The sequence below is a fragment of the Suncus etruscus genome, chromosome 9 (genome assembly GCF_024139225.1).
Source record: "Suncus etruscus isolate mSunEtr1 chromosome 9, mSunEtr1.pri.cur, whole genome shotgun sequence".
Taxonomy (NCBI): Eukaryota; Metazoa; Chordata; class Mammalia; order Eulipotyphla; family Soricidae; genus Suncus; species Suncus etruscus.
The window spans coordinates 106,776,739-106,879,023 of NC_064856.1; the positions used below are offsets into that span (position 1 = coordinate 106,776,739).

The following is a 102,285-nucleotide window of genomic DNA, read 5'->3' on the forward strand; positions in this document are numbered from 1 at the left end:
CCGAGTGGTGCGCTCTGGGCTACTCGAGCGTTGATTGGTCCAAAAAAATTGAGTGACGTTTTATAACAGCTACCGCATTGGTCGGCGTGGTACGGCTTCCCGCCCACTCCGTTTCGCCGCGGTTTCCGGGCTGGGAATGAATTAGTGCGAGTGCGCACGTGCGCTTTCTAGTTAAGACTTTTGGGGGCGCGTTGATGTTTTTCCGTTAGTTCCCTAGCTCCATGCAAGGAGGGAGTTTTGTTTTGGGGTTACACTTCGATTGCAGCGGCCATAGAGTCACAAACTAGGCAGCTCGAAGAATTTTCCTCCCAATTTTCATTTGGGGGGAGACGAAGATATAGTAGAAAACAGAAATGGGGAGAAGAGACTGCATAGAAGGCACTTGCCTTGGACCTTGCAAGTTTGATCCCAGTTTGACCCTCCTAGTACCATGATGATCCTCCGAGCACCACCAGAAGTGATCCAAAACCAAAACATTTTGGTTTGGGGCCTCCACCTGGTTTACTTTTCCCCTCCTCCCAAAGTTGTATACCCTGGCAGTGCCTGGAGCCCAGGCCACCCTTGCAATCAAGGGCCAGAGCAACAGAACAGCAGATAAGATTATCTGCCTTGCACAAACACATCTGGCCCTGGTTTCATCAAGAATTTCTGAATTCCATCAAGTGTGATCCCTGAACACAAAGACCAGAGAAAGCCCTGAGCACAGGCGGGTGTGACATAATTTATGTGCTCAGCCCTTTGAGCCTTCCTCTGATCGTGTCACCCATATCTAAAGCTAAGGGACACATAGTTGTAAGCTTACGGTTCTTTTTTTTTTTGGGAGGGGGGGGTCATACCTGGCAGCACTCGGGTTACTCCTGGCTCCACGCTCAGAAATCGCTCCTGGCAGGCTCGGGGGACCACATGGGATGCCGGGATTTGAACCAACGACCTTCTGCATAAAAGGCAAACGCCTTACTTCCATGCTATCTCTCTGCCTCCCCCCTTTATTTTTATTTTTTTTGGGGGGGGTCACACCCGGCGGTGCTCAGGGGTTACTCCTGGCTGTCTGCTCAGAAATAGCTCCTGGGGCCGGGCGGTGGCGCTAGGGGTAAGGTGCCTGCCTTGCCTGCGCTAGCCTAGGACGGACCGCGGTTCGATCCCCCGGCTCCCCCGGCGTCCCATATGGTCCCCCAAGAAGCCAGGAGCAACTTCTGAGCTCATAGCCAGGAGTAACCCCTGAGCTTCACAGGGTGTGGCCCAAAACCCAAAAAAAAAAAAAAAAAAGAAATAGCTCCTGGCACGCACGAAAACCATATGGGACACCAGGATTCGAACCAACCACCTTTGGTCCTGGATCAGCTGCTTGTAAGGCAAACACTGCTGTGCTATCTCTCCGGGCCCTCCCCCTTTATTTTTTGAGAGGTTCACATTACTCCTGGCTTTGCCCTCAGGGATCACTTCTGTTGGGTTTTGGGGAACCTATGGGTGGGGTGCCAGAGATTGAACCTGGGCACTGCGTACAAGACAAACTCCCTACCCACTGTACTATATCTCTCTATACCAGTAGGCTTAACATTTTTGTTCTGTCCTAAAAGTGTTGTACCCAGGTAGTGTTTAATGTTTTCTTTTTTCCCTTGACCATCTTTCCTTGACCTCCAGCACCTCCCAAACCTTAAGAAGCTGTTAACAGGGGGGCCAGAGAGTACTGTGGGTAGGCTGCTTGCCTGAGTTTTATTCCCAGCATCTCATATAGTTCCACCAGAAGTGACTTCTGAGCACCTCCAGTGTGCCCTCCCAGGACTTTCCCCTCATAGGGATCCTTGAAGCAGCAGTCTGCAAATCCACCAGAGCTAAGCGGTAAGACCTCCCCCTAACCCTAACACTAACCCTAATCCTAACCCTAACCCAGAGGCCTGAGCAAAAGTAGAGCAGGTACAAATATCTTGAACACTGATAACCAAGTTTGATTCCCACTATCCTATATGGTTCCCCATGCATATGGTCAACTCCTGGTGGGATTTGAGACCATATGGGTGTATGTGCCACTAGGGATGACCTGAAGATTCTCCACCCCACAATGAGATCCATCTTTCCTTGACCTCCAGCACCTCCCAAACTGCAGATAAAAAGAGCAAAACGGGGGGCAGGAGTGGGGCAGAGATAGCACAGAAATAGCAATCACCTTAGATGCAGGACAGTGAATCCTGGCATCCCATATGGTCCCCCGAGCCTGCCAGGAGCGATTTCTGAGCGTGGAGCCAGGAGTAACCAGAGCGCTGCTGGGTGTGACCCCAAAACAAAACAAAAAATTGGAAAACAGCAAAAAGCACCTCACAGCTCCCTCTAAAGACCACCAACCGCTCAGAACTGAGCTGCTTTGTTTTGATGTAATACCCAGTTGTACTCAGGACTTAATCCTGACTCTGCACTCAGGGATCACTCCTTGTTGGGCTTGGATCACCATATGGGGTGCAAGGGATCAGACACAGAATGGCTATGTCCAAGACAAGTGCCCTCCTCTCTGATCATACCAGCCTCTAGAACAGGGCTTTTAACTTTTCACTCACAACCCTTTCTGGCCCCAGGAAATTGTATGACCATGAGCATAAATGTACATAAACTTACAGATATATTATTGTACAGATACTATAACTTGTTAAAAAAAAATTACGCACATTTTGGGCCCGGAGAGATAGCACAGTGGCGTTTGCCTTGCAAACAGCCGATCCAGGACCAAAGGTGGTTGGTTCGAATCCCAGTGTCCCATATGGTCCCCCATGCCTGCCAGGAGCTATTTCTGAGCAGACAGCCAGGAGTAATCCCTGAGCAACGCCAGGTGTGGCCCAAAAACCAAAAAAAAAAAAAAAAAATTACGCACATTTTAAAGATTTATTCTTCCACAACCTCACTTTAAGACACCTACTCCAATGTGTACTGACAACCCAGTATGAGAAGTTACACTTCAAGATCAGAGTTAGCACAGGGGCAGGGTATTTGCATTGCCTGGGCAACTCAACTGTCATCACTGGCACCCTAATATGGTCCCAAGACCCACCAGGTGTAAAACCTGAGCACCCTGCACAATAATTAGGAATAAGCCCTGAGTGTGACATAAGATTCAGCTAGTTTATCCTGATCGCTTGTCTGGGGGTTGGGCCATATCTGGTGAGGTTGAAGTGACCATATTGGGTGCCAGGGATTGAACCCTGGGCCATTGCATGTAAGACAAGTGCCTTATCTGCTGTACTATCTCCCCAGCCCCCTTGCCCCAATTGCTATGAATGAAGCCTGCATAGGTCACTGGGAGATGTCTGCTTCCCACAAGAAATCTGGAGCTTTCTGAAGAAGAGCCCGTCCAGGCTGCGTATCTCATCAAGCTCTTCCTAGGGCAAACCCCACTCTGTCCTTCTGGATTCTCCTTTGTTCTCCGGATCTAAGATAAGTATTTGTACACCCCACCCACTCATCCATGGCAGAGAACAGCTGAGGCAGGAGCTGAAGAAAACAGCTTTTTTATTTGTTACTATAAGAACCAATTACAGAATCCGAGGTTAAAAAAACGGACAAAAGATCTTTATTTCTGAGAATTGGCATACAAAAGGCGGCAGGATAAGGGAGGTAAGGTAAGCGAGCAAGGGCTGGTGTTGATGCCAGCTTAGGGGCCTCAGAGTCCAATTCGGAAAAGTCCGGACACCGGACAGGAAGAAACCCCAGTTAGCAAAAAACAAAACCGAAAAAGATAGACATGGCAGTCATGGCAGTGCATGCCCCTCCCCGACCAGGTACCACCACCTGATGTGTGCTCTCCCCGACCCCATCCCTTTCACAAAGGGAGGCGAAATCTTTAAAAAAATTAAAAAACCCTCCCCCCCCCAAACTGTCCAAGACCACTGTGGATCTTCCCACCTGTAACAGGCCAGGTTCCCAGGGAAGATGAGTCCCTGCAGTCCGCCCTCCATCACCAGGCAGGGAGCAGCTCAGTGGGGACACAGAACCCCGCCGTGGACACACGCTGGCTTCCCCCCCCCAGCTCTGACAGCAGAGGGACGGGAGATTGGGTGCTCTGGCACCAATCCTCTCATATCTTGCCCACCTCCCTTCCCGGACACTCAATCCTCCAGGACAATGGGCTCATTGGTGCTGGCAGGATGTGAGGGTGCAGGGAGAGGGACGGGGGCCCGCACTGCAATCAGTGGCGGCTTCACTTTCAGGGGCAAGTTGGGCCGGCGGGCAGCTCGCCGCATTTCCAGGTGAGTCAGAGCTTTTCGCAGTGCCCTGGCCAGGAAGAGAAGAGGGAGAATGGGGGGGGGGGGGATTAGAATCCTGTGGTCCCAGGGTTCCAGCCATTATTTTCTACCACCCCCCACCTGCACCTACCATCTCCCAGTAGCTCAGTCTATTTCCCACTCCCACCAGTCTAGGCTGTCATAGCTGTCACAGCCGCTAGCCCTCCCTGGTGTGTGCCCACCTGGTATCCTTTGTGGCCACAAACACCACAGGATTGGGGGCATCAGCTGGGTTGAGTTTCTGGCGCTTGGCTACTGGCTGAGAACTTGAACGAATCCCTGAGGCCAGAGGCCTTCCATTGGCAGAGAAGGGAAGCCCTGCTCCAGTCATCTAGAAAAAAATTTGGGACACTCAAAAGAGAAGTCTCTGGCTCCAGTAAGAAACCCACATCCACTCGACTCAGCCTAGCCCATTCCCGTCTTCAACTCACGGTTTCATAGGTTCGTTTCACCATAATGCTCCCCAGACCCCGATTCTGGGTTAGCTGGTTTCTGTTGATTGGTGTCTTGGTACCCCGAGGTGTTTTTGGTTTCAGAGGTGCCTGGGCCACTACCAGGAAAAGAACAACTTAGAGACCGTTCAGCCATACTCTTCTCTAGAGGTATTCCCAAAAGTAAGTAAATCACATGCAACACTGTAATACTAGGTAGCTTATGAGAAGACGTTATCAACCCCCAAAAAACAGTATTCATTGCCTCAGAACTCCAAGGGAGAGAAAAAAAACTGGGTCTACTAAAAGCAGAGCCGGATGCTTCTAATTGATTCCCGGCCACTCACCCCATGAGCTGAGTCCCTATCTATACCAGACCCAGCTCTTTTGTTTGTTTGTTTTTGGGAGGCCACACAGCAAAAAGCTCACTGCTTACTCCTGGTTCTGCATTCAGGAATTAGTCATGGCAGTGCTCAGGGGACTATATGGGATACTGAGGATCAAACCCAGGTCAGCATGTGCAAATAATGCCCTCCCTGCTGTATTATCACTCTAGCCCCATCATGCCGTACCCAGATCTTTGACAATAGTTGCCAAAGGCAGCCGCACCAGAGGATGAATCTTCAATGGCGTCTTGGCGGCCTTAGGAAGTCGAATGGAGCCTGGAAAAGATGAAATCTTTTTAAGGGGCTTCTCTAATCAAGAGATTTTTCGGGGGCCAGATCTAATGTCCTTATCACTATTTTACTCCTTCCCTCCTCCCTATCCCCTTTCACAAAAGAGTTTTTTTCCTTGTTTGTTGTTGTTTGGGGGGTGGTAGGGAATCACACTCAGCTGCATACTCAGGGATTACTCCTAGAGGTGCCTGGAGGAATTATATGGGATGCCAGAGATCAAAAATGGGTCAGCTGCATAAAAAGCAAATACCCTAGCCTGGGTATTACCTCTCTGGCTCAAGGAGCTTCAAACCCAGGGTTCAATCCCTGGCATCCTATATGGTCCCCTAAGCACCATCGCCAAGAGTAATTCCTGAATGCAGAGCCAGGATTATTAATCCTTGAACAATACTGGGTGTGACCCCGATTTTGCAGTCATCCAAAATAACTGCTCTCTGGCCACAGAGTCCCAACCCTGCCCGTGTCCCAGCATTGCCGCCTTACACTCTGCCTTGATGGCATTAGCATTGATGGGGGCATAGGGTCTCCTGGCAGCTCTCCTCGGCTGTAACAGATCCCTGCACATGCGTCTGGCCAGGCGGGTCAGCTTTGTGGTCTGGAGCAGGAACGTCTGCCTGTTCTTGGCCAACAACTTGGCCCGGTTGGCGCTGGTCGTGTAAGGGGAGAGACTTTGGGCTTCGGGTCTGGACAAATGACCCCGCGAGTGTGGCTCCTAAAGAGACAGGGAGAGGGTAGGATACAAATGGACACCAAGGCGCTCGTCCGCCCTTCCTTTCTTCATCTTCTACAGAGGAATCAGTCCTGTAAACTGCTAACCCTTTCTTCCTACCACCTCTCCCTGCCTGGTTCCCAACCACTACCAAGCACCACCCTGAATGTGCCACACCCCAAACCACAGGAGGAACTCAGAACTCCAGCTTGTCCCATGGTCAATCCTTACTGTGGTGCCCCGTGCAGCCCCCTCAAGTTGGGTTGGGGTCTTCAGCCCTCCGTACTTCTTCCAGTAGATCCAGCAGGAAGCACAGAGGCGGCACTGCATGTTGGGTGGGCCCCAGGCATACCACTGGGCGGACTGAGTGGCTGCAGGAGTGCGGACAAGAGGGTGTCACAGAAGTATGAGGCTCTCAAACCAGAGTTCTCTGGGTTCTCACACCAGAGCAGAGCCCACCCCTACCCGCACCCCAGTCCGTCCCCAGAACTCACTGTGGCAGCTCTCGCAAGTCAGGCCCTTCTGGAATCCAGCCCCATTCATGCCAGGTTTGGAACCCACAGAGATGATCTGGTTAGGATTTGGCTTAGTGCTATGTGGGGGAAAGAGAGAAAATCAACAATCAGTGATAGAAAAATAATCCATTTCTACCATGGAGGTCAGGGGTCGGCAACCTGCAGCTCTTTTGTTTTTTTGGGATTTTTTTTGGTTTTTGGGTCACACCGGCAGTGCTCAGAAACCACTCCTGGCAGACACGGGGACCATATGGGATGCCGGAATTAGAACCACTGTCCTTCTGCATGGAAGGCAAAGGCCTTACCTCCATGCTATCTCACTCGCCCGACCTGCAGTTCTTCTGAAGCTTTGCTGCAGCAGGGCCAATAGCAGGGGACAGGAGTGGTATCACTTAAATATTTTAATTGGCTACTAATTTGCATAAATGTATTTTACATTATTAAGTAAAAAAAGTTTTTTCTTGAGAAAGCATTAAGATAAGAAACAATGTATGCAATGCTGTATTTGTTTTAAATCTTGCAATGGTGGTTTTGTGGCTCCCAGGTTTTTTTTATCCTTTAGAAACCGAGTTCAGGGGCCGGAGAGATAGTATGGAGGTAAGGCGTTTGCCTTTCATGCAGGAGGTCATCGGTTCGAATCCCGGCGTCCCATATGGTCCCCCTTGCCTGCCAGGAGCAATTTCTGAGCATGGAGCCAGGAATAACCCCTGAGCACCACCGGGTGTGACCCAAAAACCACCAAAAAAAAAAAAAAAAAAAAAAAAAGAAACCGAGTTCGAGTTCAAGTGTTTTAAAGATTGCAGACCCCTGGGGGGTGTAAGGATTTGTCCCTGCCTCCCCCAAGCCTGAGGAAAGCACTTGAAAGGAAGAGGCACTGCCCATCCTCCCCACTGCTTCCCGCTGCTCCCCTGGACACACTCACTAGGTGGGGATGTAGACCTGTTTCAGTTTGCTATCTGCTTCAGCAGCTTTCAATCTTTTCTGCACAGGAGGAAAAAGGAGATGGATCAGAACATCTCGGAGAAGAGGACCTGGGTGCCCTCAAGGCTGAGGGGACTAGGAAGCCCGTTCTCCAACCTGAGACCCACCTGCTGAATATAGCGGTCAGTGGTCTTCCACATGTAGTAAAACTGGACTATGCTGGCAAGTGACTTCCAGGGTAACTGAAAACAGGAGAGAGAGAAAGAGAGAATGATCATTCTGGCAGTTGGCCCCGTCTCTACCGTCACCTCTGACCTCTTCTCCCCTTCTCCTAGGATACTTACAAAATCCTGGCGAATGTCATTGAAGTCTTTTCCGTACTTCTCCAGGGCCTCTTCAAACAGCATGGCCTCCGAGGCCGACCACTCCTCCATCTCATCTCGGCACAGCACAGGGCCTCCCTGGGGCACCAGGGTCGACATGGCCTTGGCCAGGTCATAGCCATTCCTCTGCAGCGTATCCATGGCATGGAACTACGGGGGCGGAGAAATATACGAGGGATTGGGGACTCTCGGGACCTGCCCACTCCTCCTCGGAGCCCCGAGCCCAGCCTGCCCACGCGACCCACCCATCTGCTCACCAGAGTGATGTCTCGGGAGGCAGCAGCTGCGCTCATGTGTAGGCTGGGCTGCCGGATGGAGCTACTGCAATCCAGGGCTCTGGCGAAGGTCCCCACGGCTCTGAGGGAAGAGACTGAGATGTCAAGGAGGAAAGCAGCAATGCAGCTAGATTGGGGGCGAAATTAGGTGAGAAAACAAGGGAACCACCGTGTGGAGAAAATCTCCAAGATGGTCTTGAAGAAAGGGACTCGGGCCTCTGTCCACACCTCCCGCAACCCACCTTCCCGTCCCACCCACCCTCACCGGGCCACCACGAGAAACTGGTCAATCTGTCGGTCTGTCAGAGGATTGTCTGGGTCCCAGACTTTCATCTCCATCTTCTGTTGATTCCGATTATCCGATTCTCCTGGGGAAGCAGGACAATTGCCACATCAGAGAGAGAAGGGAGCAGCCGGGGGTGATGTCACAAGCGTCTCCAATTGATTCCGTCCACTTCCTCCACTTCCGCTTCTCACTTCCTGCCTGGGTACTTTTCCGCTCTAGCAGCCTCACAGCAGAGCCGCACACTATGAGCCAAGCCAGTGGCCAGAGAGCCTGTCCCGCCACTCACCCTCAACCAGGCGCTCTGGGATCTCAGCTTGGTACTTGCAGCCAACTCTGATCTCCCCTTGATCAGCTAAAAGTGTCTTCTGCACAGGGTCAAACACCAGCGAGTAAAAAAAGCAGTCCTGCGGGAGACAGGAGGAGGTAAGAAGCAGGGTCCTGGATAGGCACGGGCCACTCCCTCTTCCAAGGCCTCTTGAGCCACTGTCTCACGTCCCACCACCCTCTCCTCCCAACACCCTGCTCACCTCCTTTTCCAAGTACTGGCTCAAGATATCCGTCTCATTCAAGAGGGTGACGCTACATTTCCCCCTATAGGAGAGAGGCCAGCAAGGCCCAAGTGAGCTCACCATTCCCTCTCCTTGGCACCTCCAGTCCCTCCCCTGCCCCTTCCACCATGGCAAGTGTGAGCCCAGCCTATGACCTTCCCGCCCAGCCCTTTACCTTATGTGGGTGGCTGGTAAGGATTCAAACTGCCGAGAAAGGAAAAGCTCCCGGTGTTTCAACTGATGTCGCTGCTGCTCCGACACCCCTGGCTGCTTCGATTCTTCCTCAAACTCCCCTAGGAAGTGACAAAGGAAGAAACCAAGTCAGAAACTACTCCACGGGCCCGGAGAGATAGCACAGCGGCGTTTGCCTTGCAAGCAGCCGATCCAGGACCAAAGGTGGTTGGTTCGAATCCCGGTGTCCCATATGGTCCCTCGTGCCTGCCAGGAGCTATTTCTGAGCAGACAGCCAGGAGTAACCCCTGAGCACCACCAGGTGTGGCCCAAAAACCAAAAAAAAAAAAAAAAAAAAAAACAAACTACTCCACAAAAATGTCACCTTGGTGATTCAAACCCAGGGAAGACATTTGATTTTCTCTTTCTGTCTTACTTGTTTTTTGTCTTATTTTTTTTATTTTGGGGCCACACCTGGCAGTGCTTAGGAGACCATGTGTGGTGCCAGAGATCGAACTGGGATAGCCCAAAAGCCTTAATTCCTCTACTATTTTTCCAGCACTTTGTTTTATTTAGTTTTGGTTTTGGGTCACATCCAACAGCACTCGGTTTTACTCCTGGCTCTGTGCTCAGAAATCACTCCTGGCAGGCATGGGGAACCAAATGGGATGCCAGGAATCGAACCCAGATCTGTCCTGGGTTGGCCACGTGCAAGGCCCTGCTGCTGTGTTATCTCTCCGGCCCCATCTTTTATTTTTTAAATTGAGTCACCATAAAATGTCTTTATAAAGCTGTTGATGGAAGCTAGACCAATAGCCGTAAGGCATTTGCCTTGTATGTGGTCAACCCGAAGAACTTGGGTTTGATACCCAGCACCCCATATGGTCCCCCGAGCCTGTCAGGAGCAATTTCTGTTTTGTTTTTTTTTTTTTTGGCTTTTGTTTTTTTTTTTTGGTTTTTGGGCCACACCCGTTTGACGCTCAGGGGTTACTCCTGGCTATGAGCTCAGAAATCGCCCCTGGCTTGGGGAGACCATATGGGACGCAGGGGGACCGAACCTATGCTAACGCTTGTAAGGTAGACACCTTACCTCTAGCGCCACCTTCCCGGCCCCCAGGAGCAATTTCTGAGCACAAAGCCAGGAGTAACCCTTGAGTGTTGCTGGGTGTGGCCCCAAAAAAATAAATAAATAAAATAAAAATAAAGCTGTTGATGATCGAGTTGCACTCATAGTGTTCCAACACCCATCCCTTCACCAGTGTTCGTTTCCCACCAATGCCCCCAATTTCCTTCCTGTGTTCCCCACCCCCAAAGCCTGCTTCTATGGCAGATGCTTTTCTTCTCTTGGAAAACACTTTCTAGCCCTGCAGTTTTCCCCACATTCCTTCAGACTCTACCTTCCCTCCCCTTAGTCCTAGACCACCGGACAGATGCTTCCTACTCTCCACCACTAATACCACTAGAGCAGAGCGGCTCAAAGTCAAGAATGCCACAGAAATCTATCCCAACCCCAACGCCAAAGCCCAGACACCGCTCAGGAAGCACAAACACTGGCCATGCCAGGGCCTGCCAACGGGATCACACCTCTTTCTGTTGAGACTAGTTTGAGGTCCAGAAACCCCCCAAGCTGGCGGCTTCCCTTTACCAGTTCCCCTTTTCTGATTTCAGGAGCCTCAGGAGCACATAATATCCTGACTATTCCTCACCTTCTATTTGGCTAATAATAGTTCACGTGTGGGGCTTTTAAGGACAGTCCCTCTCAGGCCAGTGCCAATATCTTCCTCCCCAAGGAGCCACAACTTGCCCTGAAGCCTGGGTGAGAAGGGTTAACTTGGCTGGGTGCCAACCCCAGAGGGAGGGAGCAGAAGGGGAGCAGAAGGGCCCGGGGCTCATTGGTGCATTGTTCGGGCCTCGAGAAGCAAGGGGGCGGGGCGTGCTGCAAACTCCACCCCGAGAGCCCTTGAGCTCAGAAACCTGGAGCAGAGGCGACAGCAGACCAAGCTTCCCATAACCCTTTCTGATTGGACATGGCCAAGGTCAGCCCTTGCCAGATGGGGCTGAACACTAGAGAGGGTGAGAGAACTTTGGATAGGCCCAGCTCCTCCTTAACCCCTTCCTGTTCCAAGCAGTCTGAAAAGAAATAAATAATTTCAGGAGAAACAAAGAGGGGAAGAAAGCCAAAACAGGGCTGGGAACCAGAACTCAATGGCACAAAGCATCCTTCACAAATGTGAGGCCGAGTTCAGTCCCACCAACACCCCCTAAAAAACAGGGGGGAAAGGCCAGAGCAGAAAAGAAGGTGAGGGGGACCAGGCAGTAAGTGGGTAGGATAGTTGCCTTGCATGCTGCAGCCGACCTGGTTTCAACCCCCAACCCCCAATTATGATCTCCCAAATACCACCAGGTGTAGTTCCTGAGCTTAGAAGCAGGAGTAATCCCTGAGCATCACAGGGTGTGGTCCCAAAACAAAACAAAATTTTTTTTATTTTAAAGCAGTTTATTGATTGGTTTTTGGGCCACACCCGGTGATGCTCAGGGATTACTCCTGGCAAGCTCAGGAATGAAATCGGGTCCGTCCCAGGGTCTGCCCGAGGTAGACCACATGCAAGGCAAATGATTGACCGCTGTGCTATCTCTCCGGCCCCACAAAACAAAATTTTTAAAAGAAGAAAGAAAGGGGGCTGCATCAACAGTTCAGTGGGTAGGGTGTTTGCTTGCATCTGGCTGACTGGGATTCCACTTCAGTGATCCCATATGGTCCCCCAAGCCTTCCAGAAGTGATTCCTTAGCACAGAGCCAGGAGTAACCTCTGAACACCAATGGATATGGCCACCTCAAAAAAAAAAAAAAAAAAAAAGAAGGGCCGAAGCCATAGCACAGCAGGTAATGTGTTTGCCTAAATGCTGCTGACCCAGGTTTGATCCCCAGCATCCCATATGGTCCACCAAGCCTAAAGGAGTAATTAATTTCTGAGCTCAGAGCCAGGAATAACCCCTGAACGCATCTGGGTATGGCCTAAAAAGGAAAGAAGAAAGGCAGGAAGAAAGGAGGGAAGGAGGGAGGGAGGAAGGGAGGGAGGAAGGAAGGAAGGAAGGAAGGAAGGAAGGAAGGAAGGAAGGAAGGAAGGAAGGAAGGAAGGAAGGAAGGAAGGAAGGAAGGAAGGAAGGAAGGAGGATAACAAACAAGGGGGAGAAAACTGAACAAGGGATGGTACAGCTGATAAAAATCTAAGAAAAATTGGGGCCAGAGTGGTGGCACCAGAGGTAAGGTGTCTGCCTTGCAAGAACTAGCCTAGGACAGACCGTGGTTACATCCTCCGGCATCCCATTGGGTCCCCCCAAGCCAGGAGCCATTTCTGAGCCTATAAACCAGGAGTAACCCCTGAGCATCAATGGGTGTGGCCCAAAAAACAAACAAACAAATCTAAGGAAAATGAAAGGAGAGGCTTTCCCACCCACACACATACATCCAGAAAAGAGGGGAAAAGGGAAAACATAAAATAGAGTAGGGAAAAAAAAGTAAGCCCTGAGAATGGAAAAAGTGACTTTAAAAAAATGTTTTTTATCTGGGTCAAAGGGGGAAAAAATACTATTGGGCTGAGAGAGTGCTTCGCATGTATGAGGCTGGTTCCATCTCCCAGACCACTGGCTCTCCCTGAACACTGCATTGGGGGCCCCTGAGCACACAGCCTGCAGTAGCCCAAGAACCACTGGGTGTGGCCTTAAAACTAAACAAAACACGCTCTGAATCAACTTCCTGGGCCTGAGAGATAGGACAGCGGGTCAGGCACCAAGGTTGACCTGATTGTACCCCCAGGCACTACACACAATCCCTGAGCCCACCAGGAGTGATCCCTGAGCACAGAGCCAGGAGTAAGCCCCAATTATCACCAGGTGTGGCCCCCCCAACCAAATACTTCCTAGACTACCTCCTGGTCCTAAAACATGGCTGCTCCTGGTGCCTCTTTTCTCTTCCTCTGGATCTTTCCACTCACCCTTCTCTGCCCAACACTTCCAAAACTCGCCCAAAGGGCCCTGCTGCTCTCAAACTCTGAACCTCAACAGTCTCACCTCCTCCACCAGGCACCGCACCGTTCACACATCCACCCACAGAAAAACCACATTCTGGCTCTCCTCATGGGCTCTCCACTCCTGCCTCCAACCCCAACAAGTAAAAACATGCCTCCCCTCCGAAGACCAGGGATTTCCCACCCCCATACTCACATCACAGCCCAGCCTGGGGCACCCTAACCAGGGGTGAAAAAGGGATGAAGTGCCCAGGCCTCAGACAAAAGAGGAGAAAAGAAAGGGGTGAGGCCAAGACACTCACTGGCATTGCTATCGGCCAGGTTGTTGAGGCTCCCAGAAATGTCCCTTCGCCGGAAGAGGCAGACCACCTTGGCCTCCACGTTGCCATTTGCAGTCTAGAGAGGAGGGAAGAAGAAGAAAAAATAATAACAATAATAAAAGCAGCGGTGGAAAAAGAGGAAGGGCACCACTGGAGAAACTATGAAGTTTTTCTAAGCCCATGGCAGCAGCAGAGGGGAAGTTTCCACCAAGCACTTTTCTTGCATGCACATGAGTAGGAAGGGTTTGGAGGAGACACTTAGGACAGGCTTCTCCCCACTTTGCCCCCCACTGGAGTTAGAGACCTCAAAGGGGGAGCAAAAGCAAAGTTGGGGGGGGGGAGGGCCCTGCTTCTGCTTCACTCACCTTGTTAAGCTCCTCAATCCGCCGAACCAGGTAGGGATTGCTGGAGGAGTTCTCAAAATAGACGTAATCTGGAGGAGAAAAAAAAAGGGGGTGCAAAAGGAGCGGGGTCAGGAGAGAGGGAAGAACCCCAGATCCCGGGTAAGGGGGGCAAAGGCCTGTGTGGGCCGCTCAAAAAAGAAAAAAAAAACCGCTAAAACATGGACGTGGCTAGAGGCCACAGAGGGAGCCTCGGGAGAGTCGGGGAGACTTGGGGGTTCGGTCCCCAACACCTCCCCAGATGGTCCTTTTTGCATCGCCAAGGAGTTGAGTCGTGGGGTGCAGCAGGCAGAGGAGCCAGGAGGAGCAAAAAAAAAACTCTGGATCTTGGGCACCCGCCGGGTGTGGCCCCCCAAAAAATGAATTCTATTTTATAGACACCCCAAAATAAATTCTAATTTTTCTTTAAAAAGGCAAGAACAAATAAAATTGCCAAAGAGAGGAAAGTAAGAGAGGAAAGACATGGAGTGAAATCCTCACCCAGGGGGGAAGGAAGGGGATCTAAAATAAAAGGGGGGATCGGGGATGCTTCTTTGGAAAGTGAAGTGTCCAAGAAAGAAGGGGTTCTCCTGGCAGTTGCTCCCCCAAATACACACACACACACACACACACACAACACACCCAGGGTGCTCCCCAGGCCCAAAGGGACCCAGTGGGGGAAGGAATTCTCCCGGGGCTTCCTTCCAGCGGCCCTGGGAACCGGGTGTCCCGAACCGAACCGAACCGAACCCCAACTCCCGTGCCCCGGGGTGCCCGGTTCCGGCGCCAGGCCGCCCGCCCGGTGCTCACTCACCCCCCACCCGGTACATGTTGGCCGCCATGGCCGTTCCCGCCGCACAAAGGGCCCGGCGAGCGTCCGGGGGGCTCGCAGGCGGGGGCCGGGGGCCGGGGGTCGAACTCGGGGCCCGGGGCCTCGGGGTGCCGCCGCCGCTTTCAGCCGTCGCGGTTCATCCCGGCCCGCGCTGCTGCCGCCGCTTCCGAGTAGACTCGACTCGACTCGACTTCTTCCGGCCCGGAGGGGGCCTCGGGGTGCAGCGGAACCGCACCCCCGACCCGAACCCCCTGAAACGTCGGGCTCCTTTGCCTGCCTGCCTGCCTTCCTTCTTCCCCCAGCCCCGAACCCCTTCGGCCGCTCCGAGAGAACAAGGCCCTCGGCGTTCGGCTCGGCCCGGAGAGGCTGGCGCCGCGGGCTTCGGCTCTTTCCGGAAGGCGCTCGGCTCTTTCCGGACGGCGTTCGGCTCTTTTCCGGAAGGCGCTCGGCTCGCTCCGGACGGGGCTCGGCTCCTTCCGCAAGGCGCTCGGCTCTTTCCGGAAGCTGCTCGGCTCCTTTCGGAACCCCGCGCTCGGCTCTTTCCGTCGCGGCGGCCCGGCCACGCCCCCCTCCAGGAGGCAGGAGGAGGAGCCCGGGGCTTTTTAACCCTCGCGTGGCTGGAGCCGGGTTTGGACGGAGAAAGGCGCGCGCGCGCTTCTCGGGCCCGGGCGGATGGGCGTCTGGCTCATTTGCATGCGCGGGGTTGCTTGGCGCGCTCTGCCTCCCGCCTTACTCTTTTTTTTTTTTTAACTTTATTTATTTAGATAGTTTTTTTGGGGGGGCCACACCTGGCAACGCTTAGGGGGGGAGGGACTCTTGGCTCTGCACTCAGAAATCTTGCTCCTCCTGGCACGATTTGAACTGGGTTCCTCAAAGGTGGGCTGCATGCAAGGCAAATGCCCTACCTCTGTACTATCTCTCTGGCCCCCAACCTTACTCTTTAGGGTTTTGGTTTTATTGTTTTTGTTTGGTTGGTTGGTTTTGGGTTTGTTTTTGTTTTGGGGGAGGTTTTTTTGTTTGTTTTGTTTTTTGGGTCACACCCTATGGTGCTCAGGGGTTCCTCTTGGCTCTGCACTCAGAAATCTTGCCCCTTGTAGGCTTCGGGGTGGAGGGGTGGGACCCATATGGGATGCCAGGAATCAAACTGGGTCCCTCCTGGATGGGCTGCATGCAAGACAGATGCCCTACCGCTGTACTATCTCTCTGGCCCCCAACCTTACTCTTTAGGGTTTTGGTTTTATTGTTTTTTTGGTTTGGTTTGGTTTGTTGTTGTTTTTGTTTGTTTGTTTGTTTTAGGTCACACCCTATGGTGCTCAGGGATTCCTCTTGGTTCTGCACTCAGAAATCATTTCTGGCAGGTACACGGGGACCATATGGAATGCCAGGATTCAAACCACCACCATCCTGGGTCAGTAACTGTGCTCTCTCTCAGGCCACCTCTTTAGGGGTTTTTTTTTGGGGGGGTCTATACCCTGTCACGCTCAGGTGCTACTCCTGGCTCTGCGCTCAGGAACCCCTCAGTCCTGGCAGGGGCTTGGGGCGGGGGGGGGGGGGAGGCCTATGGGATGCCCAAGCTCGAAGCCAGGCCAGCAGCATGCAAGCCAAGCTTCCTCCATGATGGCCCCTTACTCACTTCTTTTTCCCACACTCTCTTTTGCCCGTCTCCTGATCCCAGGGGGCAGGGGGGGTTCACCCCTACAAAAGGACTCAGAGGGAGGCATTTCTGCTTCGGCTTTATTGCCCCACCTCGGGGGCTGGCAGCAGGAGTGAAAAAGAAAAGCCCTGGATGGGATTTGCCCGGCTCAGCCCGCGGGTCTCTACCAGTGTATACCGGGGTGCCCACCCCTTCCAGGGGGGTGTGCGGTCAGGAATGTCTCGAAGTCGAGGAAAGAAAGGCTCGGTCCAAAAGGGAATTCGACTTGGCTACAGCCGGGTCAGACGTCCAGCGAGGAGGCAGGGGACAAGGAAGGGGTCCGAGAGGGCGTGGTGGTGGGCTGCGGTCCAGCCCCACCGGCGCCCAGCACCCGCCACTGGAAGATGCTGGCATCCTTGCCACCCAGCGAGACAAGGTGCGAGTCGTCGTGGGTGAAGCGGACACTGGTTACATGGCTACCGTGGCCCCCGTACACGAGGCTCGGTGCCTGGGTGGGAGAGAGGGGTGCAGTGGTGCAAGGAGGAAGGAACTGAATGCCCAAGGAACCCCCCCCACCCAATCCTGCACTGCAAGGCCTGCAACGCCCCGGGTGCCCCCTTCTCACCTTGGCACGTGCACACGGGTACTGGAAAAGATGCACCTTGCAGAAGTCGTCGGCCACGGCCACCACGCGCTCGTTGTGTGAGCGGCACAGGGAGTTGATGTCGGTGCCATCCGAGCCATCGGGCCACACGCCTAGCCACAGGGGCCTGGCTTCAGCCCCACCACCACCTAGCCGACTGACCACCTTCCAGGCCATCCTGCCTGGTTCCCAAGGGCTGCAGCTGCTGCTGCTGCCTCCACACCCATCCTCTGCACATGGGGACAGCAGGGAGAGCCTCCGCCCCACTCCAGTGGGCATCATCGCCCCCCCCCACACACACACACCACCAGCTCACCATAAACATGGAAGCCCAGCACACAGGTGTAGGTAGCCCACTCCCGATCTCTGCTCTCATAGCGATTCCGTAGCAGTTTGCAGCCGTTGGTGACATCCCCTAGGGAGAAAGACCCCACCACCATCCCAGGCGGGGATTCAGTAGGGAGATGCCCCATGACCAGGGCAAAGACGGGGCAAACCCAAGCTCGCCCTCCTGAGTTATTTTTAACTTTATTTATTTAATTTATTTATAAATTTATTTTATTTTTTTTTTTTTTTTGGTTTTTGGGTCACACCCGGCAGTGCTCAGGGGTTTTTCCTGGCTCCGTGCTCAGAAATCGCTCCTGGCAGGCACGGGGGACCATATGGGACACCGGGATTCGAACCAATGACCTTCTGCATGAAAGGTAAACGCCTTACCTCCATGCTATCTCTCCGGCCCCATTTATAAATTTATTGATTGGTTTCTGGCCCACACCCAGAGGCACTCAGGGGTTACTCCTGGCCCTGCACTCAGAAATCACCCCTGGCAGGCTGGGGAACCAAATGGGATGCCAGGGAATTGAACCAGATCCCTCCCTGGTCGACCGAATTCAAGGCAAATGCCCCACTGCTGTGCTATCTCACTGGGCCTCCTCCTGAGTTTTCTGAAGTCCTAACTTCTCCCTAAATTAATCCACCCAGGCTGCCCAAAGGAATGTACCCAATGCTTTTAGTGACCTCATATATTACAGATTGTAAAATTCCATTTAAAAAAAAAAAAAAGGTGGATTGGTGGGAGCAGAGCCCATAGTATAGCGGGTAGGGCGCTTGCCTACCATGTAGCTCATCCAGGTTTGATCTCCAGCATCCCAGAGGGTCCTCTGAGCCTGCCAGGAGTGATCCCTGAGCACAGAGCCAGAAGTAAGCCCTAAATAGAGCCAGGTGTAGCCCAAAAACAAAGTGGATTTGGGGGCCAGAGTCATAGTACAGTGAAGTAGGGTGCTTGCCTTGCACATGGCTGACTCAGGTTCCATCCCTCAGTATCCAGTATCATAATCCTCTGAGTTCAAAGCCAGTGTAATCCCTGAGCACCACTAGGTGTGGCCACCAAAAAAAAAAAAAAAAAAAAAGTGGATTTTTGCCCCAATCACAATGTTCTTCTATATGTATAATTTTTTGTTTGTTTCATTATTTTATTTTTGGGTCACAACCAGTGGTGTTCAGGGGTTCCTCCTGGCTCTGCACTCAGAAATAGGTCTTGGAAGACTTAGGGACCATATGGGATGTCAGGAATCAAACCAGGGTCTGTCCTGGGTTGGCTACATGCAAGGCAAATGCCCTACCACTGTGCTAACACTCCAGTCCCAATTTTCTTGTTTGTTTTGTTTTTGGGCCACACCCGGACACACTCAAGGGTTACTCCTGGTTCTGCACTCAGAAATCACTCCTAGCAGGCTTGTGGGACCATATAAAATGCCAGAGATCGAACCCGGGTCATGCAAAGCAAACACCCTATCCACCCTGCCATAGCTCCGGCCTTTCTGTATATAATTCTAATTGCACTTCAGCCCTCTTCTGGAGATCTCTATCCTCTCCTTCGGCCCTTCCCCCAGGAACCAGACACCCCACATAAAGCCCATCCCAGTGGCCTTTTCTCCTCTGCCCTTCCTGGGGTCACTCACAGTAAAGGATTTCATAGTCCCCAGAATTGGACATGATAAAATTCCCGTCCTTGGACCAGTCAAGGTGAGTGATGAAGCTGGAGTGACCCTGGGAGAAGGAGATCCAAGAGACTTAAGAACCCAGCCACCACTCCATGCCCCCTTCCCCCGCAGAAAGCACCAGGCTCCTTGGGGTTCCTGATCAGCTCTGCCAAGCACCCCCCCACCTGCCCTGTTCCCTCACCACACAGCGGCCAAAGCGGCTGGATTTGGCCCCGTCGCTGGAGACACTATAGATGTAGATCATGTTGTCATGGGAACCGATGGCCAGGTACAAGCCATCTGCAAGGACAGCCATTGAATGGAGAGAAGCAGGGGTGGAATGGGGCACAGGGACAGGAAAGGGGGTGCCCACCTGGGCTGTACCGGACCACCGAGAGCTGTTCATTGCCATCTGTGATGTCTGACACGATCTCTCTGGTCTCCGTGTCTAAAACTAGCCACCTGCAGGTGTTAGAATTGGGACCAGGTAGGTGAGGATCAAAACCCCTTCCCAGGAACTGCATTCCCTCAGACTGCATTTAAAAAACCTCTGTGTGCAAACAGTAGGAAACAAGACAGAAAAGTTGGGGCTCTAGCTGCTGCCTGAAAAAAAAGGGCCAACCACCAGGTCCTGATGGAATCGGCAAGTCAGCCACTTCCTGAGGTGTCTCCCCGCTGTCCCTCCCAACCGCAGCAGGGAGGGACAGTGAGGGGGTGGGAAGACCGTTAGCTCAGAGAGAGAGAAAAACTCCGACTGCAAAGGGGACTTGAGGCTCCTTCAGCCCACCCCATCCCCATGACCAGAAATGCTTCCTTTCTCCCTTGTGCAGAACCCTGGGCCCCTCCTTTCCCCCAACTCCCACTCACCTCCCCGTGCTCAATCCTACGGCCACAACAGCCCCACTGGGGTGGAAGTCAGCACAGAGGCCAGTCTCCTGGGGGGGTGGGGGGGAATGAATTCAGGAAGCTGCCTACCCAGGGAGAGACCCAAATACATATCGTGTCCTCTCCCCTCCTTCCTTTTGCAAAGGAGATGGGGAGGCCTGGCAAGGAGAAAGGGTGGTCAGAGATACCCAAGAGGGAGGAATTATCCTCAAAATATTTAGCAGCTGAAGGCCAGAAGAATAAGTACGAAGGGGTAAGGAATTTGGCTTTGCATGCAGCCGAACCTGGGTTCGATCCCCAGTGTCCCATATGGTTCCCCCAAGCACAGCCAGGAATGACCCCTGAGTGCAGAGCCAGGAGTAACCCCTGAGCATGGCCGGGTATGGTCCAAAGACAAAAAAATTATTTAGCTGGTCCCCAGCCTGGAGGGTGGGACTTCTGGATGGGTGGGGGGGTGGAGATGTGGGAGGGATGGGGCGGTGCTTAGAGGTACCAGAGAATGAAGAGTCTGTCCCAGCCAGAACAGAGAAGCACAGACTGGTTGCTCCTGGGGCGCAGAGGAATGGGACTGTGGGGGTGGGGAATATCTATGCTTGCCACAGGGTTCCGGCCGCCTTGGGCACACAGACACACAGACTGTACCTTGAGGTCAATGCTCCAAGCCAGCGCATGGCTCTCTCCATCCCACAGGCAGAGCTGGCGGTCATGGCCGCAGGTGAGGAAACAGTTGCGGAAGGGGTGCGTGCAGAGCCCCCAAAGTTCATCCGTGTGGCCCTGTGACACAGTGGGGGGGGTCACCTCTGCCCTTCCCAGCAGCTTTTTCCCCGCCCCTGCCACCACAGTCTTCCACCAACCTGGATGACAGGAGAGAAGCCCTGGGCCAGATCCCCCCTCAGCAATGCATTCTTCGTGGTCCCCACCAGCAGTTCTGAGCCCAGCCCCTCGGCAATGGCCCGCACAGCCCCAAAGTGTTCTGGAATCTGTAGAGCAGGAGGCAGAGGTCAGGGCCATGGGGCCTCTTCTTCTTCCCACTCCCGCAGCTCCTCCGAACCTCACTAGCCACTTCTCACCTCGGCCTCTTGGAGAGCCACCAATCCTGGCCCTGGCTGGGCTGGTCCCCACTGTACCAGCCGGCGGTCTCGTCCACCACCACTTAACACTGTTCCGTCCCGCCGGAGACACAGGGCAAAGATGGAGCCTTCGTGGGCATGGGCCTGGGCCACAATGCTGTAGGTCTCTGTTGGCAAAGTCCTGAGTAAGTCACACTCTTGGGGTGCAGGGAAGTGAGAAATAGGAGTAGCCCCAGGCCTCATGATTATCATTTCCTCGAATGCCTCCTGAAACTGGGCGCTGATTCTTTGGTTATTCTCCCCATTTCACAGATGGGGTAACTGCAGCTCAAAGAACCTAGGAAACTTCCATCAAGCCACCAACTGAAATTTGAAACTAGGATCTGGCAAATGCCAAACCTCAGCCCTTTCTTACTGCCTTGGTATCCCCCTTTCCTTCTAGGTCCCAGTAGAACCTACAAATAGCCGAGGTAGACAAGGGCCAAAACAAAAACACAGTGGGTAGGGCATTTGCCTTGCATGTGGTCGATCTGGGTTTGATCTCCAGCTTCCCTTACAATTTCCCCAAATATCTCCAGGAATGACCCCCGAGCGTAGAATCAGGAGAAATCTCTGAGCAATGCAGGGTGTGGCCCACAACACAAAATTATAAAAGAATGCCTAGTCCTCTTCTCTGGTCCCAAAGCCCTCCCGGGACTTTACCTAACCCCCCCCCAATCACATACCTTTGGCACCACCTCGGCCCGGAGTCCTGGAATCTGAAGGGCTCCGGCCCCATGTGAGAATGTTCCCCTCTGAGTCCCCAGTGAGAATGTTTCCATCCGGGAGGAACACAAAGCAAGGAATAAATTTGGGCTTCTTGTATTTCTAGGGGAGAGGAGGGCAGAGGTCAAAGGGAAGGGCAACAGTCTACCATGTAGTATGCCTGTCTTGCAAACAGATGACCTGGATTTGATCTTAGGTACCCCGTACGGTCCCCTGAGCACCACCAGGAGTAATTCCTGAGTATAGAGCAAAGAACAAGCCCCTCAGGGCTGGAGAGATAGCAAGGAGGTAAGGTGTTTGCCTTTCATGCAAGAGGTCATCGGTTCGAATCCCAGCGTCCCATATGGTCCCCCGTGCCTGCCAGGAGCAATTTCTGAGCATGGAGCCAGGAGTAACCCCTGAGCACTGCCAGGTGTGACCCAAAAACCACAAAAAAAAAAAAAAAGAACAAGCCCTGAGCATTACAGAGTATGATTGTCCCCATTTCTGCGTCTCCACACGCACAAAAGGCATGGGCAATGATTAAAATTCAGGATTAAAATAGGGGCCAGACCAATAGCAAAGGGGGAGGGTCTTTGCAAGCGTCTGACTCAGGTTTGATCTCAGGCTTCCCATATGGTCCTCAAGCACTACCAAGAGTAATTCTTGAGCATAAAGCCAGGGGTAATCCCTGAGTGCCACCAAGAGTGACCCAAACCACCCCACCCCCCAAAAATAAAAATAAAACAGGACAAATGTCAGGGAGATGGTTCAAAAGGCTGGCGAGAGTCCCTGGATTAGTCCTGACACCCTGGAACATTACCAGAACTAACCCCTGAGTACCAAGCTGGGAGTAGCCCCAGAGAACCCCTGGATGTGGTTCTAAACACCAGCTTTGCACGCAGATTCAATCTGCACTAGTACTATATGGTCTCTTGAACTCTGCTAGGAATGACCTCCAACTACTGAGCTGGGGCTGCCCCAGAGCACCCCTATACTGGGTGTGTCCCCAAATCAAAATTAAAAGCCAAGGACAGTATTGGGCAGCAGTAGGTGCTTTAAGCCACTGACCAGTGTGTAAATATCAGCCTGCCCTCCCCATCACCCTGCACCCAGCCACACCTCACCCCAAAGACACCCTGTTTCCGACAGAGAGTTCCATTCCCGGGCACCCCCGTGTTGCCACTCCAGTTCCAGAAGTGCACATGGGATTTCCCACTGGTGACGATGCAGCTGCTGTCCCGAGGGTTGAAGCCAACAGCCAAGACCGAGTCATTTGTGCTCTGAAGGGGAGAGAAAAGGTTCAGCTCAGCCTGAGCCTCAGTGCATCCTATTTCCACCCAACTCTCTCAGCCGCAGCTGGGTCGCAAAAGGCTGGAACTCCCCGAGGCTTCCAGGCTCTGGTCCTGAAGAGAAGGACTCTCATATCTCCCCTCACAGCTTTCCATAGCCCCCCTAACTCACATTGGCCCCTGGGACATGCAGCCAAGAAAAGAGCTGATTGATACAAGTACAGGGTCTCTCTGGACCACTCTTTATGTCACCTCCCCAGCTTCAGGACTCATTACCTTGATCTCAGCCAGCTTCGTGCCCCGGTTACAGTCCCACAGGGACAACATGTGCTCATTGGAATCATCTACCACGCAGAGAAAAGCACCATGATCCTGGGGGCCAGAGAAATAGTACAGTGGGTAGGGTCCTTGCCTTGCATGCAACCAACCCAGGTTTGATCCCCAGCATCCCCCATTGTTTCCCAAGTACTACCAAGAGTAATTATTCCTGAGTGTAGAGCCGGGAGTAAACCTTGAGCAACACCAGGAGTGGCCCCAAAACAAAATAAACCAACCAAGCACCCCGATCCTGAGGGCAGGAGAAACAGCAATGGACCCAGGACATCTGAGGGGTTCATGGTCACTAGCCCAAAGCAGCTGTCACAGGTTGAGAGGACAGGCCAAGTCGCCTTGTGTCGCTTTCTCAGAAGCCCCATCAGGAAGGGGTTCTGGATGGGCACCCCTGATGGCAACATGAGAAGTGGGCTCCAAACAAATTTGGGCTGGGGTGCCTCCCAGTTCTCACCGCCACGGAGAAGGCCAGGGCCCCCACGCCCCGCTCAAAGGCGCCCAGTCCGATCTCCTGCAGCTTCAAGAGCGTCTCTGAGTCCCACACGTGGACCACAGGCTGCAGCGGCTGCAGGAGGAGAAGGGCAAAGTTGGGTGAAGGAAGGCAGGGCCGGAAGTTCACCCCCCATTTGCCCAGAGTGTTGCCAGGCCTTACCTTCCCATCTTTATCCACTCCAGCCGTCTGTCCTGAAGCCACTCGGACACCATCAGGGTGTACAGCGAGGCTAAAGGGGGAAGGATCCAATCTTGGTTTGTTTGTTTGTTTGTTTGTTTGTTTGTTTGTTTTGGGTCATACCCAGCGATGTTCAGGGCTGACTTCTGACCCTGCATTCAGGAATCACTCCTGACAATGAACTGGGAACATGGGCCAGAGCAATAGCACAGTGATAAGGCATTTGCCTGGCACACGGCCAACACAGGACAGACTCGCATTTGAATCCTGGCATCCCATATGGTTCCCCAAGCCTGCCAGGAGCGATTTCTGAGTGCAGAGCCAGGAGTAACCCCTGAGCACTGCTGAGTGTGACTCAAGAACCAAAAACAAACGAACAAAAAAACAGGAACAATATGGGATGCCAAGGATCGAACCGGGTCACTCACATGCAAGGCAAACGCCCTCCCTACTGCTCTATCACTCAGGCCCCAGGATCATTGACTTGGCCTAGGTCACTCCTCAAGGCCCATAAAGCACGGGGGAGCCAGTCCCACCTGCCCCCTCCCTACCCAGGGCTGCCCACTCACCAGCGAACGCAGTCTGTGTGGCCCCGATAGTGTCTCTGGCCCCCGCCTCCAGGCCCCCCGGGGCCTCCTCCAGGCCGGTACAGGACCACTACACAAGCAATAAAGTAGACCACCTCCCCGGAACGGAGCACGAAGAGATTGGAGCGGGAATCCCGTCCCCGGTACCCATAACTGGCAGGGGGTCATAGTCAAGGAAAGGGCAAGCTGGAAGGTTAGATGAGAGAAAGGGGAGGATGGGGATGGGGGACAGGTCCCCCTGAAAGAGGATTGTAGGGGAGAATTCCAGGCTCCCTGCCCCTGCAGACCCAAAATGGGCAGGGGTGTGGCCCAAGTTGGGGGATGGGGATTACAGAGGTGGATACACCCAGTCGAGGCTGAGGGTCTCTGGTGGGGGGCCGCTAGGAAGTTCCTCAATGCTACGGATTCCAGATGGGATATACATGGTAATGGGGCGACCACGAAGAAACATCTTCACGGAGATTCCTTCTGCAGAAAAAGGGAAACATCAACCACCAGGTCTGTGTCTCCCCCCAAAGAAGCCCAAGCAGCAATTCTGTCCATCAGTCTTCTCAGGTCTCCCCAGACAGCTTCAGGGGCTTGAACTCTGACCCTGCCACCATTCTCATTCTTCTAGATTCCACTTGACATACCCAAGTTGTAATTGCTCCTCCGGGATCCAGGAGCCCCAGGGCTGGAGATGGGGTCTTTCCCCCCACGGCTGTCAGAAAGAGAGAAAATTAACAGAGAAAGAGTCAAGTAGGGAGGAACACAAAAGAAATAACTCCAGAGACCCAGGCCAACCCTGAGGCTTCTAGTTGGCACAATGAAGTCCAGGGGGAAGGCATTGCCTGTCCATTTAAAAGATGAGGAGACTGAGGCTGAAGGGGCCAAACGCATAGCACAAGGTCAGAAAGCTTTTAAGAGGCAGCAAAAGTAAGGGTAAGGCCTTTTGTCGTCCATCAGGCCAGAGACTTTTCTTCTCCCTACTACTATGAACACAGAGGCACTAGCCCTGCCACATGGAAGTCTTGGAGGCAAGCAGAAGGGTGCAGAGAAATAATACAGTGGGGTAAAGCGCTTGCCTTGCAGCAGTTGACCTGGGTTTTATTCCTGGCATCCCAGAGGGTCCTCTAAGCACAGCCAGGAGTGATGTTTTTGGGCCACACCCGGTGGTGCTCATGGGTTACTTCTGGCTGTCTGCTCAGAAATAGCTCCTGGCAGGTACGGGGGACCACATGGGACACTGGGATTGGAACCAACCACCTTTGGTCCCAGATCAGCTGCTTGCAAGGCAAACACCGCTGTGCTATCTCTCTGGGCCCCAGGAGTGATTTCTGAGCACAGAGTCAGGATAAACCCTGATAACTGCCAAGTGTGAATGAAATTAAACACACACACACACACACAGCCTCTCGAGGAAAGGGATTGGTGGATTCCAGGCCATGAGCACTGTTAACAGGGGGCAGGATCTTAAGCCACGGAAAGGGGCTGGAAAGGGCCGGAAGGAAATGCCAGTCCCAGTTACTGAGAGTCCCACACTCTCTCTTGGAAGACCAGGACCATAGCATGGCGTGGTAGAGAATAGGAACTCTAAAGCCAGTCATTTGCTCTTTCCTAAGAGGAATTTCTCATTTCCAGAAGGAACAGGAAAGCTTCCAGGCTCTGGGAAAGATGCATAGCGTGATGCGACTCTGTGATGTGACAGAAGGGACAAGGCACCCAGGACAAGCTGAGCTGGAGTCTTGGCTCTCCGGTATGCTCAGTTCTGCTTCTTTTTTTTTTTTTTGTGGGGGTTTTGGTTTTTGGGTCACATCTGGCAGCACTCAGGGGTTCCTTCTGGCTCTAGGCTCAGAAATCGCCCCTGGCAGGCACAGGGGACCATATGGGATGCCGGGATTTGAACCACCAACCTTCTACATGAGAGGCAAAGGTCTTACCTCCATGCTATCTCTCCAGCCCCTGGTTCTGCGTCTTTACCTGCACCGGGAACCGCAGGAGACCACAGAACCACCCCCAGGAATGTAGGGAGCACTGAGTGAGATGGAAGAGCTCAGCCAGCGCTCCAAGAATACTTGTTGCTCCCTGTTGGGTAATGAGGTCCCCTCCTATCCTACACTGGGAAGTGAGGAGAGGCTGACGTGGGGCAGATGGGGGGCCCCCTCACACACCTCTCCGTGCTCCCAGACCGCATCAACAGGTTGGCCGAGGAAGCCGCCTTCCTCGAGAGTTTCTGTCGGGGCCTCTCAGAGGGAGATGAGATGGAGGAGCAGGAGTTTCTCCAAGGCCTGCGGAGAGCATCGCAGGTGGATGAGGGTTCGAGCACTCTGAGTCCCCTATACCCAACCCTTCTGCCTCTGTCCCAGGACCACACTCACATGTCACCACGCTGGGGGGGCTGTGCAAGCCGCAGGACCCCTGGGGGTCCTGGGGAGCTGCTGCTGCTACTGCCTCCTCCTTCAGACTGGGCCTCGCTGGGTTCTTCCCCGGCCCCTTGAGGGCCAGGGGGGCCATTGCTCAAGCCAGGGGTCCCAGATGCTGGCTCGGGCTCCGTCTGGGTGCCTCGGCTCACCAGGGACAGGGGGCATGGTGGGGGCAGCCCTGGGGGTGCTGCAGGGCTGATGGAGAGATGGAGTGTCATCAGTGGCTGGTCCTAGACACCACCCCTCAGAAGGAAGTGCAAAGAGGGGTGTGTGTGATTGCAACTGTGCAGAACCTACCTGTCCACGCCCTGTAGGGAGAAGGGGGACCCCTGGACCTGAAGCTGGCGCAGCACCTCTGCCAGGGCGGCCTTCACCAGCCGCATCTCCTCCTCCTGCACCCTCAGTCTCTGGCTCAGGGACTGCAGCTCGTTCTGAGCCGGGCCCTCACCTGGACGGGGGCAGGAAACGGGCTAAAGGTCCACACCCACCCAGGCCTGCCTGCCAACCCGACACTCCAGGAAAAGCTGCACCAGTGTCCCGAGAAAGAACTGAGCCCTGCAAGGTGTCCCTAGCTAAACCGAGCACCACCCAGGCGGTGTTGGCTGTTTTTTGGGGGGAGACTCCAATGCCCTGCCAGACCCAGCCTGGGACAGCCAGAGGGAGCAGCACAGTGTGGCCAAGGGGTACAGAGTGGTGCCTGGAACGTGGGAACCCCAGAAGGAGGCGCAGTGGAGGCTCATCTGGGGTGGAGGGGGGTGGTGGTGAAGGCAAAGCAGAGAGGGAAGGGGGTGTGAGTGACAGAGAGGGTCTGCCTGCTGGGGGATCCATGTTGAGGGTCTACCCAAGGTCCCAGGGAGCCTGGGAAGATGGGAAAGGAAAAGGTACCCCAGTGCCAGGCAGGCTTAGGGGCCCAGAAAAAAATAAAAAATAAAAAAGCACACTGGTGGCGTGGCGTGGCGTGGGGGGGGGGGAGCCCGGAATGACAGCCAGCAGGGGCACCTCAAAAAATGAGGAGGGCGACGTGTGGTGGCCTCGACGGGGGATGCTCGGGGCTGGGGGCACCCCAAGGCCCCGTGGGGCAGACAGAGCACGCGGGGCCGCCGTCGGTCGGGCGCCCCAGTCCTCGCCTGGTACTCACCGGGCCCCCCGGCCCCGTCCATCAGGCCCGGCTTGCTCGGCGTCTAAGGCGCGGGGGCCATGGCCTGGCAGAGAGGGGCTCAGGCAGAGGAGCACCCCGGGGGTGGGGAGACAGACGGGGTGGTCTGCAGGGAGGGGTGGGGGCCCCTCGTCTCCAGGGCCCGCTGGGGGGGCCTCCTGAGACTGTCCCGGGGCCGCCTTCCTGGGCTCCCAGGACCCGGGGTGTCGGGGCGTCCGGGGCCCCCAAGCGCCGCTGCACAAACAGGCGCCGGACGCGGAGCCGCCAGGAAGCGCGGGAGGGGGGGCGGTCCGCTAGGGTGTTGGGGGGCCGGGCCGCCTGGTAACCCCTCCCTGTCCGGGCCCCAAAGCTTGCCCGGGCCCGCTTAGGGCTGCCCCAGATGACCCGCACCCCCTCGGCGCACTCCCGACCCTTCGCAAGCAATCCAGCTCCGGGCCCCCGCAGGGACCGAGGGACCCGGGCTCCCCAACCCCGGACACCCCACCCCACCCCCGGGAGCAGCGCCCAGTGCCCGCCCAGCTTAGGCGAAAGGAACCGAGGCGGGGTCACCCCCCTGGGCCCGCCCTGGGCGGTGCTTCCCCCCCCAAGGGGCAAGGCCAAGGCCTTGCCCTGCACTGGAGCTGGCAGCCCGCCCCGGGGTGAATTCATTGAAGCCTGGGGGTGGCTGGGAGGATGCACCCCCTTCCCTAGGGGTATTGGGGTCACCGTGGCATTAGCCCAGAGCAAGCCCGGCTAGGCTGACTCAGCGCCCCAGGTCGGGCCCTTGCTGCCCTGCTGCCCGTTGGGGGCAGAGATGGGCGATGGCGCCGGTGCTAGCCCTGGTGCTGCCCGTGCAGCGCCGCATCCATCTGGCACAAGGGCTCTGGCTCCTGTCCTGGTTGCTGGCGCTGGCCGCAGGCCTCACCGTCCTCTGTAGCGGGCACCTCCTGGGCCAGGTCTGGCAGCTTGGCCCCTTCCTGGCTCCCACCTGCCCCTTCCCGGCTCTGCCCCAGGTGGCCCTGGCAGCAGGCGCAGTGGCTCTGGGCACGGGGCTGGTGGGAGCAGGAGCCAGTCGGGCTAGTCTGGACCCTGCTCGATACCCTCCCTGGAGAGGGCTCCTGGGCCCGCTGCTGGCAATTGGCACCGTCCTCGGTGGGGGTCTCCTGTTGGTGGGCTTGGTGCTCGTCCTGGCTTTGCCTGGGAGTCTGGACCAGGGGCTAGAGCAGGGTCTGGGCGCCGCTTTGGAACACTACAAGGACACGGAGGTGCCTGGGCACTGCCAGGCCAAGCGGCTGGTGGATGAGTTACAGCTGCGGCATCACTGCTGCGGGCGCCATGGGTACAAGGACTGGTTTGGGGTGCAGTGGGTCAGCAGCCGCTATCTGGACCCCAATGACCAGGATGTGGTCGAGTGAGTGACCTATTTCTTTTCCCCTCTGCTTTCCTCCCAAACCCCCATTACTCCCACGACAGGCATCCTAGAGGCGTGGAGATTTTTTCTTTTATTATTATTATTATTAATTTATTTGTCTTTAGGGATACACCTGGTGATGTTCAGGGCTTACTCCTGGATCTGCGCTCAGAGATCACACCTGGCAGGGCTCGGGAGGGACCTTATGGGATGCTAGGGATCAAACTCGGGTCATCTGCATGTAAGGCAATTGTGGGACCCATTATTCTATCACCCTAGACCAGCTCTGTCCTTTATTGGTGATCACTCAGGTGGTCACCAGTCTCTGGACAGGCTCTTGTTCCCTCTCTTGGAAAGTGGAAGTAACAGGAGTCACAGCACAGTGGTAACAGTGAATGAACCGTGCGCCTGTCAGCTAAGGTCTTGTGTGGCCTCCCCTGACTGTCTCTGTCCCCCTCACCGAGGCCCGGGATTCCAGACCTCCTAACGTCCTGCTCCTCCCTTTGCAGCCGGATCCAGAGTAACGTGGATGGTCTGTACCTCACTGACGGGGTCCCTTTCTCCTGCTGCAACCCCTACTCCCCACGACCTTGCCTGCAGAGCCGGCTCTCAGACCCCCAGGCCTACCTGCTCTTCAATCCTCGACAGCCCAACCTGAACCTCTGGGCCCAAGGGTGCCATGGGGTGCTTCTGGGGCACCTGCAGTGGTTCGTGAGCACACTGGGCAGCGTGCTGGCAGCCACCTGCTTGCTGCAGGTGAGTCAACCAAACAACTAAGGTCTCCCTCTATCAGGATCCCCGCCCCCCAAAGGCCTCTGAACCCAGGGCAGGCCTCTCAGACTACCTTCCACTCGCTTTCCCTGCAGGCTTTGGTGCTCATGGGCCTGAGATACCTGCAGACAGCACTGGAGGCGCTTGGAGGCGTCATCGAAGAAGGGGAGACCCAGGGCTACCTCTTTTCGGGAGCACTGAGGGACACACTAAAGGCCTTGTGGGCGAGGGCAGGGGGAGCCAACAGGCCCGCCCCTGAGGAGATCCCAGCTGAGGAGGAAGCTCCTGAGGAAGGTTTGCCTGAATAGTGAGGCAGGAGTTGTAGTTCAAAGAGTGAGACACTTAGCTCATTGAGGCTGACGTGAGTTTGATCCCCAGCACCCCATATAGCTCCCCAAAACCTGCCAGGAGTCAGCCCTGAGCACTACAGGGTGTGGTCCTAGACCAAACTGAGGGGAAGGTTCTGGGAAATGAAGGAGGAAAAACAGGGTCAACTAGTGTACTGAACCTTCACAACTTTGCTTTCAGTTTTGGGGCCCAACCCGGCAGCAGAGGGGGTCCTGTGGTACCAGGGACCCAGCCCAGGCCTCTCACATGAAAGTACTTGTCCAGAGATAACTCAGGTTTTGCCTCTCAACTTCTTACCCAGACTCAGATGGGGAGGAGAGTGTTGTCCCTGAGAGTCAGGGTTTAATGAGAGTTAAGTGAGCTAGACAGGGCATGATAGACATGTGGGGGCACAATCTGGTTGGAAAGGCCTAGAAGCTGCTGCCGGGCATGGACTTAATAAAGCTGCATACTGAGGACACTCATTTCTCCCTCTGCGGCGTGGGGTCGCCCCTGTCCATCGGCTGGAGGAGCCAGGCAGGACCCCCCAAGGCTCTGGTTCCCAGGAGAAGCAGGTACAGCAGAACCAAGAGAGCTCTGGGGTGGAGACTTATTTATTCGGAGTGGGGGGCAGCATGCTCAGGTGGGGAGGGTCCAGCCCAATTCCTCCAGCCCCCCAGTGCATGCCCAGCCCCAATAAGTTACCCAGTGACCCAGCTGCCCGCCCTGAGTCTGTCCATCCATCCTTCCTTCTGCCCGCCCCAAGTGGGCAGACAGGACTCAATACTCAATGGGGCCTCTTGTCCCCGGCCTGTGGCACGACCACATGGCCCTGGAGGGTACAGAGGGAGGGGCGAGCGAGGCGGGGAGCTCCCTGGCACTAAGGGGTCAGTTGGGCACAGTATTCCAGAGCAGCCAGCCAGGGGCTGGGGCCCACATGGCCTGTGCCAGAGGAGGTGGTGGTGGCAGTCAGTGGGTGGCGCCATGGTCACACCTCGACAGCCGGATCTGAGCCTCGGCCCTGCCTCTGCAGCTGCTCTTCTTGCTTCATCTTGGGCTTCTCCGTGCGCGTATGCCACACCAGAACCTGTCCAGGGGGGTGGAGGTGGGGTTCAGGGAGAGCCTGACCCGCCCCAACCAGGCCCCGAACCCTAACACTACTCCCAAATACGAAGCTCTGGCATCAAAGCCAGAAAGGAGAGGATTCTGTGTCTCATGGCGGGGTGGGACCTGACCCTCTCCCCGCTGTCCCCCACCCCAGCACCACTTTCCTTCTGGGCCTCCCTCAGAGTCGAGTCAGCAAGGCTGGACCCAAACCACCTGGTCCAAAATCCCACCCCTGCAGGGTTTCCCTCCACTTTGGCCTCAAGCTTTCTATGCCCTTGGCCCCCATGCCCTTACCCGAGTGCAGTTGGCAGCTCGAGGCTCCAGGTCTTTGGGGTCCACCAGGTGGCTCAGGAGGCTGCTCTCCAAGTGGCCCCGGGGAGCGGTGGCATCGAACTGGGCATTGGGCTTGGCCAAAAGCAATGGCAGAGCGACAGCAAAGCCTGCCATGTCCACGGGGAAGGGCCGGGTGGGCTCCCAGGCCGTGTGGAAACCCACCACCCGGCCGTCCTGGACCCGGGGGCCCTCAAACCGCAGGCCACCTACCAGCCCCACGGGCCACGCCGACACACCACGGGTCCAGCGCATCTGGCAGATGGGGAGAAGAGGAAAGAGAATCGGTCCAGGGGTTCTGAGAGAGCTGCGTTGTGTCCCACCCCGTGTCCCCTAGACTCAGCAAGGGGGTAACTGCATCCGTCCCATGGTCCCAACTCAGACCTCACCTCCTCGAAGAGTTCCCGGCTGTAGGTGTTGTCATCATCTGCAAAGTACACCACACCTCGGGTCCCGGGGGCAGGAGGAACCTTCTCTCCACCTACAGCACCCCCTCCTCTCCGGAGCCAGTCCAGGGCCCTGTTCCGCTGTTCCACCCCTCGGGGCCGCAGCCAGCCTGGCTCGCCCTCCCGGAGTCGCTGGGTTTTGGGGGTGAGGACTACCAGGTGTGTGAAGAGGAGACCAGAGGCAGCCAGCAGGCCTGAGACCAGGGCCGAGGGGCCCTCAGCGTCTTCCACCAACAGCCAATGTAGTCGGGGCACCAGGCTCAGGGTTTGGGACAGGCGTACCAGCTCAGCCTTCTGTACCAGCCTGGGGAGGGGAGGTGGGGAGGAGAGGCAGCTGGAGGGGCAAGGTGACTGCTAGGTTTCTAGCACCTTCCATGACCTTTTCCGGCCAACACCCAAACTCCCTCTGCTTGCCCTGGCTGACTCACCTGCCCAGCCCTGTCAGTCTATGGGGCTCCCCACCTCAGTAACAAGGCTCTAGGATCAGCCAGAATTGAGTCAGAATAGCAGTTCTGTCACTCATTCCAGGAGACAGGGGGATGTGATGGTGGGAAAGGGTTTAAGCTTACCAAGATTCAGTTTCCTTGGCTGTACAATGGGAAAATGGTCCTATTAGAGACCAAGATTGTTTCAGGATTCAAGAAGCTCATAACTGAGTAAAAATTCCAGTAGGTCCAGCTTCCTTGTGCAGGGTCCGGGGACCACATGTGATGTCAGGGACTGAGCCCAGGTCAGCTGAGAGCAAGGCAAGAGCCTTAACCTCTGTGCTATCCCTCTGGGCTCCAGAGGATTTTTTTTGGTGAGGATGGGGGTGCCACATCTGATGGTGCTCAAGGGTTATTCTGGCTCTGTACTCAGGGATTACTCCTGGCAGATTTGGGAGGCCATATGGGAGTGCCAGGGATCAAACCGTGCTCAGGACATACAAAGTAAACACTCTCCTCACTGTAGAATAGTTCCGGCCCTACCTCAGAGAGGGATTTAAAGGAGCCCTTTGGTTCATTCTTACAGGAGAGGAAGGCTTTGGCTTTTTTTGTTTTGTTTTGCTTATGGACCACAGCACCAGTGCTCGGGGGTATTCCTGGCTCTCTGCTGTGGGGGCTACAACCAGAGGTGCCTATGTAGGGATGGATCCCAGACCTTTTGTATGCAAAGCATGTATTCTCTCCACCCAGGAAGACTCTGAGATTTTTGACCAGGAAGTAAACTAGGAAAATGTGGTTCGAACTCTTCCTTCTTTTTCAGCCAGCTAGGCCTCCCATATCTTTTTATTTGGGGGTGGTGGTGGTGGTGATGGTGGTGTTTGGGTCAGGTTGCTCCTGGCTCTGAGCTCAGGAATCACTCCTGGTAGGCTCAGGGGACCATATGGGATGCCTGGGGGATCAAGCTTGAGTCAGCCATGTGCAAGGCAAGCGCCCTACCCACTGTGCCACTTCTTGGCTTGCTGGGGCAACCACCAGGTCCTTTTGCCTGCAGACCCAAAATCAATCTCCTCAATTAGTTGGTTATCAGTAAGAAGTGTGACTTAAAAGTAAAACATATACAGGCGAGAGAGAGAGAGAGAGAGAGAGAGAGAGAGAGAGAGAGAGAGAGAGAGAGAGAGAGAGGAGAGAGAGAGAGAGAGAGAGAGAGAGAGAGAGAGAGAGAGAGAGAGAGAGAGATTGAAGGGTTGAATCATACAGGAGCCTGGACTGTATCCCTGCTACAGCCTGAACCCAAGAGAGCCCTGGAGAGAGAAACACACAGAGCACTCCAAACTGTCTCAAATACAAGAACATAAAAAGGAAGTATAGACTGTAGAAATAGTACAAGGATAAGGTGCCTTGCATCTACCAAGCCCAATTTGAATCCCCTGTACACATATGGTTCCCCAAGCACCGCCAGGGGTCCCTCCTGAACAGAGACCAGTGGCTAGTAGCAAATTACCATATTTTCCAGCATATAAGACGACTTTTGAAACAAAAAAAAGTCAACGGAAAATCGGGGGTGGTTTTATACGCAGAGTATATCCCGAAAAATGTTTCAATATGCCACTAAACGAAAATTGTCTGAATATTGCCACGAAACGAATTTTCCAACTCGATCCTGCACCAATCACTGCAAGGCTGCTCGGACCGCCTCTCTAACTCAGCCAATCCAAGCAGGCTTTTGATGCATGCCAATTAGACAATGTTCTGGACCCGAATCTACACTGTAAAAAGCCTGCTCAGATTGGCTAAAGTCAGAGAGGAAGTCTATGACAGTAGAACCTTTGAACCTGTGCTTGTTGTGATTGGCTGACTGTGGTACATACAGTTGCAGCACAGGAACGTTCTGTCTGATACAGCGAATGTAGGCTTAAACCTATGTTTTAACTGCAAAATTAGGGAGTCGTCTTATACACCCAGTCATCTTATATGCCGGAAAATACGATAACTGTACAATTTCTAGACCCTGCCATGAGGGGCCCAAGCCCTTCATCCAGGATTCACAAACATTCTGAGCAACGGCTTTTTTTTTGGTTTTTGGGCCACACTCGGCGTTGCTCAGGGGTTACCCCTGGCTGTCTGCTCAGAAATAGCTCCTGGCAGGCACGGGGGACCATATGGGACACCAGGATTCGAACCAACCACCTTTGGTCCTGGATCGGCTGCTTGCAAGGCAAACGCCGCTGTGCTATCTCTCCGGGCCCACTGAGCAATGGCTTTTTAAGGACAGAGTGAACACGAAGAAAAAGTTGAAATTTTATTTTATTTATTTATTTGGTTTTTGGGCCATCCCCTGTGATGCTCAGAGGCTCCTGGCTCTGCATCCAGAAATCACTCCTGGCAATTCTCTCTCAAGGAACCATATGGGATGCCAAGGATGGAATCGGGGTCAGCTGTGTGCAAAGCAAGTGCACTACCCGCTGTACTATCACTCAGGTCCCTGAATTTGTATTAATACCTTAACTTTTTTTTTTTTTTTTAACAATTTTATAGTACACCCCGAACTATTTTCATAGAAAACAATTTCCCACTGGAGCTCTGAGCAAAGATGTGACTGGTTTATCCTGCGCTTTTGGCATGCTCTGGGGGCAAAACCTTCCCCAAATCCCTCCTCCTCCCCCAAGGATGCTGGGGCGCCCTTACCTGGAGTAGGTGGGAGTAATGACATAAATAGTAGGCAGGGCCTCAGGCTCAGGGGGCTGGGCCGGGACTGGAGCGGGGCGTCGGAGGTCGGTTTCCAGCTGGGAGATCTTCACATCCTTTTGCCGAAGCTGCTCAGCAGCAGCCCGCAGAGGAGTGAGGCAGTCACATGGCTGGCCTGGTCCCAGGAAGAAAGCAGTGATGAGGACAGAGAACCAAAGCCTGCTCGGCATCCCAAAGGGTAAATCACCTTCCCCATCACCCCCAGCCCATGCAGTAACCTTACAAGCTCTTAAGGGCCTTTACTTGGCAACTTCCTTTCCTCGCCAGCTCCCCTGCCATCCTGAATACATCCATCCCAATGGAATGCAATTCTCATTGAGGAACTGAGCTGACGATCAGCCTCCATCCTTCCTGCCCCCCCCCCCCCCGTCCTAATCTTACCATCTGGAGCAAGAAAGAACAAGTCCATCTCCTAAAGCAGGGCAGTTTCTCAAACATCTAGGTGACCCAGCTCGGTGCATGCAAACGGAGCAAGGTTTTTCCACTGTTAAGGTCACCCCAAGACCCCACTCCCAACACTCTTCCAACAAGAGCAGATCAATGTTTATTGAATGTTCCTCCTGGAGCCTGGGGTTATTGCTTGAGATTCTAAGGGTGGACAGTGGGGTGGTGTGTGGAATAAAAACCTTGGGTCTGCTATGTATCAGGCCCTGAAGTCTGGTGAGTTTTCGTATAATCCTTTTAGAATATCTATTATCCCCACTTTTTAATATGTATTTTGTATATGTTTATATATATATATAAATACTTATATTATTATATATAAAATATATTGTGTGTATATACACCTATGTGATTCCTGCCTGGAGGGGTCCCATTCCATTCCCAGGGGGGACCCGGGCCAAGAAGTAAGGGAAGAATAAAGAACAGCATCACATACTATAGAAATGATCCCTGAAAGTATAGTCTTTAAAGAACATGATGACAAATGGTGCTCAGGGGTCATGAAGGAAAGAAAACCAATAGGCCAGAGGTAAAATCAATAAAATAATAAAATGCAATGCAATGCAACCCTAGAGAAGAAAGAGCAGTGGCCAGCTAAGGGGGGTCCTGGAAGGCGGCTGGAGGCGGTGACATCTGGGCTGAGCCAACGGGGCACGACCCCGGCGGGGCTGCAGCCATGCACCCTGCCCGCCCCGGGCGCTCACCGAGCTGCACCAGCGCGTAGAGGAGGCCGGCGATGGACACCAGGAAGTAGACGAGAAACACGTTCTTCAGCTTGAGCTTCATGGCCGCGCCGCGCGGGCCCCGCCCCGCCCGCCCGGGCAGGCATGCGTGCGGGGTCCGCCGGGGACTCGGGGGTCTCGGCCCGCTCCGCCCCGCCTCGCCCCGCCCCGCGACGGCCCCGCCCCTGCTCTCCCCTCCCCTCCCCTCCCGGGAGCCCCGCGCGCCAACTAGCGCGGGAGGCCGCGGCCGCCTAAGGCCCACTTCCGGCTCCGCGGCCGGACGCGCGTGCGTGTTGACGTCACATCCGGCGCGCGGCTCGCAGGCTGGAGCCCCGGAAGGAGCACGTGGAGAGGGCTGCGGCCTTGGTGGATTTTAAGCGCCTAAGACCTGCCTGCCTGCAAGCCTATTGTGTTTTGTTTTTGTTTTTTCTTTGTTTTGGGGAGCCATAGCCTGTGAGGCTCAGGGGTTCTTTATTAGTCCCGGCTCTGAGCTCAGGAATGACTCCTGGCTGGCTTGGGGGGAACCCTATGGGATATGGGGAATTGAACCCCCATAGACACATGCAAAGACAGGTGTTCAATAGAACACATGCATAGCAAACGCCCTACTCGGTCTATTGCTTTAGACCTGCCTATTAATTTTTTTACATTAATTCGATCCAGACACATACTTTTTGATGAATCAAACCTTGGGTCTACTATGTATCAGGCTTGAAGTCTGTTTAGTCTTCATATAATCCGTTTTTTGTTGTTTTCTGGATCATACCCAGCTGCACTCAGGGGTTCCTCCTGGCTCTACACTCAGAAATCACTCCTGGCAGGCTCGGAGGATCATATGGGATGCCGGGACTTGAACCACCGTCCTTCTGCATGCAAGGCAAACACCTACCTCCATGCTATATCTCTCCAGCCCCTCATAGAATCCTTTTATGATACATATTATTTCCACTTTATAGCTAGGAAACTAGTTGAGAAAAATTATCAAATTGAAATCGTGTGATTGCTCACTCCAGGATGTACTGACTGGCCCATATATGACAGTGGGGGCAAGGGCGCTAAGAGGATTATCGCCCAAGTAATACTTCCCAGTCCATTGGGAATAGTTTTCTGAGCTCACCTTCTTGTTGCTGGGATGAAAGGGGAGTTTGAGGGGTGGTGGGGGTGGGAGCACAGCAGGTGATCTAAACCTAAACTACTAATTCCCTGGCAGTCCTGGGGTTTTTCTTCTACCTTCTGACAGGATCAAGCCATTTCCAACAATTGTTACCTGGAGGAGGCAGGTACCAGGCAAGGAAGTCAAGATCAATAATCTGTTAAACAAATAGTCATATGTCTATTTCAGACTCTGAGAACTTTTTGTTTGGGTTTTTGGGCCACACCTGGCAGTATTCAGGGTTTATTCCTGGGGCTCTAAGACCATATATATGGAGTGTCTCAGATTAAACTCTGGTTGGCAGTGTGCAAGGCAATCACTCTACCAGTAGTCATCTCACTCCAGCCCCACTACTGTTAACTAAACCTACTAAAATCTGATGAGCTTGTAGGGCCCTATAAAAAAAAAAGGGGGGGGGAGCATCTAGCAAGCTGCATTGAGACTGTGCGCTTCTTGTGGTGTTAGGTCCTAAATCTGGGGTTTCACACTTCCAAAACCACTGTTCTGTGGAGAGCAGTATAGCGTCACCACCCTTGAACTAATTCATTTTGCTGAACCAGATAAAAAATGTCAGGCTCAGTTCAGAACTTGAATCCAAACATCCAAGAGGTTTATGGTTTATCTCTTTATTTTTTCTGCTTTTATCAAAACCTGTCACAGCTGAGGGCTAAAGGGAAGTAAAAAAAAATTACCACAAATATTCTCCCTCCTCCCAAATTAATCCCTCCCTCACTCCCACCCAGGACTTCAGGTCAACCCTGGGGAAACATGATCAGCTCCCACCCACCCTTAGCCTTCGCCCAGCAATAAATACAGGTGGCCATGATTGGATGAAACAAGTGATTTCTCCATCTGGGTGCCCCTCTAGGGGACAGGACTCTAAAGTAGTTCAATGTCTAGGCCCTCTCAAGAGGAATCGGAACTCTCCCCCTATGGGACAGGGAAGTTAGTACTGTCCCTGTCAGAACTGTAGCAGCCCTAGAAGGAATGAATGGGGGATGGTCAGAAAGAGGGGGCTGGGGGCTGGCTTAGCATGTGGCTGACCTGAAATTGATTCCCAGGCTCCACGTATGGTCCCCCAAGTACCGCCAGGAGTAACCCCTGAGCACAAAGCCGGAAATGGCCCAAAAGATTCCCCCATACCATCTTTCCCTCCCCCACAATAAAGGTAGGAAGGGATCAAGTGAAGACTTTCTTCAACAACCCCACTCTGCAGATTCACGCATCTCGCACAGGGTAGGAGCAGTCCTAGTGTATGGGGAGCATTCTAAAGGGGTGGGAGAAATGAAGGAGGGGGAGCAACTGGGTGGGAGGGCAACGGATAGAGGATGGAGGAAGGAGCACCCACCAAGCTCACAGCCTTCATCTCCTTCCAAGAAATGGCTTCAACACACAGAGGCAAGAATGGATAGGGTCTGGGGAAGACTCAGGGGCCCCTTGGACAGAGGAAAAAGGGGAAAGGGACCCTGTGGTCCCCCAGTCTTCACAGGTGAATATGCTCCGGGTCGGCAACAGTGTCAAGAAGAAGGGAAAGACGGTGTCCGCAAGGTGGCAGAATCAAAGATGACAAGAAGTCAGAGGCCGCAGACAATCCTCTCATCCAACCCAGACAGTGACAAAATCTGGGTCTTGGGATCAAAGAAGGTGACTTCGAGGGAGGGTGAAACTCCAAGGCAGGAGGAAGAAGATCAGAAGATCTCGCACCAGCCCTGACCTCCCACCCAGTACTCTATGTTATCGCAAGTGAATGCTCCAGTCAGAGGCCACGTTCACACCAGGCTTGCGCAGGACCAACACAGAGGTCTCCGGGTCGTGCTGGAAGGTCAGGCGGCTTTCAGGGGAGCCTTTAGAGGGTGGGAATGACAGAAGAACAAAGTGTTCCAGTCAGGCCAGGCTCCTTGAGAGCCTAACCCTGCTTTGCCCAAGAGCCAGCTCACTCACCTTCTGTCTGCAGAACCACTGCGGCGGGCTTGCCCGCTCCTAAGATCACCACCCGCTCAATCCAGATTGGGGTCTCAAAGTGGCCCTTCGGGTCGGCGGAGCTGGAGGGAGAAAAAAAAGGATGTCTGTTTGTTTGCCAGTGGGTAAGAGGGGAGGGGAAGGGGACAGAGCAAGCAACAAGCACTCCTGAGGCTGCCAGAGAACAGGTGACAGTCACCTGGAGATGAGGGTGTTGCCAGAGAAAGAGAAGCGCCGCAGCAGGTACTCGTGGTGAGTCTGGTAGTTGAAGGTGTGTCCGTCGTCGAGGAAGAGCTCTCCCTGGGCTGTCCCCTGCTCAAGAAAGATGACCACAGAATGTGAGCCCAGGAGAAGAGGGCCACCACCCCAGGGGAGCAACCCAGAGGGAAGAGGGGTCCCTGGCCCTGCGCCCACCTGGGGACTGAGGGCCACAAAGAGCGTGAGGGGGTCGTCCTTCATAGAGTCTGAGGAGCGGCGCGGGCGCATCCACCGGGGCACAATGGTTCCTCCACGCTGAAACACCGGGACCTAGGGATGGCAGAACGATCTGACCTGGCCTGGCTCGGCAGAACCCACGTCAGTCCCAGAGGCCAGGCCAGGTGTGTATTGCATGTACAGTATGTATGTACTCACAGTGCTCAACGTGACCGGCAGATAGAGCGTCTGCGGCCCATGGTACTTCTGGTAGGTCTGGGCGTCATACCACACCTGTGGGCAGCAGGAAACTCAGTCAAAGGTGCACAGAGCACCCCCCCACCCCATCTATTTTACACCCCCTCAGCCTTCGTCTCTCACCTCTGTGTCCAACCCCCCCAACTAACGTACCTCTCCTTGGCCGGGCAGGTAGACCTGCACACCGTGAGCGCCAGAATCTGCCACAGGGTGAACCAGCAGCGCGTCCCCTGGAATAACACATCCACGCTCAAGCAGGGCCAGATCAATCTCCCCCCACCTGCCCCTGCCCCCACAGCCTCCAGCACTGCGCCCTCACCCCGGGCCTCCACAGACCACCCCGACCACCAGTGATGACTGCGCCCCACTCCTTTCCCCATTGCCCCAAACCCTACTGTCTCCCAACTCTCACCAAGCAGGAACTGATCATCGATGCTGAAGGTGTTCACATCCTGAGGGTAATGTACCCACAAGGGCCTAGGGAGGAAGCCAGATTAAACTCTGTGTTGAATGTGGGGGGGGGGAAGGTATGTAGGATTTCATACATGCAAGGAACAGACCCCACCTCTGAGCTTGGCTCCCAACCCTACACGCAAGGGGCGGTTTTCCGTTCCTCCCTGATTTGCAGTTTTTATTGTGGTCAGGTGGAAGGGTGTGTGTCCCCAACCTACAAAGGCTTCCTTTGATTTCTTCCTGATTTGGGTTTTTATGGTAGCTGCCATACTTGTGTCTCTGTGCCCTACACTTGAGGCATTATTTTTTTCTTCCTTCCTTACAAAGTTTTTATTTTGTGTGCATCTGTGTGTGTCCAAGTTCCACGACTATATTTGAATGTTTTTTACCTTCTTCCTTATTTGACGTGTGTGTGTGGTCTATCTGTGGTGTATCTAGGGGCCATAACCACTGCGGCTCAGGAACTACTCTGGAAATCTGATAGGAAGGTTACACAGTAATATCCCAAGTTCAGTGAGTCAGAACAATAACCCAGGGGGCTCATCTAGCACCAGCCACAGCCCAGTAAATTCTTAAAGACAGTGACTTCAGCAACACCATGGAGAAACAGAACAATCATTTTAAATCTACTAATTTTAAATCTACTAATAACTACTGTTGATCTAAGTTTTGCTAATTCTGTTCGTCTTTGAGTTGTAACAGCAATATGAAGTACATCTGTGCCTGCAAGGAAGTGGAAGGGCGGAGATTAGGGACAGTGATGAAGGGAAGGTCACACTGGTGGTGGGGTAAGTGTTGGAACATTTAATGCCTGAAACGATTGTATTATGGAAAACTTGGTAAATCACAGTGTTACAATAAAAATTGGAAAAATAAAAAACATGCAACTCCTGGCTTCATGTTCCCTGACAGTACTCCAGAGACCATCTGGGGCATGGAGGATTTAATGGGTCAGCTGCAGGAATGGGACATGCCTTACTATCTGTACTATGTCTTCAGGCAGAATCAAAGCTGTGCTGGAGACACTGGTAACATGATCGATCTGCCCAGGGCTAAGAACCAGGAGAAGCTTTTAAGCTCAGCCATCTCCCCTCGGTTCAGGGGTTCAGGTGTGGGTCCCTAACTCTCTCCACCTCTTCCTCTAAACCTCCTGATAACAGTCCTGAGCCTTTAGCATCCAGGATCAGGCCTCTCCTACCTCATTCATCTATTACTCCTGTCCCTGGTTCCTTATCACAGAACCCCCTAACCTGCTGCTTGACTATAGAAACCACATGCTCCATGAGGATTTGGGGCCACACCTGTTGACTTTCAGAGGTTACTCCTGGCTATGTGCTCAGAAATCGCTCCTGGCTTGGGGGACCATATGGGACACCGGGGGATCCAATCACAGTCGTCCTAGGCTAGCGTGGGCAAGGCAGACGCCTTATTGCTTGTGTCACTGCTCCGGTCCCTCCATGAGGATTTTTGCCCTTGTTATCACCCCTAAGTGGAACCTTCCCCATATCTCAGAATTCTCTTTTTTTTTTCAGATCAAAGCATTTTTATTAGGGGGTATGGGATGATCTTCAGGGGAGATAGGCCGATGTCCTCGGCGAGCCGGGATCTCCGGCCCAACAGCCACAGAAAGCAAAATTCTCTTACTCCTCACGAGCCCTCTTTTCTTTCACGTCCTTCTCTTAACCTAATACCAGCATCCATTCCTTTTCCTTTGTGCTCAGGAAATTACCCCCAACCCGTTTGAAAATTTTTTAACTTTTTTTGAGGAATTACTCCCAACTTGCTCAAGGGGATCATATAGGATACAGGAAACTGAACCCAGATTAGCTGCATGCAAGGCAAATGCCCTACCTGCTGTACTATCGCTCAGGCCCCAATTGGTCATTTTCTTATCTGTATATTTGTTCACATTGTCTGTCTTCCTCTCCAAAAAGTTCTGTTACCCAAGGCAAGACAAACTGACTTTATTTCAGGCCCTGAGCACAGTGATGACTAATGCCTGGCATTAGTGAAAAGCCCTCAGAACCATCTACTGCTATTCATCCGTTAGGGTTCTTCTTGCTCTTGGCCTAGGAATCAGCTTTTCCTCTTTTCCAGGAGCCAGGTGAGCGAAGAGGCTTGGGATGGGGCTTCATTCCCAATGTCCCTGCAGGTCCCTCAGACACTACCACACAACACAGCCCCACAGACTGTCTCACCTCATCACAGGAATCCCTTCACGACTGGCCTGGTAGAAGAGGGTGTACCAGAAGGGCAACAAGGAGTACCGCTGATTCAAGGCATCTCGGATTATGTCCCTGTACTGGGATGCCAGGAGCCATGGCTCTCGCCGCCCTGTGTCCAGGTGGGCGTGTGCCCTGAAGAATGGCTGGTAGGCTCCCATCTGGTACCAGCGCACCAGCAGCTCTGGCTCTGGATTTTTGAAGAAGCCACCAACATCCGCTGGAGGAGGGCAGGAAAGGAAGCAAGTTAGGTAAGCAGGTCAAAAAGAGGTGCAGTCTAAAACGGTTGCTAAGGCCCTACCCTGGACTCTCAGGTCTCTAGAGCTTCAGGCCTCGATACTCTGCCTTTACCTGACCTTTTCCCATGACACAAAGACCCCAACTTCTTTCTCTTACCCCCACAGAAGGACAGTCCCACCAGCGCCAGGCTGAGACACATGGGGATAGAGATCTTCAGATGCTCCCACTCAGCAGTGTTGTCCCCCGTCCACACAGCTCCTGAGGACAAAAGGGAAAAAAATTGCAAACAGTGAAGCACTTCGGCTCTGTAGATCACTAGCCCTTCAGCCCAGCCACATCTGCTGGGTGCCCTGGAAACCTGAAGAGGGAGAGGGAGAGGAGGAGATAGAGACAGGGGAGGGGTGAAGAGAGAGACAGAGAGAGAGGGGCCCAGAATCCCAGACCACCTACTCCCTGCGGGACAGCCTGGTGCAGCTCTAAGGACACCTGTGCGCCCCCAGACCCATTGTTCCGCTCTCCAAATCTCACCGAAGCGCTGGGAGCCAGCGAAGAAAGCCCTGCTCAGGACAAATGGGCGTTCTTTGCCCTGGGAGCGCTGCACCAGCCCCTCAGCAGTTGCCATGTGCTGAGAGAAGAGAAGAGGAAAGAATGAGGGGCAAAGCCCACATATCCGGCAGCTCCCAGCACTCCGCATGCCCCCAACCCCAGGCTTTCCCCCAGCCCCTGACCACGTAGAGGCCGTAGATGTTATGCAGGTCTCGGTGCTCCCAACCACCATAATGACGGGCATCTTTGAGCATGGTGACCTCAGGACCATTAAACACAGATGGTTCGTTCATGTCATTCCAGATGTACAGGTTAGAACTGGAGCCCTGACAAGGCATGGCAGAGAAGGGGGGTAGAGGGGAGATACACGAATGTCAGAGCTCCCAGGAACCCAGAGAAGAGACCTTCTTCCTCTGCGCCTCCCAGAGCCTGAGCCAATGCTACAGCCAGGAAACCAACTGTGGCGAGTGGTAAGGCAGAGCCTTCTGTACCTCATAATTGTCAAAGCTGAACATGTTGGCCCACCAGGCCCGCATCTGGGGATTGGTGAAGTCTGGATAACTGGCTGCTCCTACGGGAGAGCAGTAGAGAGCAGATATCAAGCCCCGAGCAGCTGCTGCTGCTCCATCCCTCTCTGTCTCTCGCTCACCTCCAGGCCCACCTACCTGGCCAGCACCAGCCCTCATAGTCAGAACCATCCCGGGTCTTCACGTATAAGCCCAGTTTCTGCAGCTCTTCATGGATGCGGTAGCCCGAATCCACCTTGATGTGGGGGTCTACAATGGTCACCAGCTGAGGAGAGTAACACGAGTGCTCAGAGCTGCCTGGGGTGCTCAGGTCCAAGCAGGCGGGTCACAGCCACCGTTCTTACCTTGCGCCTCTTGGCGGCCAGCTGGGCGAGCATGTCAAGGGGGTGCGGAAAACGACTGGGGTCCCAGGTGAAGTAGCGCTTGCCATCAGCGTGCTCGATGTCCAGCCAGATTACGTCACAGGGCAGGTTGTGGTCGTCGAAGCCCTGGTTGACCTCTAGAACGTCTGCCTCATCCCGGTAGTTCCAGCGGCTCTGGTGGTAGCCGAGGGAGAAGAGCGGGGGAAATGCCTGGGTTCCTGCAGGTTCAGCAAGGGATGGGGTCAAGCTGGGCTCAGACCCAACCAGGGGCCAACGGGTGACACCCAGAAACAGAAGGAGCCACGGCGACTGAGAAAACGCCAAAGGCAATTAGAGGGCTCACAAAGGGGCAAGTCACCAGACTTCTGAGAACCAGTCATCCCTCAAGAGGCCACAGGGCCCACATGGATGGTGGCATCTGAGGGGGCATCCCGGACCTGTGAGGCTGGCATATTGCCGGAAGACATCGGAGACAGAGGGCCCGAGCATCAGGAAGACATCGATGATGCCGCTCTCGGACATCCAGCGGACGTCAGTCTGTGGGGTCTCCCCGGAGCCCTGCAAGTAGTCCATCATCTTCCCAAACAGGGTCTGTGGAGGGAGCCAGATATCAGCTCAACCCCGGGGCCGTAGGCCCCAATCCAAGACACAGCCACTCTGTAGAGGGGCTCAGAGTCACGATGCTTAGAGCAGCAACGTCCCCACCCACCTCACCACCTGACCTCTTCACTTCCTCCTGACTGACCACTACCAAGGTCACCTTGTCTTCTAGGTTACCCATTTCATGTTGAATTTCCTCCTCTCTACTCAATGAGGGATGGTCCAGCACCTCTGAGAAATGGTCTAGCATGGGACCCAGCAGTCAACACAAAAGAGGCTGATGTGGATCAGAGATTGAACTGGCTGACACTTGCTTGATCCCTGGCACCAGATCAAATGGTTCCAGAGCTATGCCAGGGCATCACCCAGAAGGCCTTCGAGCTCACCAGGATGGCCCAGGTAATCCCTGGCCCTCACTGTCTGCTTTGACAAACCACTGCTGCAAGAGACACCCAGGACTCTGGGTCGCTGCTTGGTGGGAGGCCCTCCAAATGAAAAAGAATCAAAAAAGAGGGCCCAGAGAGATAGCACAGCGGCGTTTGCCTTGCAAGCAGCCGATCCAGGACCAAAGGTGGTTGGTTCGAATCCCGGTGTCCCATATGGTCCCCCGTGCCTGCCAGGAGCTATTTCTGAGCAGACAGCCAGGAGTAATGCCTGAGCAACTCCGGGTGTGGCCCAAAAACCAAAAAAAAAAAAAAAAAGAATCAAAAAAGAAAACTAAGGGCTCAAGGAGGAGCTCCACATTGCTAAGCACAGCCAAGCATGCAACAGAGACACCTTGGCAGTGAGAAGCCAGAACTGCATGGTGCTAGGGGAGCTCTGTCAGGAGCAACCCCTGAGCACCACCAGGTGTGGCACAAATGCCCCACAAGAAGAAAAAAGGCCAGAAGGACTGGGTAAACAGTTGTGGTGCAAAAGCACATGCACACATGGGTGAGACTATGAGCTCCAGCCTCAAAAATGCTGCATGGCCTGCCCAGCATAGCCCTGTGGAGCTCCTGAGCACTAGAGGATGCGATCCCTTTGGGAAAAAAGAGAAAAGGAAGAACAGCTCTGGGACCTAGGATATCTGAGAAGCAGCAACAGCTACTCACAAGGTAGGGAACTTCTCTCACTGGCCTTCTAAGCAAACCCACAGAGGCCAAAGAGAAAGTACAATGGGTTTGATTCTTCGGCACCCCATATGGTCCCGTGAGCCCATCAGGAGTGATTCCTGAGTGCAGGGCCAAGAGTAATCTCTGAACACCACTGTGTATGGTCCAAACTCCAGCCCCCAAAAAGAGGCTGCCCAGCAGCACCCCCAGTTAAGGCCTAAGCATGCAGCACTCACCTTCCCAGCAGTGTTGGAGGAAATGTCCACCCAGGTCTCGGCAGCATTGAGCCAGAAGATGCCCAAGTCCCGCTGGGCACTGTGCGCCAGGAGCACGGGCACAGACCCGTACAGGGCCATGAAGTTGTACAGCTCGTACTGGAACACATCCAGATTGTAGAGGCGGTAGGGATCTGCACCCCTGCAGGAAGACAGGCAGACACCATCACCTGGGCTCTTACTCCATGCCCCTCCTTACCCAGACAGAGGGGAGACGGAGAACCCTCCCTTCCTGCCCTTCTCAAGGATGCCAAGCAGGTGAGCCAGGCTGATCCCAAGCACCCCCTGTACCAGCACATCGCCCACCACCCTAACCTGCTACTTCACCCTGTGCTCCCCATCCCAAAATCACTACAGAACTCACTCGGTGACCTTTAGCCTCATGTTGTCTGCATGCTCTGGGATCCCGTATACATGCTCCATGCCCGGCAGGGAGAAGTCCAAACCCACAGACATAGGACCTGCAAGGAAAGCTGTGATGAGCTCGGGAACTGGGGTAAGGCAAGGCTTAAAATCCCTGGGCTCCCTGGCCCTCACCATACCATAGGGCTTGCTGTCAGAGTGAGTTTTGAAAGTCTCTTCCCAGACTCCTGGCTCCTCCTTCTCTGGCTTCTCATGGGGTTCTGGCTGTGAGGAGGACAGCATATCACTTCCCAAATCACACAACAGACCCCCAACCCCTACCTCGGCCATAGGCTTCTTCCCTCTGACCGCCCAGCCTGCTCCCCGTCCGTGACTTGCCTTGTCACCATCCTCAGCTGTCGTCTCCGGCTGGGCTTCATTGCCCTCAACTGGGTCTCTTGCTGCTTTCCTGGAAGGTAGGAGAGCTGTCTGCTCCAATCCAGAGGGGGCAGGGACGAGGGGCTAGTGGAAGGAGGGGTGAGGGAATAGAGAGCCAAGGGTCCAAAGGAACGAAAGCAATGGAGGAAGGGAGTGACTGTTGTTAAAGCTTGGAGAGGGCCCCGCTGGAAAGCATGGACGTATGTGAAGGATGGGAGCAAAATGAGAAGGGAAAATGAGAAAGAACAGCCACCAGTAGGTGCCTTCCACACACAGGCCCCAGTTGTCTACCCTCTGCCAGCATTCCCCAAGAGACAGTCAAGTTTAGGAGCCTGCTGTCGGAAGGATTGTCCTGCTGCTAAGCTCTCCCCTGAGCCCCAGGCCCCAAGTGCCCTTCTTGGGCCTCAATTTATTGGCCGACACAAAGGTAGTTATTGCAAGGGGGGAAACGGGCCACACTGGGCCTGAGCCTGGGCAAAGAAGGATGCAGGGGCTCCTGTAAGAGGTTACCACGAAAGTCAACTTTCTCTCCCCCCCCCCCCCCGCAGCTTCACCCTCCCAAAAGTCAACTTTCAAGGGCAGCTGCCAGGCTGCTCTGCCCACAGCCCTTAGTGCTCCCCCAACCCAGGGCCAGGAAGCCAGCATAAGGCTACATCTCCCCAAGCCCTGACAAGGCAAAAAGCAGCCAATATCCCTTAAGAACTACAAGGTCAGGGAGACAGAAAGATGGCACAGTGGTAAGGCGTTTGCCTTAGATGCAGAAGGAAGGTGGTTTGAATCCCGGCATCCCATATGTCCCTTGAGCCTGCCAGGAGCAACTTCTGAGCATAGAGCCAGGAGTGACCCCTGAGCGCTGCCGAGTATGACCCAAAAACCAAAGAAAAAAAAAATATCCCCAAGGATCTTATCTTCCTTTTCTCAAGGGAATCCCAGGCAGGGGGACAGGAATAAGACATCACCATAGCTGGGGGTAGGGTGGGGTGTGTGACAGTGTAGGGGTCGGGAAGGGGGAAGTAAGTAAAGATAGAACGTGGAAGGTCTGGGCACCATTTCCTAGGGGCTGGGGCCAGAGTGAAGGGCGGGTGAGGGCAGAGGAACAGATACAATACCAGTGGTCATAGATTTACCTAGAGAAAATGTTCTTGATCTTATCCCACATGCTACCGAGCGTGACACTAAGTTTATCCGAGAAACTGGGGCAGGAGATGGATAGGGAAAGGGGAAAAGGAGGCACAAAACCAACACAAAAACAGAAACAAAAAAGTGAGTTTCAGTTGACAAACTTCCAGAGATGGGGGAGGGGAGGGGAAAAGAATAAAAACAAAAAAACAAACAAAACAAAACAAAAAAAAAAACAGGATGAAAATATATCTGGGGAATATGACGACAATGTGAGAGGGAAGAGGGACAGGCAGACCCAGGCAAGCCTAGCGGGGAGGTACTGCAGGGACAGTTCAGGGACAAAAGCAACTGTCACCTGGTCTGTCCAGGAAATGCAGGAACCTGGGCCTTGGGTCTGCTTCCTACCTTCCCTGACAGGTCACTTCTCTGGGCTTCCCATCCCTGACCAGGCAGGCTGTCCTGGCATCTTGCCCCTACCCCGGGACCTGGTGCCAGACCCCACGATGCCCCAGAGTTCTTTTCAACGAGCCCCGGGCATTCCAAGGCCTGTACTCACGAGACCCTGGGGGCTCGCTGGTGCTCAAAGTGCAGGAGACCTCGGGCATTGACGCTGAGCAGGAGGCTGCGCTCCTCCAGCAGGTCCAGGCGGAACGGCCGTGCTGTCAGGATGATCTTATAAGGCCCCTCGGCCACAGTGAGCTCCACGCTGTTGTCATCGCGGCCCGAGATGGAGAGTCTGAGAAGGAAATCAGGAAGGAGATCAGAGCGGGCCAAGCAGCAGTGCAGTGAGGAAGGGACGCTGGCCTCACATGCGGCTGCATCAGGGCTCGATCCCCAGGTATCCTATGTGTGTGTGTGTCCCCCACCCCCCACCCCAGCACCACCAGGGGTGATTCCTGAGCGCAGAGCCAGGAGTAGCCATTGAGAATCACCAGGTGTGGCTGGCCCCCCAAATGGTTATCAGATGAGAAGTACAAAGGGGTCAAGAGTCAACAGGGGGGGCCCGGAGAGATAGCACAGCGGCTTTTGCCTTCTGATCCAGGACCAACGGTGGTTGGTTCGAATCCCGGTGTCCCATATGGTCCCCCGTGCCTGCCAGGACCTATTTCTGAGCAGACAGCCAGGAGTAACCCCTGAGCATCGCCAGGTGTGGCCCAAAAACCAAAAAAAAAAAAAAAAAAAAAAAAAAGAGTCAACAGGGTCCCCAAGAAGAAGAGGGACCCACTAAAAGTGATATGGCCAACTGTGAGGAATAGAAAAACAGCCCTGGGGGCCGGAGAGATGGCATGGAGGTAAGGTGTTTGCCTTTCATGCAGAAGGTCATCGGTTCGAATCCCGGTGTCCCATATGGTCCCCCTGTGCCTGCCAGGAGCAATTTCTGAGCATGGAGCCAGGAATTTCCCCTGAGCACTGCCGGGTGTGACCCAAAAACCACAAAAAAAAAAAAAAAAAAAAAAGAAAGAAAGAAAGAAAAAAGAAAAACAGCCCTATGGCAGCAGAGAGACAGAAGGTACATTCAAGTCTCTGGGATGCCAACAGCTGGCTGAGCAGTTTACTGACAAAAAGAACAGAGAAGGGCAAAGACTGCTTGTTTAGTGGGAGAAATCAACTTCTGAGTCTAAAACTTAAAAAGTCCAGGTTGGGATCAGAATGATAATACAGCAAGGTGGGCATTTATCTTGCAAGTGGCCAACCTAGGTTTGATCCCTGGCATCCCCATGGTTCCTGAAACCTGCCAGAAGCAATTCCCAAGTGCAGAGCCAGGAGTAACTCCTGAGTACTGCCGGGTGTGGCCCCCCAAACCCAAAATAAATGTAAAAAAAAAAAAAAAAACCGGAAATCAGCACACTGTTTGCATGTGCTGAATTAGGTGCTGGATTAGATCCCCAGCATCACACACACCCAAACCCACACCTCTCACACACACAACATAATCTCAAATTAGGATCAATACAAATGAGTTTCTACAAATCATTAAGAACAAAAACAACATGTGAGGCTACTCTTCACGTGAGCCCATGCTCTCCCTGGAACATGTATGTATGTTGCTTATCTCTATGTCTCCTTGCTTGTCTGCCTTTTCTACTCTGGAGAAGCCTGTATTCTCTCGTGCAAGGCAAACTGCCCCTATAAATCCCACTATACTATAGCTCCAACCCTTCTCCTCTTTTTTTTTGTTTTGTTTTTGCGCCACTTCTGTTAGTGCTCAGGGTTTACTCCTGGCTCTGTGCTTAGGGATCACCCCTGGTAGGACTCAGGGGACCATACGGGCTGCCAGGCATTGAATCTGGATTGGTCACACAAGGCAAGAACCCTGCTGACTGTACTATCTCTTCAGTCATTTAATTTTTTTTTCCCAGTCATTTAAATTTTTTTGTTGGTGGGGAGTAGTGCTAGGCATTGAATGCAAAGCCTTGGCCATGAAGGATAGGTGCTCTACCATTGAGCCACGGGCCCCCACTCCACCCGTATTCAGGAGCACTTCATTTGTACATAGGAGCCTCAGTCAATCTCTAGCACTCCCTGTAAGGTCCCCTAATGATCCTGGGAAATAGCCCTTCAAAATATAGCAAAGAAAAGGGACCAGAGGGCCGGAGCGGTGGTACAAGTGGTAAGGCATCTGCCTTGCCCCTGCTCACCTAGGATGAACCACAGTTCGATATCTGGCATCCCATATGGTTCCCCAAGCCAGGAGCGATTTCTGAGTGCACTGACAGGAGTAACCCCCCCCCCCAAATAAAAAAACATAAACAAAAAAACAACAGAAAAAGGGGCCAGGGGGGGCCGGTGAGGTGGCGCTAGAAGTGAGGTATCTGCCTTGCAAGCGCTAGTCCAGGAAGGACTGCGGTTCGATCCCCCGGCATCCCATATGGTCCCCCCAAGCCAGGGGCGATTTCTGAGCACTTAGCCAGGAGTAACCCCTGAGCATCAAATGGGTGTGCCCCCCCCAAAAAAAAAGAAAAAAAGAAAAAGGGGCCAGAGAAGAGAATATAATAAAATCATAAAGAATGCTCATGCCGGGACCCAGAGAGATAGCTTGGAAGTAGGGAGTTTGCCTTGCATGCAGACAGATGGTGGTTCAAATCCCGGCATCCCATATGGTCCCCCCAACCCTGCCAGGAATGAGTTCTGAGCATAGAGCCAGGAGTAACCCCTGAGTGCTGCCAGGTATAACCGAAAAACCCAAAACCCTCCCAAAACAAAACAAAAATTTAAGAATGCTCATGCCAGTACTTCAAAAACAGCAGGTGGTAACTCAAATGTCCCCCAGTATAGACAAAGGATAATAAGTTATGAAATAGCCCTGAAACATAGCATTTCCAACTGTCAACCCAAGTTACTAGGGTTATCTTATGTGCAATCAAGGTAAAGTTATGGGAGTCAGGGAAACCTCAGAAGACATTCCTTAAAATACACAAGCATGTTAAGTATTGCTGAAACATACACAGGTATACTAATATATTTCTATAAAAACACACATGATACAACTTTAAAATAAAATGGGGGCAAGGAACTTCACAATACCGATCATCTTGGGTCAAGTTGGGTACAGTATGAGAAGAATTTTGAGCTGGGAGAAGAGTTTACAGGGTAGAAGACTCATTAAATTATTTTCTAAATTAAGTTCTTCATAGAGAGCCATGTACAGAACAAAGATGACAAGTATGTCGTGACCCAAGAAGCTGAGTACCTTGACCTGAAGAGTTGCAGAAAAAGTACTGCCAGCACTTAGGCCAGGTCTGACACAGAGGAGGAAGCATTATCTGTTGCCTGAATGAATGAATGAATGAATGAATGAATGAATGAAGATGAAGGGTGAAACAGAGTAAAATGCAGGAAGAGATGCCAAAAGGATGAGAAAAGGAAAGTGGTTAGTCAACTATAATTACTCAAGGACAGGAAAGTCAGCCAGATAAAGGCTTAGCAGGAAGGTGAGCAGGAGCAGGAAGCTGGAGGCTTCCCAGGAAGAAAACCTTACCTAGCTGTGGGCGGGTCAGCCACCAACACATCCGGCACACGGTAGCGGGGTCGCAGGGGCTCCAGCTCATCAATCCTGATCCGTGTCATGTTCTTCTGAAGGCCCTGGAGCTCCAGGATCAGCAGCACCTGTGGAGCAGAGCTTGAGTCTGGGGGGAGTCTCTCACCCCATTCCCTTTTTATTGGGGGTGGGGGGTTGTTCCTCATCTTCTCTTTCCAGCCCTGAGCTTGAGGGACCAGGGTTTGGAATGTCTCATAAAGCTCAAGTCCCAAAAGGACTTGGTTGGTTGATTGGTTTTTCCTTTTCTCACCCCTGACCTTGTTGATATCGTTGATGATGTGGACTGTGAGGCCATCAGGGCCAAGCTGCAGGGAATCCAGCAAGGCTCGGTAAGGAGACAGGCCTGGAGGGACGCTTCGCTGGCGCCTGGCAAGGGAAACATTCAGGGAAGTGTGAGGGTGTCCCAATGTCCTTTGGGCCATCTCTCTCGTACAGTGAAACCCGGCTACGCCCCTCCCACAGGCACCTCCCCACCTATCCGGCCTCCCCCAAAACATCTTACTTGCAAAATGAGCTTTCTTCACAGGTCTTGAAGTTGCTTCTATCCACGGCTAATGTGACTCCCAGGCAGACCCCTAAACATGCCAGCACCAAACACGCCCAAGACCTAAGGAGCCAAGAGGGCCAAGAGGGAGCGGTCAGCACCAAGGTGGGAAAGGGGCGCCCCCTCACAAGTCCAGGTGTCTGCCAGAACTCTAAGGAGCAAAAAAGAAAAAAAGAGGGACTCCACAAAGAAGGAAGCAGGGGAGCTCTGGCTAAGTGTCAGGCTGAGGAGGCAGCTCACCCACCCCTACTGCTAATGAAAGAGGAAGTGGCCCAAGAACTTGGCCTTCAGAAGCAGAAACCCTGGCACTGACTGTAGTCACATCAGCCTCTCACAGGTAAGGACCAGTCACAGCTGATCTCCAGGGAAGTAGTGGAACAGAAAAGAGGTGAGGATGGAAGAAAATCCAGTCATACTCTCCTTGAGAAAGGCACTGGGTGAACTACAGTGAAAAATATAAGAATATTGGTGTACCCCGAGATAGCTTACTGATTAGTTCCTGGAACCCTGAAATCTCAAGTACCTAGGCACCCTGCTCACTGAGCTTGGTCCCGTATATTCACTACCAAGGCTTAGGAAAGAACAGCAGCTGACACACACCTGAAGTATGTTCCCTAGGACCTAGCTAACTGCTTTTTGTCCCAACAGTACTCACAGGTTACTTCTGGCTCTGCACTCAAAAAAAATCACTCCTGGCAGTGCTTGGGAATGTCTGGGAAAGGCTGGGGAATGAAGCCAGGTCAGCCACGTACAAGGCTGTATTATCTCTCCAGCCCCTATCTGCAGGTTTTAAGAGTAGCAATGGTCTGGGCATTCCCAGAGGCTCCAATGGAAGTAACCTGAAGCAAAACTTTGCAAATGGTAGAATCAATTCTCTAAAAGGCACTGCTCTTTACCCTTACTTTTGTTATTTTCCTGGCAAATGTGTGGTTGGGTTTTCCTGGATGGGAAAATTAGGTATAAAAGTTTCAACTGGGGCTAAAGCAATAGCAAAGCTGGTAGGGTATTTGTTTGCCTTGCATATGGGGGACCTGGCTTTGATCCCCAGCATCCCATATAGTATCCTGAAATTGCCAGGAGTATTTTCTGAGCACAGAGCCAGGAGTAACCCCTGAGTACTGCTGGGAACAAAAATTTTTCAATTATTTGGGGGTCTGGGAGATAGGATGACACATAGGGTGCTTATTCTTGAGTTCAGCCCAAGCAGAGTCCAGAGAAACCCCTGAGCACTGCTAGATATTGCCCAAACAAAAACAAACAAATAAAAAAAATGGGCCAAAGTTTAAAGTACAACAGACAGGGCACTAGCCTTGCATGTGGTCGATTGAGGTATGATCTCTGGCATCCTATATGGTTCCCCGAATCTTCCAGGAGTGATTCCTGAGTGCAGAGCCAGGAGTAAGTAACTCCTGAGCATTGCCAGCTATGTCATAAAAACAAAACAGACAAACAAACAAGAAAAAAACTTAAAAAAAAATACACAGGGGCCGGAGAGATAGCATGGAGGTAAGGCATTTGCCTTTCATGCAGGAGGTCATCAGTTCGAATCCCGGCACCCCATATGGTCCCCCGAGCCTGCCAGGAGCAATTTCTGAGCCTGGAGCCAGGAATAACCCCTGAGCACTGCCGGGTGTGACCCAAAAACCACAAAAAAAAAAAAAAAAGAATACACAAACCCAAAACAAGAAGCTTCCATAAGTAAGTTCCAAGACTGAACTACTAATAAAGAGCAAAAGTGAGGATGGTCTCAGTTCTATCACTGCAGGCCAATGTTCTTCACAACCCACTGACAAAGCACTAATCACTGGCATTGTGATTGAATGGTGATTGAAGACCATTGCCTCAATGACACCACAAACTGTTTGTTCCCTAATGTGCTGCTAAATGACAGACCTGGGACAGACATGCTTCTTGGGGGGGGGGGGGGGGGGGAGGGGAGATTCATTCACTTGGGTAAAATCCTAACCAGGGATTCCTTGCATCTGCCAAGCTTCACCTGTAGTGCTTGTTACATAAAAATGACCAAGCTTGGGGCCGAAGAGATAGCACAGTGGCAGGGCATTTGCCTTGTACGCAGCCAATCCAGGACAGTGGTTCCAATCCTGGCATCCCATATGGTCTCCCGTGCCTGCCAGGAGCGATTTTTGAGCCCAGAGCCAGGAGAAATCCCTGGGTGCTGGCGGGTGTGGCCCAAAACAACCAAACAAAAAAAAAGACCAAGCTCCAGGACAAAAGAGTACAGTGGGGAAGGCAGGTGCCTTGCACACTGCCCAACCCACATTGGACCCACTCCCAGATGGTCCCTCAAGGCTGGCCAAGAGTGATCCCTGAGTCCACTGTCAGGAGTAAGCCCTAAGCACACCCAGGTGTGACCCCCAAACAAACAAAAAGTCCGAGCTCCTTGAAAATGCATTTAATATTTGGAGGATGAGGATCAAGCTCAGGGTTTCAGACATGTGAAATACCCTATCACTGACCTACATTCCCCTACCAGAAATCATTTTAGTTATTACAAAAAAAAAAAAAAATCAGGGGCCGGGTGGTGGCGCTGGAGGTAAGGTGCCTGCCTTGCCTGTGCTAGCCTAGGACGGACCGCGGTTCGATCCCCCGGCGTCCCATATGGTCCCCCAAGAAGCCAGGAGCAACTTCTGAGCACATAGCCAGGAGTAACCCCTGAGCATCACAGGGTGTGGCCCAAAAAAAAAAAAAAATCAAAGGGGCCAGAGCAATAGCACAGGTTGGACGGACCCTTGACCCTGCCAGGAGTAAATTCTAAGCACAGAGCCAAGAGCTGAGCATTGCCAAGTGTGGCCGAAAAACCAAACCAAACCAAACAGACCAAAACCACAATTTCTTTTTGGTTTCTGGGCTGTACCCAGTGATACTGAGGGAACCAGGTGGTACTAGGGCTGGAACCCAGGCCTCCTGAAGTTTGTGCTCCAACAGAGAGCCTCTTTCTGACCCAACTACATTATAGGGCAGATGCAGAAACACACACGCGTGCACGTGTCCACACACACAGACACCAGTGCTTCTAAGCAATTAAACTCCAACTGTGCTAAGAAAGTAATTTCCGCCTACATTGGTATCCAATATTAGCTCAGCATAAACTTAAAAGTAAAAGGTAAAGGTTTCATAAAGGATGAAGAGGGCCAGAGAGATAGCATGGAGGTAAGGCATTTGCCTTTCATGCAGGAGGTCATCGGTTCGAATCCCGGTGTCCCATATGGTCCCCCGTGCCTGCCAGGAGCAATTTCTGAGCCTGGAGCCAAGTATAACCCCTGAGCACTGCCGGGTGTGACCCAAAAACCATACACACACACACACACACACACACACACACACACACACACACACACAAAAAGGATGAAGAGAGCAGGCCCTTCAGTTCCAGAAGAATATGGGGGGAAAGAAGGGTGGGAAGGGCAACCGGCCCTGAGCTTTAAGAAGCCGAGTAAGACTGAGTAGGGGCATGACATGCAGAAGAAATGCTACCAGAAAACAGCAGGGTTCATGGGGATTTGGGGGACTCTGAGGATAGGCAACAGCAGGTACCAAGTACAACAGGTACCAAGAAGCATCGATAATCTGGTCTGGCCGCCCAAAGCAGCAGTTAACAGGAAATACAATGAGTTAAATCCCTTAAGTCCTATTTGCATCCTATAAAGTCCAATTTACATCTATAAAAACGGGTCTCCAGAGATGCCAGAGTGAGGAAATAACTTATAACTACTCCTCCAGTTTCTACCTATGGGAGAGGTGCAGGAAAAGGCGGGAGGGAAGAAAAAAATCTTGAACACCCCTGGGCAAGAAAAAGCAGTCACAAGGCGCCAAAGTCAAGAACCGAGAGAGGGATGAAAGTAGGCCTCCAGTTTATTGTCCCAAACCACAGGCTATTTGCAAGCAGTTTATGATGGATCCTTTGAAGGTTTGTCCTTATATATATATATATATATATATTTTTTTTTTCATTGCTGCTAACAGTACACGCCTCTCCCATCCCAAATCCGTTAGGTGCTGGAAAAAAAGCTTTGTGGCAAGCTGGTGATTTGTTTGGAACCTTTTTCTTTCTTTTTCTTTTTTCAAACCAGTTATAGAGACTCCAAGGCAGAGTCAAAACCTTTCCATCATGACATGTTGAGTGCTTGAGGAACATCACCCAGAGGAAGAAGACTTGAGCTTCCAGGCTCGGACCCGGGCCTTTTGCCCAGAGACTGTAGACACAAAACAAATCAAAGGTGAGATCCGTGTGAAGAGGGGCAGGGCAAAGGATCCCGGGCCTCTGGTGAGGGCACAGGTGAGGGGATGAGAAGTGGGGTGCAGGCAGGTGCTTCCAGCTCTACCCAAGGATCAAGGGGGAGCAGCAGGCAGATCCCCAGGGGGGTTCAGGCAGCGGCTCGCCCCTCGCCCTATGGACCCCACGCCCCCTAGAAAGGAGGCGCCGGGATTAACGGCCGCGATTGGCCGGGGGGAACCGTCACGGCCCCCCCAAAGCCTTGGAGCCATGGCCTGGGCGGAGAGGGTTAATTGGACAGCGGGTGCTCACGAGGCCGGGAAGAAGAGGGGGCGCTTGCAAAGGACACTGAGGAAGGATATATCACCAACGGGGCCTGGGGGGCACGTCCTGGGGGCGCCCTCCCCGGGCTCTGGGCTCCTCACCGCGTCCTACGCGCCGCCAATCCCGCCACCACCGCCAGCGCCGCCATCTTGTGCCGGGTTTGCTCCTTGACCCGGCGCCTCGCCTCCCCCTCGGCTCGCCTTGAGCCGACACGTCGCCCAGGGCCCGCCCCTTCCGGCCTCTCTGATTGGCCCGGCCGGCGCGGCGTTCCTATTGGCTGAGCGCGCGCGCCCCTGATATTAGCAAGGGCGTGGCTACGGCGGGGCGTGGTTTGTCTGTCATGGGCGGGGCTGATGGGCGGGGCGGGGCCGGCACTGTCCGGAGTCGGTCGCTCGCTGCTGTCCAACTTCACGGGCTGAAAAGGAGCAGACACACACACACACATAGGACAAGGAACTGGAAGTGTTTGTTTTTGGTTTTGTTTTTTTCTCAACACAGCAATTTTTATTTCTTTACAAAAAAATAAAAGTGGTATAAGAAAAAGAAAGTAAAGGATAAAAGATAACAACAAAAAAAAAAAGTGGGGAAGGGGGGAAAAAAGTGACAGCGCTCTTTAGGCCTTGCAAGGCCTTGATGAGACAAAAGTTCCATTTCTATTTTTATTTTTTTCTGCAGCCCCTTGTCCCTCCAGATGATCTCTGCTTTAAATAAACTCCCTGTGCTTTTCTGCAGCCTAGACGCAAAGAAAAGCTATGTGCCCTGCCGAAGGAAAGTGGACGATGGGGCCTGGAACCGACCGGAGAAAGGGCCCAGGCGATCGATGTTACGGTGGAGGACGCTGTGCAGGACGGCCAGGTGGGCTCCTCCCTCGCCGCCACCTTCCCTGGAGAAGTCCCTGATGAAGCGGCCTCGCTCCGACTGAAAGATGAACTTCTGGGGCAAGGGTCCGTGCTCCCGGAGAAACCCCCAGACGCTGAGCAGCAGCAGGCGCACCTCAAAAGGGGCCAACTGGCTGAATATCTCGTGCATGTTACCCAGAGCTGGTGGCAGGAGGCTGCCCTCTGCCATGACGGCCACCAGGGTGCAGGAGGCCTCCAGGTGCCAGGGGGAGTGGGTTGTATCGGGATGGCGGGAGGCTTCCCAATGGCCCAACAGGGCGGCCAGCAGGCCCCGGAGCAGCACCGAGCAGTAGCACAGGGCTGGTGGGGCAGCGGCGACCAGCTTCAGCAGCTCGAAGAGCAGGGGCTGTTCCCTGAAGCGTCGGCCGATGCGGAGATCCCGCTCCACGGTGGCCCGGGCGTGCTCCTCGGGAGGCCAGGCCAGTTCAGCACCTGCTGCATCTGGACACACACTCTCCACCAAGGTCACTGCCACGGCTTTGGCGGCCTCCGGGCTCAGGGTGGGTGCTCCCCAGCAGCCCCCACATTCGGTGCTCCCCGGGGCACTACAACAGCGCACCAGGAGATTGAAGAGGCTCTGGGTGTTATAGATGACTTCGTGTGGCTTGCGGGGCTGCACGCACTTGGGTGGCTTGAGGCCCCGGCCGATGACTCCGGCGTGGAAAACTGACCAGATGCCTCCGGGACCGGGCACTGCTGCAGTGTGACGTCGGTTCGTGTCCAACAGGGAAGCAGAGGTCAAAGGAGCTGAGACCACTGACAGCGTCTCATCCTCCCCATCCACCTCTCCTCCAAACAGTTCTGTGTTGCCCCGATGCAAAGCTCCCTCGACCAGCAGCTGCAGGACTGCCTTGAGGCCGGCTGGGGAGGTCTGAGAGAGGCGGGCGAGAAGCTGCGAGGCCGAAGCCACCCCGGGGGGCCCGTGCAGTCTGAGAGAGGCAAAGAAGCGATGCACCCCAGCTCGCACCAGCCCCAGGAGTTGGGAGGGGGACAGGGATTCCGGGGGAAAGGGACAGATGGCCAGAAGGGAGGCAGCGGCGTCGGCTACTTCTTCTTCGGGATGCAAGAGGAGAGGCGCCAGGTCAGACAGATGGGCAGAGGCCGACTCCCCGAATCGGGCCCCGAGTGCTGCTGGGCCCTCCCCACCCTGCTGCTCCCACCCTACTAGCAGTGCTAAGTTGCGCAGGAACCGGGCGGTGAAGGGAGGCTGTAAAGTCCCAGCATGTATCCGAGCCAGGCAGCTTCGGAAGGCCAGGGGCAGGAGGCCAGAGAGACTGACCACCAGCCCTGCGTATAGCTGGGTTGCTAAGCTCAACTCTTCGGGGCTCCGGGCCCGGCTCAGCAGATGGCCCAAGGCCTCAGGTCCGCAGCTTGGCCGGGTATAGACAGAGAGCAGCCCCAAAAGCTGGTGTTGCCAGAGGAATCGCTTCCGTTCCAACCGCAGAGTCTCTCCGCACAGTTCTCCAACATGGTTCCTTAGGGCATCAAGGAAGGGCACAGGCCGGGGCAGCGGGGGTGGGCCTAGCACCCCTTCCCCGGGAGACCCGCCCCGGTGATGAACCAGTTTTTGCAGGTGGAGCAGCAGCAGCTGGATCAGGCGGTCACAAGCCTCGCGGACCGTGTCCGGCACGGCCAGGCCCTGCGTCGTGATGACCGAAGCCGGCATGGCGGTGTCCACCAGGAAGTGCAGCAGGCGGTAGGCGCCGGCCCCGGAGGCCTGGCTCACCAGATGCACGGCCAGGTTCAGCATGTTGTCCAGCTCCTCGCGGGGGAACCCTTGCAGATGTTGCTGCAGCTGGCTGAGCACGGCGGGGGGCTTCAGGCAGTCCACCAGCTCCCCTGACACAGTGCCCAGCAGAGCTGGTGACATGACTGCAAGCTGCAGCAGGAAAGGAACTGTGGCCTGCAGGGATGGGTCCCCGCTGCGACCCCCGGAGCCACCAGCCAGGCTCTCATGGAACATACGAAGGAGCTCCCGCCGGATGCTATCTCCGTGGCGGGAAGCCAAGTGCCCAAGAATGCCCACCACTGAGGCAATCTTAGGCACCCGCTTCTCCGCAGGGAGAGCAGGAGATCCAGGAAAGGAGTCTGCAGAGGGATTTTGGGAAGCGCTTCCGCCACTACCACCAGCACTAGCCCCACCGTGAACACAGAAATCCTTGAGGCCGCAGGAGAGGACTCGGGAGATGATGGTGCCAGGGAAAGAGGAGCCGATGTGTGCCACCACCCAATCGAAGTGAGGCGAATGCTGGACAGACGTATCCAGCAAGGCATCGACGCAAGCATCTGGGCAACTACCAATGAGAGCAGAGAGACACTGCACATAGATGTCCATGAGCGTGCGGGTGGCCCGGCAGCCCATCCACAGCTGCAGCAACTCATTCAGGGAGCCAGTGGCGTGGGGCACACGCTGGTGCTGGCCCGAGTATGAGCTACTCAGCTGCCCCATGAGGTCAATGGACCACGCGCTTATCACTGGTGCCCAGGCTTTTGGGTTGGCCCGGATGAACTCAGACAGCACCTGCTGGACTTCCTGGACCACATCCTCAAGACCGGGCCCCCCCGCAGGGACATGGGAGGGTGGTGGTGGGCGGAGGTGAGGGGGGCCGGGTACTGGGCTTTCTTCCAGAGCAGCCAAGTGGGCACGGACACTTTCATCAAAGACCCCTCGCAAGTGGTCGAGCACCGCAGCCCGAGCGGGTGGCAGAGAGCGGAGGAGGAGGAGGCCACAGCGGGCATGTTCCCGGGCAGAGAGCTGGTGGCCCAGAATGGGGTCCACGCCAGTCAGAAACGCCTTGATTTCCTGGGACAGCTCCTGGGCACTGTAAGGAGGCAAAAGCAGCAAACTTAGATTAAAACCATTAATTATTTATTAAAAACATTCACACACTCATCACTCGCTAAATGCTATTCTATCATTTATTCTAAACCATTTTAAACAACTCAGGAGTCTGCCAGGTACTACTTGAATCACTTCACATGAGTTACTGCAACACAGATTATAACTTGGAACCCTACGGTGAGACCATTTTACAAAGAAATTGCAGTCACATCATCATCAGTCTTAATGAGCTCCAAAAATGTATTAACCACTTGTGAGCTTTTCAACCTGGAACCCCGTATCTGCTGTCTGGTACTCAATAAACATTAGTGGGTAAAGCAACAGCACAGTAAAGCACAACACAGCAGGTAGAGTATTTGCCTTGCAAGCATCTAACCCAGGACAGACCCAGGTTGGAACCCCAGCACCCCATATGGTCCCTGAGCCTGCCAGGAGCGATTTCTGAGTGAAGAGCCAGGAATAACCCGAGTGCCGCTGAGTGCGGCCCCCCCAAAATCCAAAAACCAATAAAAATATCAAAATAAATAAACATGAGTGGCTTACATTCCCTATATATTTTAAAAACACGTTCAAAATACTGGGGGAGAGGAGGACCTGAGCACTCCCGCACACCCGGCAACACAAGTGCTCTCCTACTGAAGGCTGCAATTTAGTGCGAAGAATCAGGGGAGCACAAAACTGTGAGCCCCATGAGAGGGCTCCCCTCTGGCAGGAGGTTTCTCCCCACATTCTGCCAGCATCTTATCTCTGCCTGCTGCCACTTGAACTTTCACTTCCCAACGTCCTCTAAGTCCTGTCCTGGTGCAGAGAAATCGGGGGGGGGGGGGGTGTTCCCAGTGCACACAAGAGGATGCTTTCCAGCATCCCTGTCCCCGCTGAAGCTGAAGCTGAAGCTCCATGCCTGCGTTATGCAAAGAGGCAGAAATCCTTTCCCCGGAGTCTCTTGGCTGCAAGGCTGCAGGGAGTAGCATCCCGTGCAACTAACTGACCAGGCTCCCTGATGCCCCCAAGAGCAACAAGACCCTTAAGGGGTGTCTGTGCAGGAGCAAAAAGAAAAAAGAAAAAGGAAAAGAAAAGAAAGGGACCAGCCTGGGGGTTTCTGGTCTGGGCCTGGTCCCCCAAGAAGTCAGGGGGTGCCTGGGTTCTCTTCTCAGCTCTGCAAGGCAGCCCTCCCTCCAAGAGCTCTTGGAAAAGCCAAGCGGGGCTGCGGGCTGTCGAGGCTCCGGGAGCTGCGGGGAGGAGGCACCCCGAGATCCAGAGAGGGAGCCCCAAATGGTGAGCCGCCTTCACCCAGGATCTCGGGGGACCCAGACGCGAGTCCTCGCGGCACGATCGGGGTCGGTGCCAAGAACTGGGGTAAGGTGAGAAGGGGAAATGTCAGAAGCTCGGACTACCTGAGCGGCGCGGGACCGTGGGCGGCCGGGGCAGGCCCGGGGGGCCCCGGGGCCCCGGGAGGGTCGCACAGCGCGGACATCCCGGAGCCCGAGCCCAAGCCCGAGGCGGGAGCAGCGAAGCGCAGGCAGCGCATGCGCACTGGCCGCCCGCCCGGGAGGAACCTGCCTCTTGCGCCTCCCCGGAAAAGCGCTCCGGCGACGCCCGCCCGCCACTCGCGCACTTTGGTTCCGGACCCGGGAGGGGGAACCGCAACAGACGGACTTCCGGGGGCCGGAGAGCTAGCACGGAGGGAGGGCGTTTGCCTTCCATGCAGAAGGTCGGTGGTTCGAATCCCGACATGCCATGTGGTCCCCCGAGCCTGTCAGGAGTGATTTCTAAGTGTAGAACCAGGAGGAACCCCTAAGAATCCGGGACCTACCCGATTTCATTCATTCACTCATTCATTCATTCTTTGTTTTGTTTTGTTTTGTTTTGTTTTGTTTTGTTTTTTGTTGGGTACACTCAGAAATTGCTCCTGGCAGGCTTGGGAGGTCATCTGGGATGCAGGGATTCAAACATCGTCCTTCTGCGTGCAAGGCAAATGCCTTACCTCCATGCTATCTCTGCCCCCTCTGATTTATTAATTTTTTTAATAGGGGAAGGGCTTGGGGGCATAGGAAGGGTTACTCCTGGCTCTGTATTTAAGAATCACTCTTGGAAAACCCTATGGGATGGGGAGGGAGGATCAAACTAGTGTCAGCATGCAGGACAAAGGCCCTCTAATCGCTGTATTATCTTTCCAGCCTTGTAATTTTATTCTTTATCTAAGTTGTTCCTTTGCAAAAATAGGTTGTTAAAAGGATGCGCTGGATTCATTAAAACTGGGCACTGATGGGGCTAAAGAGATAACACATAGGTAGGGTGTTTGCCTTGCACGCAGTCAACCCAGGACCATCAGTGGTTTGAATCCAGGCGTCCCATTTGGTGTTCTCCGCCCCCCACCCCAGCCTGCCAGAAGCGATTTCTGAACGCAGATCCAGAAGTAACCCCTGAGTGCTGCCAGGTGTGACCCAAAAACAAACAAACCAAAAAAAAGAAAAAAGAAACTGGGCACTGACAGTCGTTTTGAGGGAAGGGAATGAAGGAAGGGGAAAGAGACAAAGAGAAAACTCAGAGGAAGAAGAGGGGGGATCCGAGCGATAGGACAGCAGGTAGGATGTTTGCTTTGCAAGCATCTTACCAGGGTACCATCCCTGCCACCTATCCCATATGGTCCCCAGAGCACTGCCAGGAGTGATCCCTGAGTGCAGAGTCTGGAGTTAAGTTCTGAGCATTGATGGATGTGATCCAAAAACAAAAGAAAAAGAAAGTATGAAAATGAAAGAAAAAAGGAAGACATCCTGAAGTAAATCGGGTTGGCTTTTCAGAAAGTGTCAGGGTAGCCCTGGTAGGTTCCCCAAGTCTTTCCACCAGTCTCCTTATTTGGGCTGGTCTCTCCCCACTTCTTCCAGCCTTGGACTTCCCCCACCTGCTGGTCTGTCAGGTGGTCCCATCTTCAGCGTATCCCTCATCAGAACCAAATTCCAACCATCTTTCTGATCAGGTACCTGCCAATCCACTTCTTAGCTGTGTAGCTTTTATTCCTCGCCCCCTTATTTACTGGCTTGAGGCCATTCCTGACTATGCTCAGAGCTTACTCCAGTCCTTGTGCTCAAGGATCATTCCAGGTACCATATATGGAGCCTGAATTTGAAACCTGGCCTACCAGTGGCCGGCCTTTCCCACTGTCTTATCTCTTTAGCCCTGTAGCTCCCGAAGCTAAGCTTCCTCTCCTGGAAATGTGGATCCATACCAACACCCCATAAGGTTGTTGAGAACATTGGAACTGGTAATATAATCCTGATATAGGTAGAAATTATGCTTGCAGTGGTAAGCACTATATGGGATTTGCTAATAAAAACACCTTAACACAATTTAGTGGTTTTTTTTTTTCCAGTTTGTTGATTCTTTTTTTTTTTTTTTTTTTTTTTTGGTTTTTGGTTTTTGGGCCACACCCAGTGATGCTCAGGGGTTACTCCTGGCTATGCGCTCAGAAGTTGCTCCTGGCTTGGGGGACCATATGGGACGCGGGGGGATCGAACCGGGGTCTGTCCTAGGCTAGCGCAGGCAAGGCAGGCACCTTACCTCTAGCACCACCGCCCGGCCCCTGTTGATTCTTTTTTATCCTTTTCATTTGGGTGCTGCACTCTGTGGTATTCAGGGATCACTCCTGGCAGTGTTTAGTGAGCCATGTGTGCTGCCAGGGATAAAAATGGAGTCCAGCATGTGTAAAGTCAATACCTTATCCACTGTACTATCTTTCTGGCCTGAAAACATTAATATAATTTAATTTAATATACTCAGGGGGTTGGGCATTCCTGGTGGTGGTGCTGCTGCATGCAAAGTATGTGCTCCAGTCTTTGTGGGGGGAAGGAGTGACACCCAACATGTTCTAGGACTATTCTTCAGGAGGTATAGTAAGATGCCTGGCAGTGTGAGGGATTATGCAGTGGTGGACATTGAACCCTGCATTTCCCAGATTTTTTGTTTTGTTTTGTTTTGGGGCCACACCAGGGGTTATACTTGATTCTGTACTCAGTACTCACTCCTGGCAGGCTCGCAGAACCATATGGGATATCTGAGTCCTAACCTGGTTCAACTGGCTGCATGGAAGGCAAATGCCCTGCCACTGTCCTATTGTCCTGATCCCCTACACTAATTGAAAGAGAAGGGGAGTTAAATTATATGCTTTGCATGCAGGAGTCTGTTTTTTTTGTTTGTTTTTTTGGTTTTTGGGTCACACCCAGTGGCACTCAGGGGTTACTCCTGGCTCCAGGCTCAGAAATCACTCCTACAGGCTCCGGGGACCACAGGGGATGCCGGGATTCAAACCACCATCCTTCTGCATGCGAGGCAAACACCTTACCTCCATGCTATCTCTCCAGCCCCACATGCAGGAGTCTGGATTTGGTCTCTGGCATTATATAGTCCCAAGCACAGAACTGGGAGTAGCCCCAAACTCAAAATAAAGGAATTTTCTTTTGAGATTATATCAAGTGAATAAGAATGAACAAATGATAGAATAGAAAGAAATCCACCACATTGAGACAGTAACTAATTCTAGTGAACATGTTTTGATGTGTAATGAACTGGATGGTCTGTTCCAAAATTGCAACAACAACAAAAAAATAGATCAAAGGGTAGAGAGGTAATACTACAGTGGATAGGGTACTTGCCTTGAACACAGCAGACACAGGTTCAATCCCCAGCATCCCATATTGTGGAAGGAAGGCAGAAAGAAAGGAAGGGAAGGAGGGAGGGAGGGAGGCTATATTCTCAAGTGCCAATTAAGCTCATGAAAGATAAACTATAAATCATTTTACTTATGTTTAATGTAATACATACCACTATAACCGAGAATTGGGTCATAGGAATTAGATCAATAAATATCCAGTTTCCACCGCATACATTAGTTTTTAATTATAAAGGGAAAAGTGACCCCTATAGCTAAGAAATCTAACTCACTTAACCAAGTTTTGGGTTTTTTTTTGGGGGGGGGGGCACACTTAGCTCTAAGATCATGGATTACTGGTTCAGAGGACAATATGGGGTGCTGGGGATTAAACCAGTATAAGCTAAGTACAAGGTAAGAGCCTTCCCTGCTGTAGTGTCATTCCAAAGTACATTTAGAGTCACCAAAAATGAAATACACTGGCACTACAGACCTCCTGACAAAATGCAATTGAGCACAATTGCAAATTGGAGACAATCTTAACATTTCAAACACATCCTATAGCAGTACAGCAAGTAAGGTGCTTGCCTAGCACACGGCCAACCCAGGTTCAAACCCCGATACCCCATATAATCCCCAGGGTCCTACCAGGAGTGATATGTGAGCACAGAGCTAGGAGTAAACCCTAAAACTGCATATGCCCACCTAGACCTATTTTAATAAAATAAAAAATCATGCAAATACAAATACAAGTCATCTAAAACAAGGTAGGAATACTATTCCAGACTGAAGTCTAAAGAGGCAAGACATTCAAATGCAGCATGACCTTTTTATTGGGAGGAAAACAACTTTATTTATTTATTTTTAAATTTATTTATTGGTTTTTGGACCACACCCGGCAGCGCTCAGGGGTTACTCCTGGCTCTCCGCTCAGAAATTGCTCCTGACAGGCAACTGGAGACCATCTGGGATGCTGGGATTCGAATCACTGTTCGTCCTGGATTGGCTGTGTGCAAGGCAAACGCCCCACTGCTGTGCTATCTCTTCAGTCCCTGAAAAACAACTTTATATATACATATATATGTTATATATAAAACATATATGCATATATAACAACTTTATATATTTGGGGGGGGTTTGGGTCATACCCACCAGCGCTCAGGTGTTACTCCTGGCTCTACCCTCAGAAATCGCTCCTGGCAGGCTCTGGGGACCATATGGGATGCCAGGATTCGAACCACCATCCTTCTGCATGCAAGGCAAATGCCCTACCTCCATGCTATCTCTCTGTCCCCTAAACTTTATTTTTAACTTCATTTACTTATGATTAATTGTTTGATGGGTCACACCAAGCAGTGCCCAGGAGCCACTCCTGGCTCTGTACTCAGAAATTGCCCCGGTAGGCTGGGGGTCCACATGGATGCTGGGACTCGAACGAGGTCCCTTCTGTTTTGGCCACATGCAAGGCAAATGCTATCTCTCCGACCTCTTTAAACAATATGTTTGGGGGCTGGAGAGAGCACTGTGAGTAGGTAGGACATTTGTCGTACATATGGTCGACCCAGGTTCAATCCCTAACATCCCATACTGTCTCCTGAACACCACAAGGAATGATTCCTAAATGCAGAACTAGGATTAACCCCAGAGCATTGCTAGGTTGTTTTTTTGTTTTGTTTTGTTTTGTTTTTTGGTTTTTGGGTCACACCCTCCAACGCTCAGGGGTTCCTCCTGGCAGGCACAGGGGATATATGGGATGCTGGGATTCGAACAAAAAAATATTTTTTGGGGCCCGGAGAGATAGCACAGCGGCATTTGCCTTGCAAGCAGCCGATCCAGGACCTAAGGTGGTTGGTTTGAATCTCGGTGTCCCATATGGTCCCCCGTGCCTGCCAGGAGCTATTTCTGAGCAGACAGCCAGGAGTAACCCCTGAGCACCACCAGGTGTGACCCTAAAACCAAAATTATATATATATTCTTTTGATTTCTGGGCCATACCCGGCTGTTTCCCCTTCCCAAATGCCATATGCTAATCTCACCTGGATGGTCAGGCCCACCCACACCCTGGAGGGGCTATTGTTTGGGATGCAGGGGTCTGCAATCTTTTTTTTTTTGTTTTTTTTTTTGTTTTTTTTTTGTTTTTGGGCCACACCCGTTTGACACTCAGGGGTTACTCCTGGCTATGTGCTCAGAAATCGCCCCTGGCTTGGGGGGACCATATGGGACGCCGGGGGATCGAACCGCGGTCCTTCCTTGGCTAGCGCTTGCAAGGCAAACACCTTACCTCCAGCGCCACCTACCCGGCCCCTGGGGTCTGCAATCTTTAAGACATAAAGAGTCACTTGGACTAGTTTCTGAAGGGGGGTAAAAAAAACCTGAGAGCCGGGAGTCGGAGCAGTGTCACAAGAGGTAGGGCATTTGCCTTGCACGCGCTAACCTAGGACTGACCATGGTTCGATCCCCGGTGTCCCATATGGTCCCCCAAGCCAGGAGCGATTTCTGAGTACATAGCCAGGAGTAACCTCTGAGCATCATGGCCCAAACACACACACATACACACACAAACCAAACCTGGGAGCCGCAAAGCCATTGGGACACTTAAAACAAATACAGCACTGCACACATAGTTTCTTATCTTTTTTTTTTTTTTGGGGGGGGGCCCACACCCGGCAGCGTTCAGGGGTTACTCCTGGATTTCTGCTCAGAAATAGCTCCTGGCAGGCAGGGGGGACCATATGGAATGCTGGGATTTGAACCAACCACCTTAGGTCCTGGGTTGGCTGCTTGCAAGGCAAACGCCGCTGTGCTATCTTTTTTTTTTTTTTTTTTGGGTTTTTGGGCCACACCCGGTAACACTCAGGGGTTACTCCTGGCTATGTGCTCAGAAGTTGCTCCTGGCTTGGGGGACCATATGGGACACCGGGGGATCGAACTGCGGTCCATCCAAGGCTAGCGCAGGCAAGGCAGGCACCTTACCTTTAGCGCCACCGCCCGGCCCCATCTGTGCTATCTTTTATCTTAATGCTATATACAGGATTGTGCAGCTAGCTGTAGATCTAAAGAAAAAAAAAAGAACTTTTTCACTTAATGTAAAATATATTTGTGCAGGGCCCGGAGAGATAGCACTGTGGCGTTTGCCTTGCTAGCAGCCAATCCAGGACTAAAGGTGGTTGGTTCGAATCCCGGTGTCCCATATGGTCCCCCGTGCCTGCCAGGAGCTATTTCTGAGCAGACAGCCAGGAGTCACCCCTGAGCAACGCCGGGTGTGGCCCAAAAACCAAAAAAAAAAAAAAATTATATATATATTTGTGCAAATTAATAGCCAATTAAAATATTTGATTTACCTGTTTAATGAGATTTTTGCTCCTGAACCTCAGTACACAGTATCTGCACATCAGGGCTGTAAGACGTTACCTTCATTTTCACACAGGCTTGTAAGCTATCGTCTGTGAGGCGTAATCGGTGTTTGTTTTTAATAGAGTTAATGTTGGAAAAGACCTGCTCACATAGATATGTCGAGCCAAAGATCGACAGGACTCCAAATGCATACTTTTTCATGTTTAGATAAGTATTGGGGATGGCATTCCAGGTTTCGAATATAAGTTTGTCCTGTTTGGGAAGGTTTTCAATATCACTCCATTTATGATTTTGAGCCAGAATGGCCTTCTGACGGGCAACGTCTTCAAGAGTAGCGGTCAAGCATTTGAACGTGGACACCCATATATCTTTATTGACTATATCGGCCAGTTCCATTTCAAGATCAGGTTGACTTACACCTACAAATGCAGTCATATTCAATAAGGATGGATCGATCGCCAGGGGAGTAACAGGGAAGGATAATGTGGTTTTTTCCTTTCTGAACTCACAGAATCGTGTCGCAAATGAATTTTGCATTGTGGTGATTGCAGACTTCAAATCATCCAAATTTATCGTACCGTGACTTTGTTTGAACTCTCTCAAAGAGGGAAAGTGAAACAGGGTACCTCTCTGTAAATCTTTGACAAACACTGTCAACTTGCTCTCAAATGCCAAAACTTCCTCCAGCATATTCAGGGCTGTGTTTCCTTTTCGCTGAAGGGCTGTATTTAGTGTGTTTAGATGTGCTGTCATGTCTACCATAAAATGTAATTTTTCCAGCCATTCTGGTTGTTCCAGCTCAGGAAAGGTGAGCTCTTTGCTGGCCAGGAAAGTTTTTACTTCTTCTAAACATGCGACAAAGCGTTTTAGCACCTCGCCTCTGCACAGCCACTGGACCTTGTTGTGGAGCAGGAGGTCAGAATAGGTGCTGTCCACCTCATCCAAAAGCAAATGGAACTGGCGGTTTTTTAAACCCTTTAAGATAATGATCTTCTTAACAATCTGAATAACCACGTCCATCACTTTTGTGCATTCCGGGGGAAATGTTTGAGCACACAATGCCTCTTGGTGCAGGATGCAATGAAATGACAGCAGCGTTCTACCCAGAGCCTTCTGCAGTAAAGCGACAAAGCCCTTCTGTGCTCCTCTCATGTTAGGTGCCCCATCAGTAGCTACTGAGACCAGATGGTTGGTGCTTATTTTTTTAGCACTTAAATAGTCCAAGACAGCCTTACAGATATCCTCACTCCTTGTTTGGTCTTTTAGTGGTATCAGCTCAATCAGTTCTTCTTGTGGCCCCAAATAGTTTACATATCGGCAGAACAACACTATTTGTTCAAGATCACCTTTCTCTTTGGACTCATCACAGGCGATGGAGTAGGCCACAGCTGAATTGATGTCTTGAATTTGCTGTTTGTTAATGTCTTCTGCCATTTTTAGTGTTCTATCTTTGACAGTCTTTGCTGAAAGAGGCATGTCTTTAATTTTCTGCACAATTTCATTCTTGTTTTTGAAGTCCTGGTATAGATGCTCTGAAACCTTAACGAATGCTTCTTTTATATACTCGCCATCTGTGAATGGCTTCCCATGCTTGACTATTTCCTGAGCAGCCACAAAACTAGCATATGTTGTTGAATTTGCAAACTTCATCCACATCTTGAGATTAGTTTTGCTCCTATCAACCTTCCTCATAAGTTCGGCAACGGCTTTTCGTCTCTCATCTCCGTCTGGATATTTTTCAGCAAAAGCTGTGTGTTTATTCTGGAAATGTCTTGCAACATTCGACTTTTTGTTGTTTGCTAATTTCTTACCACATATTAAGCAGACTGGTAAACCAATCTCGTCAGGAGAGAATGCAAATGATTCCGTCCATGTATCATTAAACATTCTGTTTTCTTCATGAATTTTTCTCTTCTTGCCTTTATCCATGACTAGCATACCAGCAGGTCAACAACAGGAATGTAATAAGAAATCATAAAATTAATCAGGGCCCCAGTGTACCATAAACCATAACCAGTGTTTGATGTAAATAATAATTGATAATGAGAGCTTAATGTTAGCCTCATCATTATAAAAATAATTTTTACCACTTTTTTTTTATTATTTCTTTGTTTGACCATCTCAGGATTACTCCTCCTCATAGAAATAAACATTATGGGGCTGGAGAGATAGCATGGAGGTAAGGTGTTTTCCTTGCATGCAGAAGGACGGTAGTTCGAATCCCGGCATCCCATATGGTCCCCTGAGCCTGCCAGGAGCAATTTCTGAGCGTAGAGCTAGGAGTAACCCCTGAGCGCTGCCGGGTATGACCCCAAAAAACAAAGCAATACAAAACAAAATAAGAAATAAACATTACATTAACAAGTCACCTTATTTAAAAAAAAATTCATCAGGCTCAAAAAACTGTGTAAATTAGTGAGCCATGCATGCCATAAAAATAATTCATCATGGAGGGGCTAGAGATATAGCATGGAGGTAAGGCATTTGCCTTTCATGCAGGAGGTCGGTGGTTTGAATCCCAGCATCCCAGATGGTCCCCTGAGCCTGCCAGGAGCGATTTCTGAGCATAGAGTCAGGAGTAACCCCTGAGCGCTGCTGGGTGTGACCCCCCAAAAAAAACAAAACTGAAAAACAAAACAAACAACAAAAAAAATTCATCATGGGGCCGGAGAGATAGCATGGAGGTAAGGCATTTGCCTTGCATGCAGAAGGCCATTGGTTCGAATCCTGGCATCCCATATGGTCCCGAGCCTGCCAGGAGCAATTTCTTTCTTTTCTTTTTTTTTTTTTGTTTTTTGTTTTTTGGGTCACACCCAGGTCACTCAGGGGTTACTCCTGGCTCTACTCTCAGAAATCGCTCCTGGCAGGCTCAGGGACCATAGAGGATGCCAGGATTCAAACCACTGACCTTCTGCATGAAAGGCAAATGCCTTACTTCTGTGCTATCTCTCCGGCCCCGCCAGGAGCGATTTCTGAGTGTAGAGGCAGGAGTGACCCCTGAACAATGCTGGGCATGACCCAAAAACCAAAAAAAAAAAAAATTTCATCAGGTTCCCCAATATTCCATAAATCAAATTAAATTAATTGAACATAAAATGTAAACAATAATTTATTTTAAAAATTTTGATAGAATAGCCACAACTTTTCTTTCTTAAGATTCTTTTTTTTTTTTTTTTTGGGCCACACCCGTTTGATGCTCAGGGGTTACTCCTGGCTATGTGCTCAGAAATCGCCCCTGGCTTGGGGGGACCATATGGGATGCCGGGGGAATCGAACCGCGGTCCGTTCCTTGGCTAGCGCTTGTAAGGCAGACACCTTACCTCTAGCGCCACCTTCCCGGCCCCAACTTTTCTTTTTCTTTTTTTTTTAGGCCAGTCAAATTGAGCAGTGGGAAGGTTATATACCAACTTTTGTAATATAACCTTAATAAGTTCTGATAAACCAGGACTCTGGTTATGCAGAGGAGCCTCATTAAAGCTTGCCGACCATTGTGATAAACCACTGCCATCGGACCAGCCAGCCACAACTTTTCTACAGTGTCACTTTACGAAAGGACCTGTCTCCCATGCTTAACCAACAACAAAAATTAATATCTGTTACATTTTTTTGTACCTGGCTGCTGATGTTTCTCTTCCAGACCCTTGTTCTCCACTCACTGTACTGGCCCGACTCCCAGTAACAGTCACAACTGCAAGCCTTCTTTGTCTTACTCCAGTCCTCTCTGTCTTCTTTTTCCTTCTCCCTTTTTTCTCTTTATTGCTATTTTTGGTTGTTGTTATTATTTTTCAGTGTCCCCTCTGCCAGCACTTCTCTCTTTCCTTACAGCAGACTCCTCCTCCCCATCTCAGAGGTGCGCGCTTAGCGTGTCCTCAGTGACATCACAGGCTGTGATGTGAAGAAGGAGGCTGGGCCAGGAAATGACGCTGTCATGTTGCCCAGCCAGGGCAATCTGGAAACCTGCCACTGGAGGAGGTGAGTGATATGGCTCCCCAACCCTGCTATTGATATGGCTCACTGCAAAGCTACAAAAGAGTCACATGCCCGCCCCCCTGCTATTGGGCTGCTCTCTGAGCTGCAGCTGCAGCAAATATTCAAAAAAGCCACATGTGGCTCTGGAGCCACAGGTTGCTGACCCCTGGATAGAGGATAATAGAGAGGCTGGGGGGAAGGGGGAGAGGGAAATAGGAAAGCAACTAGGATGGATGCAGAGGAGCAGGAGAGAGGCTGCTTAGCTTAGAAGCCATGTGGCACACGGTGGTTAAGGCCTTGTAATAAAGTTGACTATCTCCTAAAGCAGTGGTCGGCAACCTGTGGCTCTTTCGAAGCTTTGCAGTGGCTCTGACAACAGGGTCAATAGCAGGGGCCAGGAAGCGGTATCACTTAAATATTTTAATTGGCTATTAATTTGCACAAATATATTTTACATTGTTCAGTGAAAAAGTTCTTTTTTTTTTCCTCCAGTTCAGACAGCTAACTGCATGATCCTGTATCTAGCTTTAAGATAAGAAACAATTATACAGTGCTATATTTGTTTTAAATGTCTCAGTGGTGGGGCTGGAGAGATAGCACAGTGGCGTTTGCCTTGCAAGCAGCCGATCCAGGACCTAAGGTGGTTGGTTCAAATCCCGACGTCCCATATGGTCCCCCATGCCTGCCAGGAGCTATTTCTGAGCAGATAGCCAGGAGTAACCGCTGAGCACCACCGGGTGTGGCCCAAGAAACAAGCAAAAAGAAAATAATAAATAAATAAATAAATAACTGTCTCAGTGGTTTTGTGGCTTCCAGGTTATTTTTTTTCCTTCAGAAATGAGTCCAAGTGGCTCTTTCTTTCTTTTCTTTTCTTCTTTTTTTTTTTTTTTTTTTTTGTGGTTTTTGGGTCACACCCGGCAGTGCTCAGGGGTTATTCCTGGCTCCAGGCTCAGAAATTGCTCCTGGCAGGCACGGGGGACCATATGGGACGCTGGGATTTGAACCGATGACCTTCTGCATGAGAGGCAAACGCCTTACCTCCATGCCATCTCTCCGGCCCGAAAAATTAAAATTTTAAGATTACTGGGCAGGCAGGAGTACAGGGGTTCAGGCACTTACTTTGTAATGCAGTTGGCCAGATTTTATCTCTGGCACTACTAGAGGTCAGTTTTTTGGTTTTTTTTTTTTTTTTTTTTTTTTTTTTGGTTGTTGGTGTAAAGGAAAAGTTTCCCCTGGGTTTGCTAACTGCCCTGATCACCTACCCCCCTTCACAATTCTGGGAACTTAAGTTTCCCCTGAGTTTCCTGACTGCCCTGATCACTCACTCCCCTTCACAATTGTGGGAACTTGTAGACCCAGTTATAGTTTAACTTTCTTTCTGTTCCTACATGGTTTTAACCTGGTCATGTTAACCCTGTAAGCTTGCACCTGCACCTTGCAAAAATGTGATTGAGCAAATGCCAGATGTCATGTACTTCCTAAAGCAAATCAATCTACTGTACCTTTCTATTGTTTGAAATACTATATACAGCTTGTAAGCTCATGGCTCAGGGCTGGCAGATTCTGGCTTATGCTGAATTCTAGCACAGCCCCTGCATGCTTGTAAGAAAATAAACCCCCTGCTATTGCATGAGACTGTGGTCTTGATGTCTTTGAACGGCGCCATCATTCTCCTGGACTTAACATTGGGCCACACCCGGCATTGCTCAGGGGTTACCCCTGGCTGTCTGCTCAGAAATAGCTCCTGGCAGGCACGGGGGACCATATGGGACACCGGGATTCGAACCAACCACCTTTGGTCCTGGATCGGCTGCTTGCAAGGCAAATGCCGCTGTGCTATCTCTCCGGGCCCAGAAGCAGGTATTTTTGAGTTTTTGGTTTTGTGCTACATACACCCTGTTACTTGCTCAGAAATCACTCCTAGCTTGGGGAACCATATGGGACGTTGGGGATTGTCTTGGGTCAGCCACACGCAAGGCAAACGCCCTAGCACTGCACTATCGCTTGGGCCCCAGAAGCAGTTTTTTTTTTTTTTTTTTGGGTCACACCCAGCAGCGCTCAGGGGTTCCTCCTGGCTCTACAGTCAGAAATCGCTCCTGGCAGGCTTGGGAACCATATGGGATGTCGGGATTTGAACCACCATCCTTCTGCATGCAAGGCAAACACCTTACCTCCATGCTATCTCTCCAGCCCCCATGAAGCAAGTATTTTTGGGAAGAGTGGCCACACTCCACATCCAGGGGTTATTTCTGGCTAGGCACTCAGAAATCACCCCTGGTGACCTCAAGGACCATAAGGAATGCTGGGGATCAAACCCAGGTTGGCTGCATGCAAGGCAAACACCCATACTATCTCTGGCCCCAGAAAGGTTTTCATTTTATTTAACATCCAGGGACCAAAGCAATAGCAAAATGGGTATATGTGGCAACCTGAGTAGTCTCAGGTTCTAACCCAAGTTAGATCCCCAGCATCCCATATAGTTCCCCCCCCCTCACCGGGCATGCCCAAAGCGATTTCTGAGGGCAGAGCCAGGAGTAACCCTTAAGCACCATCAGGTGTGACCAAAAACCCAAAATAAAAAGGGGGGGGGTCGGAGAGATAGTATGGAGGTAAGGCGTTTCGCCTTGCATGCAGAAGGATAGTAGTTCGAATCTGGCATCCCATATGGTCCCGAGCCTGCCAGGAGTGATTTCTGAGAGTAGACCCAGGAGTAACCGCTGAGTACCGCTGGGTGTGACCCCCCCCCCCAAAAAAAAAAATAAAAATGAGGGCCCGGAGAGATAGCACAGCGGGGTTTGCCTTGCAAACAGCTGATCCAGGACGAAAGGTGGTTGGTTCGAATCCCGGTGTCCCATATGGTCCCCGGTGCCTGCCAGGAGCTATTTCTGAGCAGACAGCCAGGAGTAACCCCTGAGCCCCGCTGGGTGTGGCCCAAAAACAAAAACAAAAACAAAATAAATAAATGAAAATAAAAACTAAAAAAGAGGGGCCGGAGCGGTGGCACAAGGGGTAGGACATTTGCCTTGCATAGACTAACCTAGGACGCACCGTGGTTTGATCCCCTGGTGTCCCATATGGTCCCCCAAGCCAGGAGCAATTTCTGAGCACATAGCCAGGAGTAACCCCTGAGCATCACTGGGTGTGGTCCAAAAACAAACAAAACAAACAAACAAACATACAAAAACCCATCCCAACCGTAGCTTCGGACAAAACAGAATTTCTGGAACATTTGGAAGGTAATCTTTGGTGTTGTTCACTTTATTAGTAACAGAACTCAGTACAGGGAACAGAGCCAAACATGACAGGAAGGGGTTGTGCGAGGTGCCCATCACACACACATGGGATAGGCCCAATTCCAGAAAGAACCCTTATGTCCATTTCTCCCCAAGAGCCCCTCTATCTCTAACCTGGCCATATCACCCCAAGAAAGGTTGGCTTCCTATTACCTTTGCTCAGTGCTGTGGTTCCTTCCCATGATGTCCAGCCTTTACCTAGCCCCCTCCATTCCAATACTGAACCTCAAGCACCTCAGACAGAAAGAGAGATAATCCAGGGCTTTATTATACATAGACCTATTGGCTAAGGACAGTGGGGACATTCCCAGCTGATAGCAACTTCCTCCTTGCAACAACATCCTTTCCCCGCAGGGTAAGTTCTAGAAGTTTCCAGAGGAGAGAGAGTCCAAGGCTCTGTTACACATTGGAGCTGTCAGCTAAGGACAGTAAGGACATTCCCAGCTGACAGTGGCTTCCTCCTTTCGATGCCATTCTTTCCCTGCAGGGCCAGTTCTAGAAGTTTCCGCAGAGGCCGCTTTGGCAGAGAGATCTGTGCCTGAGGCAGAGAGATCTGTGCCTGAGTCCTCCTGGCTCCAGCTGAGAAGCTTGGGCGGAAGTGGCATGTCCCTTAACACTCCTCACTAACATCTTCCATGACTACATCCTGTGGAGCTTTGATCTTCTTCTGCCTTTTGGGCTGTGGTTCACTAGCCCTGCCTGGCTTAGGAGATGCTTCGACTAGGAAAAAGAAAAGAGAAAGTGGTAAGGACCCCTCAGCCCTCAAGAAATCCATCTAGGCTGTCCCTTCAGCCTACCCCTGAGCACCAGGTCTCACCATCCATGGCCGCTTTCTCTTTCTGAGAAAGTCGGATCTGCTGCAGGAGTTTTCGGCGCTTCTTCCCAGACAGAGTAATATTGGCACGGGCGCTGGACCTGAGGAGATGACAGAGCAGACAACCAGGTTACAGGCTGGGGAAGTGACTCCGTGGTACTGATATGGAAAAAGAGACCTTCACAAAGAGAAGGGAAAACTACCATATTTTCCGGCGTATAAGAAGACCCCCTAATTTTGCAGTTAAAACATAGGTTTAGGCCTATATTCACTGTATCAAGCAGAACGTTCCTGTGCTGCAACTGTATGTGCCACAGTGAGCCAATCACAACAAGCACAGGTTCAAAGGTTATACTGTCATAGACTTCCTCTCTGACTCTGGCCAATCTGAGCAGGCTTTTGACAGTGTAGATTCGGGTCCAGAACATTGTCTAATTGGCATGCATAAAAAGCCTGCTTGGATTGGCTGAGTTAGAAAGGCGGTCCGAGCAGTGATTGGTCCCTTATCATAGGCACCTTTTCTGGCAATTCCCTGATGGGGTCAGTTAATCTCCCATGAACCAAACAACACCCCATCCTCGGACCCTAGCACTGAACCACCAACACGGTTAGCTGGGTTTTGCCAGAAGTGGCCCCCAGATCTCCTGAGTACTGTTTGGGAGCCCCAAAGAAAGAAATTTGGAAACTCTGGCCTGATTTTTGTTGTTGTTTCGTTTAGCGGCATAATGAAACATTTTTCGGGATATACTCGGCATATAAGACGACCCCTGATTTTCAGTTGACTTTTTTTTTGTTTCAAAAGTCATCTTATACGCCGGCAAATACAGTAGGCCTGTTTTCCCTACTTCTCTCAGACCAACTAGGCAGCTGGAGAAAAAGAAAGTTTGCCATGAACTGGGGTGTGTGTGTGGACAGCCGTGAGATCATCCCCTGCCTCATAATTGCAGAATGGGCCAGGAGTGTCCCTAAAATGGGGTTGACCCTGCTAAGCAAGTTAACAGGCTTCTGGACACTCCTGCCTGCTGCCTACAAATGTCCTCTGCCCCATTATTCTACAGAACTCAGCTCTAGCCTTTGTTCTGGGCCTTGAAAAAAGAACGAGAACTTTGCCTGGATCTCACACAGGCATGAATAAACCTGGGGTCTAAAGCTTTGTGAGCGAACTTGGTGGTTGTTCCCAGCATAGCTGGTCATAATATCCCAACAGCAAAAGCATATGCCTTGCATGTGTGGGGACCCACCTGGATTTAGCCCTAGAACTGCATGTCCTCCCAGCCCACCCCGGCACCCACCTCCCAGTATGCATCCCACAGTTGATCCATCAATCAGACATCCCAGTGAACTTGAATCTTTCTGACTGTTGAAAGTCTTAAGATTCTTATCACAGGATAGTTTGAAAATCTGGGCATTAAATAAGTGAATCAAGGGCCCGGAGAGATAGCACAGCGGCGTTTGCCTTGCAAGCAGCCGATCCAGGACCAAAGGTGGTTGGTTCGAATCCCGGTGTCCCATATGGTCCCCCATGCCTGCCAGGAGCTATTTCTGAGCAGACAGCCAGGAGTAACACCTGAGCACCGCCGGGTGTGGCCCAAAAAAACAAAACAAAACAAAACAAAAAAGTGAATCAAATCTCTCTGTAGGGCCAGAGAGTAGAGCAGGTAGAGCAGGTAGAGCCTGGGACCAGCCCCATAATGTTCCCTGAGCACCACCAAGAGTGATCCCTGAGCACCAAGTCAGGAGTAAACTCTGAGCACTGCTAGATGTGGCTCCAAAACCCAAAAACAAAACAAATCCCTCCAAGCATGTAAGAATTAAGTTTCCTTAATACTGATCTAAACACAGTCCTTAGAATAGTGAAAGAATTAACTACAGATGTGGCTGGACTAATGGCTAGAATGGTGGAGGGAATGCTTTGCAACGTGGGCATCCTGGGTTTGAACCCCAGCAGCTCAAGGTTCCTCAAGCAGTCCTAAAGAATGATCTGGGTAGGTGGAGCTTTAAGAGAGTGATGGATCCTGACACTACGCAAGTGTGCCCAAAAACTTTACTAAAGACAAGGATCTGGGCCGGGGAGATAGCACAGTGGTAGGAGATTTGTCCTATACGCAGCACACCCAGGACAGATGGTGGTTTGAATCCTGGCACCTCATATGTTCCCCGAGCAGGCCAGGAGCGATTTCTAAGTGCAGAGCCAGGAGTAATCATGAGCGCTGCCAGGTGTGACCCAAAAACAAACAACAACAACAACAAAAAATAAAGAAAAAGGATCTGAGAAAGGGACTGTAAGTGGCCTCTGAACTGAGCCTTGGGTCTCCAGATCTGGTGTCCCCCGCAAAAAAAAATATTGCTAAGAACTAAGTTCAGATAATGCCACCCAAAGGTCACTGAGTTAAAAAATGACTTGATGTAGGGCCCGGAGAGATAGCATGGAGGTAAGGCATTCGCCTTTTATGAGGGAGGTCATCGGTTCGAATCCCGGGGTCCCATATGGTCCCCTGTGCCTGCCAGGAGCAATTTCTGAGTCTGGAGCCAGGAATAACCCGAGCACTGCCGGGTATGACCCAAAAACCACACACACACACAAAAAAAAATGACTTGATGGGGAAAATTTATCCTGATACATCTGGCAAGCAAAGTATTTCAAAGAGAAAAGGTCTCCTGGGACCAAAGAGATAGTACAGCTGGGAGGAGAGGGAGGTAGGGAAGGACAGAAAGTTTTCCCAGGGAAAAAAAAGAAAAAAACAAATAAAAGACAGAAAAGGTTTTCCCAGGACCAGAGACATAATAACTAGAAGTAAGGCTCTTGCTTTGCATATAGCTGACCCCGTTTAGATTCCCCATCACTACCAGGATCCTTTGAACACTACAGGAAGATTCCTGAGCACTGTGAGGTATGAACCAAATACTTGCCCACAAATTTCACATTGTTGTTTTTTTTTTTGTGGGGGGACACCCAGCGCTCGGGAGTTACTCCTGGCTCTAACTCAGAAATAGCTCCTGGCAGGCTCGGGGGGAGACCATATGAGATGCCAGGATTCAAACCACCGACCTTCTGCATGCAATGCAAACGCCCTGCCTCAATGCTATCTCTCTGGCCCCACATTATAACCTTCCTTCCTTTCTTTTTTTGGTTACACCCAGCAGCGCTACGGGGTACTCCTGGCTCTATGCTCAGAAAGTGCCCCTGGCAGGCACGGGGGACCATATGGGATGCTGGGATTCGAACCACTGTCCTTCTGCATGAAAGGCAGACGTCTTACCTCCATGCTATCTCTCTGGCCCCTAAAATATGTTTTTTAAGGGCCTGAGCGATATCACAGTAGTTAGGGACTTTGCCTGGCCCAAAACAGACCTAGGTTTGATCCCCGGCATCCCATATAGTTCCCTGAACACCGCCAAAAATGACCCTTGAGGGCCCGGAGAGATAGAACAGAGGTGTTTGCCTTGCAAGCAGCCGATCCAGGACCAAAGGTGGTTGGTTCGAATCCCGGTGTCCCATATGGTCCCCCGTGCCTGCCAGGAGCTATTTCTGAGCAGACAGCCAGGAGTAACCCCTGAGCGCAGCCGGGTGTGACCCAAAAACCAAAAAAAAAAAAAAAAAAAAAAAAATGACCCTTGAGTGCAGAGACAGGGGTAACCCCTGAACACTGCCAAGTGTGGCCCAAAAACAAAACAAAAAAGTTGTTTAGTTTGTCTGTATTTTTGGCCATATCTGGTGGTGCTGAGGTGTTACTCCTGGCAGGCTGGGGGTGAGGGTGGACCGAATGGGATGCTGGGGATCGAATCCATGTCAACGAGTACAAGGCAAAGAACCTACCAGCTGTGCTATCATTCAGGGCCCCCACTAAAAAATCTTTTTTAATTTGGGGGCTGGTTGCAAACTGAGAGACCAGTCTGGAATCCTCCTGCAAAGTACCCCATATCATATCCATGCTTCAAATACACCTCCTAGGGGCTGGTGGTGGTGATAAAAGGTAAGGCATCGGCCTTGCAAGCGCTAGCCTAGGACGGACCTCGGTTCAAACCCCGGCGTCCCATAGGTCTCCCCCAAGCCAGGAGCGATTTCTGAGCGTATAGCCAGGAGTAATACCTCCTTAAACCACAAATATCTGCATACATCTATAGAGACTGGTTCAGAAAAGGATGCAAGGAAGGCATTCCCAAGAGTTGAGAGGCCCTGAAATTTAGGAAATCCCTTGCAAGCGTATAGCCAGGAGTAATACCTCCTAAACCACAAATATCTGCATACATCTATAGAGACTGGTCCAGAAAAGGATGCAAGGAAGGCATTCCCAAGATTTGAGAGGCCCTGAAATTTAGGAAATCCCTTGCACGTCTTAGGGGATGGGGAGAATCCATCAAGTTGCAATCCCTGGCATGTAGTCTGTGTAGTGTAGTGGGGAGGTGAGGAAGTCGACAGGCAGCTGACTAAGGATTCAGGGGTGCCAAGCACCCAAAGAGGGGTTCTAACTAAGATGTATCCAAACCAGCACCGCCGGCCAGAGATAGCATGGAGGTAGGGCGTTTGCTTTGCATGCAGAAGGAGGGTGGTTCGAATCGCGGCATCCCATGTGGTCCCCTGAGCCTGCCAGGAGCCATTTCTGAGTGCAGAGCCAGGAGTAGCCCCTGAGCGCTGCCGGGTGTGACCCAAAAACCTAAAACGAAAACAAGCAAACCAGCACCACCGACAAGCATGTTTGCTGGTCCTATGCTAGGTCGGGTGGGTGAGTGAGCCTGGGGCGGGGTGGAGTGGGGAGAACCTCCTACTCACGCCCGCTTCTTGAGGTGGTGCTTCGTGATGAGCCCTTCGTCCACCACGGCCCCGACCACGCGGTGCTTGAGGCGCCGATCGCGGGTCAACACCCGCCGCCGCTTGAACAGCTTCTTCTTCAGCTCCTGCAGGGGAGGAAGACGCGAATCAGCAATCAGGCGCAGAGCGACCCCCGGGACCCTCGGGCCCACCCGTCCCATCTTGAGGGGTGACTAAAAAACCCCCAAGACCCCCAGCATTCCGAGGGGTGGAGTCGAAGCCCCCATAGTCACCGTCCGAGGCCGGTTGATCTTTCCTCCAGGACACCCCATGGCTGTGCGCTTACGAGAACTTCCACGTCCTGGCGCTGCCGCTCTACACTGCGCCTGCGTCAACCCGCCCCTTGACCCCCTGAACTAGCCAATCATCGTTTGTGTGGGCGGGACTTGCCACTATGCATTATATAAAGCTGCTACGGCCCGCCCCTTGACCCCTACACGAGCCAATCGTCGTTCGGGGGCGGGGCCTACCCCTGCCCTATATAAAGGCGCATGGGGGCAGCCATTGTTCTTTCTGGTGCGGCGACCTGGTAATGACAGTTGGGCCTGGGGTTGCTCTGGTTGCGGGCTTGGTGGTGGTTCTTGGCTTTGTTGGGGTTGGGAAGGGTTGTGGACCCTCCTTTTCTTGGCGGGCATCGGGGGTGCGGTCCCGATGCCCGTAATGTCCGGAGGTAGAGGGCAAGGGCTCCGTGCCCCTCGGCGTCATGTCTTCGGTGCCGGCGGTTTGCAATCCACCGGTTCTATCCTCAAGCGCCGGGACACCACTTGCAGATGAGAGCGAAGCCGAGGTTTAGGTTTCATTCCTATGTGACTATGAAAAATAGAACCACAGGTGCCGAGAGATTGCATGCAAGTGTGGGCAGAGTGCTTTGCATGCAGGAGGACGGTGGTTCGAATCCCGGCACCCCATATAGTCGTGTCCCACCCCAAGCCAGCCAGGAGTCATTTCTGAGCCTAGTAGAGCCAGGAGTAACCCCTGAGCTCCGCCGGATGTGACCCTAAATAAAAAATACATAAATAAGTGAACCCACAATAACCTTCTCTTTTAATTTCAGGCCTTTGGGAGTCGCCCCAGGAGCCGGACCCTGCGTGCCCCCTCTCCCCGTATCTATCGTTGCACCCAATAAAGACCGGTTGTTGGTACCTTCGTGGCCTTGTCTGTTCTTTGCACCCCGGCTGTCGTTGGGAAGTTGGATCGTGGTGTTCGTGACCCTTGGCTCCGATTTCTATCGCTGCAATGGCCACTTGGCCAAAGGTTCTTATGGGTCTCCGGATGGCAGCAGCGCTGCAAGGAGCGATGCTGGAGGTTGCACGTCGCTCCCTTTCTGGTACGCAGGGTGGAAGATTAAAGGGGTTCCTAAGATCACATGCGAGTATTGTGGGTCCCGGGGAACATTTATTTAGTCGTATTCCGTCTGTGGTTGAGCAACTCGGGTACCATGTGACATTCCCCATCCCACATACCCCACAGGCTCCCTGGCTGGTCGCTGCCTGGCAGACCTCCGCCTCTGGGATGAACTCCATGCCCAGTCACGTCGTGGCACAGACCACACCTTCGACTGGTTCTTTGGCTACGATGAAGTTCAGGGTCTTCTCCTGCCACTGCTGCAGAAGACGCCTGCAGCGGGACCAGCACGGGTGCTGGATGTGGGCTGTGGCATCTCTGGCTTGTGCACCGGTCTCTACACCAAGTGCCCATATCCTGTGGACGTGCTAGGGGTAGACTTCTCTCCCGTGGCTGTGGCCCATATGAACAGCCTTTTGGAAGGTGGCACGTTGTGTCCTGGGCACCCTGCTTCCCGCCTTCACTTTGTGCAGGCAGATGCCCAGAATCTACAGCCAGTGGCAACTTCTAGCTCTTTCGATCTAGTGCTGGACAAAGGCACCTGGGATGCTGTTGTCCGGGGTGGTCATCCTGGAGCTTACCGGCTACTGTCAGAATGCTTGAGGGTCCTACAACCCCAAGGAACACTGATTCAGTTCTCAGATGAGGACCCTGACGTGCGGATACCTGGCCTGGAGCAAGGTGTCCCTGGAAGGACTGTCTCTGTACAGGAACTTGGCCCCTTCAGGGGCATCAGCTACTTTGCTTACATGGTTCAAGGGCAGCTCAAAGACTAAGCAGCAGGTGTGTGCTGATAGGGGACATGCTTGTATGCCTTGGGTTTGACTCAGGCACCAAAAAAGACGGTTCTGGTTGGAGCTTATCTTCCACGCTGTAGGTAGACCAAGTAGGACCCAGGTTTGATTGCCTTGGTTGTGAAACTAGCAAGGAGTGATTACTGAGCAGAGCCAGTTAGTCCTGCGTATAGCTACATGTGGCCCCAGAAATGTATTTTCTCTCTTTTTAATTTTTGTGCCATTCCCAGAACCACTCCAGTTACTCCTGCTCTGCTTTCAGTAATAACTTCTGGCAAGCTCAGGGGAGACCATATGGGCCAGGGATCAAACCTTGGTTTGTCCTGGTTCAGCAGCATGTGAAGAGAATGCCCTCCCTCTGCTATTACTTCAGCCCCCAGAAACTCATTCTTTAGCAAACTGACCCTATAGTTTGGATAACTAGCTGGTTATACATGCTAAATAAATTCTTGGTGGAGATGGACCTTGCTTTGCACACAGTCAATCTAGTTTAAACTCCCAGTATTCCCTGAGCACCCTAAGGAGCAATTCCTGAGTGCAGAGCCAGAAGTAACCTATGAGTATTTCTGGCTGGTGTCTCCCAAAACAAATGGTCTGATGTCTGGGTTCATTGGTGTTATAGATATACATTTTTTTTGTTTTGATTTTTTGGCCACACCCGGTGATGCTCGGGTTATTCCTCAGAAATCCTGGCTTATGGGGGGACTATGGTACTACGGGGGGTTGAGCCGCAGTCCATTCTAGGCTAGCATGGGCAAGGCAGATGCCTTACTGCTTGTGCTCCAGCCCATGGGATTACACATCTTGATAAGTAAAACATTTAGCAAAGCTTGGGACAAAATACATTCTAAGTAGAGGAGGTACAAATGGTAATTCCCCACTCAAATATGAACTAGTAACACTTTGCTTTTGGTGTCACAACCAGTGGTGTCCTCTACCTACATTTTTCTGACTGCTCAAGGATAGCACCTGGCTGGGACTAGGGAACCATATGGTGCTGAAGGTTCTTTTGTTTTTGGACTAATTCCTGTGTTGAAACCAGTGTTGTCCATATGCAAGGCAGATACCTAACTCATTCAGATTTCAAGTTGTTGGAGCCTGCACTCAGCTCTAGCCCACTTGACTGTCCAGTTCCTTCCTATCCCCCCTTTCTTCTGACGGGAGGCCCGGGGGTGGGGGGGTAGCTTGATCCACACTCAGCATCACTCAGAAATCTCTCCTTGCAGGCTTGGGGGACCATATGGGGTGCTGGGGATTGAACCAAGCTGGCTGCATACAAGGCCAATTCCTTACCCACTGTGCTTTCTCTCCAGCCCCTTTATTTCAGGCCACAGCTAGATATAGTTTATAAACTCCTTCCCAGCATTGCTGGAGGGATAGTGTCATGGGGATTGGACCCATGCAGGCCAGCACCTACTGAGTTATGTAATCCAATGACCTCTTCTTGGCGCCTCATACATCAAAAATGGGAGTTTGGGGAGCTTGAGCGAAGCACAGCAGTTGGGGCATTTGCTTTGCACTCAGCTGATCTGGCATTGATACCAGTCATCCCATATGGTCCCCCAGGATGCCAGGAATGATCTCTGAATGTAGAGCCAGTGCACCACCGAATGTGGTCCCAAACCAAAAAGAATAGAAGTTTGGAGCTAGAGTTATGGTTCAGGCAAGGCCAACCCAGTTTCCATTCTTCCATTCCATTCTCAGTTTCCATTCCATTCCCAATACACTCTCCCGAGCCAGTCAGCAGTGATCCCTGAGCACTTTTTCTTCCCTCAAGAAAAAGATAACTCAGAAATTAAAGTTTTGTTTTTTAAATCGGTGCTCAGCGTTGTATTTTTTCTACTTAAGATTAAATAAAAAAGGTCCCTTTTTCCTAACGCCCTCTCTCAAGCGTCTGTCTAAATCAGTTGCCAGGAGAGGGCGCTCTAGAGTCCGAACGGTTCGCGGACCTCTCTAGCTCCAGCCCGGCCTCTTCTCTATGGTTCACTCCATAGGCCGCTCTAGCCGGCGCGGTGGGGACCGAGGAGACACCGGGCGACCTTTCTAGGCTGCAGGAGGTCGAGGAGGGCAACTCGCTGCTCGCCCGGCTATGGCCCTGCGCAAAGCCCTGATCCTGGGTGCACTGATGGGCACCGGGGCTGGCGTGGGAAGCACGCTCTTCGTCCTCGTTACCCCCGGAGAGCAGCGGAAGCAGAGGATGCTGCAGGTGGGGAGCAATCCAAAATCCATAGGGGAAAGGGGCTGGAACCTTCCCAGGGGGCGGCCCCTGGTTGGGGTTTTGGGATTTGGACTTTGCTTTCTTGCCCCTAGGAGATGCCCGAGCAGTCTGCCCAGCACCGGGACGAGACGACCAAGATCAACGCAATGGTCCTGGCCACCCTGCAGGAGGCGGCGGCCACGCAGGAGAATGTGGCCTTTAAGAAGAACTGGCTGGGTGGGAGATAGCACCCACCTGCCCTGGGCTGCAGAGCCAGAGGCCTATACCCCCTTTTCCTCCCTGGGCACAGCGTGGAATCCAGTCCTGATCTGGGGTGCTGCACATACCCACAGGACTTTATCCAGGTGGAGAGGCCGGGGCTGCCACTCTGCGATCACCCCCCAAAAAGGGTCTGCACTGACTGCACTTTTAGGGTACCTTGGGCCCTAAAAGACTCTCTGATCTTAAGGAAAGAAGCAATAAAATCCTGTTTCTTCTGCTGGAAAGTGGGAGTGTGAACCCTGCAGCCCAATGCCTGCAAAAGTGGTGAAAAGTGTGAGACCAGCTCTGTAGATCCTGCGATCACACTTTCAAACACAAGTTGAGGCCTGTGATTTGTTGGGGTGTACTTCAGGAAGAGCCGAATGCCTCTTGTTTAGAGATTGCACTCAGTATTCGGGGCCCACTCTGGCTGTGTCAGTTATGTCTAGGCTGGGCTGGGTTATAGATGTGCAGGCAGATAGTGCCAGGATCTAAGGCCTACAGCACTCAGTGTAAGGGCCTGACCTCCAGTTCTGTTTCCAGACTGGCTTTTTGGGGAGGAGGGGTTTGGGCTTCACCCGGTGGTGGTCAAGGATTACTCCTGGCTCTGAGCTCAGAAATCACATCTGCTTGTGGCTCTGTCGTTTTATAAAATGAGCCTAGTTTTAGAAAGAGGCATGATCTTGGGGCTTTATACTTTAACATGCTCTGGCTTTTTCAGGTGTCATCCTGAGGGACTCCCAGGGTGTTGCACAAGTGCGCTTTTTGACAGGCAATAAAATCCTGAGGATCCTTAAGTCTAAAGGACTTGCTCCTGATCTTCCCGAGGATCTCTACCATTTAATTAAGAAAGCTGTTGCTGTCTGCAAGCATCTTGAGAGGAACAGAAAGGATAAGGATGCTAAATTCCGTCTGATCCTAATTGAGAGTCGTATTCACCGTTTGGCCCGCTATTATAAGACCAAACGGGTTCTCCCTCCCAATTGGAAATATGAATCATCAACAGCCTCAGCCTTGGTTACATAAATTTGTGTATTCAGGCAATAAAATCATTGTTTAACTAGAAGGAAAAAAAAAAGAAATCACATCTGAGGGCCAGAGAGATAGCACAGCTGTAGAGCGTTTGCCTTGCACACAGTCAGTCCAGGACGGAGAGTGGTTCAATTCCCAGCATCCCATATGGTCCCCTAAGCCTGTCGGGGAGATTTCTGACCATAGAGCCAGGAGTAACCCCTAAATGCTGCCGTTGTGACCCAAAAACAAAACAAGGGGCTGAAGCGGTGGTGCAAGCGATAGGGCATTTTCCTTGCATGTGCTAACCTAGGTTGGACCGTAGTTCAATCCCCCAGTGTCCCATGTGGTCCCCAAGCCAGGGGCGATTTCTGAGTGTATAGCTGGGAGTAACTCCTGCGTGTTACCGGGTGTGGCCAAAAATAAGAAATAGATTCAGGACCATATGGGATTCTGGGGATTGAACTCAGGTCAACTGAGTGCAAGGCAGATGCCCTACCCAATATGCTTTTGCTCCAACCTCAGCCCTATTTAAGGCAAAGCAGTTTGATTACAAGATATAACTTCAAGAATATGGAATTTGGGGCCCGGAGAGATAGCACAGCGGCGTTTGCCTTGCAAGCAGCCGATCCAGGACCAAAGGTGGTTGGTTTGAATCCTGGTATCCCATATGGTTCCCCGTGCCTGCCAGGAGCTATTTCTGAGCAGACAGCCAGGAGTAACCCCTGAGCAACGCTGAGTGTGGCCCAAAAACCAAAAAAAAAAAAAAAAAAAAAGGAATTTGGGTTGGAGCGATAGTACAGCGGTAGGGCATTTGCCTTGCATGCAGGCAACCCAGGTCGGACCAGAGTTGGACCCAGTTTAATCCCTGGCATCCCATATGGTCCCCTGAGCCTGCCAGGTGCGATTTCAGAGCCAGGAGTAACCCCTAAGTGCTACAGATGTGGCCCCAAAACAAAACAAAGAAAATGGAAATTTCTAGAAAAGCCAAAAGTGGGGCAGAGCAATAGTACAGTAGGTGGAAAGGGCATCATTTAAGTACCTGCCAGGAAAACTTGCTGAGCAAGGAGCTAGGAGTTAGCCCAGAGTACAGTACCACCACCACCACCACCACCACCACCCCCTCAAATGAGGAAAGGCAACAGTATAGGAGATCGTGTCCCAAAGGGTGGTACCCCGGGGTGAGGTGCTATAAAAAACAGGGAATCAGGCTGGGAAATCTTGTCAACCTTGCACCCAGAGGACACCATTGTCTGTGCTTCCGAGTGAGGCTGGACTTTTGCCAAAGCATCTGTGGCCAGTATTTAGTCTTGCTGAAGCAGGTTTGGCAGACGGACTGGAAGGGGATAATGGAACCCAGCTTTGAGTCACATCTACCAACTTCAAGCTAGAAAAAAAACTGTTCTAGTTCATGTTGAGGGTTGTGGAAAAATGAACTTAGAAATTCAAATGTGGGGGCCAGAGAGAGAATATAGTAAGGAAGGCACTTGCCTTGCATGCTGCTGTCCTGGGTTCAATTTCTAGTGATACATGGGTTCTCAGAGCCCAGGAGTGAATCCTGAATGGTCAGGAGTAACCCCTAAGCACCACTGGCTGTGGCACGAAAACCAAACATAAATTCAAGTTTGTGTTTGGCCCAGAGCAGCCCATCAGTAAATGAAATGAGTGGACTTTTTCCTCCCAAGGTTTTCCTGTAGTTTCTGGTCCCGAGTCCAGTCACTCTCTGAGGAATGATAGCACATTTGATAGCACAATTGGGTGCATTCGTCCAACTTCTGAAGGAACCCCGTTTGATTGCTGGCATCCTATATGGTTCCCCGAGCCTGCCAGATGCAATTTCCGAGTGCAGAGCCAGGAGGAACCCGAGTGCTGCTGGTGTGACCCAAAAACCAAAAATATGTATATGTATGTATACATACATACGTATATATATATATTCAAGATAGAAGACAAAGGGTGTTGCAGCCCCACATCCAAGCCAACACCTCACTTCCCATCAGTGGGTGTAGTTCAGGGGCCACATTCAGGCTGCTTCTGCCTTGTTGGCTTTCTTTTTTTTTGGGGGGGGGGCACACCCGGCTGTGCTCAGGGGTTACTCCTGACTGTCTGCTCAGAAATAGCTCCTGGCAGGTACGGGGGACCATATGGGACGCCGGGATTAGAAACAACCACCTTGGGTCCTGCATTGGCTGCTTGCAAGGCAAACACCGCTGTGCTATCTCTCCAGCCCCTGGTTTTATTTCTTTTTTTTTTTTTTTCCGTTTTTTTTGGGGGGGCCACACCCAGCGTTGCTCAGGGGTTACTCCTGGCTGTCTGCTTAGAAATAGCTCCTGGCGGGCCCGGAGAGATAGCACAGCGGTGTTTGCCTTGCAAGCAGCCGATCCAGGACCAAAGGTGGTTGGTTCGAATCCCGGTGTCCCATATGGTCCCCGTGCCTGCCAGGAGCTATTTCTGAGCAGACAGCCAGGAGTAACCCCTGAGCAAAGCCGGGTGTGGCCCAAAAACCAAAAAAAAAAAAAAAAAAGAAATAGCTCCTGGCAGGCACGGGGGACCATATGGGACACCGGGATTCGAACCAACCACCTTTGGTCCTGGATCGGCTGCTTGCAAGGCAAACACCGCTGTGCTATCTCTCCGGGCCCCCCTGGTTTTATTTCTGTTTATTACACTGTGATCTTTCAAGCTATTCATGTTTCAGGCAACACTAATCCTACCACTTGTGTGATGAGCTCTAACAATGTTCCTTTTCCTACCCACCAACCTAACCTGCCCCCCTGCAGCACACATTTACTTCATATTGTTAAAAATAAAGGCAAATGGAATTATCAGACAGAGCTATGAGTCATTTTATGATAATTATGCTATTTCTCAATGCTGTTTCTAAAATCATTGAGGATCTACTATAATAGTGCTAGTTAAGCTGTGTTATTGTTTAGGCTTTTTCTTTGGGGGGGGGGCCACACTTGGCAGTGCTTAGTGTAAGGTTACTCCTGTTTCTGTACTCAGGAATCACTCCTGGCAGGCTCAGAGGACCGTATGAAATGCTGGGGATCAAACTCTGGTAGGCCACATGCAAGGCAAACACCCAAATGGTTCTGCTATTGCTCGGCCCTGTTTAGGTTTTTAGGTTTTGAGCCATCCATATTCAGCAGCACACAGAAGTTACTCCAGGCTCTGTGGTCAGAAATCTCAGGCTTGGGCCGGAGAGATAGCATGGAGCAGGGCGTTTGCCTTGCATGCAAGACGGTGATTCGAATCCCAGCATCCCATATGGTCCCCTGAGCCTGCCAGGAGTGATTTCTGAGTGTAGGGCCAGGAGTAATTCTGAGCATAGAGCCAGGAGTAACCCGAGCGCTGCTGGGTGTGACCCAAAAACCAAAAAAACGAAATTGCAGGCTTGAGGGACCATATGGGATGGCGGGGATTAAACCTGAGTAGGTTGCAATGCATGACAAATGCCTTAGCAGTGGTGTTTTGCTGTCCTCCCACCCCCATTTAGGTCTTTGCAACTTTTTTTTTTTTTTTTGGTTTTTGGGCCACACCCATTTGACGCTCAGGGATTACTCCTGGCTATGCGCTCAGAAATCGCCCCTGGCTTGGGGGAACCATATGGGACGCTGGGGGATCGAACCGCGGTCCGTTCCTTGGCTAGCGCTTGCAAGGCAGACACCTTACCTCTAGCGCCACCTCATCTGCAGATCTTTGCAATTTACCCATCACATTTGCTGTGATCCTACTGGGCTGATAGTACTCTGAAACTTGTATGTCTTGTGTGGCCACATATACAGCCACACGGTCCAGGAGCCTCACAGCCATTCTTAAAAATAGCATTTTAGGGGGGCCGGGCGGTGGCGCTGGAGGTAAGGTGCCTGCCTTGCCTGCGCTAGCCTAGGACGGACCGCGGTTCGATCCCCCGGCATCCCATATGGTCCCCCCAAGAAGCCAGGAGCAACTTCTGAGCGCATAGCCAGGAGTAACCCTTGAGCGTCACAGGGTGTGGCCCAAAAACCAAAAAAAAAAAAAAAAAAAATAGCATTTTAGGGCCCGGAGAGATAGCACAACGACGTTTGCCTTGCCGATCCAGGACCAAAGGTGGTTGGTTCGAATCCCGGTGTCCCATATGGTCCCCTGTGCCTGCCAGGAGCTATTTCTGAGCAGACAGCCAGGAGTAACCCCTGAGCAACGCTGGGTGTGGCCCAAAAAAAAACTAAAAAAAAATAAAAATAAAAAATAGCATTTTAAGGGGCCGGAGCAATAGCACAGCGGTAGGGCATCTGCCTTGCATGCAGATGACCCAGAAAGGACCCCAGTTCAATTCCTGGCATCCCATATGGTCCTCCAGCCTGCCAGGAGCAATTTCTGAGCACAAGAGTAACTCCTGAGAGCCACCGGGTGTGGTCCCAAAACCAAAAGAAAAATAAAAATTGAAGTTTTAGAGTAGAAGCCATAGTACAAAATGTTATGGTGCTTGCCTTGCATGTAGCCCACCAGGATTTGATCCCCAGCATCCCAGATGGTCCCCCAAGAACCTCCAGGAGTTATGGCTGAGTTCAGAGCTGGATGTGGCCCAGGAACAAAATTTGGTGTTCATGGGTTATTCCTGGCTCTGCACTCAAATCATTCCTTGCAGGTTTGGGGGGCTATGTGGGATGCTGGGGATCAAACCTGGGTCCTTCCCAGGTTGGCCACATGCAAGGCAAACGCCCTATGATATGCTATGCTAGCACTCTGGCTCCAAAAACCAAAAAATTTTAAATTGCTTGGAATCACTGGATATAAAACACAAAAGAAATGATGCCAGAATGTTTTGATATAAACTGCTATGACCAAAATAAAAGTTAAAAAATTAAAATAGGGCCAGAAAGATAGCAGAGAGGTAGGGCACTTGCCCTGCATGCAGAAGGATGATGGTTCGAATCCCAGCATCCCATATAGTCCCCCAAGCCTGCCAGGAGCGATTTCTGAGCATAGAGCCAGGAGTAACCCCTGAGTAACCCGGGTGTAACCCCAAAACAAAAAAAATTAAAATAAAGCAAATACCAAAAAGCATAGAGCTCATAAGAGATTGCTCAGTGCACAGAGCTATACTTTGTAGGCTAGAGACCCAACTTTGATCTGATATCCATGGTTACCCTTCCCCTAACTTCCTGCCAATCTCACCTGGAAATGGAGACCCTCCCACAGCTGGGAGGGATCAGTGTGGTTGGTAATTTAAGGGGTTGCCTGGGGGGGGGGGGTAGGGTGACAATTTTATGGTGTATCTTAATGTAGTAGCCTTTTTACAAACTGAATTTTTGCAGTTTATTTTTGCATTTTGCAAATATTCTTGTAATTTTGTTTAGGAAAGTTTAATGAAAATAACTTGGGATGTTCCAGTATAAAAATGCTTGGTTAAATAAAATGCTTGGTTAAAAATACTTGGTTAAGAATTTTAAACTACAGGTGTATTTTGCAGAAAAGTTGTTTATGGAAAAAGCTGATATATTTTTTCCCATCCCAAACCTCAAAAAGCTGATATTTTAATAACTTTAAACTTTGTTGCTTGCCTGGCCGGAGGTCAGGAAAATAAACTTTGTAACCTTGTCTCTTTTTTTTCTTTTTTTTTCAAAGAACCTTGAGATGTTATCCTTTTCCCCACTTCCTGCCTATTTCACCTTCAAAGGGAGACCTTCCTACAGCTGGGAAGGATCTGTGGTTGGTAATTTTTTTTTTTTTTTTGATTTTGGGCCACACCCGGCATTGCTCAGGGGTTACTCCTGGCTGTCTGCTCAGAAATAGCTCCTGGCAGGCACGGGGGACCATGTGGGACACCGGGATTCGAACCAACCACCTTTGGTCCTGGATCAGCTGCTTACAAGGCAAATGCCGCTGTGCTATCTCTCCGGGCCCTGCGGTTGGTAATTTAAGGGGATGCCTGGGGAGTAGGGGAGAGGCAGCAGCGAGAAAAGCATCAGGTAGGGAAGAGCCACAGGTTGGGTGGAGGGGCTGGTTAGGTTAGAAGCCAGGTGAAATATGCATTATGCTTTAGATATGCATATGGCCAAAGCTAAAAGTCTCCTAAAACTTCAACTGACTCCCTTGGGTCATTTCTTCGCATCCCCGCCAGGCTGAAAGGGGCTGCAGGCGCTAGGCCAAGGCCAAGAATGGCCTCACCATCTTCCACCATCCATGGACTTCATAATTAATATTTTTTGTTGTTAGTGATTTTTTTGGAGGGGTCACAGCCAGCAGCGCTCAGGGGTTACTCCTGGCTCTACGCTCAGAAATCGCTCCTGGCAGGCTCGGGGGACCATATGGGATGCCGGGGTTCGAACCACCGTCCTTCTGCATGAAAGGTAAAACACCTTACCTCCATGCTATCTCTCCGGCCCCCACAATTAATATTTAATACAACATCCCACAACTCCCTTGAGTCCTGAGCTAGAAATAGCCCAAGGCCCTGCTTCCTGATGCCCCCATCAAAAACAAACAAACAAACTTTAGTTTTTGAGGCACTGAAGCAATAGTACAGAGAGTTAGGGTGTTTGCCTTGTACGTGACTGACCTGAGACAGATGCGGGTTTGCTTCTCAGCATCCCACATGGTACCCGAGACTGCCAGGATTAATTTCTGAGCCCAGAGCCAGGAGTAACCCCTGAGCGCCACCAAGTGTGGCCAAAAGAAAAAAAAAAAAGTAGATTTGAGGGCCGGAGCAATAGCATAGTGGATAGATAGGGCGGTATGGTCCTGAGCCTGCCAGTTATTTTTTTGAGCTCAGAGCCAGGAGTAATCATTGAGGGCCACTAGATGAGGTCCAAAAACCAAAAACAAAGTAAAAAAGGATTTTGGCCCATAGCTAGTGGTGCCCAGGGTTTACTTTTTTTGTGTTTTGTCTTTTGGGCCACACCCCTTGACGCTCAGGGGTTACTCCTGACTCTGCTCAGAAATGGCTTCTGGCAGGCTCGGGAACCATAAGGGATGCTGAGGATCAAATCCAGCTTCCATCTATGGCTATGTGCAGGGCAAACGCCTTACTGCTGTGCTTTTGCTCCAGCCCCCCCAGGGTTTACTTCTGCCTGTGCACTCTAGGATCACTCCTGACAGGTTTGGGGAACTCGGGATTGAACACACATCAACTGCATTCAAGGCAAATGTCCTAACTTGTACTATCAGTCTGAAACCTGTTATTTTTTAATCTAAAACTCAAAAAAAGACAAGAGTACAGTAGGTGGAGCACTTGCCTTGCATGTGACTGACCTGGGTTCAGTCCCAGCACCACGTGGGGTTCTATAAATACTGCTAGGAGTGATCCCTAAAAAGAGACTGAAGAAAAGCCTGAGTGTTGCTGGATGTGGCCCAAAATCAAAAGGGAAAATATTTCAAGGCTGCTACACTTGAGTAGTGATGAAGGTGTAAATGCTGACATGAGAATTGAGGCTTCCCTAACTGCTGGGTGATGAAGGACACAAATGCTGGGGGGAGTGTGGAGGGTTTGGAGTGCTTGGGGACTGAAGCCACGGCAGCAAGAAGTGCTATGCAATGCAGCTAGGCTGAGTCCCCTGCCCAAAAACAGACTTAGTCTGGGTGACCCTGAACCCAGTGGCCTTTTTTTTTCTCCCCCACATTTTTGCTTTGGAACATGCAGTGCTGAAGATCAGATTAACTCTCACCAGCCTTAACTGGCCTCTTTCCAGGGCATAGTATGAGGAAATACTGGTGAAGCATTGGATATCGGCACTAAATGCATCCTCCCCGGGTACGGACAGGCTCTACTACGGCTGTCTGGTTGGACAAGTTGTGTGCTTGGTGACCCAATGTTGAAGACAGGTTCCCAGGGCCACGTAGAATATATTGAGGGCTGGAGTGCTTTGTTTTGCATGCAGGAGTCTGGAGTTCCAGCATCACTTGATCCCTGAGCACCACCAGGAATGACTTCCAAAAACTGAGCCATGATTAGCACTTGAGAACACTGGATATGACACTTGCACCCCCAAAATAAGATCAACCTGGGGCTCGAGAAACAGTACAGAGGTTAAGTTACTTGTCAAGGGCCCAGAGAGATAGCACAGCGGTGTTTGCCTTACAAGCAGCCGATCCAGGACCTAAGATGGTTGGTTCAAATCCCAGTGTCCCATATGGTCCCCCGTGCCTGTCAGGAGCTATTTCTGAGCAGACAGACAGGAGTAACCCCTGAGCACCGACGGGTGTGGCCCCCCCCAAAAAAAACAAAACAAAAAAAAGTTACTTGTCAAACAAACATGCAGCTGTGTGGAGCCAGAGAGACAGCACAGTGGCAAACAGCCGACCCAGGACCTAAGGTGATTAGTTCGAATCCTGGCTTCCCATACGGTCCCCCGTGCCTGCCAGGAGCTATTTCTGAGCAGATAGCCAGGAGTAACCCCTGAGCACTGCTGGGTGTGGCCCAAAAACCAAGTCAAAACAAAACAAACATGCAGCTGTGAACCTGGTTTGAACCCTGGCACCACATAGATCCCAAGCAGGAGTTGGTAGAGATAGCATAATGTTTTGCTCGTGAGCCTGGGTTCCAGCCTCAGGACTGCACAGTGCTCAGCACAACTAAAAGAAACATCCATGCAGAGTCTGAAATAGCTCCCCCTTTTTTTTTTTGGGGGGGCCGCCATATCTGGTAATGATTAGTAATTATCCTTGACTCTGCATTCAGGAATTACTCCAGGTGGAGTGCCAGGGGTTGAACCCAAGCTGGTCACAAGCAAGGCCAATGCCCTACATGTTGTATTATTATTGCTCTAACTCCTGGAATAGGCTAACCACTGCCCCCGCCCCACCACTAAAAATACTCCAAAAAGAAAGAGAGGAAAGGAGTCTCTATTCTAAAACCCTTCCTGGAGTCAGGCCAGGGATATACTCAGCAGTATAGAACTTACCTGCCTCGTGTGAGGTACCAGGTTCCCTTGCTGTAACAGATGCCCTCCATTAGCTTCTTCATGTTTCCTCCCTCCCAGCCATTCAGGAAGGAGTCAGGCAAGTACAGAACTCAGAGAGTCTCTTTATTAGGAAGACATCAGTGCTTTATCAAAGATGAAGAGGTCAGGGAGGGATGGTGGGATAAAGGCTTCTCTCAGCTGGGACATTTCTTGGCCACAATGAGGACAGCAGAAGGCACAAGTCCTGGAGAAGAAAGCTAGAGTTCAGACTCAGTTCTCACAAATACTCTCTTCTTTCTTGGGCGGAACATGCCCAACGCACCCAATCCTGTCATACCCAGCTCCTGCAGGGGCCGCTCCATGTCGGCCTCAGAGAAGGCCCGCCGGGGAAAGCCACTGAGCAGCTGCACAGGGTCCTGGCCACCCCCAGGCTCCTCCCCGCGGTGTAGCTCCACATAGAGCCGCACAGCCGCCAGCTGTTCCCGAGCCCGGAAGGTCTGAGTCAGGGAAGTCCCATCTGGCAGCCGGACCTAGAGGATGAAGGAGATACTCCAAACTGAGTGCGGCGATTGGAATGACAGTACAGCAGACAGGGTACTTGCTTGGCACATAGCTGACCTGGGTTGAAGCTCTGGCACAACACAGAGTCTCCTAAGCATGCCAGGAGTGATTCCTAAGTGCAGAGCCAAGAGTAACCCCTAGGCACCACCTGATGTGGCCACAAAACAGAGAAACAAACAAAAAAACTGCAGTGTCTCAAGAAAGGACAGGAGATATATAGCAGCAGGTAAGACTTGCCTTGCACATGACCGACCCAGGTTCAGTCCCCAGCATCCATTATGGTCCCTAGAGCCCAGCCAGAATGACCCCTGAGTGCACAGCCAAGAGCAACCTCTGAACATGGCCTGGTGTGGCCCAAAGACCAAAACAATAATAACATCAGAAACACCAATCTGTTTAAACTCTGCCTTCAAGCACCAAAATAGGGCTGGAGAGAGAGTAGAGTGGGACACTTGCCTTGCAAGTAGCTGGCCAGAGTTCGATTCCGGGTGTCCCATATAATCCCTTCAGCATACCAGGAGTAATTCCTGAGTGCAGAGCCACGAATAACCAGGTATGGTGGGGTGGGGGAAGACTCACAACTCCCTCAAAACTTAAGAGACAAGATTTTAGAAAGAAGTCTAAACATGGGCCAGAGAGATAGCCTTGCACTTGGCTGACCCAGGGTGGACCCGAGTTCAATTCCCTGCATGGCATATGGTCCCCCAAACCCACCAGGGGGGATTTCTGAGTGCAGAGCCAGGAGTAACCCAAGTGCCGCTGTATGTGGCAAACAAAACAAAACAAAAAACGAAGTCGAAACATCATGCAAATAAATGTGTAATATATAAAAAAATATGCTCGCTTCAGTAGCACATATACTAAAATTGGAACGATACAGAGATTAGCATGGCCCCTGTGCAAGGATGACACGCAAATTTGTGAAGCATTCCATATTTAAAAAAGAAAAATATCAATAAGTACATTGAGTACACAGAAAACTGCTGAGCAAGGGCAACAATATGGATTTTGGGGGGGCAGATGGGACTCACACCTAATGATGCTGGGGGTTACTCCTGCACTCAAGAATTTCTCCTAGCTGTGCTCAGGGAATCATAGAGGATGGTGGAGGATCAACTCTGGATCAGCAAGTGCCCTCAGTGCTGTGCTATTTACCCTGGTCCAAAGAGGAAGTCTATGGATTAAAACCAAACTCAGGCAAGTGAAACTTGATCTCTTCCCTAAGAGCAGAGGCAGGATTTCAAGGCAGCTTGAAGTCTTGGCAGAGGGAGCAGAGCTGAAAAAAGCTTAGCACTGGCAGCTGAAAGGCCAACAAAGGGGTCCCAGCAACCAGACAGTAAACCAGCCAGTACCTGTATGCGACACTGGTCATATTCCCGCTTGGTGGGAGGCTCCTGGCTTGGAGAGGATGGAACAGGACCCGGCTCGGTTGTTGGTGGAGAGGAACCCACACCACCACCATACTGCAAAGAAACCCTCGATTAGTGCTCCTGGCTCAAAAGAAACACCTCGAATATTTTCCAACACAAACTGGGAAAGGGGATTTGTTAAGAAGACCACCAATTCCTGGCCACACCAGCATCCACCTCAATAACCTACCTTCTTGGCTCTCTCTGCCTTGTCTCTCTCAATCTTTTCTCGGACTCTTTGTCTAAGAAGCAGACAGAAGGTAAGCAAGTCAGAGGCTGGCGCAGATACCCTATTCCCTTTCTCCTCTCTGATGCCACACTCCCCACCCCAACACACAGACCTGGCTGCCAACTCTTCGGCCTTTTCCCTCTTCCGCTCCTCTGCAGCCCGGCGCATCTCATCTTCCTGTAGCCGCTGGCGGGCAGCGGACAGCTCCTGCCCTTGTCTCCGACGCTGCTTTTCCCGTTCCAAGGCCTCCCGCTCCTCTCTCTCCTCACGCTCCCGCTGCTTCTGAGCCATCAGTTCCAACATTCTACAGTGCAGAGGGGAAAAAAAAGGAGCAAGAGACAAGGCCTCGTAGGGGGAGCTGATAACAAGGGCCCGGGAAAGAAAACTCAGGGAAAAGGGAGTGCCGAGAGAGAACAGAGACAAAACACGGACCAGAAAGGACAAAGTGAAAGTGACGGACTTGGAAGTTTGTCTGAGCAGTTCTGTAAACTGGGGAGTGGAGAAGGACCAACAGAAATGCCGAGCTAGGGGTCAGAGTGATAGTACAGCAAGTACTACTGGCCTTACATGCAGCCAAACATTTTCAATCTCTGCCACCCAATATGGTGGCATATTGCTCATACTCCAGAGCAAGCTAGGGGTAATGCCTAAGCCTAGAGCTAGGAGTGAGCCCTGAGCACTGCTAGATGAAACCCAAAAGCCAAATAAAATAACAACAACAGCAACAAAAAAGAAGAATCAGGCTGCCAAGCAGTCAAAGAGTAAAACGAGTAAAAGCACTTGCCTTCCAGGGTGCATTCAAATTAGATCCCCGATACTCCATATAGCTCCCCCCAGTCCACTTTGAATGACCCCAAGCACCACTGAGGGTGAACCCCATGCACATATTCCCCCAAAGATGCTAGGCCTCTCCATACTGTACCTCTTTGTCTGCTCTTGCTTTTCCTCTTCACTCAAACTCGGTTTGCCTTCGCCTGCGGGCGACCCAGGTCCTGCAAAAAGCAAAAAAGCAACCGCTACATGAGATTCTGCTCAGGATTTCTGGACACCTCCCCCTAAAAGAAAAAAGAAAAAAAAAAAACCGTGCACGGTCCCTCTGGGGACAACCTTCGGGCCCACTCTGCTCCGAGGAAGTGGGTTCTCGGCCCAGGACGTGTCCAAGGGGGGTCACGAGTGGTTCATCCACATCAGGATCATCTTCGTGCTCCATCAGCCTGGAGGGAGAAGAGGGAGAAGTGAGAGGCGACGGGGGAACCCCCCCCCAACAAACACACAGGGAGGACACCCCCAACACACACACACATAGGGAGATGTGAGGCAAGGCAGGGATTCCCCAACACACACCGCAATTCTCATCCCCCCAAAACCCAAGCTGGATGCACACACACACACAACACGGAGATGTGAGGAGAGACGGGGACCCCCCAACACACACAGGAGGACCCCGTGAACACACACAAACACAGGGAGAATCACCCAACATACACACAGGGAGATATGAAACGAGGCGTGGATCCCCCCCAACAAACACTCACCCCGCTATTTTCATCCCCCCGGGAAACCCAAGTCACACACACACACACACACACACACACACACACACACGAGGATGTGAGGCGAGGTGGGGCCCCCCCCAACATATACAAACAGGGAGGACCCCCCAAAACATACACACCCCGCAATCCTCGTCCCTCCAAAACCCAAGCCGGGCACACACACACACACACACACAGGAAGATGTGAGGCGAGGTGGGGACCCCCTAACATATACATACAGGGAGGGGACCCCCCCAAACACACACCCCCCGCGATCCTCGTCCCCCCAAAACCCAAGCCGGGCATACACACACAGGAAGATGGGAGGCGAGGTGGGGACCCCCCTAACATACACACAGGGAGGACCCCCCCAACACACACGGACACCCCGCGATCCCCGCGCGGGCCCCCCGTCAGGCCTCTCACCAGTCCATGGCGGCCTCGATGCCCTGGTGGCCGGTGAGTGCGAGCGCCTTCTCCCTGCGGGAAAGAGCGACGTGAGCGGGGCCGGGGGCAGCGGAGGAAGTCGGGGTTCGGGGCAGCGGGAGGAAGCGGGGTTCGGGGCTCCTTACGCGCGCGCCCGGGGGAAGCCCATCTCGATGAGGCTCTCCAGGGCCGTCAGCTCCGCCATGGCGCCGGCACCTGCGGGGACCGAGACGGACGAGGGGCGACACGACGCCCCACCCGGCTCCGCAGTCGCCGCCGCCGCCGGACCCGAAGGAAAGCCCCGGCCGCCGGAAGTCGCCGCTCTGTTTGGGTCGCGTGACCGGAAGTCGACGGGCGCCGCCGGGGGCCAAAAAGCTTCCCGTCGCGGACAGTCGCGGAAAATGACCTGCAGGGGGCGGGGCTTGGAGGTCCCTGAGCTAGGCCGGTGACACTTGCCCGCTGTCCACCGGTTCGAATCCCGGCATCGCGTATGGTGCCCCCCCCCCCCCACTCCCGAGCCTGCCGGGCTGGGATTTCTTGAGTGCAGAGCCAGCAGTAAACCTTCAGCAATGCCGGGTGTGGCCCAAAAACCAAAAAATAAATAAATAAATAAATAAATGAATAAATAAATAGATAGTGGGGCAGGAGAGATAGCTTGAGGCATGGAGGTAAGGCGTTTGCCTTGCATGCAGAAGGTGAGTGGTTCGAATCCCGGCATCCCATATGGTCCCCCGAGCCTGCCACGAGTGATTTCTGAGTGCAGAGCTAGGAGTGACCCCTGAGCACCACCCGATGTGGCCCAAAAACCAACCAACCCATCAGTCAATCAATCAATCAATCAATCAAAAAGTTGTTTTTCTTTTTTTCACAATTAAAAGGTCATGCTGCAATTATGAATGCCTTGCCTCTTTTTTGTCTTCAGTCTGGAATAGGATTCCTTACCTAGTTTTATTTAGATGACTTGGATTTGTAGACTATTTTATTTTATTAAAATAAGACTAGGTGGGGCCAGAGAG

The 102,285-nt window shown here is 51.9% G+C and overlaps 11 protein-coding genes and 2 non-coding genes across 16 annotated transcripts; 5 read left to right on the top strand and 8 right to left on the bottom strand.

Annotated features, from left to right (window-relative positions):
* Window positions 1-3,533: 3,533 nt before the first annotated feature.
* Window positions 3,534-14,843, bottom strand: MTA2 (metastasis associated 1 family member 2). Its single transcript, XM_049779631.1, has 18 exons — window positions 14,726-14,843; window positions 13,897-13,964; window positions 13,514-13,607; window positions 9,189-9,306; window positions 8,993-9,056; window positions 8,752-8,869; window positions 8,445-8,547; window positions 8,162-8,261; window positions 7,866-8,054; window positions 7,689-7,763; window positions 7,523-7,581; window positions 6,580-6,677; window positions 6,317-6,456; window positions 5,860-6,088; window positions 5,272-5,361; window positions 4,700-4,818; window positions 4,451-4,599; window positions 3,534-4,257 (listed from the first exon to the last, which is right to left on the bottom strand). Exons 1-18 carry the CDS (start codon window positions 14,751-14,753, stop codon window positions 4,092-4,094), a joined length of 2,007 nt encoding a protein of 668 aa, XP_049635588.1. The 5' UTR covers window positions 14,754-14,843; the 3' UTR covers window positions 3,534-4,091.
* Window positions 14,844-16,477: 1,634 nt separating this feature from the next.
* On the bottom strand, window positions 16,478-28,197 carry EML3 (EMAP like 3). Its single transcript, XM_049779976.1, has 22 exons — window positions 28,120-28,197; window positions 27,279-27,429; window positions 26,937-27,176; window positions 26,730-26,846; window positions 25,212-25,279; window positions 24,924-25,047; window positions 24,562-24,732; window positions 23,975-24,044; window positions 23,777-23,887; window positions 23,269-23,364; window positions 22,828-22,983; window positions 21,682-21,823; window positions 20,957-21,123; window positions 20,741-20,866; window positions 20,529-20,660; window positions 19,869-19,936; window positions 19,375-19,463; window positions 19,204-19,301; window positions 18,981-19,068; window positions 17,336-17,434; window positions 17,002-17,132; window positions 16,478-16,884 (listed from the first exon to the last, which is right to left on the bottom strand). The coding sequence occupies exons 1-22, from the start codon at window positions 28,139-28,141 to the stop codon at window positions 16,678-16,680; spliced, it is 2,673 nt and encodes an 890-aa protein (XP_049635933.1). The 5' UTR covers window positions 28,142-28,197; the 3' UTR covers window positions 16,478-16,677.
* Window positions 28,198-28,752: 555 nt separating this feature from the next.
* On the top strand, window positions 28,753-30,788 carry ROM1 (retinal outer segment membrane protein 1). Its single transcript, XM_049779728.1, has 3 exons — window positions 28,753-29,527; window positions 30,037-30,283; window positions 30,394-30,788. The coding sequence occupies exons 1-3, from the start codon at window positions 28,938-28,940 to the stop codon at window positions 30,604-30,606; spliced, it is 1,050 nt and encodes a 349-aa protein (XP_049635685.1). The 5' UTR covers window positions 28,753-28,937; the 3' UTR covers window positions 30,607-30,788.
* Window positions 30,789-31,221: 433 nt separating this feature from the next.
* On the bottom strand, window positions 31,222-36,978 carry B3GAT3 (beta-1,3-glucuronyltransferase 3). The gene is made up of 5 exons (XM_049779742.1): window positions 36,827-36,978; window positions 35,619-35,793; window positions 32,452-32,812; window positions 32,027-32,317; window positions 31,222-31,712 (listed from the first exon to the last, which is right to left on the bottom strand). Exons 1-5 carry the CDS (start codon window positions 36,906-36,908, stop codon window positions 31,614-31,616), a joined length of 1,008 nt encoding a protein of 335 aa, XP_049635699.1. The 5' UTR covers window positions 36,909-36,978; the 3' UTR covers window positions 31,222-31,613.
* A 1,629-nt stretch (window positions 36,979-38,607) lies between these two features.
* Window positions 38,608-58,191, bottom strand: GANAB (glucosidase II alpha subunit). 3 transcript variants are annotated; one of them, XM_049779596.1, is made up of 25 exons: window positions 58,092-58,191; window positions 53,391-53,495; window positions 53,146-53,254; window positions 52,829-52,956; window positions 49,406-49,585; window positions 48,855-48,920; window positions 47,689-47,758; window positions 47,490-47,574; window positions 47,312-47,408; window positions 46,909-47,089; window positions 45,416-45,569; window positions 44,961-45,196; window positions 44,755-44,881; window positions 44,581-44,660; window positions 44,272-44,415; window positions 44,072-44,168; window positions 43,700-43,801; window positions 43,280-43,523; window positions 41,041-41,105; window positions 40,782-40,858; window positions 40,590-40,664; window positions 40,371-40,484; window positions 40,156-40,268; window positions 39,939-40,039; window positions 38,608-39,841 (listed from the first exon to the last, which is right to left on the bottom strand). In XM_049779596.1, exons 1-25 carry the CDS (start codon window positions 58,136-58,138, stop codon window positions 39,732-39,734), a joined length of 2,907 nt encoding a protein of 968 aa, XP_049635553.1. In that variant the 5' UTR covers window positions 58,139-58,191; the 3' UTR covers window positions 38,608-39,731. The 3 variants fall into 3 exon arrangements, with proteins under 3 accessions (XP_049635553.1, XP_049635551.1, XP_049635552.1); XM_049779594.1 differs by lacking the exon at window positions 48,855-48,920; XM_049779595.1 differs by lacking the exon at window positions 48,855-48,920 and having other exon boundaries at window positions 47,490-47,570; window positions 47,685-47,758.
* Window positions 58,192-58,646: 455 nt separating this feature from the next.
* On the bottom strand, window positions 58,647-63,223 carry INTS5 (integrator complex subunit 5). Its single transcript, XM_049779589.1, has 2 exons — window positions 63,126-63,223; window positions 58,647-61,711 (listed from the first exon to the last, which is right to left on the bottom strand). The coding sequence occupies exons 1-2, from the start codon at window positions 63,203-63,205 to the stop codon at window positions 58,741-58,743; spliced, it is 3,051 nt and encodes a 1,016-aa protein (XP_049635546.1). The 5' UTR covers window positions 63,206-63,223; the 3' UTR covers window positions 58,647-58,740.
* Window positions 63,224-67,329: 4,106 nt separating this feature from the next.
* Window positions 67,330-73,591, bottom strand: LOC126017618 (general transcription factor II-I repeat domain-containing protein 2-like). 2 transcript variants are annotated; one of them, XM_049779633.1, is made up of 3 exons: window positions 73,343-73,591; window positions 69,718-71,661; window positions 67,330-67,439 (listed from the first exon to the last, which is right to left on the bottom strand). In XM_049779633.1, exon 2 carries the CDS (start codon window positions 71,657-71,659, stop codon window positions 69,722-69,724), a length of 1,938 nt encoding a protein of 645 aa, XP_049635590.1. In that variant the 5' UTR covers window positions 71,660-71,661; window positions 73,343-73,591; the 3' UTR covers window positions 67,330-67,439; window positions 69,718-69,721. The 2 variants fall into 2 exon arrangements, with proteins under 2 accessions (XP_049635590.1, XP_049635591.1); XM_049779634.1 differs by lacking the exon at window positions 67,330-67,439 and having other exon boundaries at window positions 69,680-71,661.
* A 3,944-nt stretch (window positions 73,592-77,535) lies between these two features.
* On the bottom strand, window positions 77,536-82,906 carry C9H11orf98 (chromosome 9 C11orf98 homolog). The gene is made up of 4 exons (XM_049779936.1): window positions 82,850-82,906; window positions 82,578-82,702; window positions 77,810-77,907; window positions 77,536-77,712 (listed from the first exon to the last, which is right to left on the bottom strand). Exons 1-4 carry the CDS (start codon window positions 82,886-82,888, stop codon window positions 77,603-77,605), a joined length of 372 nt encoding a protein of 123 aa, XP_049635893.1. The 5' UTR covers window positions 82,889-82,906; the 3' UTR covers window positions 77,536-77,602.
* A 324-nt stretch (window positions 82,907-83,230) lies between these two features.
* LOC126019246 (small nucleolar RNA SNORA57) lies at window positions 83,231-83,379 on the top strand. Its single transcript, XR_007498980.1, has one exon. It is a non-coding gene; the product is annotated as a small nucleolar RNA SNORA57 (small nucleolar RNA).
* Window positions 83,380-83,731: 352 nt separating this feature from the next.
* Window positions 83,732-84,747, top strand: CSKMT (citrate synthase lysine methyltransferase). Its single transcript, XM_049779902.1, has 2 exons — window positions 83,732-83,943; window positions 84,087-84,747. Exons 1-2 carry the CDS (start codon window positions 83,853-83,855, stop codon window positions 84,734-84,736), a joined length of 741 nt encoding a protein of 246 aa, XP_049635859.1. The 5' UTR covers window positions 83,732-83,852; the 3' UTR covers window positions 84,737-84,747.
* A 2,023-nt stretch (window positions 84,748-86,770) lies between these two features.
* On the top strand, window positions 86,771-87,457 carry LOC126017902 (ubiquinol-cytochrome-c reductase complex assembly factor 3). The gene is made up of 2 exons (XM_049779964.1): window positions 86,771-86,960; window positions 87,065-87,457. Exons 1-2 carry the CDS (start codon window positions 86,844-86,846, stop codon window positions 87,197-87,199), a joined length of 252 nt encoding a protein of 83 aa, XP_049635921.1. The 5' UTR covers window positions 86,771-86,843; the 3' UTR covers window positions 87,200-87,457.
* A 9,753-nt stretch (window positions 87,458-97,210) lies between these two features.
* Window positions 97,211-101,484, bottom strand: UBXN1 (UBX domain protein 1). The gene is made up of 9 exons (XM_049779875.1): window positions 101,416-101,484; window positions 101,270-101,323; window positions 100,415-100,521; window positions 100,230-100,299; window positions 99,420-99,611; window positions 99,269-99,320; window positions 99,022-99,132; window positions 97,446-97,638; window positions 97,211-97,352 (listed from the first exon to the last, which is right to left on the bottom strand). Exons 1-9 carry the CDS (start codon window positions 101,472-101,474, stop codon window positions 97,303-97,305), a joined length of 888 nt encoding a protein of 295 aa, XP_049635832.1. The 5' UTR covers window positions 101,475-101,484; the 3' UTR covers window positions 97,211-97,302.
* On the top strand, window positions 98,506-98,609 carry LOC126019889 (U6 spliceosomal RNA). Its single transcript, XR_007499500.1, has one exon. It is a non-coding gene; the product is annotated as a U6 spliceosomal RNA (small nuclear RNA).
* Window positions 101,485-102,285: the final 801 nt, after the last annotated feature.

Excerpts from the sequence above, each read along its gene's own strand:
- MTA2 (XM_049779631.1), bottom strand. The coding sequence starts at position 14,753 with ATGGCGGCCAACATGTACCGGGTGGGGG. Across the intron at positions 7,764-7,865 it reads ATGACATTCGCCAGGATTTT|TTACCCTGGAAGTCACTTGC; the intron begins GTAAGTATCCTA and ends TCCTGTTTTCAG. Across the intron at positions 4,819-5,271 it reads AACTATTGTCAAAGATCTGG|TGGCCCAGGCACCTCTGAAA; the intron begins GTACGGCATGAT and ends TTTTCCTGGTAG.
- EML3 (XM_049779976.1), bottom strand. The coding sequence starts at position 28,141 with ATGGACGGGGCCGGGGGGCCCG. Across the intron at positions 26,847-26,936 it reads CCCCCCCAGCGTGGTGACAT|GCCTTGGAGAAACTCCTGCT; the intron begins GTGAGTGTGGTC and ends TGCTCTCCGCAG. Across the intron at positions 24,045-24,561 it reads CACACAGACTGCGTTCGCTG|CCTCGCTGTACACCCTGATG; the intron begins GTGAGTGGGCAG and ends TTCCCCCTTTAG.
- ROM1 (XM_049779728.1), top strand. The coding sequence starts at position 28,938 with ATGGCGCCGGTGCTAGCCCTGGTGCTGCCCGTGCAGCGCCGCATCCAT. Across the intron at positions 29,528-30,036 it reads AATGACCAGGATGTGGTCGA|CCGGATCCAGAGTAACGTGG; the intron begins GTGAGTGACCTA and ends CTCCCTTTGCAG. Across the intron at positions 30,284-30,393 it reads CAGCCACCTGCTTGCTGCAG|GCTTTGGTGCTCATGGGCCT; the intron begins GTGAGTCAACCA and ends CTTTCCCTGCAG.
- B3GAT3 (XM_049779742.1), bottom strand. The coding sequence starts at position 36,908 with ATGAAGCTCAAGCTGAAGAACGTGTTTCTCGTCTACTTCCTGGTGTCC. Across the intron at positions 32,813-35,618 it reads ATTACTCCCACCTACTCCAG|GCTGGTACAGAAGGCTGAGC; the intron begins GTAAGGGCGCCC and ends TCCCCTCCCCAG. Across the intron at positions 31,713-32,026 it reads GAGCTGCCAACTGCACTCGG|GTTCTGGTGTGGCATACGCG; the intron begins GTAAGGGCATGG and ends CCCCCTGGACAG.
- GANAB (XM_049779596.1), bottom strand. The coding sequence starts at position 58,138 with ATGGCGGCGCTGGCGGTGGTGGCGGGATTGGCGGCGCGTAGGACGCG. Across the intron at positions 47,409-47,489 it reads CTCTGACAGCAAGCCCTATG|GTCCTATGTCTGTGGGTTTG; the intron begins GTATGGTGAGGG and ends CTTTCCTTGCAG. Across the intron at positions 45,197-45,415 it reads GCAATATGCCAGCCTCACAG|GAACCCAGGCATTTCCCCCG; the intron begins GTCCGGGATGCC and ends CTGAACCTGCAG.
- INTS5 (XM_049779589.1), bottom strand. The coding sequence starts at position 63,205 with ATGTCCGCGCTGTGCGACCCTCCCGGGGCCCCGGGGCCCCCCGGGCCT. Across the intron at positions 61,712-63,125 it reads CACGGTCCCGCGCCGCTCAG|TGCCCAGGAGCTGTCCCAGG; the intron begins GTAGTCCGAGCT and ends GCCTCCTTACAG.
- LOC126017618 (XM_049779633.1), bottom strand. The coding sequence starts at position 71,659 with ATGGATAAAGGCAAGAAGAGAAAAATTCATGAAGAAAACAGAATGTTT.
- C9H11orf98 (XM_049779936.1), bottom strand. The coding sequence starts at position 82,888 with ATGGGGTGTCCTGGAGGAAAGATCAACCGGCCTCGGACG. Across the intron at positions 82,703-82,849 it reads AGATCAACCGGCCTCGGACG|GAGCTGAAGAAGAAGCTGTT; the intron begins GTGACTATGGGG and ends CCTCCCCTGCAG. Across the intron at positions 77,713-77,809 it reads AGAGAAAGCGGCCATGGATG|TCGAAGCATCTCCTAAGCCA; the intron begins GTGAGACCTGGT and ends TCTTTTTCCTAG.
- CSKMT (XM_049779902.1), top strand. The coding sequence starts at position 83,853 with ATGGCCACTTGGCCAAAGGTTCTTATGGGTCTCCGGATGGCAGCAGCG. Across the intron at positions 83,944-84,086 it reads TGCACGTCGCTCCCTTTCTG|GCTCCCTGGCTGGTCGCTGC; the intron begins GTACGCAGGGTG and ends CATACCCCACAG.
- LOC126017902 (XM_049779964.1), top strand. The coding sequence starts at position 86,844 with ATGGCCCTGCGCAAAGCCCTGATCCTGGGTGCACTGATGGGCACCGGG. Across the intron at positions 86,961-87,064 it reads GGAAGCAGAGGATGCTGCAG|GAGATGCCCGAGCAGTCTGC; the intron begins GTGGGGAGCAAT and ends TCTTGCCCCTAG.
- UBXN1 (XM_049779875.1), bottom strand. The coding sequence starts at position 101,474 with ATGGCGGAGCTGACGGCCCTGGAGAGCCTCATCGAGATGGGCTTCCCC. Across the intron at positions 100,522-101,269 it reads ATCGAGGCCGCCATGGACTG|GCTGATGGAGCACGAAGATG; the intron begins GTGAGAGGCCTG and ends TTCTCCCTCCAG. Across the intron at positions 99,133-99,268 it reads AGGCAGAGAGAGCCAAGAAG|TATGGTGGTGGTGTGGGTTC; the intron begins GTAGGTTATTGA and ends GTTTCTTTGCAG.